Consider the following 144,179-nt stretch of genomic DNA (forward strand, 5'->3'; position numbering starts at 1 on the left):
ACTTTTGCCAGGTAACAGTTGAGAGAAGGTGGCAGCTTTGTCAACAGATTCCATCATTCCAGGCAAAAGGGGCAGACGTTTTTTTGGTAAACACTTTTAAATTAAAAGTGATATGTCAAGGTTTTGTTTCTGAAATACAGGCAAAAGAGTTTTTGCATTCAATGTCAGATGGGTAAAGTGAATATCTTTTTTATTTGAAGGAATGTACTTACTATTATGGGGATTGGCTGTAGTATTGTCATCAGGGCTGGACCTTGCTCTGTAGTATTTTTGTGTTTGCATTTTCTATTTTTCCCCTTTCCTATGCCTAGTGGGGGAGGGATCCAGGGGAGAGGGGAGGAACCCAGCTCTTCATCACAGGGGGACCTTCGGTCCTGTTGCCTTTTAAGGTGGGTGGAGGGGCGGGGGGGTTTGCCTCCTTCAGGGTTGGCGGGCTGGTGGGGCCGGTTGGGGGAAGGTGGTAGGGGTCTGGGGTTGAGGGCTGGCAAGGGGGTGGAGGAGAGGGGAGGGGTTGGGGCTGGGTTGTAATGTTGTTGTTTTCTATATGTTGTCATGGCACTTGTTCTCAAAGGCAACAAGCAAATGTTGGTATAGTTTTTAACTCTTATAGGTATTATTTGTTACGGTCTGATGAAGAATATGGTGCTGTCAAAGATGGTGGGTAGAAGGAGTGGAGTATCTATATGCTCTTGGAATATGTGTGGTTTGAATGACAGGAGAAAAAGAGGCTTATTGGCTAAGTGTGCACAATTTATGCAAATTGACTTGCTATGTCTGCAAGAGACCCATATACCATGCAGTAAAAGCCCATGGTTGAAGTAACTTGGCCTCGATTTCTTGGCACACACGCGTCAGGGTGCTACAATCAGGGGGGTGGCTATTTTGGCATGGCGAGGTTTAGGGATTTGTAAAAGAGTAAAGGAGGACCGTTTGGGAACGGTGGGCGATTATTGAATTGATAATTAATGGTGTCCTTTTCTTAGTCTGTTCTATATATGGGTCAAATGCGGATGACCCAGAAGTTCTAAATTACCTAAGTGTAGAATTTGCTGCATGGCCACATCCGCTAGTCTTTTGCGTAGACTTTATTATCCATTTGGACCGTAATTTCAATCTTTCTAGTGATTTTCTATACCAAGGACGGAAAAATAGGACCTTCAAGGCTCTACGGGGACTAGTCAGGGAGCATGGGCTGGTCGATTTTTGGTACAGGCATAAACGGGCGGACTCTGTGTACACTTTTAATTCGGCCCCTCATAATAAATTGGTCAGTCTCGACTACTTTTTTATATCATGTCAATTTGCTGAGGGAGTAAGTGTTGAGATCCCCCCTAGGTTTATCTCAGACCATGACCCAATAGTCGTGGATCTGCCACTTAGTGCCTTTGTAGAAAGGCTGAGGCCGTGGACGTTTGAACTGAAGCTATTGCTGGACCAGGTATACTGTGAGCATATGGCAAAGTGGATAGTATAATTTTGTAACTTTAACAGGAACACGGCTCCAGAAATTATAGTGTGGAACATGTTTAAGGCGGCCGTGCGCGGAGAGACTCTTAACTTCTCTAGCTACTGTTGGAAGGCGGCTAAGGAAAAGATGAGGGACTGGGTGGAACAGCTTAGGTTGGCTGAGATAGATCTTATGAAGAAAATCTGTGGAGGTCAAAATACAGAAGAATGCCAGCAGCTAATTACTATCATCAAGGCTAGAATACATCATCATTTTGGGAAAGAGCTTAGTATTAAGTATGGGCAATATAGAACTGAAGTCTACGAACTCAGGGAAAACACTGGTAGGAGGGAGGTCTCAAATAGAATTTACATAATCCAATACCAGACAGGCCAGATCCAGGACTCTCCAACAGGGGTCCTGAACATATCTCAGAATTTTTATTCCCAGCTTGATACTGAGGGAGTAGCTGAATAAGCAGCTTCCAGTGGGAAGCAGTCCCCTGAGGAGTTTTTTAAAGACCTCCAAACAATGGAGATCACATCTGATCAAAATACGATTCTTGCGGCCCTGATCACATGGGAAGAGATTGAAATAGCTATAACTTCTTTAGCTTCTGGGCAAGGCTGTGGGCCCGGATGGGATTCCTTTTGGATTTTTTTAGATCATTCCGGAATTCACTGCGGCGAGATATAGCACCTTTACTTCAGTCAGCACAAAGGGGCCGTATCCCTGATTCCTGGCGAAGGACTACTATAGTAGTATTCATAAAGAAAGGCAAGCACGAACTTAACCCATCCTCATATAGACCTTTGTCACTCATTAATGCTGATGGCAAGATTTATTCGAAAATATTAGCGTCCAGATTAGGAAAGGTTATTAAACCTTTGGTATCTATTTGGCAGGACGGGTTTATCCCTAATAGTTCCGTTCCTCCTTTTTCCCCCTCTTGGCCTTTTTACAGTTTATAGCGCGGGGATGCCCTCGGGTCACCAGGCGCTCTACAAATCCTTAAATAAATAAATAAATAAATAATAGTGGGGAGACGACTGATCATATCAGAAGAGTTATCGCCCTTCTTGACTAGGCTCAGTCCACAGGCTCTCCGCTGGGGGTGATCCTGTTTGACGCTGAGAAAGCGTTCGACAGAGTCTCCTGGCGGTTCCTGTGGTCTGTCCTGCGGTGGAAGGGGATGGGTGTTGAGTTTATTCAGGCGATTCAGGCTCTGAATCAATTGCCGGAGTCTGGGATCCACATATCGGGACAGGACTAGTTCCGCATAAGCAGAGGCACTCGGCAGGGGTGCCGGTAGTCTCCCCTTTTATTCTCACTGTACATTGATCCTTTTCTTAATACGTTAGAACAATGTAGTAATATCAAGCCAGCAAAGGTCAATGATACAGAATAGAAGGCATTGGCCTATGCTGATGACATTGCAATACTCACTTCTGACATTATCTCTGCTTATCCAGCTGTGAAAGACATGGCTGAACGATTTGGTATCCTCTCTGGATACAAATGATAAGACTCAGATTCTCTCTTCTGGCACGGAGTCTTTTGTGGATCTGCCAATAGTTCCTGAAGTAACATATCTGGGGTTAAGCTCACAGCAGGAGTGGATCAAACCCTGGGTATAATCATAGGACCAATGATTGATACAGTTGGTCAGACACTGGAGAGGCTAGACCATCTGCATCTATCGTTGTGTGGGCACAGCAATGTTATTAAAATGGTGGTAACCCCAAAAGCTTTGTATTTGTTTAGGACCATTCCCCTAGAATTCCCTGCTACTTGTTTTTCCAAGATCGAAAGGATGTGTTATACTTTTTTGTGGGGATATCATAGATCAAAGAGAGCGGCCAAGAAGCTGACTCTTCCAAGACTGCGGGGGAGCGGGCTATCACCAACTTCTTGCTGTATTACTGGGCATGCATGCTGCAACACATGGGGTACTTTTAGTGGGGGATACAGCTGAAAGCTCGGAGGCGGTTAGACCAACTATCTATGAAATAGGGGTGGGGGCTGAAGCCAAGCAATGCTTGGTTAAGATTTTAGAACCTAGCTATTATAAAAAAAGACCAGATTCAAAATAATTAAGGCAGCCTACTCGGTCTGGAGAAAGATACGTTGCAGACTAAAGATATTGAATATTAATGGGTACATGCCACTATCGGCCTGTGGGATCCTGACACCAATCAAGACCAAACCACATTCAGATGGGGAAATGTTGGAATTAGCACCTTGGGTGATTTGGGTTACGAATGCCACGTGGCTTCTTTTGTGTTTTTACAAGAAATGTTTGGTTTGGACAAACAAGATTTTTTAAGTGCTTACAGATCCGTAGCTTTTTAGGAAGGAAGATGCCAGGCCTAGCTTTAAATCTTGGATTAGTGGAATTAATTCGTAGTAAAACTCGGATAGAGGGAGCTCATCCAAATGTATTGGAGGCTCTACCTGATGATATATGTATTCAGAATAACAAATGGGATAGAAAATTTGGGAAGGAGGGATAAATATTGGGGATTCACTTGTATTATCCAACCAGATTTTAATAACTGGAAGTCTGAGGAGTCAACACTTTTTGTCAATTTTTGATCTGTATTATACCACTGTAAAAATTGCAAAGTGCGGAGGGACACAGGGAGGAATATGCAATCGATGCGGGACGGCGTCAGCTGACGCTGTTCATATGTTTTACTCTCGCCCCAGCTTAGCGCAATTTTTACAGAATATTGAATTTTTTTTTACTAAGGTTTTGGGGATCCCACTAGCAATCACTGCAGACCTGGTGATCCTGGGGGTTCATGGAATCATGAATGGGTCTCGAGCTGTCACTGGGTTTTTGTTCATTTCAATGGCTTTAGCTCCACTTTGTATCACCTCCCGGTGGATCAGCCCCGATCCCATCACTTTCTGCAATTGGCGCTCCAGGCTCCTAGCCATACATAATATTGAATTTTCAGTTTATTGGTTCAAAGGGCGAAGGAGGCGGGAGCTGGGACAAAAGGTCTGGGCTCCTATAACAGAATGGCTACAGTAAAACTGGATTAAACAATGTTTAAATATTATATAATATAAATATGTAAATATGTAAATATCCCCCTCCCGAAGAGCTAAATTGCTATGACTCTTAGTATATATTCAGCAACCAGTTGGAATATGGAGTTATTTGCTCTTCCCCGTCTTGGATTTTAGAGGTGAGGAGCACTGTGGAATTGTTTGAAGTAAGGTGAACAGAAACTGTAAAGGCGAGTAGTGTTACTACCCAGGAGCTTAGTCCCCTGTGGTTAAAGAGGGTCTAGGAACCAACCCCCACCGCTAGTGCCAGACATACATGTGACACCCAAAAGAACCCTACCCAGAACACTTTCTGGACCAACGGGAGATCAGAAGAGGACTGGTCCTGCCGTCTGTGACCTGAGAGGAGCCCTGAAGGACTGGTCCTGCTCCCCCTTGTACCCAGGACAAAGAATCGTACTCCAATCCTGGGCCGCAACTGCCTTTTCATTATAAGAGATGTAGTGATATAGTGCTTGGATACACGAGGGGTGTGTTGCACCTGCTGGGGCGTGTCTGTAAGAATGGCTTCACAGTGTGTAGAGTGCTTCTTAAGCTTTGAGAGTCAACAGTCTGCTGTCTTCCATTCCCAACAATGCGCGCCCTACAGAAAGTCATCGTACCAGTTTGCGTGCTAAAGGAGCGCGTGGTAGTCACACAGTTTGTTGTGGTGTCGGCCCTGTAAAGGAACTGCGTGGTTCCGACTCCGTGGTCCCCCCCATTCCTTCAGACACTATAAAGGCGAGGGTCCGTTTCGTGCTTCGCATTCATATCACTTAAGTGTATCCTGTATTATATCCGTCGTTGTTTGTTGCCTATGTAAAGAGCTCATTGCCTGGTGTCGTGTCCATCCATACATGCCAATAGACTCAATTTAGGTGGGAAACACGCTTTTTGAAGACAAAAATGACTCTATTTTGGCTGCTTCCTGCTAGAAATTACCTCTGCTTCAATAAAAGTTAATGGGGGAATTATTTTTCCAAAATCTCCCTCTTTCCTTTTCTAACATAGTTGGCATGTATGTGGGTTCCTCCTCTGTGAATGCCAATAGATGCATACTTGGAACAGGATGGCTTATTTCTGTGCACCTGAGGGGGATGCAGATAGTTCTAGCAGGGCAGCCTTTGGCTTGAATGAAGAGACATCTGGACAAGGTGGAGAAGCGTGGATCAATGGTTAGAGCGGCAGACCCTGATGCAGAGGTCTAGCCCGGGACCAGGGTTCAATTCCCGCCTCGGCGGGTCTTGGGCTCAATTTCCTCGGACCCGATAATTCTCGCCTCGGTGCCTATTCCAATCATGGGTCCCACTCTGTGACTCTGGGCAATAGCGTGCTTAATCTCCACAATGGCCCCAAAAGCGCTGGGATGCCTGGTTTCACCCTGGGGGTGCCCAGGAGTGGACACTCACAGGGAAAACTAGGAAGGGTTCCTAAGTGGTATACGTACAGTGCCGGGACACTACCTTCGGGAAGTAGCTGTGCGCTCTACAAATATCGGTACATTTACATTTACATTTACAAGGTACAGTGACCTCCACAAGCTCCAGGCGATGCTAGATGCATCCGGCAGGCAGTCACTTGTGGCTCGCGCTGTGCTCATAGTAGCTCCTATTGGAAAACCATCTTTGATAACCTCTTCAACAAAGCATCTCTTTCAAATCTAAGGGGCAGATTACGATGGCGGGAAATCCGCGACCGCCGGTAAGGTGGTGAGGACCGCCAGCCCGGCGGTTGCGGATTTCCCGCCATCGTCCTGATTGTTCCCACCACTAAATTAGGATGGCAGTGGGAACAGGAAATGTACCACGTCGGATGGAAAGACCGTCTGCCGCTTTTCCGCCAGTCGACTCGTCGACCGGTGGAAAAAGGGGTTTAATATGGTGGCGGTGTCTGAAAGACACCGTCAACCATATTATTTATGATGCAGGCTCAGAGCAGCCTTTCCATGGCTGTATTGGCGCCATGGAAAGGCTGGCGGTTCCTGCTGGTGGGGGCCCGTTGTGGGCCCCCAGGGTGTGGGGTGCACATGCGGGGTATCTATGGTACCCCCTGCTTTTACTTGTACAATGTGGCAGGCACCGCCCAGTGCCTGTCACGTTGTGCATGTAAAAGCACAATATGTATATTTTACACTGCGGAGGGTGCTGCTAACAGCCCCGCCCACTGCAAAGTAAAAGTGTGGTAGGCGCATGAAAATTGGTATGGTGGGACTGCCGCAACTATTGCAAGCGGTCCCTTTAGGAGCTGCGATGGTAATCGGCACCTAAGTGCTTATTACACAGACTCACAGTAGGGAATTTCCCATTGTTTTTTTTTTCAAATAGGAATTTCACACCTACCCATGAGGCTCCTGCCTTCAACTGACTGTTTCTAAATTTCGCAAATCCATGATAGGCAGACACAGTTGTGTGACATGTATCTCCAAACCTCGGAAGGCTGCGCTGGTTTACCTGCGAAGGGAAAGGTCCCTCACATTGTTCAGGTACCAACTGAAGACCTGGGCCTTGATTTAGAGTTTGGCAGACACGGTACTCCATTGCAAGCTCCGCCCGCCAAACCCTCGGTACACCCGCCTCATTTAGAGGCGGGCCGACAGTAGGTATTCTGTCGCCGAAGTCCCCATTAGTTGCATCGACCGAATACTTCCTCTGATGGCCCACCGAAGCAGGGGACTACGTAGGAAGAACATAACACTGACTGCTGTATTCAGAGTGGTCGTGTGATGCTTTTTTTTCCTGTCCCCAGTGGTCAAAGTGGATTACAAAAAGTACGGGAACTAAGGGGCATATTATCAAGGGGGTTTATCTCCGCTTTAAAAGCCAAGCAAGCGGAGATAAAATTATCTCCCTATTACCTAGCTGTCGCTAACACCAGTTAGCGACAGCTAGTAGGAGATAGCGACCATCTTGGGCCCCACTTTGCATGTCAGTGATATTTATCACTAATGACATGCAAAGTGGGCGTGCCAAGATGTTAGCTACTGGAAACAGTCGCTAATATCGCTATCTCCTATTACCAACTTTTGGAGATATTCGCGCTAAGCGCGAATATCTCCAAAAGCTAACACCTGCCCTGAGCGGTTCTTAGCCATGTTATCCAATGGGAGGTGGATAACATGGCTAAGAGCATTAGCTCGGTAATGCATGAATATCGCTGACTTTTCAGCGATATTCATGCATTGCGGCCGTTTTTTATCGCATTTGCGATAAACCTTGGTAATACCAAGGTTTATTTGCGATAAAAATCGCCGCAGCTCAGCGGTAAAATTTTGTCTGTAACTAAGCAATAGCGATAATTATCGCTATTGCTTGGTAATATGCCCCTAAGAGTGTGTGTGCAATGGGGGCGGGGTCAGTGACCGGAGGGGTTGTCTCAAAGTTGTGGCTAAAAAAATAAATATTCTGTAACTTTTTACGGTCTTTCACCAGGTTATGACATCTGAAATACAGCACACATTCAATGGAAAATGGTACAGTATGAAACCTCTATTAGTTTATGCACCGCAGAAGACCTTGTCTGTAACCACAGAACCAAAGAATTGAATCCTGGTTGGTACAGTGGAGAATAGTGACTTGTGTATTTTTAGGTCTATGATGTGCCAGTATGTGAAGAAAGCACTGGTGATGTGTAAGTCATAATGTTAAACCCACACTGCACACAGTATGAAATAGACTGATACACAATGTGCAAAAATATTTAATATAAAGTGTTCCTAAAATATAGAATTTAGTAAAACCCAGACTGCACGTAGTGCAATTATTTTGTAACTGTGCATTAAAAAAAACTTGGAATAAAACTGTGCACCAGGCAGCGTCAAGTGATTCTATCTCAAAGCCAATGCCAGCTTCCAAGCACCCTTTACATTCTCATATTTACCGATTGAGCACATTTACATTTCCTTCAGTGGCAGCACCCTGGCAGGAAGGCTGGTTTAGCTGTCTGCTCCTCCCTCGGTTTCAAGGCTCAGGAGACACCTTCCTTTACACTTCAGTTGAAGTATTTCAGCTCTCTAAATGAACAGTCCCTGGACGGGTCTCTTTTCTCAAAAGGAGAGGAGCTGTTTTACTTGAATTGGATAAGTATGGACACCTCGTGCCCCTCCCAACCGGCCCAATTTAACCACTGCCTGCCCTCACCACCAGTAAAAACTTGAAGAGGACAGGAAAAAAGCAATGACGCCCGCAGCACCCTGGGAGAAAACTCCCAGGCTGGGGGCTTCTTTCAGTTTTTTCTTTTAACAGCAAATTTCCACTTTGGGAATTTGTTTTTGAAAAACAAAAAAAATCAATAGTTTGGTGTATGACCGTCAAAACCAGCAGGGGCCGTGCAATAAACTTTAGTGCTTCGAAAGGAACCGCTGAGTGAAAGTAAAAGTGGAGTATTTGGTTTTAAAAACAGTAAGTGTGGTAGCAAGGTAGTCTTGTAATGCTGATTTTTAGACATATGGGTTGAGGTATGTGGCAAAATCATTATCCCTTTGGATAGATCTTTGATGAGTGAGTGTGTTCAAGGGTCGAGACACTGATCTATCACTTTCCTAGTTTATAACCCAGTGGGAGACATTTGTGGAGCCAGATAACCACTTCCACTGGTCCCTCTGGGGATATTTTCACTTTACCTGGGAGCGCCAGACTCTGGGTTCATCATTGAAGTGAGGTGAACCACTTCACCGACTTCTTCTTTCAATAATCTGCCCTAAAGGCCTCATGTCACAGTTTACTGATGTGCGGGGTGTGAAACCCACGGCTCCTCCAGAGCACGCGTGGAGTAGGGGTGCAGCCGGGGTCCACACACACGCTCATGAGGACACAGCTGCTCTTTCAAAAAAATGGTGAAGATGGGAACTTTGGAGACAGGCTGCCTTTTCCCCTCAAACCCTCCCTCTGGAACTTTGAAGACAGGCTGCCTTTTCCCCTCAATCCCTCCTTTCGGGAACTTTGAAGACAGGCTGCCTTTTCCCCTCAATCCCTCCTTTCGGGAACTTTGGAGACAGGCTGCCTTTACCCCTCAAACCCTCCCTCTGGAAACTTTGGAAACAGACTGCCTTTACCCCTAAAACTTTGAAGACAGGCTGCCTTTACCCCTCAATCCCTCCCTCTGGGAACTTTGAAGACAGGCTGCCTTTGCCCCTCAATCCCTCTCTCTGGGAACTTTGAAAACAGGCTGCATTTACCCTCAATCCCTCCCTCTGGGAACTTTGAGGACAGGCTGCCTTTACCCCTCAATCCCTCCCTCTGGAAACCTTGAAGACAGGCTGCCTTTACCCCTCAATCCCTCCATCTGGGAACTTTGAAGACAGGCTGCCTTTACCCCTCAATCCCTCCCTCTAGGAACTTTGGAGACAGGCTGCCTTTACCCCTCAATCCCTCCCTCTGGGAAATTTGAAGACAGGCTGCCTTTACCCCTCATTCCCTTCTTTCGGGAAATTTGAAGACAGGCTGCCTTTACCCCTCAATCCCTCCCTCCGGGAACTTTGGAGACAGGCTGCCTTTATCCCTCAAAACCTCCTTCGGGGAACTTTGGAGAGAGGCTGCCTTTACCCCTCAATCCCTCCCTCTGGAAATGTTGGAGACAGGCTGCCTTTACCCCTCAATCCCTCCCTTCCGGGAACGTTAAAGACAGGCTGCCTTTACCCCTCAAACCCTCCTTTCGGGAACTTTGGAGACAGGCTGCCTTTACCCCTCAATCCCTCCCTCTGGGAACTTTGAAGACAGGCTGCCTTTACCCCTCAAACCCTCCCTCTGGGAACTTTGAAGACAGGCTGCCTTTACCCCTCAATCCCTCCTTTCGGGAACTTTGAAGACAGGCTGCCTTTACCCCTCAATCCCTCCCTCTGGGAACTTTGAAGACAGGCTGCCTTTACCCCTCAATCCCTCCTTTCGGGAACTTTGAAGACAGGCTGCCTTTACCCCTCAATCCTTCTCCCTGGGAACTTTGAAGAAAGGCAGCCTTTACCCCTCAATCCCTCCCTCTGGGAACTTTGAAGACAGGCTGCATTTACCCCTCAATCCCTCCCTCTGGGAACTTTGAAGACAGGCTGCATGTACCCCTCAATCCCTCCCTCTGGGAACTTTGAAGACAGGCTGCCTTCACCCCTCAATCCCTCCCTCTGGGACCTTTGGAGACAGGCTGCCTTTATCCCTCAAAACCTCCTTCGGGGAACTTTGGAGAGAGGCTGCCTTTACCCCTCAATCCCTCCCTCTGGAAATGTTGGAGACAGGCTGCCTTTACCCCTCAATCCCTCCCTTCCGGGAAAGTTAAAGACAGGCTGCCTTTACCCCTCAATCCCTCCTTTCGGGAACTTTGGAGACAGGCTGCCTTTACCCCTCAATCCCTCCCTCTGGGAACTTTAAAGACAGGCTGCCTTTACCCCTCAATCCCTCCCTCTGGGAACTTTAAAAACAGGCTGCCTTTACCCCTCAATCCCTCTCTCTGGGAACTTTGAAGACAGGCTGCCTTTACCCCTCAATCCCTCCTTTCGGGAACTTTGGAGACAGGCTGCCTTTACCCCTCAATCCCTCCCTCTGGGAACTTTGAAGACAGGCTGCCTTTACCCCTCAATCCCTCCTTTCGGGAACTTTGGAGACAGGCTGCCTTTACCCCTCAATCCCTCCCTCTGGGAACTTTGGAGACAGGCTGCCTTTACCCTTCGATCCCTCCCTCTGGAAACCTTGGAGACAGGTTATTTACCCCTCAATCCCTCCCTCTGGGAACTTTGAAGACAGGTTGCCTTTACCCATCAATCTCTCCCTCTGGGAACTTTGAAGAAAGGCAGCCTTTACCCCTCAATCCCTCTATCTGGGAACTTTGAAGACAGGCAGCCTTTACCCCTCAAACCCTCCCTCTGGGAACTTTGAAGACAGGCTGCATGTACCCCTCAATCCCTCCCTCTGGGAATTTTGAAGACAGGCTGCCTTCAGCCCTCAATCACTCCCTCTGGGACCTTTGGAGACAGGCTGCCTTTACTCCTCAATCCCTCCCTCTGGGAACTTTGAAGACAGGCTGCCTTCACCCCTCAATCCCTCCCTCTGGGAACTTTGGAGACAGGCTGCCTTCACCCCTCAATCCCTCCCTCTGGGACCTTTGGAGACAGGTTATTTACCCCTCAATCCCTCCCTCTGGGAACTTTGAAGACAGGCTGCCTTTACCCCTCAATCCCTCCCTCTGGGAACTTTGAAGACAGGGTATTTACCCCTCAATCCCCCCTCTGGGACCTTTCAAGACAGGCTGCCTTTACCCCTCAATCCCTCTCTCTGGGACCCTTGGAGACAGGCTGCCTTTACCCATCAATCTCCCCCTCTGGGAACTTTGAACACAGGCTGCCTTTACCCCTCAATCCCTCCCTCTGGGAACTTTGAAGACAGGCGGCCTTTACCCCTCAATCCCTCCCTCTGGGAACTTTAGAGACAGGCTGCCTTTACCCCTCAATCCCTCCCTCTGGGACATTTGGAGACAGGTTATTTACCCCTCAATCCCTCCATCTGGAAACCTTGGAGACAGGCTGCATTTACCCCTCAATCCCTCCCTCTGGGAACTTTGGAGACAGGCTGCCTTTACCCCTCAATCCCTCCCTCTGGGACCTTTGGAGACAGGTTATTTACCCCTCAATCCCTCCCTCTGGGAACTTTGGAGACAGGCTGCCTTTACCCCTCAATCCCCCCCTCTGGGACCTTTGAAGACAGGCTGCCTTTACCCCTCAATCCCTCCCTCTGGGAACGTTAAAGACAGGCTGCCTTTACCCCTCAATCCCTCCCTCTGGGAACTTTGAAGACAGGGTATTTACCCCTCAATCCCCCCTCTGGGACCTTTGAAGACAGGCTGCCTTTACCCCTCAATCCCTCTCTCTGGGACCCTTGGAGACAGGCTGCCTTTACCCATCAATCTCCCCCTCTGGGAACTTTGAACACAGGCTGCCTTTACCCCTCAATCCCTCCCTCTGGGAACTTTGAAGACAGGCTGCCTTTACCCCTCAATCCCTCCCTCTGGGAACGTTGAAGACAGGGTATTTACCCCTCAATCCCTCATTTCGGAAACTATGAAGACAGGCTGCCTTTACTCTTCAATCCCTCCTTTCGGGGAACTTTGAAAACAGGCTGCCTTTACCCCTCAATCCCTCCCTCTGGGAACTTTGAAGACAGGCTGCCTTTACCCCTCAATTCCTCCATCTGGGAACTTTGGAGACAGGCTGCCTTTACCCCTCAATCCCTCCTTTCGGGGAACTTTGAAGACAGGTTGCCTTTACCCCTCAATCCCTCCCTCTGGGAACTTTGAAGACAGGCTGCCTTTACCCCTCAATCCCTCCCTTTGGGACTTTGAAGACAGGCTGCCTTTACCCCTCAATCCCTCCTTTCGGGAACTTTGAAGACAGGCTGCCTTTACCCCTCAATCCCTCCTTTCGGGAACTTTAGAGACAGGCTGCCTTTACCCCTCAATCCCTCCCTCTGGGAACTTTGAAGACAGGCTGTCTTTACCCCTCAATCCCTCCCTCTGGGAACTTTGAAGACAAGCTGTCTTTACCCCTCAATCCCTCCCTCTGGAAATGTTGGAGACAGGCTGCCTTTACCCCTCAATCCCTCCATCTCGGAACGTTAAAGACAGGCTGCCTTTACCCCTCAATCCCTCCTTTCGGGAACTTTGAAGACAGGCTGCCTTTACCCCTCAATCCCTCCATCTGGGAACTTTGAAGACAGGCTGCCTTTACCCCTCAATCCTTCTCCCTGGGAACTTTGAAGAAAGGCAGCCTTTACCCCTCAAACCCTCCCTCTGGGAACTTTGAAGACAGGCTGCCTTTACCCCTCAATCCCTCCGTCTGGGACCTTTGGAGAGAAGCTGCCTTTACCCCTCAATCCCTCCTTTCGGGAACTTTGAAGACAGGCTGCCTTTACCCCTCAATCCCTCCCTCTGGGAACTTTGAAGACAGGCTGCCTTCACCCCTCAATCCCTCCCTCTGGGACCTTTGGAGAGAAGCTGCCTTTACCCCTCAATCCCTCCTTTCGGGAACTTTGAAGACAGGCTGCATGTACCCCTCAATCCCTCTCTCTGGGAACTTTGAAGACAGGCTGCCTTCACCCCTCAATCCCTCCCTCTGGGACCTTTGGAGACAGGCTGCCTTTACTCCTCAATCCCTCCCTCTGGGAACTTTGAAGACAGGCTGCTTTTACCCCTCAATCCCTCCCTCTGGGACCTTTGGAGACAGGTTATTTACCCCTCAATCCCTCCCTCTGGGAACTTTGAAGACAGGCTGTCTTTACCCATCAATCCCTCCCTCTGGGAACTTTGAAGACAGGCTGCCTTTACCCCTCAATCCCTCCCTCTGGGAACTTTGAAGACAGGCTGTCTTTACCCCTCAATCCCTCCCTCTGGGAACTTTGAAGACAGGCGGCCTTTACCCCTCAATTCCTCCCTCTGGGAACTTTAGAGACAGGCTGCCTTTACCCCTCAATCCCTCCCTCTGGGAACTTTGAAGACAGGCTGCCTTTACCCCTCAATCCCACCCTCTGGGAACTTTGAAGACAAGCTGTCTTTACCCCTCAATCCCTCCCTCTGGAAATGTTGGAGACAGGCTGCCTTTACCCCTCAATCCCTCCATCTCGGAACGTTAAAGACAGGCTGCCTTTACCCCTCAATCCCTCCTTTCGGGAACTTTGAAGACAGGCTGCCTTTACCCCTCAATCCCTCCCTCTGGGAACTTTGAAGACAGGCTGCATTTACCCATCAATCCCTCCATCTGGAAACCTTGGAGACAGGCTGCATTTACCCCTCAATCCCCCCCTCTGGGAACTTTGAAGACAGGCTGCCTTTAACCCTCAATCCCTCCCTCTGAGAACTTTGAAGACAGGCTGCATTTACTCCCCAATCCCTCCCTCTGGGAACTTTGAAGATAGGCTGCCTTTACCCCTCAATCCCTCCCTCTGGGAACTTTGAAGACATGCTGCCTTTACTCTTCAATCTTTCCCTCTGGGAACTTTGGAGACAGGCTGCCTTTACCCCTCAATCCCTCCTTTCGGGGAACTTTGAAGACAGGTTGCCTTTACCCCTCAATCCCTCCCTCTGGGAACTTTGAGGACAGGCTGCCTTTACCCCTCAATCCCTCCTTTCGGGAACTTTGAAGACAGGCTGCCTTTACCCCTCAATCCCTCCTTTCGGGAACTTTGGAGACAGGCTGCCTTTACCCCTCAAACCCTCGCTCTGGAAATTTTGGAGACAGGCTGTCTTTACCCCTCAATCCCTCCTTTCAGGAACTTTGAAGACAGGCTGCCTTTTCCCCTCAATCCCTCCTTTCGGGAGCTTTGGAGACAGGCTGCCTTTACCCCTCAAACCCTCCCTCTGGAAACTTTGGAGACAGGCTGCCTTTACCCCTCAATCCCTCCCTTCGGGAACTTTGGAGACAGGCAGCCTTTACCCCTCAAACCCTCCCTCTGGAAACTTTGGAGACAGACTGCCTTTACCCCTAAATCCCTCCCTCGGGGAACTTTGAAGACAGGCTGCCTTTACCCCTCAATCCCTCCCTCTGGGAACCTTGAAGACAGGCTGCCTTTACCCCTCAATCCCTCCATCTGGGAACTTTGAAGACAGGCTGCCTTTACCCCTCAATCCCTCCCTCTGGGAACTTTGAAGACAGGGTATTTACCCCTCAATCCCTCCCTCTGGGAACCTTGAAGACAGGCTGCCTTTACCCCTCAATCCCTCCCTCTAGGAACTTTGGAGACAGGCTGCCTTTACCCCTCAATCCCTCCCTCTGGGAAATTTGAAGACAGGCTGCCTTTACCCCTCAATCCCTCCCTCTGGGAACCTTGGAGACAGGCTGCCTTTACCCCTCAAAAACTCCTTCTGGGAACTTTGGAGACAGGCTGCCTTTACCCCTCAATCCCTCCCTCTGGGAACCTTGGAGACAGGCTGCCTTTACCCCTCAAAACCTCCTTCTGGGAACTTTGGAGACAGGCTGCCTTTACCCCTCAATCCCTCCCTCTGGAAATGTTAGAGACAGGCTGCCTTTACCCCTCAATCCCTCCCTTCCGGGAACGTTAAAGACAGGCTGCCTTTACCCCTCAATCTCTCCTTTCGGGAACTTTGAAGACAGGCTGCCTTTACCCCTCAATCCCTCCCTTCCGGGAACGTTAAAGACAGGCTGCCTTTACCCCTCAATCCCTCCTTTCGGGAACTTTGAAGACAGGCTGTCTTTACCCCTCAATCCCTCCCTCTGGGAACTTTGAAGACAGGCTGCATTTACCCCTCAATCCCTCCCTCTGGGTACTTTGAAGACAGGCTGCATTTACCCCTCAATCCCTCCCTCTGGGAACTTTGGAGACAGGCTGCCTTTACCCCTCAATCCCCCCCTCTGGGACCTTTGAAGACAGGCTGCCTTTACCCCTCAATCCCTCCCTCTGGGAACTTTGAAGACAGGCTGCATTTACCCCTCAATCCCTCCCTCTGGGAACTTTGGAGACAGGCTGCCTTTACTCTTCAATCTTTCCCTCTGGGAACTTTGGAGACAGGCTGCCTTTACCCCTCAATCCCTCCCTCTGAGAACTTTGAAGACAGGCTGCATTTACCCCTCAATCCCTCCCTCTGGGAACTTTGGAGACAGGCTGCCTTTACCCCTCAATCCCCCCCTCTGGGACCTTTGAAGACAGGCTGCCTTTACCCCTCAATCCCTCCCTCTGGGAACTTTGAAGACAGGCTGCCTCTACCAATCCATCTCTCCCTCTGGGAACTTTGAACACAGACTGCCGTTACCCCTCAATCCCTCCTTTCGGGAACTTTGAAGACAGGCTGCCTTTACCCCTCAATCCCTCCATCTGGGAACTTTGAAGACAGGCTGCCTTTACCCCTCAATCCTTCTCCCTGGGAACTTTGAAGAAAGGCAGCCTTTACCCCTCAAACCCTCCCTCTGGGAACCTTGGAGACAGGCTGCATTTATCCCTCAATCTCTTCCTCTGGGACCTTTGGAGACAGGCTGCCTTTACCCCTCAATCCCTCCCTCTGGGACCTTTGGAGACAGGCTGCCTTCACCCCTCAATCCCTCCCTCTGGGAACTTTAAAGACAGGCTGCCTTTACCCCTCAATCCCTCCCTCTGGGAACTTTGAACACAGGCTACCTTTACCCCTTAATCCCTCCCTCTGGGAACCGTGGAGACAGGCTGCCTTTACCCCTCAATCCCTCCCTCTGGGAACCTTGGAAACAGGTTCTATTTACCCATCAATCCTTCGCTCTGGGAAGTTTGAAGACAGGATTCCTTTACCCCTCAATCCCTGCCTCTGGGAACTGTAAAGAAAGGCTACCTCTACCCCTGAATCCCTCCATCTGGGAACTTTGGAGACAGGCTGCCTTTACCCCTAAATCCCTCCCTCTGGGAACTTTAAAGACAGACTGTCTTTACCCCTCAATCCCTCCTTTCGGGAACTTTGAAGACAGACTGCCTTTACCCCTCAATCCCTCCCTCTAGGAACTTTAAAGGCAGGCTGCCTTTACCCCTCATTCCCTCCCTCTGGGAACTTTAAAGGCAGGCTGCCTTTACCCCTCAATCCCTCCCTATGGGAACTTTGAACACAGGCTGCCTTTACCCTTCAATCCCTCCCTCTGGGAGCCTTGGAGACAGGCTGCCTTTACCCCTCAATCTCTTCCTCTGGGACCTTTGGAGACAGGCTGCCTTTACCCCTCAATCCCTCCCTCTGGGAACTTTAAAGACAGGCTGCCTTTACCCCTCAATCCCTCCCTCTGGGAACTTTGAACACAGGCTGCCTTTACCCCTCAATCCCTCCCTCTGGGAACCTTGGAAGCAGGTTGTATTTACCCATCAATCCTTCGCTCTGGGAAGTTTGAAGACAGGATTCCTTTACCCCTCAATCCCTCCCTCTGGGAACTTTAAAGAAAGGCTACCTCTACCCCTCAATCCCTCCATCTGGGAACTTTAAAGACAGACTGTCTTTACCCCTCAATCCCTCCCTTTAGGAACTTTAAAGACAGGCTGCCTTTACCCCTCAATCCCTCCATCTGGGAACTTTGGAGACAGGCTGCCTTTACCCCTCAATCCCTCCCTCTGGGAACCTTGGAGACAGGCTGCCTTTACCCCTCAATCCCTCCCTCTGGGAACTTTAAAGACAGGCTGCCTTTACCCCTCAATCCCTCCCTCTGGGAACTTTGGAGACAGGCTGCCTTTACCCTTCAATCCCTCCCTCTGGGAACTTTGGAGACAGGCTGTCTTTACCCCTCAATCCCTCCCTCTCAGCCGCAGTGTGTCCACTGGGGCGTAGGGGCGTAGCCCCACCAGCCACACGGACCCACCGTCGGCGTCATTGCATTGCGCATTAAGCATTAATTTAGCAGCAATCCCCCCTAATAATTTAAACTGCAATCATCGGCCTGACCGCCGGGACACACCCGGCGATATCGGAGTGGCAGGGGGGTGGCCTCAGCCTGCTGCAGCTTGAGTGACAGTCACTCAGTCCATGACCACACCGTCAGGCTGCAGCAGACCAGTCCAGACCGTAATGCACAAGTGCAAGTTGGTGTAAAACTTGCCCGAGCATGCGCACAGTTGAACGTTCCCTTACACAGCGTGACCAGAGGGTGCTGGTTTACCCGGCCGCAGCCCCCAGGGTTTACAGAGGTCGACGGGGCGAGCAGCAAATATGCCCCCCAGCCAATCCCGGCGCTGCATGCAGCGCCAGGATTGGCTGGTCCACCGCACAGCATCGATCATTGGATGCCGTGCGTGGGGGTGACACACACTGCCTCAGCCGCACTGTTATGGCCAATCACTGTGTGACTTCATGTGAAGCCATGCAGTGATTGGCCATTATCGCCGGGATGCGTGCGCTGGCTGCTGTGAGCAGAGACTGTGTCCCGTCCGTGTCAGCGACCGTGACTGACTCCCCTGGCCCTGAGGCGCCTCACCGACTGAAGGTTTGTGATTGTGACTGTCTTGTGCTGTAAATTACTTGCTGGAAGATGGGAGGTGTGTGGGGCTGATTTTAAGAGACAATTGTAAAAAGAATGGGTATTTTTTCTTCGTCTCAGATGTATGGGTTGACTTCTGTAGGGGATATTATTGAGTGTCGGTTCCGGTTAGGAAGAGATGGGTGAAAAGAGGATGTGACAGGGAAGCCAGAGGTACTATTTATTCTGTTTAGCACCCTGTGCACTTTATTTGCATATTTACCATGCACGTGTGTACACCACATCGTTCGTTCGGTATTAGCACATGCAGGATGCAAGCCCCTTACGTATATAGTCCGCTGCCAGGGAAATGCTGTTCCAAATTAATTTGAGATTGAAAATTGTGCGCATCATAAATGTTTCCGATTGCTAAACCATATTATTGACCAGTTGTCACAATCTCCACTTTAATCGCCTGAGCGATGCATATGTCATCTGAAGAATTGGTGTGCGAGGAAAAACGTCCAGCGCGCATGACCTGGGCTCAACACGAGTTTCACAAGTCAGTGCAAAAGTGAGACATGGCATTAAAACAATGTACCATGTGGGATTAAATATCGGACAGCCTTCTGCTGTTTTGGCTGAGGGCGCAGTACCGAAACACTCCGCCATTCAAAGTTTCACGTCGGTTTTCCGAGATTAAAATTCCGCTGCTAAAATTTTGAATTGAAAAATGCAACCCCAGTCGCTAATAATTTGGAGGGCCGCTGTAGGATTATAACGTGCTAGGAACGTGCTTAATGGGCCCTGAACAGTGACTGGAGAGCTGCAGTTCATTTTTTTTTTTAAAAGTGCCGCATGTATGCGCTTGTAAATAGCGATTTTCTGTTATCGTGTTCAGATCTCTGTGGGTTAGTTTTCCAGTTTAGTAGTTGATACCGAGTTCTACCGGTTGATCATGAATCACAATTCTTGTCTGTCTGTCATCCGTATTTCAATCCCCCACTCTCCAGACTGCCTCGTTTCATTAAACACCATTGCTGATGTGGGAGAGGTGTGGCGCCGCGGCCAGGGCGACTGACGCTGGAATCTGGGGACCACGGTTCGATCCCCAGTTCCGGTGGCAGGTTAGCCCAGCACCATGTGACTCTGGGCAATAGCTCGCTTAATTTTCCTGACGGCCCCCAGCGCCTAGAGACCCTTACGGGTGATTGTGCGCTTTACAAATGTGGAGTTTACTTACTTTACTTTACTGATATACTCGCGTCATGCCCTTCTAAAATGGTCGACTCATTCCCTGCACCTGAGGCCATTGCGTCAAACTGTACCCGGCCTATGGATGTCTTTGTTCGTAATGTGTGTATTTGTTCTATGTTCCTGGAGTCTAGTGAGAGCTAGTGTTTCTCTTCCTCTACTGTGTCTTTGATGGCAGGGCTTCTTTGGTGTACTGGTTGTTGCCAGTACACCAAAGAATGCTGATGTCAGGAGTTGCTCTGTGTTTTTGGAGCATCTCTGACTAATTGAAGGCTTGCATGTGCCTCCTGCAGTGCAGCTTCTTTCATCGAGGGTCCAATATGGCCAGAAGGCAGAACTTGATCTAGGAGGGACTGTAATGTACTAGGCTGCTGACTGTACATCGTTAACTTTGCGCCACGGTCTATGTTATGGGATGTGTTGCCTTGAAATGGGCATCCCTGTGTTATCTACTGTGGTTGATCTTTTTGACTAAGGTGCTGACTATACTGCAATGTCTAAGGTTAGCTATAGGAAATCCAAGAACAGAAGTGAAATATTAACATCTTTTGGTGACATTTGTAATAAAGCTTGAAACATTCAGAGAACATATTTGAACCAGTTGTTGAATGGTTGCACAGATTGATGCTGTGGTGGCACTTGAGTCTTGGTTACCTGGTAGCGCCTTAGTTTGCAGCGCTGCAGCATTACCCAGGCCAGGAGTAAACGCCCCAGCTCATCTGCTGCAGCTTTGGCAGACTTGTCAGACCGCATGAAATGTATATGTAAATAATTAAGGGAGAGGTGCTTTGGTGGAGCCCCTTCACTCGTTTTTTGGTCCAGTCTACAATTACAATACATAAATACAGATTTCTAAGTATGCTTTCACCAAATTAGCTTGTTGTTTTCACAAGGTTTAAAACACCTGAGCCCTGTAAATGGTTTGAAATAAATGAGATGAAAGAAGTTAATTTGTTCGTTGTGTTTTGCTCGGCCCATCACTAAATATGTTTTCCATGCGCTCTGCTCCCTTAATTATCACACTGAATGAGTTGCTATTTTCATCATGTGGCTGAACCTGTAATCTGTGTGTAGCAAAGGGGTGGGTGTTATGCTGTTGGAAACCTTGCTGAAGCTGATAAGCTGGAGAGTACTTTTAATGCCAATATCGGAGTCTGTAATAGGACGGAATGTATGAAGCTCTGTGGTTATACTGAATAAGCAGCTACCTATGTTATGACATCTATTACTGTAATAACTGCACTTTCACAATTGCTTTATTAACCTTCCTGCTTTCTCAAATTTGCCTGAAAATGCACGATTTTTCTTCTTTTTTTTAAAAAAAATTCTTGGAGGGGGTAACCCCCCAAAACCCCCTTTTGGGGTTCGGGCTCGCTCGATGCGCTCGCTCGCTACGGTGCTGTATGCAAATCACTTTGCGCCCCACCACTTTCAAATGTCACCCATAGCCCCTGCTCCCTCTGGGAACTTTGGAGACAGGCTGCCTTTACCCCTCAATCCCTCCCTCTGGGAACCTTAGAGAAAGGCTGCCTTTACCCCTCAATCCCTCCCTCTGGGAACCTTAGAGAAAGGCTGCCTTTACCCCTCAATCCCTCCCTCTGAACTTTGTAGACATGGTATTTACCCCTCAATCCCTACATCAGGGAACTTTGAACACAGGCTGCCTTTACCCCTCAAACCCTCCCTCTGGGAACTTTGAACACAGGCTGCCTTTACCCCTCAAATCCTCCCTCTGGGAACTTTGAATACAGGCTGCCTTTACCCCTCAAATCCTCCCTCTGGGAACTTCGAATACAGGTTGCCTTTACCTCTCAATCCCTCCCTCTGGGAACCTTAGAGAAAGGCTGCCTTTACCCCTCAATCCCTCCCTCTGGGAACCTTAGAGAAAGGCTGCCTTTACCCCTCAATCCCTCCCTCTGAACTTTGTAGACATGGTATTTACCCCTCAATCCCTACATCAGGGAACTTTGAACACAGGCTGCCTTTACCCCTCAATCGCTCCCTCTGGGAACTTTGAACACAGGCTGCCTTTACCCCTCAAATCCTCCCTCTGGGAACTTTGAATACAGGCTGCCTTTACCCCTCAAACCCTCCCTCTGGGAACTTCGAATACAGGTTGCCTTTACCTCTCAATCCTTCACCTGGGAACTTTGAACACAGGCTGCCTTTACCCCTCAAACCCTCCCTCTGGGAACTTTGAACACAGGCTGCCTTTACCCCTCAATCCCTCCCTCTGGGAACTTTGAATACAGGCTGCCTTTACCCCTCAATCCCTCACCTGGGAACCTTGGAGAGAGGCTGCCTTTACCCCTCAATCGCTCCCTCTGGGAACTTTGAACACAGGCTGCCTTTACCCCTCAATCCCTCCCTCTGGGAACTTTGAATACAGGCTAACTTTACCCCTCAATCCCTCCCTCTGGGAACTTTGAAGACAGGCTGCCTTTACCCCTCAATCCCTCACCTGGGAACTTTTGAGACAGGCTGCCTTTAACCCTCACTCCCTCCCTCTGGGAACTTTGGAGACAGGCTGCCTTTACCCCTCAATCCCTCGCGCTGGGAACTTTGGAGACAGGCTGCCTTTACCCCTCAATCCCTCCCCCCTGGGAACTTTGGAGACAGGCTGCATTTACCCCTCAAACACTCCCTCTGGGAACTTTGGAGACAGGATGCCTTTACCCCTCAATCACTCCCTCTGGGATCTTTTGAGACAGGCTGCCTTCACCCATCAATCCCTCCCTCTTGGAACTTTGAAGACAGGCTGACTTTACCCCTCAATCTCTCCCTCTGAGAACTTGGAAGACAGGCTGCCTTTACCCCTCAATCCCTCGCGCTGGGAACTTTGGAGACAAGCTGCCTTTACCCCTCAATCCCTCCGTCTGGGAACTTTGGAGACAGGCTGCATTTACCCCTCAATCCCTCCCTCTGGGAACTTTGGAGAAAGGCTGCCTTTACCCCTCAATCCCTCCCTCTGGGAGCTTTTGAGACAGGCTTTATTTACCCCTCAATCCCTCCCTTTGTAAACCTAAAAACAGCAGGGGAGGGAAGAGAAGAAGCTTAAATCTTGAGAATGGAAAGTCAGGGAGTTTATGATTACTTACTGTGAAATTCCTAGGGCAACTTCAAACTAAGTCCAAATCAACATGAATGGTAAAAATTGTACAGATGATTGACAGTCAGAAGAACCACAAAGACAAGGTGAAAGGGGTGGAAAAAGGACCTCTCACCGGAGTCTTCCGGGTCATGCGATACCTGTACAGGTGCTGGATCTGTACCTGGGCACATGAAGAAATCCAAATATTGGACCACAATTGTCTCTGACATTACATGAAACAAGGGATCCATCATTTAATAAATAGCATAGTTTATTCCATAAATAACCTGTGGATACATTGAAAATAGAGACCATTGATTGACCAGAGATGGTCACCAATATGGTAAACCAGCAGAGGAGGCAACAAAGGGCTACAGACTGAGCTGAGACGTTGAAGGGCTGAGGCCATGAGCGCTGTTCTGCAGGAGAGATAACTCTGCTGTCTGAGACCTGTGAGAGCTGTGTCACTGAAGAGATAGCTCTGCTGTCTGAGGCTTCAGCCCATGAGAGATGACTCACGTAAGAGATAGCTCTGCTGTCTGAGGCTTCAGCCCATGAGAGATGTGTCAAGTAAGAGATAGCTCTGCTGTCTGAGGCTTCAGCCAATGAGAGACGTGTCACGTAAGAGATAGCTCTGCTGTCTGAGGCTTCAGCCCATGAGAGCTGTGTCACGTAAGAGATAGCTCTGCTGTCTGAGGCTTCAGCCCATGAGAGATGTGTCACTTAAGAGATAGCTCTGCTGTCTGAGGCTTCAGCCCATGAGAGCTGTGTCACGTAAGAGATAGCTCTGCTGTCTGAGGCTTCAGCCCATGAGAGCTGTGTCACGTAAGAGATAGCTCTGCTGTCTGAGGCTTCAGCCCATGAGAGATGTGTGACATAAGATCTCTGCTGCCTGATGCTTTTTCTCGACATGTGTGTAACCTGGGGTGTTGCTCAGCTTGGCTGCTGAGAGCTTTGTAGAGTGATGTATTCCTCTGTAAGTTTAAGTTCTGAGCAGTTTGAGCGATATCTCTGCTGTCAGAGTCCTGAATCAGGATATCCTAAAAGGCAATTCTGCTTTCTGAGGACCAAGGATGGCAAATCAGTGTAACTCGGTGGATAGCACTGCTGCTTCTCGGGGGTTCAGCTGATTATAGCTATGAGTTCGGAGGCCTGAGCTGGTAGGATCGGTGTAACCCGAGGGATAACTCTGCTGTCTGAGGCATGGCTCTCCATTACCTGTTTATCCTGTACATACAGAATCTGTTTGCTGGAGGCTCGACCCACTGTTCTGTGACCTTTGAGGCTGCCAGCTGCTCTGTAGGCACATGTAGCCCGTGAGTCTTGCTATAGGAAGAGCTGTCCCATAGAGTACTGCTGTCTCTTGGAGTTAGGCAACGCTAGATCCACTGTACAGTTGTCCATAGCATTGATTCCAGCTATAGGAGAAAGCTGCAGATGTTCCATCTTCCAGCATGGTACAGCTGTTCACCTCACTGCTGACAGCTATAAGTCAGAGGTAGCCCCCGGGCCATTTGCCAGAATGGCCCATCTTTTTTCAGAGTGTCACCGGCTATATGTCCATGGTAGCAGATATCGTTAATCAATGTCCTGAGTAGTCAAGGGAGGTGGAAGGCGGCTTGTGGCTCATATCCTATTGTGGCTCAGACTTCTTATACATGCGGTGCTTTTCAGGCAGATCTGCCACCGTAGATTCCACCCCATGCCATGCGACTGGTGGAGGAGCTCAGGTCAGGGGTCATGAGAGCGGAGATGTGCATTCATGCAGAGTGAGGGTCGATGAAGCTGGTGGGCCCTCGGCTCGCTCCTCAGTTTCGTATGTTGTAGAAGGAACTCCGCCCGGCATTCAAATAGAAACCAACCTGTAAAAACAGAAAAGGTAACTTCAGGTGAGCACAGATGAAAAGGTACAGTCCTCTCCCTATCTCTCTGTGATGTAAGTGAACGGCATGCGAACCAGCCGCCCTGAAGCATATCCCTATGTACAGCCAGCAGCGATCCCAATCTTTGTGGCCCCTGCACAGATGTATCTCTAGGGTCTCTTGTGTACCCCCTATACATCCAACCTACATCCCCTTTGTTCTCCAGGAAGAGCACCCAAAACACGTTAAATGCACAAACGCAAGAGCCCCCAGTTCAGAGACTCCCACACAGTGTATCTCTCCCCAATGTAACATTGTCAACACCACCCAGTCTATTGACGTTCCTCCATTGGCCAAACCCTCACATCAACTGGACCCTTAAGAACTCCCCAGTTACCACTCTGCACCAACCCGCTTGACATTGGCTAAATGTTGGAAGCAGCTTTTTGTCAGACCTATTAGCCTTAGGGTGGTCTTCCCCCAAACTTTATGCCTTCCTCATTCATTTTTGCTGACCTCGTTCTTGACGGCCTAAGAGCTCTGTTCACTTTACCACAGCTAACCAATGCTAAAGTGCCTGCGCTGTCTCTCCCTTAAACATGAAACATTGGCTTATCCCCAACTGGCTTATGTAATTTACTGCTAAGTCCCTAGTAAAGTGATACTACATGTGGTGGGAGAGGTTCGATTGTTGTTATTACCTCAACCTCTTCCCTTGGTGTTGTTGCCTCTGTAGCCTCCTCTAAAATATCCTCTATTTGAGGATGTTTGTGTATTTGTTTTAAAGGAAGCTGAATTGTCTGCTCCAGCTTGTTTGGAGCCTCCTCTATACAAGGAGCGACAACAGTATCCTCGTGTTTGTGGAATACTGTTGGGGGAGCGGAAAAATTAGTTAGGCCCTCTGCACGCAAAGCAGCTTTTTGGGCCAGCTGTAGATGTTGGTTCCGAGGAGATACAGTGAGGTTGCGACACAAGAGCCTGCGTCGTCATTGCAGATTCCAAGGACGGGAAGCAATGAACACTAGTGTCCTACTTAGATGCCATGCATGGCTACGCATCTCAGGCTTCAAGCAAGAGGTGCTAACTACCATCTGACAAGGATTGTGATTGCTGCTTGACCAAGGTTCACGCCCCAGTCAACCAACACCCAATTTCTTACAGACAAGAGAATATCTGCAGTCTTGGAGGGAAGCACACAGATTCAGAAAAAGAGAGAGTCTTTAAAGGGAGATAAAAGGAATCATGCTTCGTGATAGCAATCCGCATCCTTAGTGAACCAGAAATCCAAAAGGAAAGCAAATATATCCATGCGAAAAAGTGAAACACCAATGGTAAACTAAATGATAACCCTCAACTAGACCCAAATGAATTGTGTGTCTGAAATCATTTTACGATTCCCAACAAGGTATAAACCATGAACCAAACAACATATGTATAAGATTGGATGACTGACTAATGTTAAAGTGAGCCCCTGGTGATCAATGGAACTACATTACCCAGCTTGCATAGTGATTAAACCAATAGTATGCTAATTAGTGGACTCAGTGTCAAAACGTCAATTGAAATGCTAAAATTACAATGCTGGATTAAAAATATCTTAATTTGTAATTTCAAATGCTGGGTTAAAAAAATCTTAATCTGTAATTTCCAAAACGGAACAGGGAACCATTTCATGTTTGGTGTTGCTGGCATTGTAATCTAAAATGCCACTTCTAGAATTTAGCATTTTCCTTCCATAGCCATTTAGTACCTGTAGCCTGTCCCTGGATCACATGACTGGGTGTAGCTGACTGTTGGGCTTTGTGTATTCCTCCTAGACTGCCACACACAATAAAGAGATTAGGTGTGCCTGGATGGCCCATCACTGACAACATGAGAGGGTGGAGCTGTAACCAGCCCGAATTACACTTGAATAGGCTGTGTCCTGCCTCCACCTTTGTAGTTAAATTGGAGTCATGGAAGGCAGGATGCCTGAGAACTGAATGCTATGTATCCCATCCACTGTTTGGTCACTCAGTATCGAGTGCTGAAATCTGACTTACAATTCTACAACTGTAAAAGGATTAGTGAACTCATCCAGTAGGACATATCTATAATTTTGAGCGGTTAAGTCAGGCACCTGTCTTTCTGTCTTTGTGGCGGGCCCTCTCGTCAATTGGAAGCACCACTCTTTCCATCCATACATGTCCATATATATGTCAGTAGGGTCTGTAAGGGACACCTTTCTTGCCATCTGTGGATATCTCTATGAATAGTGAGTGCCCGCCCTTGGCAGCAGTGGATCAATGAGAGACACCTTTCTTGCCATCAAATGGATGTCTCTATGATCACTGAATACACTGCCCTTGCACGTTGTGTCTGTCTCTATGATCAGTGAGAGACACTGTTCTTGCCACCAATGCATACTGCTATAATCACTGAATGCACTGCTTGCCATCTCTGTGTATGTCTCTATGGTTAGAAAGAAACATCTTCCTTTCCATCCATGGTGCTCTCTATGGTCATTGAGTGCACTGGCCCTGCGTCGCTGTGTCTGCTTCTGTGTGTCTCTATGGTTAGTGGGAGACTGTTGTAATGGAAGTGTCACTGTCCACAAGATGTAATAATTGAATCAAATAAAGGTTTAATGAAAGACACAGAGAGATGCTGGTGCCCCCATCAAGGCCAACGGGTAACTGCCTACAAACCTTAACATAGAACCTCCACATACTAGAGATCCACATAGAACCCAGCCTTAAAGGAAAATACACATAGGAATACAACATATCCTCTTCCCTTCCTCATCTTAAAAAAACAAGAAAACAAAAACAAAGTAGTGAAAATAAAAAGGTTACAACCATATAAGCATACATAAAAATAAAAGGAAATCATGTATCATCACAGTAATAATCTTGTAAATAATTAGGCATGCGTCTGTTTCTCTGAACACGCTTAGGACTGTTTTCAGAAGAGATTATGTCCCTTCTGTTGCTCTTTTCGGATTGGCTTAACACAGGACTGCCATTGTTCCCCACACTTCCATCCAGTCCATCACAAACACTTTTCTTGTACAGTGCTACCCTTCTTAAATTCCAATGTTCACCATTACATAAAGCGACAAACTTGTTATGCACCGATCTCACTCTGAAAGGACCTCTAAATTTTGTTAAACCACCGCAAATACGACCTGGCTTAACCTTCACCATATCATTAACTTTAATCCGGCTCTTCTCAACCAAAGACTCACTAATACTGTCCCTACCAACCACATCAGCCATGCCAATACAATCTTTCATCCAGGCAGGAATTAGCTTCGTGCTTGCCGTATGCCCTCTCATGACTACAAACGGTATCTTCCCAGTGGACCCATTCTCAACGGTCCGAAAAGCCCATACTAAATAATTCACCAATTCTCTTATTCCAGATCTAGAAGACACCGCCAATTGAATTACACCTTTCACCATTCGGTTTGCCCTTTCCACTATACCATTTCCTTGTGGGTTGTACAAAGATGTCCTAGAATGAACAATCCCACAAGAATTCAGATACCTTACCATCTCATCCGAGGTCAACTGCGTCCCGTTGTCAGTTATCAACTTAACAGGATAACCCTCTTCCCTAAAAATCTCCTCTAAAATTTTAATAGTAGTTTTTGTAGTTATCTCCCTACAAAACTTCACAATAATCCATTTAGAAGTGACATCAACCATCACCAACGCAAACTTTAAGTCCAAAGAAAAAGTCCTGAAAGGTCCAATATAATCCATACACACAGTATGCAAGGTAAATCAGGGTCCACAATTTCTCCTAAAGAAGACTGACTGCCCACCTTCAATCTCTTTTCACTCTCTATACATTCTGCGTACCTTTCAACCCACTCAGATACGTTCTGATCCATCGCAGGCCACCAAAAATGCTCCCTCAACCTTTTCTTGGTAAGGGATTGACCCAAATGCCCCTCATGCGCAAGTTTAAACACAAACCTCAAATCCTGCGGAGGAATGAACTTGTCATCCTTCATCACAATACTTTCTTCTTCATCATAAATTGACAATTCCTCTAAAACCTTCAAATACGGTCTAACTGCAGGTGCAAGGGTGCTCTCACGTCTCGCCCCTTCACAATATGCTCCTTTACACCACGCATCACCTCATCTTTAACCATACACTCACTCCATTGTGACTTACTGACAGCTCCATTGCACATTTCAACCAAATCACTTATTGCTGCAACCGAGCCCTCTGTTACAAATTTTTCCACTCCTTTCCTATCCACCTCATCCCAAGGCAAAGGAAGTCTTGAAAGTCCATCTGCTTGACAGTTCTTCCACCCAGGAATATATTCAACTTTATAAAGAAACTCTTGCATTCTTGCTGCCAACCTCGCTAAACGTGCAGAACCCTTCCCTGCTCCGCCTGGCGACAGTATCTTCACTAATGGCCTGTGATCAGTCTGTAGTCTAAAGTTGAAACCCCACAAGTACATTCCAAAATATTCACATCCCCATGCAGCCGCCAACGCCTCCCTCTCAATGATGGAATAATTTCTCTCTGACATGGTCAATGTTCCTGAAGCAAATGCAACTGTTTTCACTCCCATTGGGTGTATTTGGGACAAAACTGCACCCAAACCCACCGCACTTGCATCAACGGTTAAGACTGAAACCAACTTTGTATCGCACGGAGTAAGTATTCCAGCTTCACATACTTCCCTTTTAATATCCTTAAACACCTTCTCTTGTTCTTCACCCCAGACAAATTTACAACCTTTCCTAAGCAAAACTCATATTTTCTCTGTCTTATCCGCAAAGTTTCGTACGAACTTTGCATAATATTCAATTAGACCTAAGAAAGATCTCAATTGGTCCTTGTCTTCAGTCATAGGTGCCTTCCTTATTGACTCCACCAAATCACGCTTAGGTCTTACTCCATCCGCAGAAAGCGTATACCCCAGGTACTCCACCTCTTCGACTGCAAACTTGCATTTTTCTTTCTTCAACGTCAAACCTGCACACTCCATTCTATTCAACACCTCATGAAGTATAACATTGTGTTCTTCAATCGTACCACCAAACAGCAAAACAGCATCTTGGAAATATACAACATTCCTTATCCCTCCCAGAATTGAGCCCATCATACGCTGGAACACTCCAGCAGCGGACGCCAGCCCAAAAGGCATCCGAGTAAATTGAAAAACGCCCTCTGAGGTAATAAACGCTGTCAATGACTTTGATTCATCGTGCAACCTAATTTGATGCTACGCACTACGTAAATCTAATTTTGTGAAGAACCTATCCCCTTTTAGCAACAAGATCAATTCATTAATGTTGGGAAGTGGAAAATTGTCAACAATTATGTTCTGGTTCAGGGTGCGCAAGTCCACACAAAATCTGTATTTGCCGTCAGACTTGGTCGTGATGACTACTGGCGAAATCCAACTCGAAGTCTCCACTTGTTCAATTACTCCTTGCTCCAACATGTCATTTAACATTTTCTTCACTTCACTTCTGGCTATGATGGGAACCTTCCTGACTCTATGTTGCATGGGAACAGCATCGTGTTTCAGTACAATTGTGTGAACATATCCCATTAGTTCCCCAATTTCCTCTCTAAACAAACTAGCAACACCCTCTATGATGGTTTCAGTTGATACTTCCCTCACTACCATGACTTGATCTTTAGCCCTCGGATCTATTACAATGTGTAGATCATACTGGTGACCCCACCCTAAAATCGGTGGACCAGATTGTGCAACATATACCTTTCCCACCACAGTCCTACTCTTAAAAGTGATCCTTGTTAACATAAACCCTACTATATCTATTCTTTCACCCTGATAACCACAAGGGTTTGTATCATTCGGTCTTAATTCAACTTCCGACCACCTTTCTTTATCCAAGCACTCTGGAATAATTGTCCAAAACGATCCTGGATCGACCATCAACTACACACTCTTCCCTTGAATATCAAACAATGCCATTGGTCTCATCCTCCGACCTGGCTCCATATCTTGCCCCTCTTCATCCACACACAAGATCTTATTTGCACCTTCTACTTTTCCTTGGAAACCACTTCCAACACACCCTTCTTGTACAACAGCCACTTTCACTCTAATTCCTCTTCCACACATTTTCATAAAATGACCTCTCTTGCCGCACTTCCTACATTCTTTATCAATCGCAAAACATTTTTTATACTCTGAAGTGTGATACGTACTACCACACCTCGTACATCTTCTTCCTGTATTTCTGTAAGGCATAGTGTTACTAGAAGATACATCTCCGCTATACCCCTCTACACCACTCTCACTCTTTCCACTCGACTTCTTTACACCTACTGCTGCTACACCTTCTTCTGGCTCCACACAAGACACATTTTCTTTTGTCACATCCTTTTTTTCCATCTCCCTCATGCATGCACTTGACTCCTCTACTACTTTTGCTATGTCTATTGCGTTTTGCAGTGATGGGTTCTTTGCTGCCCATAGTTACTCCTGCATCTTTTTATTCTTACACTGGACTATTAACTGGTCTCTTATCATCTCATCCCTCATTTCACCAAATTGCACTTCAAGGACAGTTCACGTAAACGTGTAACAAACTGATCGATCGTCTCATCCTGTCTCTGTGGTTGCGTATAGAACTTGTGTCTAACCATTACAATATTCACTTCTTTTGAGTATTGTTTCTTGAGCCTTGCCTTAGCCTCTTGATAGACATTTGTTATCACTCTCCCATCTGCATTCGTGCCTACCGGTAAGTACTTAAAGGCATGTTGCCCCTCTTTCCCTAATGTGCTTAAAAGTAACGCTTTCTTCCTCACTGTGCTAAAATCTTTTCCATCCAATGCCTCTAAATAATTCTCAAAAATTTCCACCCACTCATCCCACTCTATTGGTTGTTCACCGCTCTGTTGCAAGAATAGTGGTGGCATTATTACATTTTGCCCTTCCATATTGCAAAATTCTTTCCAATTTATGTGATTCAACAAACATACCCCCTTTTTTATGTGATATAGAAAGTCTCATTCCTAACTTTCCTCGTACGCTTCACAGAATTGCCAAGTCTTTTTTTATCCTTGTATTGTGCTTCCTCCACACTCTCAAACCTCATCGTCTTCTTATCTTTTACAGACACATTTTGTCACCTTTTTTCTTCTTTTTCCGCTCTTCTGCTTAGTTCCGACCCTCTTTGGCTCACCTTGGCGTTACCTAGCAACCCGGCAAATCTTTCTTTACTTAAGATGGCCGCCCCGTTTTTCACGTAAAGGTTAAGTGTCACACGTCATGCGCCATGGGTCTTCCATCACACGCTGTGAGCGTATCTCTTACTTTTTCTTCAAGTCACTTAGCGTGTTCGTCCTCAGTTACGCTGTGTTCCACTCTGCTCGCGATGTCCACGCTCCACCACACTGTGAGTAAACAACTTTTCAAATATCGCATCCAACGCTCAAACGTGCCGCTTCTTTATAACCATTTGCTATTTGCCATAATGTTGCTTTTAACACAACTTCTTCTCAATCTCAAGCTCAACAATTGATCAAGTCTTTTACTCACGTTTCCAAACTCGAGTTTCTTTAAGTTCTTTTCTCAATTTTCACTTGTCCCTTGACTCGGCCTTATTCTTTTTCTTAAGTCCTTTTTTTAACTCTTCCTTTCCTTTTTTTTTTTGCGATGCAAGTAATCTCTAATTACTTTTTTTTAACGAAAAGTAAAATCCTCTGCACGCGTTGTTCTCTCCACCAGCTGAGCTCCTGGCTCACTCTATGTCTTCTTCTCCGGTCAGCCAAACGTCGCCAACTGTTGTAATGGAAGTGTCACTGTCCACAAGATGTAATAATTGAATCAAATAAAGGTTTAATGAAAGACACAGAGAGATGCTGGTGCCCCCATCAAGGCCAACGGGTAACTGCCTACAAACCTTAACATAGAACCTCCACATACTAGAGATCCAAATAGAACCCAGCCTTAAAGGAAAATGCACATGGGAATACAACAGAGACGTTTGTCTTGCCAGCATCCACAATGCTCTCTATGATCATTGAGTGCACTGGGCCAGCGTTACTGTGTCTGCTTCTTTGTATGTCTATATGGTTAGCTAGAGGCATCTTTCTTGCCATCAATGTTGCACTCTAGGATCATTGAGTGCACTGGCCCTGCGTTGCTGTGTCTGTTTCTGTGTATGTCTCTATGGTTAGTGGGAGAAGCTTGTCTTGCTTTCCATGGTGCTCTCTATGGTCATTGAGTGCACTGGCCCTGCGTCTCTGTGTCTGTCTCTGTTGTCAGTGAGTGCACAACTACAGGGTTACAGCTTGTACACTTATGTGCAGGGTCTGGTGGCTTAGTGGACTAATGTGTCCACGATAAGGGCCTGTGTTTGACCTCATGGTCACAGATTCAAATCTTGACCGGTCCATTCAGCCTTCCATACTTCTGAGGTTAATAACATGGATACCATTGAGATGGATAACAGGAAACATCTATTACTCCAAAAAGTGACTGTGAACTTTACAAATACTTGTGTTATGTTATATCTGACCTGATAGTAAGAGAGACATCTCCAGGCATGCTTTTTTATGAGTATTATTGACACGCTTAAAATACAACAGAACCACAACAGTGACTGAAGGAGGCTCCAGAAACCAAAACAATCCTAAACCTCTGAAATGTTTTTTAAAAAGTTAAAGAGGGATTGTGTACATTAACACACAGGGGCCAATTCCGATTTCGGCCGGAAGGGCTCCGAACCATATTCGGAGCCCTTCCGACCGAATCAGTCATTGCCATGGGCTCGGTCAGGAAGGAATCCGACTCGGATTTCCGGATTGCGGATGACAGGCTCAGACAGCCTGTCCGCAGTCCGGAAATCCTCCAGTACTCTCCCAGTCACCTCTGTGCGACCGAGGGAGTACAATGGCAGCTTTTCACTGCCTTTTCGTGTCGGTCTGTCCAGCACGAAAAGGCAGTCGGAAGCTGGAAAAAATCCTGAACAAAGAATTGTCAAATCACACTCTGCATAACAATTCATTCCATCTTACTCAGTTTGGATTCCGCAGTGGCCCAGGTACAGAGTCAGCCCTGATCAAAGCTACTGGGGAGATTAGAGGGAGAGGTGTGGCGCACCGGCCAGGGCGGCTGACTCCAGAGCGCAGGGTTTACGCCTCAATACCCGGCGCCAGCGGCAGCTCAGCACCATGGGACTCTGGACAGTAGCTTACTTAATCTCCCGACGGCCCCCAGCGCTTTGAAACCCTCAGAGTGAGTAGTTTGCACTTTACAAATACCGGGTTTACAGTCCCTTGATGGAGGCGATAGAGCAGCCCTCATCCTCTTAGATCTATCTGCGGCCTTTGATACCATGAACCATGGGCTGCTGATGGACCGGCTGGCCGTGATTGGCATTACTGGGGCAGCCCAGGTATTGCCGAGATCGTTTCTCTGGGGCAGAGAACAGTCAGTGGCGTTCAGAGAGTGTGTTCTCAGAGCCTTCCTCACTTCCTTGCAGGGTTCCCCGGGTCCTCGCTTGGCTCCACCTTGCTTAATGTCCAAGTCACCCTTAGCAGAAGTCATTAGATCACAGGGTTTTCCCCTCACATCCTACGCTGACACAAGTGAGACAGGATCCCGGGTTCCATGGCTGCATGCTGGCTCTGGGCACCTGGATGAATGGAACCGGTCAGAATTGAACTTCTGAAAAGCTGAGGTTTTGCTCTCTGGCTCTCATTGGTCCTTTGAACCCCAAGTTGGTGGCCGCAGGATTTGGGGATACTTCTGTGACCAGTTATTACGGCCTGGATTTTTAGGGTAATACTTGATAACAAACTTGCTTTTACTGATCATGTCACTGCTATGGCATCCTCTTCATTTCATACATTAAGGACCATAAAAAATCCTAACTTTTATCCCCTCGGATCCGTGAAATACTATGGTCAGCTCATGAGTACTGACTAACACAGACTACTGCAATAGACTGTATCTAAACCTGCATCAGCACCTACTGACCAGCCTTCAATTGATGAAAATGACCGCAGCCCGACTGATATTGAAGATTCAAAGATATCAGTCCGTGTCGACATCTATCGGGAAGTGACCCTGGCTGCGGGTAAGACAGAGATTGACCTTCAAAGCTCTATGTGCCCCTTATCAAGCATTGCCCAACCCAGGTCCACTTTTTCTTAAAAACCGCTTCCGCAGGCACCCCCCCGGTAGAATACTACGGTCCACAGGAGCGACATGTGCGGCAGTCTCCAGGTTTAAAAGATCCTCCTGGGGTCGAGGAAGTTTTGTAATTGGAGCAGCAAAGGCTTGGAACTCTCTCCCCTGCACACTAGAGCCAGGCCCAATCTACTGATGTTTAGAAAGGCTTTGAAACCCTGGTCTGTCGATGCAAAATGAGCTTCAATCCTCCTTGTTTCCCGGTTTCTTCTCGATAGCATCAAAGCTAGCGCCAAGAAGCCTCTGCACAGTCAAGCGCTCTCAGAAATGTATTAACATAACAAACCAAAACGTGTTACCAATGACGGTAGAAAGAACATGTATTTGACACGCCTGAAAACTTATAGTTATGCATTCTTTAGACATTTAAAACTAGAGAGTGATATATAGGGAACCAGAGAGCCCGCCTCAAATTAAAAGGAGTATGATACCTAGTTGTCATGGACTAAACCCACCTTAGAAGGAAGCCCCTGAAGCAGATTATTTCAGTCTATGATTTATACAAATTCTTTCTTTGATTGTATACAGCTTTACAAGTGATAATAATTCAAATTTGATGTGACTCTTATTTTTGTGACTCCATCCTGCTCCGTGAGTCCACTAATACTCACACAAACATTACAACTGTATAGAATCTAATATTTCCCCCTCTTACCGTAAAGCTCAAGACGAGAACCAGTGCCGTGCCAGAGATGGTCCCCAGGCAGATGAGGAGGATCTCCCAGTGACGTAGGCCCCTGGCTGTGACAGGCTCTGTGGATGCTCCGGGCGCCTCTGTACAAAAACACAAACAGAGGAGGTCACAGTGGGAACAAGAGTCGAGATGTGCTTGAGTGTGACCTGACCATGAATGAGTGTGTGTACAAGGATCCTAGACTCACAGCACCACTCCAGCCTTCTTCACAAGCATGCCAGGGCATCCGGGGGGGGCACTAATCCACCCACCCTCCTCCCTAATCCAGACCACCTCCTCTCCATTGAATGTCAGCCTGACCTTGGGCTTGGCATGAAGGTGGTACCTCAGTAATGGATTTTGGTCATCTGAGCACAATATCACAGGGGAGATCTGGTGCCACCCGCCCCTCCTCAATCTGTACCACTTTCACCGACCCCTTCTTAATGTGGACCACTTCCACCCACCCCTCCTTAATGTGAACCACTTTCATCCACCCCTCCTTAATCTGGACCACTTCCATCCACCCCTCCTTAATCTGTATGACTTCCACCCACCCTTCCTTAATCTGTACCACTTCAATCCACCCCTCCTTAATCTGGACCACTTTCACCTACCCCTCCTTAATGTGGACTGTTAGACCTGGCATAATTGGCGTGGGTCTCCCTTCCTCTCTACTTTCCCTATCTTTTATATTGGCTGGATCTAGATGTTCTGGGCACCGTGCCACTGCTACTTAGTGCCACGGCGCGAATCCTCCCCGCATATAAATGACTGTATGAATGAGTTTAACTATAAAGCCTACATCGGCGTAGCCTGTTTCAATAGTGAGTTACCCTCCATTTCACTGTCGCTACTGCAAAACGATCCATTCTCATAGGCCAGGATGGGCCAGTTAAAGATTGCTTTCTATCATCCTATCGGGTCCTAGGAACCTGATAGGACCCTCGAGTTTGATATGTATATGCTCAGGCCACTGAGGGGCACATTTTAGTAAGGACCATTCATATATTAAATGTGTTGAAATACCTTTCCTGAAAACGTGGTAGTTTCTCCCCTAAGCTTTACTATGGGCTGTCGTGCGTAAGTGTATTGGCCGGCTGGATTTGGAGCAGAAGGGCCAGCTGGGCCAGACCTGGCTGGAGAGAGAGATCGGTATTCAGAGCATGGGGAGAGGTGACTCTTCGATCCGGGCAGGGCCGTGTCTGGCAAGGTGAATGATGGCTCCACCTCCCACTGGGTGTCTGATAGCAGACCCCCTCATTCTGAAAGGGCAGGATGTCACCTCGTAAACCAAGTGCTCCCTGACCCCACCGAACTGGTTCTGACCAGAGTCAGTGATTTGCAACCTTAGAGAACAAAGATTTTTTAGGTATAAAATGCTGCGCTGGAACTTTGGCCAAGTGTGTTTCTTCTGGATGTCAAAAGAAACTCTGTCCGAGTGAACAGAGGAAAGGACTTTGCAACTTTCATCAAGCTTGCTGAAGTAACTACCCGAGGGCCTAAATCTAGAGTGCCTCCTGCAGAAGTCTCAGGGACATTAGACTTCACCCCGTCCGAACTCCTGTGCGAGGAGTTCTACTTGCAGGCGAGGCCTCCATCAAGTAATCCGGAGCCTCTAGTTCTACTGTGAGGGCTGCGGACCGGGCACTTCTGAACTTTTGCTAAACCTGGGCGGGCCACTGCAGCTAAAAGAGAGCTGCCGCCACTGAGAGCCCACCTGAATCAGAGTTGAGACTTTCCAAACTTTTGCTGAACCTGTGCGGGCTGCTGCAGCTAAGAGAGAATTGCCGCCGCTGAGTGCCCGCCTGACTCTGAACCTTTGAACCTTCTTGCTAAACCTTGTGGGCCGCTGCAGCTAAGAGAGAGCTGCCGCCACTGAGAGCCCGCCTAAACCTGTATCTGCAAACCTTTCGCTTGATCTTTGTGGGCCGCTGCAGCTAAGAGGGAGCAGCCACCGATGAGAGCCCGCCTGAATCGGCACCTTTGGACCTTCCGCTGAATCTGCGTGGACCACTGCAGTTGAGAGAGAGCTGTGGCCACTGAGTGTCCACCGTGGTGCCCGCCTGGTCGAGACCCTGATCTGTCCCATGGGCCACCGCAGCCAAGAGAGAGCTGCTGCCGCTGAGTGCCCGCACACTTTGCTACTGTGCATCATCGTGATTTGTCCCGTGGGCCGCCGCAGCCAAGAGAGTGCTCTGCAGCTGAGTGCCCGCACCCTTTGCTACTGTGCACCATCGTGATTTGTCCCATGGGCCGCCGCAGTCAAGAGAGAGCTGCTGTCACTGAGTGCCCGCACCCTTTGCTACTGTGCACCATCATGATCTGTCCCGTGGGCTGCCGCAGCTAAGAGAAAGCTGCTGCCGCTGAGTGCCCCCACCCTTTGCTACTGTGCACCATCCTGATTTCTCCTGTGGGCCACCGCTGTCAAGAGAGAGCTGCAGCTGCTGAGTGCCCACACCTCGTAATTTGCCCCGTGGGCCACCGAAGCTACGAGAGAGCTGTGGCCGCTGAGCACCCGCACCATTGACCACTTTGCATCCTTGAGATTTGTCCTGTGGGCCACCGCAGCTAAGAGAGCTGCTGCTGCTGTGAGCCGACCACGGAGCTGCACGACGGGAGTCATCGCCATCACCAGCCCGGCCCGCCGTAGCCGCACGCTGCTGCCCCTGAGTGCCCGCCTGCCCTTGAGTGCCCGAACCACTGTGAGTGCACGCTGCGGACCCCAGCCTCCAATACCTGTGTTCGCTGGGAGTCCACCTGTCACCATCTTTGCTTCTTCCAAAAGCTGCGTGCTGCCTTCCCTTCCAAAGACAGGTACCTGGTGCGCAGCGGGTCGTGTAGGCCCCGGGCCTGAACTCAGTCACTGTCACGCTGTGGGTAAATACGTTGTTGTGTCTTTGAGTCCCTACGGTTTGACGTGAATTAAAGTAGTTGAAACGCTTTGAGAGTTTTGAGTTTAACTGTTAGATAAAGATATTATTTTTCTATATCTACCTGAGTTGTGTCCTTATGTGGTGTCATTACTGTCTTATTGTACGTGGTCATAAACGCTTCACACACTGCCTCTGAGATAGGCCTAGCTGCTCGTGCTACGTTCCCACAGGGTTGAGCAGGGAGTATCAAAGGGGGTAGCCCACTTGCCCTGATTTAGGAAGAAGGGTCCCTATTTGGACATTGGCGCCAGCCATTGCCAACTAGAGACCCCCATTTCTAACATGGACCACTTCCACCCACCCCTCCGTAATCTGTTCCACTTCAATCCACCCTCATTAATGTGGACCACTTCCATCCTCTTCTCCTTAATCGGTTCCACTTTCATCCACCCCTCCTTAATGTGAACCACTTCCAACAACCCCTCAATCTGTACCACTTTCCTCCACCCCTACTTAATGTGGACCACTTCTTCCCCACCCCTCCTTAATCTGTACCACTTTCACCTACCCCTCCTTCACGTGGCCCACAACCACCCACCCCTCCCTAATCTTGACCACTTGCATCAACCCCTCCTTAATCTGGACCACTTCCACAATCCCTCCTTAATCTGGACCACTTCCATCCACCCCTCTTAATCTGGACCACTTCCACCACCCCTCCTTATCTGAACCACTTCCACCTACCCCTCCTTAATCTTGAACACTTCCATCCACCCTCCTTATTTGGAACCATTTCCATGTATACCTCCCTAATCTGTACCAATTTAACCTGCCCCTTCTTAATGTGCCCTGATCTGTTGACTGGGTAGGAGTGTTCTGATTAACTCAGATACTCTGTCCATCACCACCCCCTTTTTGAATCGTTTTGGCCACCACAAGTGTGGAAGGGTATGCTCAGATGTGAGTCCCTTGCTCACTGCACCATCAGGATTCAAGCAAGCCGGGCCGAAGACGGCTGTAATGCCAGAAACCGGTCCCCGGAAGCTTGTTTCCTTTCCAGTAAAGAATTGGCTTGGTAGTTTGGTCTGCCCTGTTCCCATGATGCACTGGGCCAGGGACAGACTAATTTGCATATAGCCAGGTTCTGAACTGGGATGGTGCAGTGAGCTAAAAAACGGTGATGGATCAAGCCCTGATCTGTTGACTGGGTAGGAGTGTTCTGATTGACTCAGATACTCTGTCCATCACCACCCCCTTTTTGAATCACCTTCTTAATGTGGACCACTCCCACCCACCCTCCTTAATCTGGACCACTTTCATCCACCCCTCCTTAATCTGGAATACATCCATCCACCCCAGCTAATCTGGACCACTTCCTTAATCCATCCTTAAATCTCGACCACTTCCATCAACTCCTCTTTAATCTGGACTGCTTCCACCCACGCCTCCTTAATCTGGATCACTTATATCCACCCCTCCTTAATCTAGACCACTTCCACCTACCCCTGCCTAATGTGAACCACTTCAATCCACCCGTCCTTAATCTTTACCACTTCCATCTACCGCTCTTTAATGTGGACCACTTCCATTCACCCCTCTTAATCTAGACCACTTCTATCCATCCCTAGTTAATCTGGACCACTTCCACCAACCCCTCCCTAATCTTGAACACTTCCATCCACCCCTCCTAATCTGGAACACTTCCATCCACCCCTAGTTCATCTGGACCACTCCGTCTACTCCTCCTTGATCTGTACCACTTTCACCTGCCCCACCTTAATATGGACCACTTTCACCCACCCCTCCTTAATCTGGACCACTTCCATCCACCGCTCCTTAATGTGGATCACTTCCATCCACCCCTAGTTAATCTGGACCACTTTCACCTACCCTCCTTCACGTGGACCACTTCCACCCACCCCTCCCTAATCTTGACCACTTCCATCAACCCCTCCTTAATCCGGACCACTTCCATCCACCCCTCTTAATCTGGACCACTTCCACCATCCCTCCTTATCTGAACCACTTCCACCTACCCCTCCTTAATCTTGAACACTTCCTTCCACCCTCCTTATTTGGAGCCATTTCCATGTATACCTCCCTAATCAGTACCAATTTAACCTGCCCCTCCTTAATCTGGACCACTTTCATCCACCACTCCTTAATGTGGAACACTTCCATCCACCCCTAGTTAATCTGGACCACTTCTATCTACTGCTCTATAATGTGGACCACTTCCATCCCCCTCCTTATTCTGGACTGGACCACTTCCATCTACCCCTCCTTATTCTGGGCTGCTTCCTCCACTCTTAATGCCAACCCTCAGGTGCTAGCATGGGTTTGGGCTTCGCATGAAAGTGGTACTTCAGTCTTGGCATGTCAGGTGAACCAGGACTGTGAGTTAGAAGCCAATGATGCTGGTAACCAAGTTACATTGGCATTGGACAGACCCTCAACTCAGTCATGGAAACAGATGGCATCATGGAAACAGATGGCATCTTTACGGGATCTTGGTGTAGAGGTGGTACCTGGTATCTGGCATTGGCTGAACTCCCTGGCATGGAGCATCCCTTTACATTCAATGAACATTAAGGTTTTCATTTTAATTGTGTCATTCTTGTAAAACAAACTCTCCGTTGGGGATACTCCTCTTTTTGTTTCATTTAATTCTTGTAAAACACACATATCTGTCCACATAGCATAACATGTGTGTAACATACCATGTGTATTTGTAAAGTGAACGTTCACGCAGAAGGGTATCTTGGCGCTGAATAACAGATGTTTACTGTTACCCAACTCAATGGTACTCATTTTATCAATCCCAGAAGAATGAAAGGCTGAGTGGACCCACTGCGATTTGAACCTGTGACCATGGTATGCAGACAGAATATCGAGTTGGAAATGTCGATTTACACAAATATCGAGGTGGCACTATAGTGACAGAAATATCGACAGCAAGAATGTTGTGGTCCAAAATATCAACTTTAAGGTAAGAAATATCGTTTTTAAAAATATCGAAGTTATTAATATTGTTTGCAAGAATATTGTTGTTTAAAATATATGTTTTTATTGTATACATATTGTTTTTGTTTTTTTAATATATGTGTTAAAAATTTTGTAGCTATCAATGTTATTTTAATCAAATTCAGCATTTTTCCGTTCCGTAGCGAGTTGTGGGTTTATAGGGAAATAGGGTGGGAAGTAATTTATTTATAATAAGTTAATGATTATTTTTTATTTGTTAATATTTATTAAAATTTGATTTTATATTGTTAATTGTGGGGAGTCATTTATTAGTAATTAATTATTAATTGGTTGTTATTTATTATTAATTAATTAATTGATAATCAATTACGGTAACCATGTTACTTTTTTAGGAGCAGGTTGTGGGGTTTATAGGTGCAAAGGGTGGGAAGTAATTACATTATCATACATTATTGATTTTATTCAATGTATTAATATTTATTTAATTTAGATTGCATAGTGCTCATTGTAGGACGTAATTTATTATTAAGTAATTATTAATTGGTTGTTTATTATTAATAATCGGTAATTAATTATATTAATAGTGTACATTCATTAGGAGCAGGTTGTGGGGTTTATAGGTGTAAAGGGTGGGAAGTACTTTTTTACATTTATTAATAGATATTTGTTAATTAATACTAATTAAATAATTACAAATTAAATACGGCAATTGTGTAATTCATTTTAGATGTGAGTTGTGGGGTTTATACTGGTAAAGGGTGGGAAGTAATTTATTTTTAATTAATTATTAAGTAGCTGTTCCTTGATATTGATTTATTATTTTAAAATTAATTATGGAAATTGTGTAATGATTTTTAGGTGTGGGCTGTAGGGTTTATAGGGGAAGAGGGTGGAAAGTATTTTATGGTTAAGTAATTGATAATTAGTTAATCATTAATATTAATTCATCAATTCATTATTAATTAGGGTAATTGTTTATTTATTTTTGTGTGTGAGTTTTGGTTTTATAGGGGTAACGTTTGGGTGATAAATTAATTGTTATCTGTTTTAATTTGTTTTTAAATTAATAATCTTTCTTTAATTGGTAGTTAATTATGTTGGTTATGGAGGTAAATATTCAAAATTTAGATGTGTGTTGTGAATTGTGCGGTGTTATAGGGTAGGAAAAGAAAAGAATTACATTTATGTAATAATTCATGCTTTTGTTTATAACTAATTTCTAATTAAAAATAGTAATTTGTTTGTAAATTATTTTTACATTTATTTAATATAGCATTTCTAGGTATTTGTCATATCTATTTAACATTATAATATGTTTCTATGTTTTAGATTTTTAAAATATTTTTATATTTTTCGTTGGTGATATTTTGATTGTTTTTAATTTTTAACTGACTGGAGTGAGAATAGTAATTTTTACCCCTCAGCTATCCAACACTTTCCCTAATGTTGCACTCACTGGAGTTGGCATAGTAATTTTGACCCCTTCGCTATACAACGCCTTACCTACTGTTGCACTCATTGAACAGACCCCCCAGGATATAGCAGCATGGACTCACAAATTTAGCGGCACAAATATGGAAATTTAGCGGCATTTTAGCGGCACTTTATTTTACTCATAAGCATTCATTTTCAGCCTTAAATCAATGGAAACAGTTTTAGCAGAGTATTCCACTTTGATTAGGCAATCTGGAATATGGAATAGAGGAAGCAACCCACAGGTGAAGGCTATTATCCCTTGGAATTGCAATTCTTCATCTGCCAGTTGGGCTAAACAGAAGTTTGAGGTCTAAAATTTTGTGTCACATTTTGTGATGTCAATTCCTGTGAGGTCATGGGTCTTGATGCCACTTCCTGTGATGAGACGTGCCATGTCGCGCTCAATTATGTCACTCAATGTGATGTCACGCGCTATGCTGCCTAACTTGGTTAGACCCCCCCCCCACTTCTGTTTTTTAGGACCTGTGCCCTCCTAAGAAGTGAAAAAGACAAAACAAGACAACAGGCCTCCTCCATCCGTGTACCCAGAATCGGGGAGAACATCCCTGTCTCCATCAGGGCCACCCCAGCGCGGATGCAATGCAGGGATTGAGTGACAGGCACTCACCCACACCTGACCCCCCCCCCCTGCATGTCTGGTTTCTGCCCCCCAAAGCTCTCCTGCCTCTGAAGTCATGGCTCCTGCCTGGGATCCAGGGGAAGGCGCAGAGTACAAATGATGCGGAAATGAGTCATGGTCCTAGGGAGGGCCGTGCGGATTTATTTTCTGAGCACTGCTCAGGTAATCCACTGCGCTGCGGTCATGGAACTGGGCCGGGGCCTAACGAACCAGGATTTTACTTTTAATTCCGGCCCGGTCGTGACACTAGTCCACTTAGCTACCAAGGTTTCACATTGCTATGTGTGACATTTTCATAATTTCAGTGGAATTCTGAGTGACATTTCAATGATTATGAGTGACATTATTTCTGTTACCACTGACGAGTCCCCTGACTCTCACCAAGTTTTCAGTATGCACATTAGTGACATTTCTATGTTTTCAAGTCACCTATTAAGTGATATTCATGTCTCATTTGCGGCACATTCAGTGGCACTTTATAACAGGCAGTGGATTAAAAAAATCCATGGTACAAAATGAAAATCTTGTTTAAGTAAATGCCATGGGGTACTTTGAGATTTGTGAAGTGGTCCTGTGCCCTTTCCTACCTTACCATACCTTACTGTAATATTTGTTAGTGCCATTAAATGAAATGCAGCTGGTAATCCATACCAAATAACTGCCTATCTCAGGGTCGGCCTGCATATACACGTTGATCTGTAAATTATTAAACTAATTTTGTAGTATAAAAATTTTACAGTAGTTTGGTATTTCAGTGTTGCAATTGATACACATTTCCCAAATTAATGACCTCAGTTTTCCGATCTCTAATGAACTCATGTAACTGTCACCAGCCAATGCACTGCACATTTATCACCACTCGCTGGGCTGTGGAGTGGCACAATCCTGGGGTTGAGTTGCTGGCCAAGGTCGCGCTTAAACACTTGTGTTGTCTGCTCACTGAAAAAGGCCCGGAATAACGAGAATGGACAAACACTTTGCCCCCGTTCCTGAAACCACGTGTGAAGGGCAAGAGCTGTGTATATGACTTTATTTACAACAATCTGTGGGAGTATGTGGCCAGACTGGTTGGGGGCTTAGGAGGGCATGGGCCCAGCAGGCTGCAAACCAACACCCTGCACCATTACCCTTCCCACAACAATGTAAGGGGTGGGACGGTCACGGACAGAAAGAACTACTTACTTGTTTTGCTGATGGCGGGCACTGCAAAGACAAAGCTGACGCCCACCATTGTGTCGAACTGAGGCCAATCTGCAAAGTGCGTGGTGCTGCTGTTGGCCATCAAATGGGTGAATGCCTTTGCAAGGAAATTGCAGACAAGGGGATCACCCACGCCCAGGGTAGACAGAGGCAGGTCAGGCAGGGCAAGGCTGATTTATTTGTAAAGGTCTGGCCTCCCGGTGTTTTAATTTTATGCTAAACGCTCAGTATGGTTAATGATAATTTTCGATCCCAATTGTTGAGTTATTATCGGGAAAATAAAATCCTTTTACTTAGCTCAGTCAGTCACTCATCATTTCAGTCGAGCAGGAGGCTAGCGACGACGGAGAGTGAGTCATCCGCCCATTAACACTTGCTAGTTGCTAGCACAGTCTCATGTTACACTTACTTGAGAGATGAGCCATTCTCTTTGTGGTCCCGCCGTCGACTCCTCAAACTCCTTGCCTCTCCATCTCACTGCACTCCCTCAGCAAACGTGCACGGATGGTGCGCTGTCCCCACCCCCCACACACCTCCCCCGCCCGGGCATGGTCCGACTATGGCAGGCTCAGAAGGCGCAGCAGCTGCTGTACGTGTGGTTGGGGCCGGCGGTCTTATCATTAATTTGAATTTACCGCCACTTGCACCAGCACTGCCGTGATTTGCCACAATAATTAAATTAGTCCTCGCTAGAAATAAATGTGGGTGACATGGACACGGAAGGCAACTGCATTTTATGCAGGCAGATAGAGATAGTTGTGCTTGTTTGCTGGGTCACGCTGCCCTCAGTGTCCAAATCGGCCCCCCAGCAACAAAACTGGCCCAGTCCGGCCCTGCTAATGACCTGTGAAGTACTTGGGTGCGGCTGGCAGAGCTCAACAAGCATTGGAAATGCAATAGGTCTCGCATTAGGAAAGTTTGAGCTATTGGTATTGTAAATGACACTTTTTTTATTTATGTGTTGGTCTTGAAAGTAGCAAAATTAATAGCTTTGTCAGTTACAATGTCAATAGTTTTAACTTTTGCAAATGTGACACCTATAGCATTTGTAATGCAATGTGTGTTGTATTTACGTGACTTAGATGTCTTGATATTACAAATAACAATGGCTTTTAATTTTGTAAATAATTAATACTTAAAAGTTATTGTAATTTATAATGGCAATAGCTTAAACGTTTGTAAATAACTTTTGTGAAGATTATGTTCAGTGTATTTTATTGTGACGAAAATCCAAGAACATTGCATTTGCTCCTACACACACACAGAGCCACACACACACATATAGATGTGGTAGTGGTGGATCTGGGGGATATGGTGGTGGTGGATGTGATGGTGGATGTGGTGGTGGTGGTGATGGTGGATGTGGTGGTGATGGTGGTGGATGAGGGGGTGGATGTGGTGGTGGATGTGGTGGTGGTGGATGTGGTGGTTGTGGATGTGATGGTTCTGGATGTGGTGAAAGTGGTGGTGGATGTGGTTGTGGATGTGGTGGTGGATGTGGTGGGGGATGTGGTGGTGGTGGATGCGGTGGTGGATGTGGAGGTGGTGGTGGATGTGGTGGTGGTGGATGAGGTGGTGGTGGAAGTGGTGGATGTGTTGGTGGATGTGGTGGTGGATGTGGTGGTGGTGGTGGTGGATGTGGTGGTGGTGGATGCGGTGGTGGTGGATGCGGTGGTGGTGGTGGATGTGGTGGATGTGGTGGTGGTGGTGGATGTGGTGGTGGATGTGGCGGTGGTGGATGTGGTGGTGGTGGATGTGGTGGTGGTGGTGGATGTGGCGGTGGATGTGGTGGTGGATGTGGAGGTGATGGTGGATGTGGTGGTGGATGTGGAGGTGATGGTGGATGTGGTGGTGGATGTGGTGGTGATGGTGGATGTGGTGGTGATGGTGGATGTGGTGGTGGATGTGGTGGATGTGGTGATGGTGGATGCGGTGGTGGTGGTGGATGCAGTGGTGGTGGTAGTGGTGGATGGGGTGGTGGTTGTAGTGGATGTGATGGTGGATGTAGTGGTGGTGGGTGTGGTGGTGGTGGTGGATGCGGTGGTGGTGGATGTGGTGGATGTGGTGGTGGTGGATGTGGTGGTGGATGTGGTGGTGGATGTGGCGGTGGATGTCATGGTGGATGTGGAGGTGATGGTGGATGTGGTGGTGGTGGTGGATGTGGTGGTGGTGGTGGATGTGGTGGATGTGATGGTGGATGTGGTGGTGATGGTGGATGTGGTGGTGGATGTGGCGGTGGTGGTGGTGGATGTGGCGGTGGATGTCATGGTGGATGTGGAGGTGATGGTGGATGTGGTGGTGGATGTGGTGGTGGATGTGGTGGTGGTGGTGGATGTGATGGTGGATGTGGTGGTGATGGTGGATGTGGTGGTGGATGCGGTGGATGTGGTGAGGGTGGATGCGGTGGTGGTGGTGGATGCGGTGGTGGTGGTAGTGGTGGATGGGGTGGTGGTTGTAGTGGATGTGGTGGTGGATGTAGTGGTGGTGGGTGTGGTGGTGGTGGAAATGCAATAGGTCTTGCATTAGAAAAGTTGGAGCTATTGGTCTTGTAAATGACAAATATTTTATTTATTTGTTGGTTTTTAAAATAGCTAAATTGATAGCTTTGTCATTTACAATGCCAATAGTTATAACTTTCGCGAATGTGACACCTATAGCATTTGGAATGCAACATGTTTTGTATGTACGTGACTTAGATGGCAGCTCTGGTTGTTAGGCCACATCTCTAGAGAGCAGGAGAGTGCAGCAGGGGAGAGAAGCACAGCAATGCAATAGGTCTCGCATTAGGAAAGTTTGAGCTATTGGTATTGTAAAGGACACATTTTTTATTTATGTGCTTGTTTTGAAAATAGCGAAATTAATAGGTTTGTTATTTACAATGCAATAGTTTTATCTTTCGCAAATGTGCCACCTATTGTAACACAATATGTGTTGTAGCACTGAGTGGTGTGTGGGTGAGGGGTGTGAGGGTGAGGGGGTGTGAGAGTGAGGGGGTGTGAAAGTGAGGGGGTGTGAGGGTGAGGGTGACTGAGGGTGTGAGGGTGAGGGGATGAGGGTAAGGGTGTGTGAGGGTGAGGGGGGTGATGGTGAGAGGGTACGAGGGTGAGGGGGGTGAGGGTGGGTGAGGGTGTGTGAGGGTGAGGGTGTGAGGCTGAGTGAGGGTGAGAGGGTTGTGAGGGGGTGTGAGGCTGTGCAAGGGCGGGGGGCCCTGTCTCGGCAGCTGTGGAGCCGGAGTGGCAGCCGGGATCGCAGCGCAGGTGAGGGGTGAACGGGCGCCGTCAGCCACCACGGAGGGACCTATGTGGGTTAATATTTATGGAACGAGTGCACTTCATCTGAACTTGAGGTGTGTTTTTGTGCACAGTAAGCACCGATTAGGGGACCTCAAAAAAGAGGTAGGGTTGGTGTTTATATACTGCGTTCTTGGTATGCGAAACATTGGTAAAACCCAGCTGTCTGCCTCTAATCCTACCGGCGTGTGACGAGCGGCTACTCGCTCGATTTGTATGTGGACACACGTATTGGACAGCAAGACCTTCCGTGTACATCGGGCATTAAGATGTTAGCCGCGGCCCGCGGGGCATACAAGGAACCCGCACACCGCCTGGAACACCCTTTGTAAAAAATATATTTATATATTTATTTATTTATTTATTTATTTATTACATACACAGCTCAAGTAAGGATTCGACATGGGTGTACAGAGTATGTAGACTTATCCCTCTTCTCTTGGTCTCCCTTTCCACTTATCCTCGCCGGTAACCCCGCAATCTAGCATTGGGGTTATGGAAAACCTGCAACCGCAGCTGGCCGAGTTTAAGGGAGGGGGGGACGGGGAAGGTCATGTGCAGTCCGACCCCTCTAATTGGTGTGGACAGGCCTGGCACTGGCTGCTCAAGTCTGTGCTCTGATTCTTTCTATTTTGATTACATACTGCGTTGATCAACTTTTTAAATATTACACGTGGTTGCCTCTTCAGTATCTCCTAAAATATTGTATACTTTAATGATAGGGGAACACTGCATTTTGCGAAGTATGTGCGGTCACTGTCAATCTCGTGACTGCTGCTCGGAACTTGCAGACATCTATTAAAGAATCCTTCATTTATAACAGCGGCTGTCACTTTTGTGTCGGTAGTTTAAGTTAATATGGTACGCCCTGTAGAACGATGGGCTGGGGTTTGTGCACATGCAATTACAATGAGAAACAAGATGGAGGGAAGGCAGAGAAGGGGGGGGGAGGAGAAATGCGACAGGCGGGCAGGGGAGGGGGTGGAGCGGGGAGAGCGGCATGAGGGTGTGAAGCAGCCGGGGCCTTTGAAGTGAAGCTAAGCTTCACTTCAAAGGTGTGGGAGGAGTGTGGCTTTGGGAACAGATGGCGATTTGATGATGTGCACGCGCATTTTAGGTCAATGCGCTTGCGCATTGACCTAAAAGCGCACGGGCACAGCACCAAATCGCCACAGTTAGTTAAACTTTGTTTAAAGCCCTATAGTCTCGCTTCTCTCAATGCGCATGCGCATTGATAGGTCACGAGACCTAAAAACTGACTGTCTGTGTGTGTCCCGGGAAGCTGCTGACACACACGAGTGGTGGGGGCGGCGCCCAGCCAATAAAGGCATTGTTTGTTTTGCTCTGTCTCCCGGTAGAGACACTTTTTTGTAAATATCGCGGCCAATATGGGTATTATCGCGGTAATCTGCCGATTTCGTGATTTTTTCGTGAATCGCGAAATCGCGATAAACTGGAGGGTCTGATTGAAGTGGAAAATATAAGTTTAAAAACTTTTACATATTTGAATGTTTTAATTCATAATATAATGTTTTATTAGATTTTATGTTATTGTTCTATGTGTGTGTATATATATATTTATTTGTAGATTTCCATACATACAATTATGCAATATATTACAATTAGTAGTGTATTAATTGTTTTAAAGTAATATAAATATATATATATAACATTTTATATAGGTATGTTGAAAAAAATTGTAATCAAATGTATTCGTTATATTTGTTAAACTGTATATTAAATCTAATTTATTTTTTTAAGTGAATTTTAATATTGAATATTTATTATAATTTGTATACATATATTAAAATCAATATTTTGTACAACTATAGTTTTTGACATCAATATTTTTTCTTTTGATATTTTTGTACTTACCATTATAAATACAGGATGTCGATTTTTTTACATCAATATTTATAACTCGATATTTGTGTATGGGGATATTTTGGGGGTCAATATTCTATCAGTGAACCGTGACCATGAGGTGGAACACAGACCCCCCCACAGTAGACACATCAGTCCATTAAGCCACCAGATACCTCCACAATGTCAGAAGCATAGAATTGGGTGCACTTCTGAAATGCTACCCAAAGGAAAAGATGTGAGAGAGAAAGAGAGTTTGTTGTTTTGGTATTTTGCACAAGGGTCAATACAATACTTACAATGTTAAAATAAAACTATAAATGCCAGAATGCAATGTGATGCTGATTGTTGCCTGGACGTGTTAGACACAATAGATGGCCTCATTATGGCTACAAATATCTACTTAACAGCAGCATGGTTTCCATGGACGCTTGAGAAGAGTACGGAAAAGCCAGTGGCAGGAAGCTCAAATAATTGACTGAACTTCAGCGTTTATGATTGTACAAATATTTCATACAAAAGGCCTCCCCCCCCCCTACAAATCTTCTAGTTTATGAAGGCGTAACCTGAATGTCCCGGACGGGGTGCCTGAGGGTGAGTTTTGAACAATATTTGACAATAACCAAGTCGGGAATCAGATAGTGTCTTGTGAGAGTGGGAGGTAGTGACTGTGTGGGAGAGAGAGGGAAAGTGTGAGGCAGTGAGTGTGTGAGGGATTGTGAGGAACACTGAGTGTGTGAGAGAGGGTGAGTGGCAGTGAGCCTGTGAAGGAGAGGGAGTTTTAGAGTGTATGAGGGGCAAAGAGTATATGAGGGAAAGTGAGAGACAGGGAGTGTGAGAGTGTGTGAGAGAGAGTGAAGGGCAGTAAGTGAGTGAAGGGCAGTAAGTGTGTGAGGGAGAGTAGGAACCAGTGAGTGTGAGGGAGAGTGAGGGGCAGTGAGTGTGTGAGGAGGGTGAGGGGCAGTAAGTGTGTGAGGGAGAATGGGAGATAGGGAGTGGCAGAGTTTGTGATGGATAGGCAGTGTGTGAGAGAGTGAAAGGAGAGTGAGAGTCAGTGAGTGTGTGAGAGAGGGTGAGGGCAGTGAGTGTGTGAGAGAGTAAGGGAGAGTGAGGGGCAGTGAGTGTGAGAGTGTGTGAGGGAGAGTAAGATGCAGTGAGTGGGAGAGGGGGAGGGAGAGTGGGGGCAGTCAGTGTGTGAGAGAGTATGGGAGACTATAGCCAGTAAATGAGTGAGAGCGGGTGAGAGGCAGCAAGTGTGTATGGTAGAATGGGAAACTGGGAGTGAAGGTCAGTGAGTGAGGGGCAGTGAGTGTGAAAGTGTATGACGGTGAGTATGAGACACTAAGGGGTCTATTACGACGGCGGGCTGACAAAGTCCGCCCGCCATCGCATCATGAAATGGGACCGGCTGCTATGTGTGCGGCGGTCCCGCATACACAATTAGGATGCGCCAGCCACACTGGCAGGCGAGTCCCAATTTTTTTACATTGCCGCGGGCAGTTCTGTCAGCAGCACCTGCCGCAATGCAAAAAAGGCATTTATGCATGCAAATGAAGGGGTGTACCATAGGTACCCCCCATGTGGCCCCCCACCCCCTGACATCCTGGGGGCCTGCAACAGGCCCCCAACTGCGAAAGCCACATGCCTTTCCGTGGCGGCAACGCAGCTTCTCGCATGCATTGTAATATGAATGGCGGTATCTATTAGACACCGCCACCATATTCAACCCTTTTCGTCGACCGGATGGAAAAGCGGCAGACGGTCTTCCCGGTCGCCGCGATACCCCCTGCCTTCATAATGTGGCGGGGGTAATGGGAGGCGGCAGGAGATAATGTCGGGCGGATTATAATTATTATTATTATTATTCATTATAATAGACCCCTTAGTCAGTGAAGGTGAGGCATTCAGTGTGCGAGGGAGAGTGAGGGACAGAACGTGTGAGGGTAGCTATGACAGTTACACTGAGAGAGGCAGACTGATCTATGTGAAACATAAGAAACCATTTCAGAGGACCCCTTTACACACTACTAAAAGGGAAAATAGAACAAACAATTTCAATTCAAAAATACTTTATTTAGACAGTCAAGCCCATTAAAGTGCAAAGTGCCATAAAAAGATTGAAAAAGAATCAATATGTAATTTAAGCCATATTATGTTAAAAATTATTCAGTGAAAAACAGCTTCTCAGTCATACAGGTTCAGTCGATACATGTTGAAAGGATGTTTTAGAACGTGTTTTCCTAAGAAACCTGTACTGTATAAAATAAAAAGTAACCTAAAGGACAGATAGTTTTCACTCTTAGAGCCCAATTCCGATCTCGTTCGGAATGCATGCCGACCGTATTGGTTACGGAATGCTTTCCAGGCGGCAAGTGGTCACCCTTGGTGACTTCTGCTCAAGGGAAGAAACACTCACGTCAGGAGTTCCTCAGGGATCTAGCTTGAGCCCGACGCTCTTTAATGTTTACACTACCCCTCTGATCAGGCTGATATCGTCCTTTAGGATGGATGTTATCGCGCATGCGGACGATACGCAGCTTATCCTAGTCCTTGATAAAGACACTAAGGACTGGGAAGAAAATCTTAAACGCTGCTTGACGGCCCCATTTGATTGGATGGGAAAGAATCATCCGAAGTGTAACACGGGAAAAACGGAAATCCTGGAACTGGGCCCGCAAAATGATTTTATCCCCAAGCTATGGTGGCCTGAGAGTGCGGAGGTACCGCCAAATACGACTAATACGGCACGTAACTTAGGCATCAAGTTTGATGCCGCTCTGTCGTTCAAACAACAGGCGCTGTCAGTAGCTGGTACCTGTTTTAACGTCATCAAAGGTCTAAGAAAATTCTGTGATCTACTCCCACTATCAGCTAGGAAAATGGCAGCGGTCGCCCTTGTAACAACGAGACTCGACTATTGTAATAGTCTATATGCGGGAATCAACAAGATGTTTACTCACAGGTTGCAAATGGTGCAGCTTGCAGCTGCCAGGCTGGTTCTGAAATGGCCAAAGAAATCCTCAGCGTCTGCCGCATTAAACACTCTTCACTGATTACCAGTGGTTAAACGGGTGCTGTTTAAAGTCCTGGTAATCACTTTTAGGGCATTTCACTCACAAGGACCAAAGTATATACAAAAGAGGTTTTCCCGATACCATCCTTCGCGCACCTTGAGGTCCTCCAACGCCAACCTGCTGGCTATCCCCACTTTCAAACTCAGCCCAAGGGGTGGCAAATCCCTGCCAGTCCTAGGGTCCAAAGCATGGAACAAACTCCCCCCACATCTCCGTGCTATGAAACAGGAATCGGAGTTCAGAAAGGCATTAAAGACCTGGATTGTTAGTCTCCCTGACACCTGCGCACGTGCACTAGTATGAGGACCCTGGTCACACTACGGATAGCAGCCGGACCAGACTCTAGATCTACTCTGGTCTGTCTAGGCGCCAAGATGCTCCTTGGAGTGATAGTCGCGCGGTACAAATGCCAATTTACATTACATTACATATGACTCTGATGGGGGGAGCTCGACCAAACGAGTATGCTGCATTTGTATACATCCGGATACAATTTGGTCGGGCTCCCATTGGCTTTAATAGGAGCCTGTGTTCCGAACGAGTTCACATGCTCCCTTTGAAGGAAGGGGTGGCTGGGGAAAACCTTGCACCCTGTGGCGGGCACCCCATAGTGCCTGCCACACTGTGTATGGTTGGAAAGGGTGGTCCCTTGAGTACTCCCCATAGGCCCAATTCGAAGGGCCCCAGGTGAAGTGCACCTGCTACGGGCCCACAAATACTGATTTTGGAAGCCTTTTTGTGCTGGGCAAAATATAGTTCAAAATCTGGAAGGTCGAAGCCTCCCTGCGCATAGGGCCTAGTGAGGAAGTTCGTGTGTAGTCGCGACTGTTTGCCCCGCCACACCAAATGGATCAGTGCAGACCACAGCAATTGAAAGAAAAATCTTCCGGGGTGGTAGGGAATGTTTAAAAAAAGATTGAGTAATTGCGGAAGTATGACCATTTTAATAAGGGACGCTCGTCCTGCCAAAGAAAGTGGTAACGCGATCCAGCGGGTAACGCATTCCCTGATGCCTTCGATTGTTGTGCCATAATTAAGGCACATCAGTTTGTCTCTGTCTCGGGTGATGTGAATGCCCAGATACTTCAAGTCTGTGTCGCACCATTCTAGCGGGAAATCGATGGGAAATTTGGAAGTAGAATTGGTGAGAGGAAAAAGGTTGGATTTCTGCCAATTAATATGTATGCCTGATAGCTTCCCAAATACTATGAATTCTCGTAGGATGGCATTTAGATTCTCCTGCGGGTCTCTGACATATGAGGTGATGTCATCCGCATAGAGTGACACCAAATTTGTCTTAGGTTACAGCGAAGTGCTCTGTGTTGGTGGTGTTGCCGGAGTTTTGCTGCCAGTGGCTCAGCCGCTAAGGCGAAGAGTAAGGGTGACAACGGGCAGCCTTGTCTGGTGCCTCTTGAAATATCAAAGGCTGGGGAGATATGGCCATTATTAAGAACCTTGGCTGTCGGGTGGTGGTAGAGAAGCTGTATAATAAAAAAAGGGGGGAAAGCCCATGCATCGCAGTATATCAAATATATAATCCCATTCAACAGAATCAAATGCCTTGGTGGCATCAAGGAAGACTGCCGCCAAGGGGAGTTCTGGCGCTAGGTTATGTAGAACTGTGAAGAGGGTCCTCAAGTTATGGGCAGTCGCCCTTCCATGTTATGAATCCCGATTGGTCAGGAAGGAGACTGAGTCTATTAGCAATGAGCTTAGCCAGGATTTTGGTGTCACAATTAATCAGGGAAAGTGGAGGGTACAAGTCACAACTGGTCGGTGACTTTCCAGGTTTGAGAAGGAATGTCACCAAAGCTTCCCTCATAGAGGGGGGGAGCATATTAGATTCCAAAGAATCCTCATATACTTCTCGAATAATGGAAGCTAATTGATCAATATATGTCTTATAGAATTCAATCGGTATGCCATCTATGCCCACAGCTTTCCCTGACTGCCTGTGCATTATAGCCTTGCGCACCTCATCTAGTTCGAAGCCTCATCTAGTTCGAAGGGGGCACATAAGAATTCACGTTGCGCATCTCCTAACCAACCTAACGCTACATCGCTGAGATAAGTCTCGAGGTCGAGTTGATCAGTTCTAGTGGAGGTGTAAATTGATGAATAGTGCTCAGTGAAGATACTGAAAATGTCTGCTGTGTCGCAATGGAGTGACCTGTCCGTTGCTTGTATTTCCAGGACATTATTGGAGAACGATGTTTTCCATACTTGTTCTGCTAACGCTTTCCCTGGGCGTTCACCCTCCCCGTATCTCCTGGCTGCCCAATATTGGCCCCGAAATTTGGTTTTGCGGTTGGCAGTGTCTGTGTAATCTGACAATGTGTCACAGAATTTCCGCGGAGTCTCTCCATCTGGGCTGGGGACAAGCTGTGTCTCCAATGCCCTCAGCTCAACCTCCAGCTTCTTCAATGTGTTTTGTATATCCCTCAGTACTCCCGCACTCTTGGATATGCAGATGCCCCGTATGGTAACTCTGAAGGCCTCCCATATAGTTCCTACCCCCTCCACAGAGTCCCTGTTTCTACGGAAAAAACCCTGTGTTTCGTCTCCTAATTCAGTTTGAAAAACTATGTCCAAGAGCGTGGAGGGTTGTAATCTCCATCCTCAGCGGGGGGTGCAATAGCCTGTCGAGCTCAATGTTAATAAGACCAGAGAATGATCTGAATATGAGCGCGCCAAATATGTGACGCTTGTTATTGTGGCTATGAGACCACGGGATAGAAATAAGTAGTCTAGGCGTGCCCACGAAGCGGCCTGCATAATGAAATGTGTGCCTTCACGTGTATTCTGATGTGTGTATCACCATGCGTCAGTGAGGGAGCTCGCTTTATTTATGCCTTGGAGGGCCGCGCATGATTTCGTGTAGTGGTGCAGAGCAGGGTTGGAGTGGTCAATGGAGGGGTCATATACTGCATTAACCCCCCCCCAGATTATGTGGGTGGATCCAATCTCCACAATCTTGCCCCAGAGGGTCATGAAAAATTCTGGGATATCTGTGTTGGGGCCGTAGCAGCATGCCAGCGTTATGGGGTCCGTACCCAATTGCCCCCAAGCCAGACAGTATCTCCCATCAGGATCACTGAGTGGACCTATCAAGGTGAAGGGCGTGAGTTTTTGATGATAATGGCTGTGCCCCTGGCGTAGGAGGAATAGGGGGAGAAAATTCTATGGTCGGCCCATTTCTGCGCAAAGTGGTTAGTGTACTGGGGATTACTATGTGTTTCTTTATCACTGCTATGTGGGTGTGGTGTCAGGCAATTATCTGACGTCTCTTGCGTGAATCTTGCAAACACCTGACATTCCAAGTGATTATGTTCAGTTTTCCAGGGGAAGTTGTGTTAGTCATGAGACCAGAGAATGTGTGATAAATGACACGATAGATGCTCAATGAACATGACTACAGGTATTGAACTATTTCCCGGATTATCCTGCTTCGCTGTGAGTGTGCTAAAACTAAGAAACCCCCCCCACGTCCCACCCCCACCCACTGAAGCATCCCCAACATGCCAGTAGAGCATTCCCACCCTCCCACCCAGTATCCCAACAACGATAAGACATACGCTGCGTAAAGTATGCAACTATAAACAGTGGGGAATTGCCTGCTGGGGGAACCCCTAGGTGTTGGCTCAAGCTCCCCTCGCAATCAGAGATCATGGTAGATGGTGTGAAGGATCTCAGAGAGGGCCGACGGTGCCCGGCGCTTCGTTAGAGGAAGGACCCGTTATGGCATCGGCAGCGTCCTGTTGTACTGTGTGGTGTCTCTGGAGAGTGACTGTGGAAGATGAAAGTCTCCAGCCACCGCTATGCCTTGCCTAATCTCTTGTCCGTTTAAAGAATACCTGGGTAGCAGTTAATGTGAATCAGCCTCTGCAGATGGGGAGGTGGAGCGCTGAGATGCAGACGGTGAACCAGGGTTGTGGTTAGTGCGCTTCAGATGCTTTAGGAATTCGTTCACCTACTGCGATTTGGTGAAAAAAATGTTCTTTGCTTTGATAGGTAATCCTAAGGCACGCAGGATAGAGCAATGATTAGTCTTTGGGTTTGTCGCAGTGTTTTTTTTGCTGCTGTAAATGTGTGCCTCTCTTCCTGCACTGTGCCAAGAAACCTGGATAGATGGAAAACTTGATGCCTTCAGAGGACAATTGCTGTTTACTTCTGGACATGCGGAGTGCTGTATCCTGGTCCCTATAATTCAGGAGTCTTGTGATGATATGACAAGGTGTGCTCCCTGGAGGTGGTCGCTGTCCTAAGATGCGGTGCACGCAGTCGACGATAAACTGGGGTGAGAAGGATTCTGCACCTATGGAAGAGATCAGTAATTTCTCGACATATTCCTCCATTTTCTCGGTGTTGGTCATTTCTGGAATACCTAGGACGCAAATGTTATTTTGCCGACTTCTTGCTTCCAAGTCCTCCTTCTTGGAAGCTATGATTTTCAAAAGCTTGTCCATTTGTGCGAATTGTGTGGTGACCTGAGAGATGGTGTCTTCAGTGTCCGATACGTGGCGCTCTGCCTCTTTTATGCGTTCCTCATGACCCTTGAGCTTATCGACAATGGCATCCATGCGCACCGACATACAATCCACCTTGTCAGCTATGGTGGCAAAACCTTGCCGGACCTCTTGTAGAATAGTCTTCATGTCCTCGGTCTGCGTGGCAGAGGCATCTTGGGTGATGTCCCCTCCAGGCGCGTCCTGTTCATCTTGTGAAACGCGATTACTTTTTTTGGCCTCAAAGTGGAGCGGTGGTTGTCGTGCATCTGGCTTCCCCATTGCGGGCTTGGGCGATGATTATCAATATGGCCCTCCGCTTCACCATCCAGCTTGTGCAAAGCTGAGGAAATAGTGACTGGTGGGCTTGTCGGCACGTCTAGGAGGGATGAGTCAATATGGTGCAGTGAGACCGCCTCCTCCTTCACTGTGTGAAAGTAGCCATGCCCACAGATGTTGCCAAACAAAATGCGCTCCTGTGCCGACAGTCCACTGTACGTGAAATAAACTTGCGCCCACCACCATGCAGTTGAGGGATCGTGGCGGCGATACTGGTGGGCCTGGACGCTTCAGCTGTGGGAGATGTCGCCCCTCTCAATGGTGCCATGCTGAGGCTCAGTCAGTAGTATGTGGGAAACATCTGCGTGGTATTTCTCTCTCCGTTGTGGGATAGGCCCAGGTAGCTCAGTGCGCAGTGCCGTAATGGCGGGTGTTGCTGCCCTTGTCGCGCTGAGAAAGTCCGGCGGTCTCTCCTTGCGCTATGGCGATGGCGGCATCAAACAGCAGCGGGAGTCGTGTTTGTCTTCAGGCGATGTGTGGCTGCAATCTGCGGCTGCACCCTCCCTGACGTGTGGCAATTCTCCGGAGCTCCATGCACGGAGGCCTAGTCGCCGAGTGTGAATCCGTAGCCTTGCTTGCTATTGCCTGCCGCTCCCCACTTCACAGCCAGCTCTCTCGGTGTGGCAGAGATGATCTCGCGGCAGCGAGGCAGTGAGTGCTCTGGGGACAAACTTACACCGAAGCTTGTGCTTGTTATGAACTCCGGTGGGCTGTAGTTTGGGCCATCCCAGACGACTATGGGCAGGATAAATGAAGAATCTTGGTGCCAGGCTGCAGAAGCCTCACGTTAGGGAGGCCATACTGCGCGTGCGCCACCTAGCGCCCCCCAGGTTCGTTATAGTTACGTTCAGATTTTACATTTACAAAACCATAGAAATTCAGCAGCTATAGTTAGAGTTATCATGCACCGTTTTCTCATCAATAATTTTAATGCATTAGTGGCAGTCAATGTTGTAATATGTTGAGTAATTAGCAGTGCATGGTGAGGGCGCGAGTTAGTTACCTTAGGGCACGAGTTATAATTTTCTGAGATAAGTATAGCTATAACTGCTGAATTTCTGTGGTTTTGTGCGTGTAATATCTGAACCTAACATTAATGCACCTGTCTCTGCGGTCAACCCCTGGCAGACACCCAACCCTGCGCCATGCATGGACTTTGCTCAGCAGTGGGTTGGCCCCAGGGATTGGCCACATGGCCAGCCCCCCACATGCAGGCAACTAGGCAGGCATGCAGGCCCCTCCTCCCCCGGCAAAATATAGTAAAGGGGTCATGCAGCCCACCTCCCCAGGCCGGTTTCTTCCCTGGGGACCCCATCTCCAATGGCCTACCAATCAAAAAGATAGGGAAGGAGGCATATAGCCCCTCTCCCTATGCCAATTTGTCCTCGGGGGCCCCATCCCACAGGGTCTACGCAATTATTAATAGAGGATGGGAGCTGCACGGACTTATAACAGTGCCGATATCAGACCCAGGGTCCCCATCTCCTGGGTCCAGACAATTATTATTTGGCAGAGGGGGAACACAGCCCCGCTTCCCATGCTGATACGGGCCCAGGGAACCCATCTCCCGGGGCCCATGAAATACTTAAAAGGGGAGTGGGCCCCCTCCTTCCATTCCCTGAGGCCTAGCCAATCAATAGTTGGTGTCCTGGACCCCACCCATGGCACTCACTGCCTCTTTGGGGGAACTGGCGGTCCCCAGGGCCAATAATGGATCCAAATGAGGGGCTGCATGGCCTCACTCTTTTTAAAGTGCTCAGCTGTTCCCCGGAGATGTGGTGATCCTTGAGGCCAAGGAAGGTAACCACATGGCCCTCCTCCCCTTACTTTTAAATGAGCCTGGTCCCAGGGAGATGGTGGCCCCTGGGACTGAATACAGCCCAAGAGTATGGCCTCACAGCACCCCTCCTCCTTTTACCAATTGTTCGAGCCCCAGGGTGCTGGTGGTCTGGGCTGGACTGTTCCCATAAGGGACAGGGTCAAGACTGATTTGCATATGCTGGGTCTGAACTGAGATGGCGAAGTGAGCTAAACACGATGTTGGATTCAACCCAGATCTGTGACTGGGGGTAAGTGTCTGAAAAGTTTCAGTGCTTTATCCACCATCTCCTTGTGCTTGCTTTGTTTGTCCTAAGTTGGCAGGATATGCCCAGACGTGGGTCCCTTGCTCACTTTGCCACTGGATTCAAGCTAGCCTGGCTGATAAGGTGTGTTACCCCGAAACCAGCCCCAGAATGCTTGTTTCCGGTTCAGGGAAGACCTGGCTTGGCAGTTCGGGCTAGACTGTTCCCACGAGACACAGGATCAAGACTCATTTGCATATAGCTGGGTCTGAACTGAGGTGAGAAAGTGAGCTAAAGAACAATGATGGATTCAACCCAGATCTGTGACTGGGGTGAGTTTCGGAAAAGTTTCAGTGCTCAATCCACCATCTCCTTGTGTTTGCCGAAAACAGCCCATTCAATACTTAAAGGGGGATGGGGCCCCCTCCCCTCATCCCCTGAGGTTGTCCAGTCAATAGTGTATGCCCTGGATCCCACCCAAGGCACCCACTGCCTCTTTATTGGGGGCCTCGGGGGATGCCCCAATGCCTCTGCAGCCCCAGCCGCCATTGCTCCGCATGCAGGAAGCAGCAAAAATGCTGCTCCCTGCTTGTGGAGGCAATTTCTTCATTTGTTTTCTTGCCAACTTCACAGTGGGCAGGGAAACAGATGAAAAGTCCACTCCCAGCGGGCGGGAGTATTTTTCCTGCTCCCAGAAGCGAGAGCAAACATAGATTTCCCTGCCCACACTAGTTAGTGTAGAGAAACCGCTATGTCCCAAGGGTGGGCACCACAAGACGTAGCTGTACCGGTACTAGGGTGCTGGCAGTCTCCTGAGCCATTGATAGCTCCCCACCTTTTAAAGTGCTCAACTGTGCCCTAGGGAGATGGTGGTCCCAGGGTCAAATACAGCCTGGAAGTGGATCCTCGCAACACCCCTCCCCCTTTTACCAATTGTCCTAGCCTTGATGAGGTGGTTGTTCCAGGTGCCTAAAACAGCCCGGGAGAGGGTTAAATGGCCCCCCTCCTCATTATTTGATTAGGACAGGCCCCAGGTGGTTCAGGTGCCTGAGGAAAAATTGCCCTAGGGAGGAGGCCAATGTACACCCCGAACCCCCATTATAATATGAAATCAACACCCCCCGGGACCTGACCCATCTTGGAGGCATTCCGAAAATAAGCGTAGGGGCCTTCGCTTGATTTTTGTTTTCAATTTTACTGCAAATTTGCGGATCTTTGTAAAATCAGCAGCAACATTGAAAAAGAAAACTTTTTGGCCCCCCTGACCAGTCCCAGGGGGTCAAGATATTCCTTCCCTGCCCCCTTATGTTTTTGAAATAGTTTTATTGGGACTCAGTTGAGTAAAGTGCTAAGATGACTGCCAACACTTCCTGGTTGAAGTGTTGGCAGCAAATCAGATCTCAGATCTGTTGGATCCAGGAATGGTCCATTTCCCTAGATCTCTATAAGTCTTTTTCCTTTCATAACTCAAAAACCACTGAACAAATGTACACCAAATTACAAAAATGTCTCTTTCTGGACCAAGAGCTAGTTTTTTGCCAAATTTGGTGTGATTCCGTTCAGCAGTTCAGGCTGTAGTCATGTTCAAATTTGCTATTGGAAACTGCATGGGTAAAATACGTTTTGGTATCCCCCTTTTTCTCTGCCCTCGCTTCATGGATTACCCCAAAACGCTCCAGACTGTGCTTTGGTATTGTGAATCACCCAAGTACCCCCCACATTATGTTGTTACACAAGGATACAGAAGCAACAGATAATCCCTGCCTCAAGAGGCATTCATTAGAGCATCCTTACCTGGGTGTTCATTTTGGGAGGGTTGGTGGTTCTCGTCACCTTACATCACCGTCATCTGATATGGTCTCATTGTAAATACATGTGCGACGTTTCCTCAGTGGTGCCTGTATACCTAGTCAGATACCACCAATCTTTGGAACCGTGCTTATTTATAGGTGGCAGCCCGGGTGCACAATGACATCATTTTATAGTAAAAGTATCAATAGGGACAGAGAAGCTGAGGATTTGTTCAACAATTGGTCTGGTAACAAAGCAACTACTTCTATTGCCCGGGGTGGAAACCCACAGAGGCAGGAAGATCTCTGAGAAAAATGTATACGACTAGAAAGGATGAGGAAGAATGAGATGCCCAAGTGGTGGGACGGTGCCACTTTGAGGCAATATATTAAAGTGAAAAGAATTCCCAGGGGACTAAGGGCCAGATGCAGGTAGACAAATGCCGGTCGGTAACGGCCGAAAATACCGATTTTCGGCCGTTACCGACCGGTATTTGGATACTGAGATGTAGGCCATTAAAAAATACAGGTTCGGTAATTTTACCGAATCGGTAAATTTACCGAATCTGTATTTTGAAATGTAGGTAGCACTGTAAACAGTGCTACAGGGCTTTAAGGATTCGTTATTTACCACCAACTATTTGTTGGTGGTAAATAACGAATTCCTATGTAAATGCAAATATGTGCATTTACACCTGTGCCATGTGACAGACATACATGCCCTTAGGGCATGTATGTGTGCCACATGGCACACAAGCAGTAATCAGGGGTGCAACAGGGTGTCAAAGTGACACGCTGCCACCCTTGACTTTTTTGGTATTTACCGAATCTGTATTTACCGATTCGGTAATTGACATTCATTCCTATGGGCCTCCAGGCTCATAGGAATGAATGGCAAATACCGAATCGATAATTGCGATTCGGTAAATGCCGAATCTTACCGATTCGGTATTTTTTACCGAATTATTATCTACATCCCAAATACCGATTCTGAAATACCGAATCGGTAAAATTCGGTATTTTAGAATCGGTATTTTCGGATTACCTACATCTAGCCCCTAAGAACCCAGATAATACCTACTTACAATCACCTACACGAATTGACTGATAATTCCAACAAAATGATGGGTATTCTTATCCAGAACTGCGCCAGGAAGGCTACAAGATTGCAAAAAGAAATAGATCTATTGGATTTAGAGATCAAACAACTTAATTTAACAGAGGCAACAGAAAAGAACTATGCTATTCTGAATGATGTGAAGCAACAACTTCAATCGGATATTAAACAAAGGAAAACCAAAAAATTAAAAGCAGGTGAGTACGATTATGTGAATGGTAGAATATTTACCTTTGCCAAAAAATATGATCACGTAATACTAAAAGGTAATCAGAAGAAACCGAATAAGGGACAATCTATAAGTGCTAGTTCTACATCTTTGGATTCTCCAGTGACCAGTGGCTGTGAGTCAGACAGAGGAGAAGGGTCTCTCATTGCTCAGACCAGTGAGAACCATTTTCTACGGGAGTTGCAATGAATGAAAAAGGGCAATGGGGAGCAGAACAGACGCCCCGCTCCTCGGGCAAGACATGGAGCGGAAAAGAGGGGGCTCAGTCACAAGAACGACTAGGAATGAGAACCAGGTCCCAGGAACCATTGTTGTAAATTTAACTGACAAATGTCTCTCTAAAGATGTGTTGTCCTTATTAACTAAGGGTATGTGTCTCTGTCCAAGTACTGTCGGAGACATATGTGATTTGAAAGTAGATTCATACAAATTCATAAGACGAATAAAGATTAAATAACGTTTTCAATTGATGAATTCAGAAAATAAACATTTGCAACAAAGCCATGGGGTGTTTGCCTCGAGTGAACTTTCCATTCAGGATGTGATAGACACAAAGATACTGTTATCATTGACAGATTGTGAGGATGAGCTGATAACGTCTGGTGTGGTTCTAAGAGATTTGAGGGTAGTAAGTGACTCCTCAATTATGAGTGGCTTGAAAGAAAGATCCGAATGGACACCCACATTACATACAGGCAACAACATAGACGTCTTCCATAAATTCCTACTTTCTGGCTTGGACAGATATATGGACAAGAAGAGACAGAATCCCCACATGAGAGAAAATTTGGCATATAAGGAACGAGAACTATGAAACATTTGATGAGGGATGACAGCATCACAATTCGTGAGGCAGAGAAACGGGGGAACATAGTGAATATGCAGAGTATAGACTATGAACAAGACATTTTATCTCAATTTAATGATCACGATTGCTATGAGCTGCTCCCCACTAACCCGATCTGGACACTTACGGACCTTTTCAATACACACTTAAAACAATGGCATGGGCAGGGTTTACAGGATGAGGATGAATTTACTTACTAAGGAGTGAATCGTCCCAGATACCCGTGTATTTACACATTACCACAAATCCACAAGAAACTCCCCTCTCAACCCGGTAGACCCATCATATCTGGCAATGATGGACCAACCAAGAGAATATCGGAGTATGTGGATATCTTCTTGAAACCCCTGGTGAGCAACTTACCTTCTTCTGTCCATGACACTAAGCATATCTTAAGGACATAAACAGATTTGAATTGGGAGGAGAACATGATCCTAGTGACTTTAGATGTCACAGCTCTCTACATTAATATTTAGAGAGAAATTGGGTTGCATGCCATTAGGAGAATTTTGAATACCAGATCAGCTGGTGCATGGGACCATACCGAAATGTTGATCAACATGATTGAGTTAATTCTGGACAACAATGTATTCTTATTCAAAGAGAAATGGTGTAGGCAGAAGCAAGGGGTTGCCATGGGCTCCAGATTCTCTCCCTTGTACGCATACCTTTTCATGGGTTGGTTCGAGGAGACGTGGAGCTGGAGTCCCATGGCAACTAAATGGAATGATTCTATCCTTTTTTGGGGGAGTTATATTGACGACTGCCCAATGATCTGGACTGGTGGCACTGGCAAACTTTTGGGTTTCTTTGAACACTTAAACAACCAACAATGAATGCAATATCAAGTTCACTTTTGAATATAGTATGAGTCGGATTACTTTCCTGGTTGTGGAACTATATATCAGGGATAATATTGAACTCTGCATTTTTGCTGACCAGTTGCGGGCTATGAACTGGAAGACGCCTACGCTCTATTGAATCTTTGGCGGACCCAGACACCACCTCTCGCAGCTGGGGGCCAAAGGGAACTACAGAGATAGGCGAACCACAGCGCCCATAATCCTTCTGGGCTGCACAGAGGCACGCTATCGCCAGGACACGCCCCCACAGGTCTTTAAAAACGGACTCAGCCAACGGCGACGCGGGAAATCATTGAACTCTGCATTTTTGCTGACCAGTTGCAGGCTATGAACAGGAAGATGCCTATGCTCTATTGAATCTTTGGCGGACCCCGACAACACCTCTCGCTTTTCCCGCTCGGCGGGAAACACTCGCAGCTGGGGGCCAAAGGGAACTACAGAGATAGGCGAACCACAGTGCCCATAATCCTTCTGGGCTGCACAGAGGCACGCTATCGCCAGGACACGCCCCCACAGCTCTTTAAAAACGGACTCAGCCCACCGCGACGCGGGAAATCATTGAACTCTGCATTTTTTCTGACCAGTTACGGGCTATGAACAGGAAGACGCCTACGCTCTATTGAATCTTTGGCGGACCCCGACACCACCTCTCGCGTTTACCACTCCGCGGGAAACGCTCGCAGCTGGGGGCCAAAGGGAACTACAGAGATAGGCGAACCACAGCACCCATAATCCTTCTGGGCTGCACAGAGGCACACTATCGCCAGGACACGCCCCCACAGGTCTTTAAAAACTGACTCAGCCCACCGCGACGCGGGAAATCATTGAACTCTGCATTTTTGCTGACCAGTTGCGGGCTATGAACAGGAAGACGCCTACGCTCTATTGAATCTTTGGCGGACCCCGACACCACCTCTCGCATTTCCCGCTCCGCAGCAAACGCTCGCAGCTGGGGACCAAAGGGAACTACAGAGATAGGCGAACCACAGCGCCCATAATCCTTCTGGGCTGCACAGAGGCACGCTATCGCCAGGACACGCCCCCACAGGTCTTCAAAAACGGACTCAGCCCACCACGACGCGGGACGAGCCGGGCGAAGCCCGGGCCAAGGGCGGGCCCGTCTGAGCCCGTCGGAGACATAAAGAGACAGGACTGGGCCTGTCCCTTTGAATTTCCTATATTATCAGTAAGACTTTAAATATACGTGTTTAATAGTATTTTTATTATATGTGTTAGCTTGTGTTAATGATATGCTTTAGAATCCTAGTACAAGCATAAAGCAATCCCGGTAATAAATGGCACTTAAAAATCTGAAGGGAAACAAATCAGGTAATAGGGGAGTGGGTGGAGGACTTACTGGTACTTTAGATGCTTTTATCACTAGGGCTGCCTCCGTTTTGGAGAAGGAGATTGATTTAACTGTACGATGCATTTCCCTTGACCCTGTGTTCCTGAGAAGATCATCACTTGGGAGCATAGCATTAGTACCGTCACCTGAACAACCCCTCACCCAGATCGTACTCAACTCCATCGAGAGCTACCAACTATTTTAGACATAAGTGGGATTGATGTGAGCTTAGATTCCTTTATGACTTATCCGAGAGCTGAGACGGCTACTAGGAAAAGTTCCCTAGTAGCTAATAATTCACAAATAGAACATATCCAAACAGAATGTAAGCTGGTCTCCGCACTTAAATGCAAGCGTGGTGGAAATCAGCACAAGGGTGGATACACTAAAAAGATAAAAGTTGGCCCTCCTAAATGTAGGGAAAAGACGATCGCGGATAGACATATGACATCTACACAGATGGGGAAAACTTGCACTGATCAAATTAGCCCTATTGAGGAAATAATTGAAATTCCGCTAGAGGATGCTAGAAGTACAGTTTGTTCGTTAGAAAATGTCGAACAACTGATTAAATCCCTAATACTTCCCCTGGTGGAACGGACTAAAAGGATAGGTAATCAATTAGATTCCATTGAGAAGATCATACGGGCAAATTCAGAAATGCTAAAAACGATATTGGACACAAAACCCTTGCAAACCAGCGCACCTTCCTAACCCATTAATAATCAGAAGCTTCTATTTAGTGAGATGCTGGGACAAGGTGGTAAAGAACTATCAGAAGAAGCACGAGGTAAGTTAACTGCTAAGATCACCCAACTAGCTAGTATGGAGTCAAAGTGTAGTCAAGAAGACAGCCATAAAAATAGTATAAATAGAACAACTAAGGGGATAGAGAAAACAGTAGCTGTAGCGGAATTAGATTAAAACGCGGTAATTAGAAGAAAAGGAAACAGGAAGAGAATTGACTTGCCCCCGGACTCGTACCCCTATGTAATCGTGCTGACCGGGGTCCCTGAATGGAAGCATGATAGGGATGAAGCCTTTCATGAACTAAAAAACAAAGTTATGTTCTGGTTAGGAAAAAACAGACCCCTTAGGCCAGATTTACAAGGGGAAATTATAAATGTTCGGAGAGCAAGCTGGGTGGGACACAAAGTAAAGGACATTGAAGGAGACTGCATCATAGTGAACTTTAGAGATCCCAAAGTGGTTCAGTTTATAGGCGGTTTCCCGAATTATGATAACTCCGGTGGAATTTTTTCCTTTGATCTCAGCTATTTTTATCCACCGGCCCCTGCTCTGGTTGGCAGACACAGACCCCATTACCCACACTATGGAAGAAATTACTTTCAATCTGTAAATCAATTCAATGCCCTTCCGATACCTATAACATATAGAGGTTTCTCGACTAATAATTTTCATAGTAGTTATCCAGCAGGGAATCCATTTAATGTTACAACTAGCAATCGCTTTGAATCCCTGTCTGGACTTGGGGGGGTGGATTGACCAGCACGGGATAGAGGAACTGTGAGTAGTACTGATAATCTTCTGCCTAACCAATTATCGGTCCCTCCGGCGAATTCCGAGCACATTAAGCATTTAGGACAACCCAACATTAGTAAAGAACTTATATCCTAAGAAAGGCAAGATGCAATAATTCCTGGGGATAGAAGTTTGAGTGGGGGGACATTAGATACATTTCCTGACAATGTTGCGAATTTAGCTGTTGACCTAATAGGTGGTAATGGAGACAAATGGTTGATTATCTCCTGGAATATTGCCGGACTTAGAGCTAAAATAGACAATCCGCTCTGGCTTAAATTAATTAAGGAATGTAATGTTATATGCTTGCAAGAAACATGGGCCAAGGAAGTATATCATTTGAAAGGTTTTACAACTTTATTTACCCCAGCCATAGGCTCAATACATGGCAGAGCTAAGGGAGGTCTCTGCACCTATGTTTCAAATTGTTTTAACTGCAAAAGTATTGAGATTTTTTATAATAATTGTTTTTATCATATAGCCGGTCTACATATGAATAATACCTTCTGTATATTGATTGTAAATTTTTATAATAATGTACCGTTAGCAGATTTACCTTCAGTACTTTAAGTTCTGAACTTAACAACATAATTGGTAGCGAACACAAAGATTTTGTCGTTATATGGGGGGGTGATTTTAATTGTGCCCTTTGTTATAGAGCGGGAACAGGGAACTGTGGTCTAATGGTAGATGGGGAATCCATATTGGCACACTTTGAACATTCAGTAATGGGGGATGCTCTGAACGAGATTCTGTTCAAGCATGATCTAGGTGTTGCATATAAATTGTGCCACTCAGAAGTACCGTTTTCTGCAACCTTTAATGGAAGAGGGTTATCCTCCATAATCGATTATATTTTGATTTCTTCATGTTATGGGGATAGCGTTGCTAGCTATAGTGTGTTGGAGACCCCCTTGAGTGATCATTTCCCGATTAGGGTAGTTATATCAGACCCTCGGGCCATCGTTGATAAAACATCCTTAATTCAGTCTAGAGATATTGAAATTGCCAGACAGATCGGCTACCCTTTAAGGTGGTCTAAAATTGTGCCTGATGAGTTTCTTTGTACCCTAATTAAGGTCTGTAATACGTGTTTTGCTGCTTGCCTGGACATGGGTTCCGATGATACTGATAAAATTAATAATTTCAGGCAAATCACAGCATGTATTAAGTAAGGCCTATGGGTTAATGTTAAAACACCATAAGTAAAAAAAAAGGGTGGTTTGATTCAGTGTGCACTAAGGCATACTCGAAACTTAAAGAGGCCTTGTGCTGACATGATAGAGATCAGAATCAGATTAAGGTGCTTCGCAAATCGTATAAATCTGCGTTCAAAAATAGAAGGGAGATGATGAGAAAGGATGCATGGGAGGCATTAATCGAGGCTTCTGAATCGAGGGATACGACAGCTTTTTGGAAAGCAGTTAACGCGCCATACTTCAAGGATAATACCAAGGCACGTCTAGAGATTGCTATCTCTGAGAACGAATGGGTGAGACATTTTGAAACTTTGTATAGCCCTGTGACTAGTACGGTTGATCAACCAAGGGAGCTACTTGAGATGGATGGTAGCAATGAGGGGTTAAATCTTAATTTTACCCTGAAAGAAGTAATTTCTGGCATCAACTTAAGTCGGGGGTAAGGCACCCGGCCCTGATGGCGTCCCGGTGGACATTTTTAAAAATAATGTATCACTGTGGGCCCCATTGCTTACAAGAACCTTTAATGCTGCCTGTTCGGCAGGTCTTGTTAGTACTTGGTACAAATCTATTATAGTACCTATTTTTAAAAAGGGCGATAGGGCTAGCTGTATGTGTTATCGCCCTATATCCCTGCTTGATTCAACGATCAAAATCATCGGTAGGATTATCCTAGACAGATTGCATTTATGGGCGGACGAGAATAAGATTATTAGCGACCTCCAATATGGTTTCCGAGACGGAGTTGGGACCATAGACCAAGGGCTCAACCTATTTATCCTCCAAGAAAAATACACTAAGGCTAAGGGAGGGAGGTTGTTTTTAACCTTTGTGGACTTGACATCTGCCTTCGGCTGCGTTAGCTATAGTAAATATGGCTAATTTTAGCCAGGCTAGGTGTAGAAGACAACATTATTCAATTCCTAAGAGAACTGTATAATGGGGCAAGGGCAACGATTAGATATGGCAAGAAAGGGGAGTGTACCAGATTCTTTAACACCACAAGGGGAGTGAGGCAAGGATGTGTCCTTGCCCCCTTTTTATTCTCTATTTACATCAATGAGTTAGAGGACACTTTATTGCGGGACTGCATAGATATGCCTGTGGCCTTAAATCGTAAAATACCGGCTCTTATCTATGCAGATGACGCCGTCTTAATGGCAAGGACTCCCGTAGCCATGCAAACTATGATCACATCTTTCACTACCTTCATGACAAACATGGATTTGAAGGTGAATTGCACCAAAACTTTTTCTATGAATTGTGGTAGACAAGCAAATTATAAGAAAAGAACTATGTTCATTGGCTCCATACCACTAGATCACACTCCAACTTTCCCCTACTTAGGAATTCTGTTTGACAGTACCGGTCATTGGACCAGTGCAGTTAAAAGTAGAAATCTATTATTTGCCAAGTCCATAATGGCCCTTAAGCTTTTTAGTAAAAAGATGGGGAGGAAACCGGTAAAGGAGCTTTTATGTATTTATAAAACTTGTTGTGTTGCGGGGGCAACATATGGAGCGGGGATTTGGGGTTATTCTAACGTCAATAGCTTACAGCAAACCGAAAATGGATTTTTGAGGTACCTCTTATCCATCCCTGAGAGTATGTCCACCCATAACTGTCACACTGGACTCGGTATGTTGCACATGGAAGACATAGTCAAGGTCCAACCGGTGCTTCTGTGGCACAGGGTATGGACTACTGATGAATGCCAACTGAATCGACTTATTTTGCAGGACGCCTTGAAATTGGACGGTGTCCATAGGGTGAAGTGGCTTAACTACATTAAGTCATTTTGCGCCAATATAGATCATCCTGAATTCTACGATGAACCCCTATCAATGTCTAAGATCCCTAGAAAAGCGTTGAAAAAGCTATGTTTGACGTATCTAGAGAATCGCAGAGAACAAAAAGAGTTTACTAAAAAGACCGTGATCTCTCATCAATTGATACTAACATCGCAGGCCATTCAACCTTACTTGACTTTGCAGATGAAAGATCACGAAAGGTTCCTGCTGACTCGATTTCGATTTGGGATTGTCTTTAGGCTACTGAGTTTCCCTAACATTAACAATTGGTCAAATGAAATCAGTAAATGCCCCTATGATGATTTGTCCACTCAATCGGACATTCTTTTATTTTTTTGTAAATTCTATTCATTACCAAGGACAAGCTGGATCAGGCCTATTTTAAGGTACATGAATTTAAGACAGTGGTGTCCTGCCTTCCTAGCGATACAGAAATTGGATGATATATTTACAGTGGCATCTGTCTCTGCTTTTCTGAAAAAAGTATTTTATTCACGGAAGACAATATTTATTTAAATTTTTAAACTCTGAACCTATGGCTTATATTTGTTTGGTTTGATTTTCTTAATTGTGATGATTGATATTATGTTGTGATTTTATGAACTTGTATGGTTATTTATGTAATATAACCGAATGAAGTCTTTGAACTGAACTGATTCATAGCAGACTCTTTCGCAAAACAACTGCTTGCAGTGCGCTGCTACATGCCTCTAGCAACCATCCTGCACCCCAGATTAGGGCTATCACCTTTGGTGGACTAGATCAGGTGAGACGTAATTGCAGCTATGACCCTAAATTTGAAGAATGTACAAAAGGAATGGTGGCTCACTTCAAAAGGAGGGGTTATGATAGGAATACACTCACGAGGGCCAAACAGAGAATACATCAGATCAAGAGACAGGACACATTGAGAGAGCAAAAAAAGGTTACTAAGAAGAATGAAAAATATGCATGGTTACGAACTACAATACTTTATCAGGGATACTTGGTCGTAGCCTCAGTAGGCATTGGCATATTCTGAAGGCAGACAGATCCCTATATGGTTCAATTGCAGAAAGACCTGACATTACCTATCGGAGAGCGGTCTACCTAGGAAATTACTAAGTCCAAGTTATCCTGGGGTGAGAACGACAGTGAATTGGTTGACTCCAAACACTATAGAATTTTACGGATGTGGCCATTGCAATGTATGTAAGTTGGCCTGTAACAAGAAAACACATTTTGATGGCCTTGGCGATAAAATATCTGATGTCTGATATGAAAATACGTATGCGTGTTTGCGCCAATGTGGTGCACCTACGTGCCAAAGGTGTATCAAGGAGAAATATCTTCATTGCTTCCTCTTGCAGCACACATGGAAGTATGAATATGCTGCTAAGGATTGTGCTGAAGGAATAGCTTTCAGCCCAAAACCAACCCTGCCTGTAAGACGGGTACCATGACGCAAAGGTGCCTGAATTAGCGCTAGGCAACCACAAGTGTGCCAGCGCTTAGAGAGAAATGAACAGTGCCATGCCTTGGTAAATATGACACTGTTTAGCTCCCTCCCATCCGTGCAAATGCAGCAAAGTGACTTGCTGTACTGTTTCCATGAAGTATAAGTAAATAAGCCCCCAGGTCTATCACCGGTGTCGCGTCATCCTGTATGGCTCAATGAAAAAGCTCAAGACATGGAAGTGTGCATGTGAAACGGCACTCTAGTGTGATAAGGAAAGGTGTCAAATCCTGATGTGCAGTGCAAAGTGACAAGCAGGCCAGCTCTTACCTCTGATTGCGGGATCCACTGTGGTGGTGGCCGCAGAAGTGGCGGCTGCAATGGGCCCAGTATTGGCTGCAGTGCTGGCTCCAGTGTTAACAGGTGGGATGGATCCAGTTTTGTCTGCAGTGTAGATTGCAGTGTAGATTGCAGTGGTGGGCCAGGAACCACCTACAGTGGTTGGCCCAGTAGAGCCAGCAGTAGTCTTCCTGGGATTGGCTGCAGAAGAGAGTCTCACATTGCCCATTGTGGTGTTGAAAGTAGATGTTGTAGTAGTGGATTTAGCATTAGATGTACTGGTTGCTCCTGTACTGGCTGCAGTGGATTCAGCAGTGCTTTCAGTGGTGAGTGCAGAGGAACCTCCACTGCCTGCTGCAGTGTTGGCTGTAGTGCCAGACCCAGTACTGACTGTGGTGCGAGTTCTAGTACTGGCTACAAATGGAGCACCAGTGTTAGTGCTAGGGGTAGTTGCAGTACTGTCTGCAGTGGTGGCTTCAGCACTGGGTGTGGCTCTGGCTCTAGCACTGGCTGCAGTGGCGAGTCCAGTATTGGCACTAGCCCCTGTACTAGCTATATTGGTGGACCCATTATTGGCAGCATTCGCAGCACTGGCATTGGCCGTGGCTTCAGTACTGGCTGCAGTGGAATCCTCTGCAGAAGTGACAGTGGTGACTCCAGCACTGGCTGCAGAGGTTCCTCTAGTGGGGGGTTCACTGCTAGTTTCAGTTTTGACTCTAGTGGTAGCTAATGATTTGGCTGTAGTTGTGGCTCCAGTACTGGGTGCTGTGTTAGTTCCAATACTGGCTGCTGTTGAGTCTCCAGTATTTTCTCCAAAGGTGGATGCAGCATTTTTCCTGGCTGTAGTTTCAGCACTGGATGCAGTGAACACTCCAGTATTGGCTGCAGTGGTAGCTTCAGTACTGGATGCAGTGGTGGCTTCAGTATTGGCTGCAGTGGTGGCTTCAGTACTGGATGCAGTGGTAGCTTCGGCACTGGATGCAGTGGTAGCTTCGGTACTGGATGCAGTGGTAGCTCTAGAACTGGCTGCCATGGTGGTCTCAGTACTGGATGCATTTAAAGCTTCTATATTGGATACAGTGGTGGCTTCAGTATTGGATGCAGTGGTAGCTTCGGTACTGGATGCAGTGGTGGCTTCAGTATTGGCTGCAGTGGTGGCTTCAGTACTGGATGCAGTGGTGGTTTCAGTATTGGATGCAGTGGTAGCTTCGGTACTGGATGCAGTGGTAGCTCTAGAACTGGCTGCCATGGTGGTCTCAGTACTGGATGCATTTAAAGCTTTTATATTGGATACAGTGGTGGCTTCAGTATTGGATGCAGTGGTAGCTTCGGTACTGGATGCAGTGGTGGCTTCAGTATTGGCTGCAGTGGTAGCTTCAGTACTGGATGCAGTGGTGGCTTCAGTATTGGATGCAGTGGTAGCTTCGGTACTGGATGCAGTGGTAGCTCTAGAACTGGCTGCCATGGTGGTCTCAGTACTGGATGCATTTATAGCTTCTATATTGGATACAGTGGTGGTCTCAGTATTGGCTGCAGTGGTTAGTCCAGCATTAGCTGCAGTAGTGATTCCAAGATTGGAAAAAGCCGCAGTACCAGTACTGATGGCAATGGGGGTCCCAGTAGTGTCTGCGACGGTGGCTGCCGTTCTGGCTGCTGTGGTGGGCTCAGTACTGGCTGCGGTGGTACCTTCTGTACTGGCTGCGGTGGTAGCTCTAGTAGTGGTACCTTCAGTGCTGACTTCAGTGGTACCTTCAGACCTGGCTGCAGTTGTACTTACAGAACTGGCTGCAGTTGTACCTACAGTACTGACTGATGTGGTAGCTCCAGCAGTGGTGCCCACACTACTGGCTGCAGCGGTACTTTCAGTGTTGGCTGCAGTGATAGCTCCAATAATGACTTCAGTGATATCTCCAATAATGACTTCAGTGGTATCTCCACTATTGGCTGAAGTGGTAGCTTCAGTACTGGCTGCAGTGGTAGCTCCAACATTGACTACAGTGGTACCTTCAGTACTGACTCCAGTGGTGGCTCCAGCAGTGGTACTTTCAGTATTGACTTCAGTGGTACCTTCAGTGGTGGCTGCAGTGGTAGCTCCAGCTGTGGTACCTTCAGTGGTACCTTCAGTGGTGGCTGCAGTGGTAGCTCCAGCTGTGGTACCTTCAGTGGTGGCTGCAGTGGTAGCTCCCGCAGTGGTACCTTCAGTGGTACCTTCAGTGGTGGCTGCAGTGGTAGCTCTAGCTGTGGTACCTTCAGTGGTACCTTCAGTGGTGGCTGCAGTGGTAGCTCCAGCTGTGGTACCTTCAGTGGTGGCTGCAGTGGTAGCTCCAGCAGTGGTACCTTCAGTGGTACCTTCAGTGGTGGCTGCAGTGGTAGCTCCAGCAGTGGTACCTTCAGTGGTACCTTCAGTGGTGGCTGCAGTGGTAGCTCCAGCAGTGGTACCTTCAGTGGTATCTTCAGTGGTGGCTGCAGTGGTGAGGCTATCAGTGGCTCCTGTGAAGGGTTCAGTGATGGCCACTGTGGTGGGCCAAACAATGATGTCCATTGTGTTTCCAGTGCTGATATCTGTGACATCAGTAGTCACCCCACTAATGGTGGTCTCAGTTGTTTGTCCATTGGTAACATAGAAACCTGTAAAGAAAATAGAGAAATATTAGTAACTTGAATGCCATCATCCCATAAAAGACTTCACCAATGCAGCAATAACAGACAAGAAAATCTAAGAAACCCCACCGTCCGCTCCTGCACGCTGCTCAAAGACGATGGAAAGCTAAACCTAACCTGTTCCAAAGGTTGTTGTGAAGTTAGTAAGGGCTATGTTATAAAATGTGGAAAGAAAAGGGTGTTTTGCTCTTAAGATTGTAGTGAAGTGAGATCTTTTCTTAAGTTTATAGTAAATGTACCTCAGCCTCAAGGGTCTTGGTGAACACAGACTGCTCTTAAGATGATTGCGAAGTGAAATATTCTGCTAAGGTCATTGTGAGGTTTGAAAGGCTTTCTAAGATCTGGTGAAATCACATCAGACCCTGGGGACATTGTCAGTTTAGTGTTGAGTAAGATGCGCTTAAATGTGCCTCGAAAGGATGGATCTGCTTCCAAAGTCAAAGCATGCAAGGAAGGTAGAGTTTGCACCTCAGGTTATGGTGGTGTTAGATCTCCTCTTCAAGTCATGGTGAAGACAGATTTCCTACCAACCTCATAGTGGAAGTAAATCCATTTCTTAGATCATTGTAAGCTAGTAAAGACCTGCTCTTTAAGCTATGGTTTTTTTCAAAAAGGGAGTATGGCCCATGCGGACAGAAGTGGGGTGAGGGCCCAAATACTTTATGAAAAGAACAAAGAAACCCACACTTCATTATATTTCACACCATTTTGATTCAGGATGGAAAGGATAAACAGAGCTTAATATGTTTATCTTGGCGATTAGTTGCGCCGTTTTATTCATCAATTTTATCAAAAATAGATATCAATTCAGTCAAGAGAAATATCAATGTCTTGAACGTACTGACCATGAACGTACAACAACAAGTTCAAATCAAAAAATTACGTGATTAAACAATAACTTGATACAACATACATATAAATTGTGAAAACATATAACCAATAAATAATGTACAAAAAACATGTGGTTGCATTTCACATGAAAGGGGAAATTATCAATGTTTTTTTCGTAACACAATATTTGGAATTATTTGACCAAAAAGAAGCCTTTCAATAGGTCTCCAAAAGAACAAAACGACCTCTCGGTAGAAATGTTAGTAGGCTAAACGTTCCTAACAGTTTCATTTATTATTCAAAACTGAGGACTTGATCCTGTCCACCTACGCGTTTCGAGTTTGGGAGGTTTCTTCTCAAACTCTCTTCAGGGCCAAATGAATTCTTTTCCCCATTTATTGAACCTAATAATAAAGACACAAAAAAGTTTTTTTGTGGATGCTCGTTACACATTGCTCCACTCAACCTGCCCAATCCTTCTCTTATGTACAAATTAAAATGACACGTACCTCTGGGGAATTGAGGTAATTCGGTTCATCCAAAACACTTATGTAGATTTGTAGGGTCTGTGCGTTTTTCTAAAAAAACAGGGATTTTTATGAAGTGCCGATTGTAAACATTTGTTTTAAATGTACGGTAAGCAAAGGCATTATGCTCATACCTGGGTGTAAGGTACAAGGGGAACCAATATTCTGCTGCAGTTTCAAATAATGGAGTTGTTCGTATTTCACATGGTACACTGCAAGTAAAAAAGGCATATCACTTGCTTGTTCTACGTTGGATTTTCATGGGCTCCTAAATGCTATTTTACACAACCAGGGAATGACTTACTTAATATCTTCCTGACCGTCAAATTTCAATATGGCCTTAGTTCTCAACGGGGCCCGGGTTGTGCCGGTACCCCTTCTGGAGTATCTTCAGATGCCGCGGTTCTGTTTGCGAAAACGTGGGCGTCGGTTAGGACTCATTCAAGAACCATGCTTAAATTTCAAAGGCGCGGCGCGCGTGCTGAGTATTTTAACAAACAGCGCGGCAGCACTGCCTGGGTCGATTTTAGTGGACAAAAATTTAAAACCAGTAGTATTATCTAAAATGGTTCTCTGGTAACAAAGTGCAAACGCTGTGACTTGCAGCGATACCGCTGGCCCGCTTATCGCTATATAGTTGCCATACCTTTCAATTCTGCAGAGTTCACTACTTCCTCATTCCATCACACAAAGTGAATGGGATTCGGTTTCCTCAGTGTCTCCAAGAGACCAACTCCTTCTTAATTGACCAATCAACGGTGGGATGTTTTGCTTTCCCACACTGTTGCATTATGGGGCCTGAAGTTCATTACACTGTGGAGCAAATTTACAGCCTGGAAAGCTCACTAATTGAGTTGAGGCCGGTATTGATGGTGTCAAACCGAAGTATCAAATAGGCCTCTTTACGTAATAGCGCCTTCTCTACATGAACAAATTTAGACAGATCATTTTGCGTAATTGGCATTTGTTGGAGGGACTGGAATTCCCTTTGCAAAGGCCTATTTTCGCCATGAAGAAAAATCTGAGCGTCGGCCAACAAATCATTAGAGCTGACAGTTTTATACAGAAACCCAAAAGTGATTTAATTTCCAAATGGAACCTCAAACCCATCACAGGCCACCATAAATGTGGCACTTGTGTGGCCTGCAACAATGTTGTAGAAGGAGATGAATTTTGCCATAACGGCATAAAATGGAGACACAGTTTACATACAAACTGCAAAAGCAAAAATGTGATTTATGGGATCCTGTGCGCTTGCAATAGATTGTACATAGGTAAAACATGCCAGCAAGTTAATGTCCGGATAACCCAACATCGCTCACGACTAAAGAAAAAAGTGCAAAATGCCCCAATGGTTGAACATTTCGTGACTGCAAATCATAAGGAAACAGATTTCACATGGACAACGGTCCTGGCTGGAATGGATCCTCAGCACAGATCGCCTAATGTAGAGAAGGCGCTATTACGTAAAGAGGCCTATTTGATACTTCGGTTTGACACCATCAATACCGGCCTCAACTCAATTAGTGAGCTTTCCAGGCTGTAAATTTGCTCCACAGTGTAATGAACTTCAGGCCCCATAATGCAACAGTGTGGGAAAGCAAAACATCCCACCGTTGATTGGTCAATTAAGAAGGAGTTGGTCTCTTGGAGACACTGAGGAAACCGAATCCCATTCACTTTGTGTGATGGAATGAGGAAGTGGTGAACTCTGCAGAATTGAAAGGTATGGCAACTATATAGCGATAAGCGGGCCAGCGGTATCGCTGCAAGTCACAGCGTTTGCACTTTGTTACCAGAGAACCATTTTAGATAATACTACTGGTTTTAAATTTTTGTCCACTAAAATCGACCCAGGCAGTGCTGCCGCGCTGTTTGTTAAAATACTCAGCACGCGCGCCGCGCCTTTGAAATTTAAGCATGGTTCTTGAATGAGTCCTAACCGACGCCCACGTTTTCCCAAACAGAACCGCAGCATCTGAAGATACTCCAGAAGGGGTACCGGCACAACCCGGGCCCCGTTGAGAACTAAGGCCATATTGAAATTTGACGGTCAGGAAGATATTAAGTAAGTCATTCCCTGGTTGTGTAAAATAGCATTTAGGAGCCCATGAAAATCCAACGTAGAACAAGCAAGTGATATGCCTTTTTTACTTGCAGTGTACCATGTGAAATACGAACAACTCCATTATTTGAAACTGCAGCAGAATATTGGTTCCCCTTGTACCTTACACCCAGGTATGAGCATAATGCCTTTGCTTACCGTACATTTAAAACAAATGTTTACAATCGGCACTTCATAAAAATCCCTGTTTTTTTAGAAAAACGCACAGACCCTACAAATCTACATAAGTGTTTTGGATGAACCGAATTACCTCAATTCCCCAGAGGTACGTGTCATTTTAATTTGTACATAAGAGAAGGATTGGGCAGGTTGAGTGGAGCAATGTGTAACGAGCATCCACAAAAAAACTTTTTTGTGTCTTTATTATTAGGTTCAATAAATGGGGAAAAGAATTCATTTGGCCCTGAAGAGAGTTTGAGAAGAAACCTCCCAAACTCGAAACGCGTAGGTGGACAGGATCAAGTCCTCAGTTTTGAATAATAAATGAAACTGTTAGGAACGTTTAGCCTACTAACATTTCTACCGAGAGGTCGTTTTGTTCTTTTGGAGACCTATTGAAAGGCTTCTTTTTGGTCAAATAATTCCAAATATTGTGTTACGAAAAAAACATTGATAATTTCCCCTTTCATGTGAAATGCAACCACATGTTTTTTGTACATTATTTATTGGTTATATGTTTTCACAATTTATATGTATGTTGTATCAAGTTATTGTTTAATCACGTAATTTTTTGATTTGAACTTGTTGTTGTACGTTCATGGTCAGTACGTTCAAGACATTGATATTTCTCTTGACTGAATTGATATCTATTTTTGATAAAATTGATGAATAAAACGGCGCAACTAATCGCCAAGATAAACATATTAAGCTCTGTTTATCCTTTCCATCCTGAATCAAAATGGTGTGAAATATAATGAAGTGTGGGTTTCTTTGTTCTTTTCATAAACTTTAAGCTATGGTGGCACCAAGGCATTCCCTTTAGCTGCCAGGATGGCTAAGTGGATCGGGTGCTTACTGCAGGCGTCTGCTGTGATTTTCAGGTCATAGGTTTGAATCCTACCAGGGTCAAATGACCCTTCCATGCTCTAAGAGCCCTTAAATTAGGTAATAGTAGCGCCTGTTAGTTATAGCACTTAGAAGTGGCAGAAGTGCGGCTTGAGGCGCGTCATAAAAACCAATGCGGCTACAGAGAGTTTGGCTGATATGGGATGTCCAGCCTGCCAAGCCTGGGGTTCTCCCCCTCCATTTTGAGAACACAAACTCCTGGGTTCCCACCGGGGTGTCTCAGTCCGCTCTAACAGAGGAAACACATGACCTGATGGCCCATCCGGCAATGGGCAATCAGGTGACCGCTGCTCACCCACCCTTGACAGCTACGTGACCGCCACTTTCTGTGTTTGTTTCCCCGATAGTCTAGTGTGGTAATCCCAAAGGGGAGAATGTTCAAATGTCCCTGAAGACGTTATTTGCACATCTTCCGGCTCACGTGTATTTACCTTTGTAGCAAACAGATGCCTAGAGCGCCCCCTCAGCATGGGGTTCTGCTCGGCATTCAGTAGCAAAGGAACTTCCTCCACTAGATGGGCCCTTTCATTACAGAGATGGGGATTACATAGGGTGGGGATCCGTAAATATGGCTGCGGTGGAGCATTGCACTCCGGTTACTTGTTATCAACCCGTGGGGCGATAAGTTACCCTCCCTACATCCCCTGGCTCCTTGGCACGCACACAGAGCTTATTTTTGCAGCTCCAACAGCATCAATGTAGCAGTATATTAAGGGTCCACCGCCTAATGTTTTGAGAACTAAGGGGCATATTATCAAGGACCGGTGTTAAAATGATCGCCGTTTTATCGGCAGGAAACTGCAGATAAAACAGCGATAACAGGCTTGATACGCCCTTGTTAATTCCCATAGAAGCCCATATTAACACAAGAACATGGGCTTCTATGGGAATTAACAAGGGAGTATTATCAAGCCCATTATCGCCGTTTTCGCCTAGGTCATTTGATAACTACATGATACTAGTTTTGCATCAAGCAGGGTGACCCTCTGGAATAGACCTTTAATGGGTTAATGGGCAATGTCAGAACAGAGACCTTAAGCTTGTGGTGCCACTGCCAGCGGTACCAGACATCGCGACAGTAATACCACAATCATCACCATGTCTAGCCCTCATATCAGGTTGTTTACCATCAATAACCTACTAACTGTTGATTACATTCATCCCTTCGTGCACAGACCAACACACATAGGAGAAAAGCCTGATGTGTTGACCACCGGGTACTGTTGAACCCTAAATACTTGACACGATTAGGTGAGTCCAGCCCGTTTTTCTGCTGCAACTCTGAGCTTCCACAGGGGCATATAACCACCATAGCTCACTGTGGGAGTTCACCAATTAATTGTTTTATTGTCCTCAAATGCAATTGCGCTCACCACTAGATTTATAGACCTGAGTTTGAAGTCACCACATAGGCTGTGTTGATTACTGTCTATTCATGTACATGCCTGAGATGTATTTCTTCCTTTTTCTCCAACTACAGGCAGATCCTGATCATTACAGGTATATTAACACATTAGACACTTTTTCTGCTGTGGTTAAAATGCATCACCCATAGTTTTATAGTGTAGATAGTTCCTGTTCTCCCGGTCCTGAAGAATCGTGAGTTAATTAATACAAGCGCGAGAAACATGTTGACCTTTTTCTTTCACAAACGGACACACAAATAGGAGACATTATACTCCGATGAGTGCCGTGTTCACTTTTATTAATTAGGGTAGGATATCCCCAGAATAAAATAATCTTCATTAGGTACTCCCAGCCCTATTTTAACTCACCAACACATCTAAACTCCTCTGGCCCCACACCTGCACTTCACCACACGGCTGTTGGATAAAAGATCTCCATCAAAGTGCCCCTTTTTAGGTGCGCTCATTGGGTATTGCACCGCCGACCCAACGAGGAGCAGCCCAGATGATGAAGCATGACACCTGAAAGGGTATGTGAGGGCATTAAAATCCAAAAAATGGATTTCCAACTGTAGACCACTTTGGTACTCAGTTGTTTTCCAGCCTCAGGTTGACTCTATAACTCCCCCTTCTTGAGGAACAGCATAACATCACTTCATTGATACTTTGACAGAGGCTCCTGTTTATGCTGGACCTCCCACTCCCCTGCGAGTGGAAAAAACCCCACCATCCCCCTATTTTGAATACAACAACCCTTCTCAAGAAGTCCACAGCCGACCCACCGACCTCAAGAACTATCGGCCCATCTCGTTCCTCCTCTTTGCAGCCAAAGTCTCAGAGAAAACAGTCAACAGGGAACTGACACGATTCATTGAAGAGAACACAGTCCTCGACCATCCTAATCTGGATTCTGAAGCAACCACAGCACGGACACTGCCCTACTCGCCGCCACAGATGACATCCGCACCCTCCTGAACCAAGGCCACTCTGCAGCCCTCATCCTACTTGACCTATCAGCGGCCTTCAACACCATCTGCCACTCCGCACCAGCCACCAGAATACACAATGCAGGCATACAAGTAACAGCCCTGGACTGGGTTCCCTCATTCCTCACCGGAAGAAGCTAAGAATCAGACTCCCACCCTTCCTCTCCGACCCCATGATAATTACCTGCCGAGTTCCATAGGGGTCATCATGGAGCCCGACCATCTTCAACTTCTACATGGCCCCCCTCACAGCCATCGTCCAACACCACGGCCTCATCATCGTATCCTATGCCGATGACACCCAACTCATCCTGTCCCTCACCAAAGACACCACCACTGCCAAACTCAACTTCCTGAAAGGAATGTATGACTTCTCGAACTGGATGACCAGCAGCTGCCTGAAGCTCAACACCGAGAAGACAGAAGTTCTCGTCTACCCCCTCAGACCATGGCAAGAACCTTGTCCACTCAGCATGAACTGACAGGTCAACGCCATCACCTCCAGCTGCTTCAACACCCTCCGCAAGACCTTCAAGTGGATCCCACCTGAGCCACAGAAGACAGTCACCCACGCACTCATCACAAGCAGACTGGACTAAGGAAATGCACTCTACGCCGGCATCAACAAGTCCCTACTCAGCAAACTCCAGACAATACAGAACACCGCTGTCTCACCCTCAGCATCCCCCGACACAAACACATCAGCCGGCACCTACGAAGACTCCACTGGCTCCCCGTGGAGAAAAGAGTCACCTACAAAATCCTCACTCATACCTACAAATGTCTACACAACATTGGACCCAAATACCTCAACAATAGAATCAACTTCCACGTACCCATAGGAAACCTTTGATCTTCCAACCTCACACTGGCCGAAACTCGCACATCCAAGGAGCCAGAGCAGGCTGAAGATCCTTTTCCCACATATCTGCCAAGACCTGGAATGAACTACCGGCAGACATCAGACTCACCCCCTCCCTGAACACCTTCAGGAAGACCCTCAAGACCTGGCTCTTCGGCTAGACGGATCTTCGGACCCCCCCTCCCCTCAGTGCCGTGAGACCCTCGAGGGTGACTAGCGTGCTTACAAATCCCAGATTGATTGATTCCTTCCTTCCTCCATTTCCTGTTAGTGAGTAGTGAGGCTATATGCAGGCTCACTGGTTGGAGGAGTAATCAAAAATCCACCACCCTAGAAATTAAGAGAAAAATTACCTGTGTCTTTGTACTCCTTTTGGGAATAATAATAAAAACAAGTCACTGTTGCCAAGCGACAGAACAGAACAGAGTTGCCTCCTTCCAAAGCCACTGAGCAGAGACCATCAAGCGATGATGTGATAACAAGGTAGAAGGAGAGGACCGAGGGGCTGCCCTGCACATGTCCAGCGAGGGAACACCCGAGACGGAGCCATCTGAGGTAGCTTGATCAATTTATACTTGTCTTTGACCCTGTCCACTTTTCTGCTGCCTCTTAGCTTCATGCTATAGCATATTAAATACATAAGTGCATACAGACATACATACATGCAAGCATACATAAACACGTACATACATACATACAAACACAATACAAAAGGGTATGCAGTTCCTGTTACAGGGGGACAAGAGTGTTGGATGGTCAGGAGTTACAGGGGGAACAGGGATTCCCTCCTGTTGGAATTAGGGCCCTCACACGCCTGGCGGGGTGTCATGCTTCATCATAGGGCTTTGCTCCTCGTCACCTCGATACCTGACGGGCACACTATGAGGGACTCTTTGGCGGAGATCTTTTTCCAACTAGCCATATGGTGCCATGGGGGTGAGGGGCCTGAAAGTGTAGATGAAGGGAGTGGAGGTGTAATGAACAAAAGGAAGTTATAACAGGAAGTCGAAGAGAGAACACCTTTAATCAATAGGGCGTCCACCCTGATTTAAAACTGGGTGGCGCACGTCTGAGGTATGTCTCAGGATTGGCTCTCTGTCAGATGGCCAACATGTTTCTCGCCTAACAGTCATGTGATCTAGATCTTAGAACAGAACTAAGAAGATATGTGGACTCTATGTATGAAATGGGTGGTCTTTATGTATGGATGTATGAGATAGGTGGCTCTAGGTGTGAGACGGGTGGACTCTGTAAATGAGATGGTGGTGTTAGAAACTGGGTTACTAGCTGAGGGGCTGAGACCCTACTCAAGCAGCATCCACAATCCTTGTCAGGGTGAGGCAGAACCAAGCTCCAAATGAACCTGTGCTCAGCCCTCTGGTAGCTTGGTACAGAGTAGTCAGGCTTAACTTAGAGGCACTTCTAATAGTAATAAAGTGAAAACACAAAACAAGAAAGATCCCGCACCAATTCAGACGACTAGAGTACATCTTAATAAATAAACAAGACCAAAATGACAAACATCAAACCAGAAGAACCAGAGATATGAAGTTTGAAAGATTTCAGTAAATATAGCACCAAATGTGGAAATCTGGTTGCGCCTGACCAAGACATAGTCAAAGGTTCCGGCCAAACGTGATGGAGTGTATGCCGGCTACAGGGACCCAGTTCAAAACACTGAACAAGAGTATCTGGAATCCTGGTTGGGAACGGTTGCCAGGTTGTGAGTAGATACTGCGTCATGCAGCCGAGGTTGGTTTCGAGGAGTTGAGAAGCTGCGATGCGACGCATCATCATCGAGGATCCTTTTGAGGGCTTGCGATGCAAAATCCAGCATAGAGAATGAGTCATGCAGTCAAGGCGATGCGTCAATTCCAAAGAGCCGCAAGTCTGAGATGTGTGAACCTCCATTTTAATTGAGGCTGCCATCGACAAGAGATGTGCGATGCAAGGGCGTTTGTTGGTGAAGCTTCGCCCAACAGCGGTTCCTATGCAGGCTGCAAGGCCAATGCAAAGCTTTTGCGCTGAGAGAATCCTTGCAGCAGAGACAATGAGTCGGTTCTGCTTGGGTTTGCGCTATGCAGCAGAAAAGATGCATCTGTTCCACGGGATCCACAGATGGGCAGGCAGCGCACATTCAAGCCCACTTCCAAGGGTCCAGCACTGGGGTGACACCACTTGGCAGGTTAGGTCTCATAGAAGGCAAAGTTTCGGGGCTGGGTTTAAGGTTGGAGCCTTCTGTCCCTGAGTATCTAGTCGGGAGGCAACCCAGCTAGCCCTGGCAGTCACTTTGGAGTCCTGGGCTCAACAGAGCAGATCCAGTCTTTCTTACTCAGGCAAGAGGACAGCAGGTCAGCAAAGCAGCCCAGTAGTCCTTCAGTGCAGCAGTCCGGCAGAGTGGCAGTCCTGGTAGCAGCACAGCAGTCCTTGTTACCGGCAGAGTATCCGCAGATCCAGAAATGTACAGAAGAATTGTGTGAGGTCCAATATTTAGTCATGGGCTTTCTTTTGAAGTAGGAGAAGCTTCTTGAGGTTTCCCTTTGAAGTCCTCTGACAACCTACTGTAGGAAGGTGGAATCTGACTGCATGGTTACACCCATTGTTTTTCCTGGTGTTTTGCAGGTTTTCGACTTAGTCTGACTGGGATCCTGCTAATCAGGACCCCAGTCTATCTGCTTTTTCCCTAAATTGGTTGTTCATGTACTTTAGGTACACTCCAGATTGGATTCTGGGGTGCCCTTATAAGTCCCTAGTATATGATATACTATGTATCAAGGGCATAGGTACCTCCGAGGCCAACCAAGGGCTGCAGCATGTATTATGTCACTCCTGGGAACCATTCAAAATGACACAAGAGGTCTGCTACAGCAGCCTGTGTAAGGTGGTGCATGCACCCCTTACTTAGCTATAGGTTCACTATATCTATCCATAAAACTGCACATATAAAACTATCAGTCATCACTATGGCAGGCCTTATCAATCCTGAAGTCAGGGTGCTGAGTTTTATGTCAGAGGGTGCCCATGCATGAGCAGAGCCCCTCTGCAGCCTTCGGAACCTATTCTCCGGGATTGTTTGTGATGCATCGAACCATATATACTTAAGTGCATTATAACCTCGCGGTAAATGCTAACTTTAAAACCGTTGCATGGAAACATGTTGTGTTTGGTGTCAAACACCTTGGAATCATACCACCACACCAGTAACTGGTGTGGAAGGTATGATTCCATCCTACTAGAGGGAGAAACATGGCAACACCGGTACACCCGGTACCAGCTTCACAGAACCCTGGCATCACAAAATGGATGCTGCCAGCCACAGACACAAGTCTGCCCTCCTGCTGCTGGACAATAGGTTTCCTGTCACAAGGAGGTGTGACCACCTCCCAGACAGGCTTTAGTGTATTGAGGCTAGGTGGGTGCACTCTGAGATTGCTTTGATATCTGCACTGGGGGCACATTTGGTGTCCCTGTGCATAGTCCAGCTCAAACCGGTTGCAGAGGCTATCAGCCCCCACTCTGGCATGAAGCTGGACAAAGGACATGGGTGTAGCCACCCCTCTGTCCTGACCCTCCCATAGGTGGGTCCCCAGAGTTTGTCCCACCCCTTCCTTGAGTAGAGTATAAAGTAGGAACCCCTGGCTACAGGACTTTAGATTTACCTGGATGAAACTCTGCTACAGAAACCGAGTACTTCGACTATCTGCACGACACTGGTTGACTGAAGAATCTCCCTTGGAGTAAAGGCGTTACTCCCCTGCAAGGCAGGCACCGAAAACACATCTGACCGGTTTGCATCTCTGAAGCTCCTGAGGACTCTGGAGAATTCTGCAACACAGAAGGTGGGTTTCCAAGTGCCCCCAAGGTCGACTAGTGGTCTCAGCAAACCGGAGACCTGCAGCCATCGTGGGGACCGTGCAACTTGTACCACCACCATGTTTATTTGCAGCAGCATATGCTTTTCGGCGATTCCTGAGGCTGTGCTTTGGGCTACTTGTAGTCCTGACCCCGAGTACTAATTCCACTGAAGATTTCCGGCCCACACTGCACGAGAGTTCCATGGCCTTGTATTTTGTGATTCAGCTCCAGGTCCCTTTACGATCCCTAGTCCGTTGGACTGTGGGTCCCTGTAAAGGCAACTGCAACTTTCAGTGGGCTTTCCTGGTTGCTCCAGATGTGCCCTGACTCTCCATTGCTTGGGGAGTCCCCTAGGACCTTGCTGGTCCAAACCAAAGCATCTTTTCTCTGACCACGTGGGTTAAAGTTGCCAAGACTTGTTGGTGTTCAATCCAGACACTGAACCCCCATCACTTGATATCCTTTGTTGGACAGTTCATCTGCGGACTTTGGTTGTTGTCGATGTCTCCTGGTCCCCGTGACTGCAGAGTCAAGCTTCACCTCTTCTCACCTGAAACAGCCGACATCGGTGGGCATTCATCTATCGTGCCCCTGGTCACTGTGAAGTGACCCAAACCCTGTCCCCTCTGCTTTCAGGTTCTTCTCAGCCCCGATCTAGACTTGGATCATACCGGAGACTTTTCATCTTCCCGGCAGCAGCACTTCTTTGCATCACGCCATTGAAATCAACAAGCGTTTCCAACACCACTTGATCCCTATGCACCCGGCTCTCCTGGGATAGGTAACACGGGTACCTCGGTACTCTCAAGGGTGCTGCCCTTAGAACCTTCTATGTTCCAAAGGGTTTGCTTGAAGTCCTCTTTGAAGTGTCCTTAATCTTTAAAATTCCAAATGCGACTTTCCCATACAGTTGTAAGGAATTCGCGTCTGTGTTCTCACACTGCACACGTCCTCCGTGTGTCACTACCTTGGGTGTTTCCTTGGGGTCCCAGCGATTCCACATGCTCTAGGCACTGTGCCTAGTCAAGTCGGGGTCGTTATACCACTTTCTTAATATATGGGTTGGTTTCCCCCTGGAGCTCACTGTGTATTGTGCTATTTACTGTCGTTCTAGAGATTTAATATTGTGTATCTTGTTCTCTTACTTCATAAAGAGGTTAGTAGAGCGTTTTAATAATAAATGCATATATTTTATATATACCTTGTGTGGTTCTCCTTTAATTTGATTATTCAGGAGGTTATATACTGGTTAAAAAAGCTGCTTTACATTCCTTCGAGACTTAGCAAAGGCTGCTCTCCATTGCTACAAAAGGGTTGTTTGGACTGGTGCAGGGTGCCCACTATAACTAGTGGACAGAATATACCAGGCCAACTTCTCACACCTACCTACTTTGTCCTTGCTCCAGAGTAACTACAGATGGTATGCATTCATTTTTGTGGCGGCAGAACACAGTCTATTCAAGTGTAAGTAGAGCTGTGCCTAGATCCACCCTCCCTCAATGCCAGTGATGGCCCATTCAGGCACACCTAAGCTCTCTAATATGTGTGGCTGTCTAGGAGGAATACACAAAGCCCAACTGCCAGCAAACTCAGTCATGTGACCCAGAGACAGGCTGCAGGCACAAAATATCTCAGGAAGGAAATTTCAACTTTATAAAAGTGGCATTTTCACAATTGTATTATAAAATCCACCTCCACCATCAAATTAGATTTTTCAATACAATTTCAAAGACACCAAACTTGAACTGGGTAACCGCTCCCATTTGGAAATTATGACATATTAAATGTTACAATGTTACTCCAATGTTATCCTATGGTAGAGGCAAGCCTTACAGTAGTGAAAAAACGAATTCAAGAGTTTTTCACTATCAGGGCATGTAAAACTAAAACGTTCATGTCCAACTTTTAAAATACACTGCACCCTATACCCAGAGCTGTCGAGGGCCTACCTATGGGTGAATAATATATATTGTAAATGGAAAGATTGGACCAGGTAAAAGGCTGCAAGTGCTACTTAAGTTGGAGGCACAATACATGCTGCAGGCTCACAAGTGGTATTAAAATGAACAGGCCCCAGGAATAGGTAGTGCCATTTTACTAGGGACTTGCAATTAAATTAAATTTGCCAATTGGATATAAACCAATTCTACCACATTTAAGGAGTGAGCACAAGCACTTGAGCACTGGTTAGCAGCGGTAAAGTGTGCAGAGTCCTAAAGCCAGCAAAAATGAAGTTAGCAAAACAGGAGGGCAGAAGGCAAAAGGTTACAGGGAAAACCACATCAAGGATTCTAGGTCTAACATGTGAATCAGGGTTCCAGACAAGAAATGCTACAGTCTAGCATCACAATTACAACATTTACTCCAATGGCTGCCTGAGAACCATTGGAGAGAGCACAACTTAGTTTGCTGTAGGTCCTGACCTCTCAGAGTTATAAAGGTGTACTGACGCTATGCATTCCTCTCGGTGCTCTATCCCAGTACAGCCTCTGCTGCCCTTGTGAATTCGACAATGCCTTCATTTGTCCTGTTGTATATTTCATTACATTACTTTGTGATATGTGGACTGTGTGTAGTGAAACCCAAAAATAACCTATCCTTTCCACTTTTCTGTGTGGCTGCATTTATTTCAGTATTGTTAAGCACACATTGGTGGAGGTGACTTTCTTTCAAGTATTCTTCTCAGGCTGCCCTGCAGACCCAGTTTTTGTATAAAGTGAAGTTTCTCACATCAGGTCGCACTGGGGCTGACTCCAAGCTGAGTACCCACAACAGGGTGACTACAAAGTGAGAGATCTTCCTGGAGCAGTAATCAGAAGCAGACAAAAGACAGGTCTGGCCTATAAACTCCCTCTCCTTGAAAAACAGAAACCGAGGGCCCATCCCTCACCCACTCAGTAACAGTGCACAGAAACACTCATCTGACCCTCCTCACTTCAGTGTCTGGGTCTCATCTCTCCACCTATAGGAATGCAGGTAATACACTTCCACTGTCCGGGAAGCTATCCTCGCCCACATCCTGTGCCATGCTGAACCAGGGGCATCCAGATGGACCTGATTTGGTCATTGATAATGTAAAGCAAACTTTAAGGGTAAACATCGGAAGACACCGACTCCGGCATTGGCAGAACCTCCTATGCCAAGTCTGCGTTACTGTGCCTGCCTATAATTTCCCGGTCCCTTTCTCATGAGATATCTGCTTTGATAGCAGCCAAAAGCTCTCCATATTTCCCATGTATGCCTCCAGCCATTACTTTACCCACCCAGCCCTTGAGCTGGTCAGGTGGCCTTTCTTTGGGGTGGTCCAGGAGCAGCTGAGCAGTGGACAGACTGTTCTCCAGTTTGGAGTAATATCTCACATGCTCATTGATGAAGTATATTTCTACAGTTTTGAATCCCCAGAGTACATACTATTTTAAAACTCTACTATATGTTCCTAAAACTCTGCATTAACATTGTGACCTTGACTTAAATCTTTCAATAGTTGCCCCTCTCTTTCTTTCAACGGTCCTCTCCATACTTTCCATCCTCTCTAGACCTCCTCTCTCTGAGTACAGCCGGCGCGACGTCAAGTACCTATTATTTTATTTCTGCAGCTTGCCACAGCTCATCTCATAGTCCATAACCTGTCCTTCTTGGAAAGACATTCCCTGCAAACGTGTAAACCTAACTCTCCTTTAGCTCATCTACTAATCTCACCGGCCATCTGCATGACCCCCCCCCCCCTCAAATGATCACACCGACTCGCACTAATGGGATCTCCCACAAATAGACTGGAGCACCTGCAGGGAGTGGTCTCCAGGGAGCAGAAGACTAATACCAAGAGCCAGCAATAACCAGTGGACTAACTATCAACATTGGGTCCCAGAGCAGCGAGCCACCCAGGATAAAGCGCGTCAATGCCTCGTATGGGGTAGAGTGGGATTATGAACAAAAGAAATAGCATAAATGGATCTGCAGAGCGATGAAAAGCAGAATAGCGTGCATATCTTTCCCACCTCCAAATCCATCTGACTGCTTAGCCGTGTGTCTCATTGCACAATAGGCTGCACACACCCCAGTCAGTGAGCCTCAAACACAACATGGAAACAATTCCCACATTGCATCAAAACAAATACAACACCCTTCCAACCACACACCGTACGCATAATGTAGCTTGCTGCTCGTGTTGGCAAGCGGCAAGCGCTTCAGTGCTCCATATAGGGGTGGTAAGCCCTCTATAAATGTAACAATGCAACACATTCAAGACAGCTCCAGCCCCTCATCACCTGTCTTTTTGGGTCCCTCCCTTTAGCTCCTGCCTCCTTGCAGCCGTACATTTAGATCATCCCTTCAAGCATCTATCCCTTTACCTGCATTATTGGCTCTTATCGTCCTCATTTAACCCCTCGGCTGCGCTGCCGATTTTGCGGAAGTGCGGCACTTCCGCAAAACGGGCGGGGCCGCGTCGGCCATTGGCCGACGTCAGCACCAGCGAGGTAGTGCTTCCGTCGGCCAATGGCCGACAGCAGCATGGAAGGGGTTAACTGAGTGATTACCTCCAAATCCCTTCTCTTTTGCTATTTCCTCTTTCGTATCTTTCCCTTGAGTACTCGCCTTCTTGCATCCATTCCTTGATTTGACAAAACATGCATGAATTTTGCATATTGTTGGACTGGAGATTGCTTTATTTTGCACTTTGAAAGTATATGCACTTTTTCCTTTGCTTTTCCAACAATAGTTGCATAGATTCTGTCATTAGGTACTTGCTGATATAGTTTGTTTTCATGCTACATGCTGTGTTATTTATGTTTTTGCTTTCTCTTGTCTGTAAAACGTAGTCTTTAAATCTTGCAATTAGCATTGTTTACACAACAGAAATGATAAATTCAAACAGACAAACATCTGCAACTATGTTCTGAAACATCCAAATAGATTTCATCGTCAGCTTTGTTTACCTGCCTGTTTTTGACCTGCTTACTAATAGAGACATGATGGTAGAAATTAAAAGTGCTTCCTCCGTTCACGCTGTTATCATGCACACCCTTGACAGTCGCAAGAGTGTGGCATGCAGATAATTTACTAGTTTGTCTTTCTTGGGACTGGCAGGATACTGGGTTATATTTTGTGTGCTCCTCCTGTATAAGTCGGTCGAGTCTGTGAAATTGCAGGTTTGGGTTTGTCTTTCAAAGTTTCATGTTATTGTCTATCAATGTAAATTCTAATTCAGACACTAAATAGTTCTTTGTTATTTAGCGATAGGCAGTTTCTAAGCAAATAGGTCGACTCCTTGGCATTGTTCAGATTGTTGTCTCAGTTAAATAAGCTGCTCTTGACAATAATGTTACAAATTGTGTCGTTCATATATTAAGAGTGTTTCTCACTTTCTTATTAAAACTTTGAACGAGAGGCATTGCATTAAATGTTGGCGGTTTCAAATGAAAATATACCAGATTTTTGGGTGGTGGGGAACAGATGTAGGTGGAGGGCTGGGAGGGGCCCTCCTCTATGTACTTTGCAGGGGGCCCCTCAAGTTTCATTACGCCACTGGATACCACACAGAGAATCGTTGCATTTACTGGGGCAGGACTTTGAGAAAGGGGAAGGGGTTTCACAGCCTCCCACGCAGGGGGAACAATTCCCCCAAACTTGGCAGGGAAGGCAAGTGCGAACTCAGCAAGAAAAGACATCTTACTAGACTCTCTGTGGAGGGGTTTCCCAGACTGTTCTTGGGGAGCACTAAAAGGGGGGTCACGGATCTGACCCCCACATCCGCACACCAGCTGTGCCGGGATCAGGTCGGCCCTGGTGGTCAGCCCGGTGTCGGTTAGGGTTGAGAGCCAGAGAGGGGCGTCCTTCGGCCCCATGGACCGCTCCAGGCAGACCCGTTTTAATGCAGGGGCCAAGTGTGTCCTGGCCCTGGGCCCCATTCTTTCAGGGGAGCCCTGACATAGAGAGCTCTGTTCTGCATGACCTTGAAAACTTCTTAAAAATACAATTTTCCTTTCGTATGTTTATGATGTGGGTGACGTGTGGGTGACGTGTGGGTGACGTATGGGCTTGTAGAAGAGACATTTTGCGGAGAAATGTTTGTTTTTCAACAACATGCACCATCCGTAAACAAAGTTTCTTTTAGATCAAAATAGGAACACACATGTGAAACAATGGGGGGAGGGGCACACTGGGCCAGATTCACAGAACTAACTTAAGATAAAATCCTAAACTTATTACCATGTTGGTATTCACGGAAGGCACGTACTCATTTCGGTATTCACAGTAGTTAGAAGTCTAAACTTTAGGACTCCTAAATGCCTTCTGTGAATACCAAAAGTCTTAAAGTTAGGATCTTTCTCAGTTTAGGAGTAGTAAAGTTAGGACTCCTAACTTTAGGACTCCTAAACTGAGAAATATCCTAACTTTAAGACTTTCACTATACAAAAAAGGCATTTGTGAGTCCTAAAGTTAGGAGTCCTAACTTCTGTGAATACCGAAACGAGTAAGTGCCTTCCGTGAATACCAAAATGAGTAAGTGCATTCTGTGAATACCAAGATGGTAGTAAGTTTAGGATTTTGTCTTAAGTTAGTTCTGTGAATCGGGCCCACAGATTATCTGCAATAATATTCGTGAGCTGCTGCTGTGTAATAATATTGAAAACACACATCACTTTTCATAAATATTGGATGTAAATATGTTTGGAATTTGGACCAGTGACTCTGTGCACTGTCAGTGACCTGGCCAAAGAGGGCATGAAAGAGCTGAACCTGGTTCATAAATTCAAGGCTGTTCCTAACAGGGACCCCAAATTACTTTTTTCCCAAGGCCGAAAACCCTTCAGATGTATTTTGCTCTAGGAACAGGTGGACAGTCACTTCCATTGCTTGCTTCATGCAGTATTTTCTCAAAGTGGATGCCAGTGTTATGGGATGTGGGTACCAACCCTAGGCGGATAGCACAGGGGAGTGTGAAGCCCCAAACCTATGAGGCACACAAGAGCTTGTACACACAGAAGACCCCTGCACCCTCTCCCGGGGGTGGGACAGGCTGTGACCCTCACTGACGTCACAGCTGCTTCCAACCAACCAGAGCCTGCTTTCAGGTGGTGGTGGATACGTCACATCCTGGGGTGGCGGCTCACACTGTGGTTTAGAGCCTGGCCGGGACAGCTTGGTGCCCTGGAGAATGAGCAGGGAACAAATGGCCTCCAACAGCTTGAAAGTACAAACTCCCAAAGCTGTTACCCTAGGATCTCTGAAAGCCAGATTGGGTATGAGAACGGCCATGCCAAGGGATCTGAAAAATCAGCGGTTCATCTGCGTTGGAAACTCCACCACCAGCAGCAAAGATTGGGATGGGAGATTCACTGTTTAAAAGAAGGATCCATTCTTATCTCCTGGTCTTCAGACCATGCCTCCAGCTCTGGAACAGTATCACTCAGGACATTAGATAAGTCTCCCTCCTCTTTCAAGGGCGTTCGCCTCTCCTGAAACACCTACAGTAACCCCCTCAATCTCACCTTCTTGTAGAGGCTACTCAACCTGCTCCCCTAATCGCCTCTCCTCAAACACCTACAGAACCCCCTTAATCTCACCTTCTTGTAGACGCTACTCAACCTGCTCCCCTAATCGCCTCTCCTGAAACACCTACAGTAACCCCCTCAATCTCACCTTCTTGTAGACGCTACTCAACCTGCTCCCCTACTCACCTCTCCTGAAACACCTACAGAACCCCCTCAATCTCTCCTTCTTGTAGACGCTACTAAACCTGCTCCCCTACTCACCTCTCCTGAAACACCTGCAGTAACCCCCTCAATCTCACCTTCTTGTAGACGCTACTCAACCTGCTCCCCTAATCGCCTCTCCTGAAACACCTGCAGTAACCCCCTCAATCTCACCTTCTTGTAGACGCAACTCAACCTGCTCCCCTACTCGCCTCTCCTGAAACACCTACAGAACCCCCTCAATCTCTCCTTCTTGTAGACGCTACTAAACCTGCTCCCCTACTCACCTCTCCTGAAACACCTGCAGTAACCCCCTCAATCTCACCTTCTTGTAGACCCAACTCAACCTGCTCCCCTACTCGCCTCTCCTCAAACACCTACAGTAACCCTTCATTCTCACCTTCCTGTAGACGCGACTCAACCTGCTCCTCTACTCGCCTCTACTGAAACACCTACAGTAACCCCCCTCAATCTCACCTTCTTGTAGACGCAACTCAACCTGCTCCCCTATTCGCCTCTCCTCAAACACCTACAGTAACCCCCTCAATCTCAACTTCTTGTAGACGCAACTCAACCTGCTCCCCTATTCGCCTCTCCTCAAACACCTACAGTAACCCCCTCAATCTCACCTTCTTGTAGACGCAACTCAACCTGCTCCCCTATTCGCCTCTCCTCAAACACCTACAGTAACCCCCTCAATCTCAACTTCTTGTAGACGCAACTCAACCTGCTCCCCTATTCGCCTCTCCTCAAACACCTACAGTAACCCCTCAATCTCACCTTCTTGTAGACGCAACTCAACCTGCTCACCTACTCACCTCTCCTCAAACACCTACAGTAACCCCTCAATCTCACCTTCTTGTAGACGCAACTCAACCTGCTCCCCTATTCGCCTTTCCTCAAACACCTACAGTAACCCCTCAATCTCACCTTCTTGTAGAAGCAACTCAACCTGCTCCCCTATTCGCCTTTCCTCAAACACCTACAGTAACCCCTCAATCTCACCTTCTTGTAGAAGCAACTCAACCTGCTCCCCTTCTCACCTCTCCTCAAACACCTACAGTAACCCCTCAATCTCACCTTCTTGTAGACACAACTCAACCTGCTCCCCTATTCGCCTCTCCTCAAACACCTACAGTAACCCCTCAATCTCACCTTCTTGTAGACGCTACTCAACCTGCTCACCTATTCGCCTCTCCTCAAACACCTACAGTAACCCCTCAATCTCACCTTCTTGTAGACGCTACTCAACCTGCTCACCTTGTCACTCTGTCACAGTCTGCGGAGCTCCACCGATCCCACCCCACCTCAAATACTTGCAGATCACAAGCATTGGTGTATCCTGGCATGTGTCTCTACACTACCGCTGCATCTTTGTTCCGCGTTCACTCTACTGCACTCTACCAATCACAAACCATGGTTTATCATTGGATGTGTGTAAGTATGTTGCATAGGTATATCACAAAGCCTGCCCTTGGTAGCGGGGCGCTGTGTGCGTGCGGGAGTCATGGCGTCTCAGGCACTCAGGGTCCCTCAGTATCATGAACGAAACCTGGGTATTGGATTAACTACCCTTGAAAAAGGATCAAAGTTTCTTCTGAACTGAGACACAGTCTATTACACCCCAAAATGCATAAATAAAGACATAAAAAGAATGAATGTATGACGTTACAATGCAAACCTTTACAACGCATGCCTTTACAAGACAGTTTTTACATCACAACATCCATTACAACGTGTTATTTTACATCGCATGCCATTACAACGCATTTTTAGAAACTACATTTACAACGCATCCCATTACATTGCATTATACCATTACAAAGCATACCATCTCATTGTATACCATTACATTGCATTTAAGGTATGTGTTGGATAGTGTAGGGGTAAAAATGACTATTCTAACTCCAGTGAGTGCAACAGTAGGGTAAGTGTTGGATAGTGTGGGGATAAAAATTACTATTCTAACTCCAGTGAGTGCAACAGTAGGGTAAGTGTTGGATAGTGTAGGGATAAAAATGACTATTCTAACTCCAGTGAGTGCAACAGTAGGGAAAGTGTTGGATAGTGTGGGGATAAAAATTACTATTCTAACTCCAGTGAGTGCAACAGTAGGGTAAGTGTTGGATAGCGTTGGGGTAATATGCGTTGTAATGATATGTGTTGTAATGACATGCGATGTAACGCCTGCGTTGTAGTGACATGTATTGTAGTGACATGCGATGTAATGGCTGCGTTGTACTGACATGCGATGTAAAGGATGTTGTGTTGCAATGACTGCGTTGCAAAGGTAGTGCGATGTAATGACTGCGTTGTAAAGGTTGTTTCCCAAAAGAACTCATCCAGTCTGGCTCACTCAACTAAGACAAACTCTGTCACCGGTGCTCAAGGTTAACTCACTATGGTGGAAATCTATTCTCAGTCAAAGGTGAAGACTCCTTCGGGTTCCCTTACCCTCAACTTGAGGGTCTCACTGCTTCTTCCCCATCTTTTACTGGAGCTTCCTGTTACCTCAGGGAGGTCTAGAGGCCCCTTATTGGCCACAACCACAAGTGGGAAGGCCTCCTCACTGCCATTTCCTGTTCCCTCATGGAGGTCTGGGGCCCCTCACCGTCCACAACCAGCAGAGGGAAGGACTCCTCAATGGAGCTTCCTGTTCCCTCAGGGAGGCCTGGGGGGCCCCTCACCGTCCACAACCAGCAGAGGGAAGGACTCCTCAATGGAGCTTCCTGTTCCCTCAGGGAGGTCTAGAGGCCCCTTACTGGCCACAACCACAAGTGGGAAGGCCTCCTCACTGCCATTTCCTGTTCCCTCATGGAGGTCTGGGGCCCCTCACCGTCCACAACCAGCAGAGGGAAGGACTCCTCAATGGAGCTTCCTGTTCCTTCAGGGAGGCCTGGGGGGCCCCTCACCGTCCACAACCAGCAGAGGGAGGGACTCCTCAATGGAGCTTCCTGTTCCCTCAGGGAGGTCTAGAGGCCCCTTACTGGCCACAACCACAAGTGGGAAGGTCTCCTTACTGCCATTTCCTGTTCCCTCAGGGAGGTCCGGGGGGTCCCTCACAGGCCACAACCAGCAGAGGGAGGGGCTCCTCAATGGAGCTTCCTGGTCCCTCAGGGAGGTCCGGGGGCCCCTCACCTTCCACAACCAGCAGAGGGAGGGTCTCCTCAGTGACGCTTCATCTTCCCGCAGCCTGGAGCCCCTTACCTGTCACAACCAGCAGCGGGTTGATGTAATCCAAAAGACGTCCATAGGAAGCCATGCAGTGGGTTGTAGGTGAGAGGTTTATGAGGGTTACAGGATGGGAAGTAGCATAATAGGATCAGCAGTTCAGCCCCACCAGGAGCAGCATCCCTGCTGCTCAGCCCCACACTCCAACTGTCTCTCTCTCAAGCAGACCAGGCCCTCCAGCATTCCACCGCCTCATCAGTGCCTCCTGCATTCCACCACCTCATCAGTGCCTCCTGCATTCCACTGCCTCATCAGTGCCTCCTGCATTCCACCGCCTCATCAGTGCTTCCTGCATTCCACCGCCTCATCAGTGCCTCCTGCATTCCACCGCCTCATCAGTGCTTCCTGCATTCCACTGCCTCATCAGTGCCTCCTGCATTCCACCGCCTCATCAGGCCCTCCAGCATTCCACCGCCTCACCAGGCCCTCCAGCATTCCACTGCCTCACCAGGCCCTCCAGCATTCCACCGCCTCACCAGGCCCCCCCAGCATTCCACCGCCTCATCAGGCCCCCCAGCATTCCACCGCCTCACCAGGCCCCCCCAGCATTCCACTGCCTCATCAGGCCCCCCAGCATTCCACCGCCTCATCAGGCCCTCCAGCATTCCACCGCCTCACCAGGCCCCCCAGCAATCCACCGCCTCATCAGGCCCTCAGCATTCCACCACCTCATCAGGCCCTCCAGCATTCCACTGCCTCACCAGGCCCTCCAGCATTCCACCGCCTCACCAGGCCCTCCAGCATTCCACTGCCTCACCAGGCCCCCCAGCATTCCACCGCTTCATCAGGCCCTCCAGCATTCCACCGCCTCATCAGGCCCTCCAGCATTCCACCGCTTCATCAGGCCCTCCAGCATTCCACCGCCTCATCAGGCCCCCCAACATTCCACCGCCTCATCAGGCCCTCCAGCATTCCACCGCCTCATCAGGCATCCCAGCATTCCACCGCCTCATCAGGCATTCCAGCATTCCACCACCTCATCAGGCCCTCCAGCATTCCACTGCCTCACCAGGCCCTCCAGCATTCCACCGCCTCACCAGGCCCTCCAGCATTCCACCGCCTCACCAGGCCCTCCAGCATTCCACCGCCTCACCAGGCCCTCCAGCATTCCACCGCCTCATCGGGCCCTCCAGCATTCCACACACATCACATGCACACTGGCTGAGCAGCAGGGAAGAGATAGCTAAGGGAAAGGATGTAAAGCAGCATTACAAGTTACAGCAGAGGGTCTCCTCAATGCAGCTTCCTGTTCCCTCAGGGAGGTCTGGGGGGCCCCTTACCAACGCAAAAACAACAGTTGATGGACAGAATGCAGAACAATGTCATACATTCATCCCAGTACAGTGACTGGGGGTGAATGTTTTGCCATTGTGCAACATTCCGTCCATCATCCTGTGTGTTTTGCTGTTCACCCTATATGGGAAGGGTATGCCCAGACGTGGGTCCCGTGCTCACTATGCCACTGGAGTCAAGCTATCCTGGCTGAAGACGGCTGATAGCCAGAAACCGGTCCTAGGATGCTTGATTCCGGTCCAGGGAAGACATGGCTTGGCAGTTCGGGCTGGACTGTTCCCATGAGGCACAGGGTCAAGACTGATTTGCATATGGCCATGTCTGAACTAAGGTGGCTTGGTGAGCAAAATAACGATGGATTAAACCCAGATCTGTGACTGGGGGTGAATGTTTTGCCATTGTGCAACATTTTGTCCATCATCTTCTGTGTTTTGGGGCCCCTTACCAACCACAACTAGAAGAGGGAGGGACTCCTCAATGGAGCTTCCTTTTCCATCAGGGAGGCCTGAGGCCACTTACCGTCCACAACCAGCAGAGGGAAGGACTCCTCAATGGAGCTTCCTGTTCCCCCAGGGAGGTCTGGGGGCGGGGGCCCTCACCGGCCACAACCCGTGTAAGGAAGGACACCTCAATGGAGCTTCCTGTTCCCTCAGGTGGGGAGGTCTGGAGGATCCTTACCTGCTACAACCAGAAGCGTGAGGGCGCCTCTCCACCGGATCCCCGGCACCACACATTTCTGCTCCATGGTGGCTCGCGGACGTGTCCTGCCCTGTGTGAACCACTCCACCGACAGAACCCCCAAAGTGAGCCCGCCTCTTATGTCCTTGCGCTTGGGTCTACGCGCGCTTTTAACGCGGATAAGGTTTGGAGGGCTCAGGTTACGGAACAATTCCTTAAATGCCACCAAGCCAGTTCCAGTCAATGTCTCACTCAGAATTAAAGTTTAAGTGTCAGGGGATCTGGGCAAAGAGGGCACATTCCTGGGTGATGCACCAGCCAGGCATGCTTCCAGAAGCCCTGGGCGTCCAAGGTGAGGAGGCCAGTGATGGAGAGGGTAGAGGCAGACACAATGGAGAGGGTTGATCCTGGGCACCTGATGAGCGCTGGAGCGGTTCACCCCCGCCTGATCTCAGATGCCATTATTCACACATTCCTCCACAGAACAAACACTCAGAGTGGACAGCTCCTTGAGCACAGGCCAGGAGGGGCGAGGCGCTGCCAAGTGGATTATTTTTAAAGAAGGAATTCACTTCAAGCGAGATGACAAAGCGCACATTAATCGAGAAGAGGAGAGAGCTGGAGCAAGCTTAGAAGGGTTAAAAAAATACCCAAGGATGACAAACAGACTCAAAAAATACACCCGGTATCGACTTACCCTTGAAAGCGCCCGTCCCCTGACAAGCATCTGAAAGGGCCCGCCCTCCCCATCACATGCTGCATGTGAGGGCAGCATTAGGAAATAAGGAACCCGGTCACTCTTTAGTTCTGCCTCTTTTTTTATTTTGTGCAGAATATCACCCTAAGGTAATTAATCCTTGGGTGATGTATATACTTTTTTTTAGTAATACAAGTTACATCACTTTTTTTCAAGATTTCTGAAAACAGTCTGAGGTTTTGTTCGCTGCCATACAAAAAACATACATTTTTACATTTACTATAAACACTTTTTACAATACACAATTGAGATACAATTATCAGTTAGACAATACATTTACCACAAAACATTTTTACAAAACTTCAAAATTGTACCCTACCAACTACTACTCCCAGACCTACGTTATCCTGCTTCTGTCCAGTCTAGGACTGGTCGCGCAAAGGCAGAAAGCTTGATATGCTTTTTTTTTCATCTATTGCATTTAAGAGGTTTTTCTAGGGCCTTTTGCGGAAACGAGCATTCGTATTTATGACCAATGTGCCAAAGCCAAGCCCGTATCTCATTTATCGGGCTTTTCTTCAGAGCTTTTAGTTGGGTACCTTCCTGTGTTGTGTGTGCAAATATGGTATTTCGTTGTTTTGACTCTTGGCTGGTGTTTTGCTTTATGATTGGTTTCGATTTCAATCCTGTTGCTACATGTCCTCTGTTTAGGGAATTCTACGACTCTGCATGACGTGGCTCTCAGGATTTTGGCATTTGCAGTATGTGAACAGCGCGCCAAACTATCATTTTGGGGAGGGCGTCGCCTTTTCTTTTTTCTGTTTTGCCGCATCCACTGCAATATCCGTGTGTAGCTGCTTGTGTCAGCCGGTTTTCTTCCCGAATGAGTGTTTTGATATTCTGCACAAAATAAAAAAAGAGGCAGAACTAAACAGTGACCGGGTTCCTTATTTCCTAATGTTGAAGACGTTGTCCTACCCGGTCACAGTGAAGGACACAACCCCATTTCTTTTATAAGCATATGAGGGCAGCAGCACAGCATGAAACACCCCAGGTGGCAGAGACCCGAGAGGTCAAGGGGTCAGCAGCACAGCATGAAACACCGCAGGTGGCAGAGACTAGAGAGGTCAAGGGGTCAGAAGCACAGCATGAAGCACCCCAGGTGGCAGAGACTAGAGAGGTCAAGGGGTCAGCAGCACAGCATGAAACACCGCAGGTGGCAGAGACTAGAGAGGTCAAGGGGTCAGCAGCACAGCATGAAACACCCCAGGTGGCAGAGACCCGAGAGGTCAAGGGGTCAGCAGCACAGCATGAAACACCGCAGGTGGCAGAGACTAGAGAGGTCAAGGGGTCAGCAGCACAGCATGAAGCACCCCAGGTGGCAGAGACTAGAGAGGTCAAGGGGTCAGCAGCACAGCATGAAACACCGCAGGTGGCAGAGACTAGAGAGGTCAAGGGGTCAGCAGCACAGCATGAAGCACCCCAGGTGGCAGAGACTAGAGAGGTCAAGGGGTCAGCAGCACAGCATGAAACACCCCAGGTGGCAGAGACTAGAGAGGTCAAGGGGTCAGCAGCACAGCATGAAACACCCCAGGTGGCAGAGACTAGAGAGGTCAAGGGGTCAGCAGCACAGCATGAAACACCCCAGGTGGCAGAGACCTGAGAGGTCAAGGGGTCAGCAGCACAGCATGAAACACCCCAGGTGGCAGAGACTAGAGAGGTCAAGGGGTCAGCAGCACAGCATGAAACACCCCAGGTGGCAGAGACTAGAGAGGTCAAGGGGTCAGCAGCACAGCATGAAACACCCCAGGTGGCAGAGACCTGAGAGGTCAAGGGGTCAGCAGCACAGCATGAAACACCCCAGGTGGCAGAGACTAGAGAGGTCAAGGGGTCAGCAGCACAGCATGAAACACCCCAGGTGGCAGAGACTAGAGAGGTCAAGGGGACAGCAGCATAGCATGAAACACCCCAGGTGGCAGAGACCCGAGAGGTCAAGGGGTCAGCAGCACAGCATGAAACACCCCAGGTGGCAGAGACTAGAGAGGTCAAGGGGTCAGCAGCACAGCATGAAACACCCCAGGTGGCAGAGACTAGAGAGGTCAAGGGGTCAGCAGCACAGCATGAAATACCCCATGTGGCAGAGACCTGAGAGGTCAAGGGGTCAGCAGCACAGCATGAAACACCCCAGGTGGCAGAGACTAGAGAGGTCAAGGGGTCAGCAGCACAGCATGAAACACCCCAGGTGGCAGAGACTAGAGAGGTCAAGGGGTCAGCAGCACAGCATGAAACACCCCAGGTGGCAGAGACCTGAGAGGTCAAGGGGTCAGCAGCACAGCATGAAACACCCCAGGTGGCAGAGACTAGAGAGGTCAAGGGGTCAGCAGCACAGCATGAAACACCCCAGGTGGCAGAGACCAGAGAGGTCAAGGGGTCAGCAGCACAGCATGAAACACCCCAGGTGGCAGAGACTAGAGAGGTCAAGGGGACAGCAGCACAGCATGAAACACCCCAGGTGGCAGAGACCCGAGAGGTCAAGGGGTCAGCAGCACAGCATGAAACACCCGAGGTGGCAGAGACTAGAGAGGTCAAGGGGACAGCAGCATAGCATGAAACACCCCAGGTGGCAGAGACCCGAGAGGTCAAGGGGTCAGCAGCACAGCATGAAGCACCCGAGGTGGCAGAGACTAGAGAGGTCAAGGGGTCAGCAGCACAGCATGAAACACCCGAGGTGGCAGAGACCCAAGAGGTCAAGGGGTCAGCAGCACAGCATGAAACACCCCAGGTGGCAGAGACTAGAGAGGTCAAGGGGTCAGCAGCACAGCATGAAACACCCCAGGTGGCAGAGACTAGAGAGGTCAAGGGGTCAGCAGCACAGCATGAAACACCCCAGGTGGCAGAGACTAGAGAGGTCAAGGGGTCAGCAGCACAGCATGAAACACCCCAGGTGGCAGAGACTAGAGAGGTCAAGGGGACAGCAGCACAGCATGAAACACCCCAGGAGGCAGAGACCCGAGAGGTCAAGGGGTCAGCAGCACAGCATGAAACACCCCAGGTGGCAGAGACTAGAGAGGTCAAGGGGTCAGCAGCACAGCATGAAACACCCCAGGTGGCAGAGACCAGAGAGGTCAAGGGGTCAGCAGCACAGCATGAAACACCCCAGGTGGCAGAGACTAGAGAGGTCAAGGGGTCAGCAGCACAGCATGAAACACCCCAGGTGGCAGAGACCTGAGAGGTCAAGGGGTCAGCAGCACAGCATGAAACACCCCAGGTGGCAGAGACTAGAGAGGTCAAGGGGTCAGCAGCACAGCATGAAACACCCCAGGTGGCAGAGACCTGAGAGGTCAAGGGGTCAGCAGCACAGCATGAAACACCCCAGGTGGCAGAGACTAGAGAGGTCAAGGGGTCAGCAGCACAGCATGAAACACCCCAGGTGGCAGAGACCAGAGAGGTCAAGGGGTCAGCAGCACAGCATGAAACACCCCAGGTGGCAGAGACCTGAGAGGTCAAGGGGTCAGCAGCACAGCATGAAACACCCCAGGTGGCAGAGACTAGAGAGGTCAAGGAGTCAGCAGCACAGCATGAAACACCGCAGGTGGCAGAGACCTGAGAGGTCAAGGGGTCAGCAGCACAGCATGAAACACCCCAGGTGGCAGAGACTAGAGAGGTCAAGGGGACAGCAGCATAGCATGAAACACCCCAGGTGGCAGAGACCCGAGAGGTCAAGGGGTCAGCAGCACAGCATGAAACACCCCAGGTGGCAGAGACCAGAGAGGTCAAGGGGTCAGCAGCACAGCATGAAACACCCCAGGTGGCAGAGACTAGAGAGGTCAAGGGGACAGCAGCATAGCATGAAACACCCCAGGTGGCAGAGACCCGAGAGGTCAAGGGGTCAGCAGCACAGCATGAAACACCCCAGGTGGCAGAGACTAGAGAGGTCAAGGGGTCAGCAGCACAGCATGAAACACCCCAGGTGGCAGAGACCTGAGAGGTCAAGGGGTCAGCAGCACAGCATGAAACACCCCAGGTGGCAGAGACTAGAGAGGTCAAGGGGTCAGCAGCACAGCATGAAACACCCCAGGTGGCAGAGACCTGAGAGGTCAAGGGGTCAGCAGCACAGCATGAAACACCCCAGGTGGCAGAGACTAGAGCGGTCAAGGGGTCAGCAGCACAGCATGAAACACCCCAGGTGGCAGAGACCTGAGAGGTCAAGGGGTCAGCAGCACAGCATGAAACACCCCAGGTGGCAGAGACTAGAGAGGTCAAGGGGTCAGCAGCACAGCATGAAACACCCCAGGTGGCAGAGACTAGAGAGGTCAAGGGGTCAGCAGCACAACATGAAACACCCCAGGTGGCAGAGACTAGAGAGGTCAAGGGGACAGCAGCATAGCATGAAACACCCCAGGTGGCAGAGACCCGAGAGGTCAAGGGGTCAGCAGCACAGCATGAAACACCCGAGGTGGCAGAGACTAGAGAGGTCAAGGGGACAGCAGCATAGCATGAAACACCCCAGGTGGCAGAGACCCGAGAGGTCAAGGGGTCAGCAGCACAGCATGAAGCACCCGAGCTGGCAGAGACTAGAAAGGTCAAGGGGTCAGCAGCACAGCATGAAACACCCCAGGTGGCAGAGACCCGAGAGGTCAAGGGGTCAGCAGCACAGCATGAAACACCCGAGGTGGCAGAGACTAGAGAGGTCAAGGGGTCAGCAGCACAGCATGAAACACCCCAGGTGGCAGAGACTAGAGAGGTCAAGGGGTCAGCAGCACAGCATGAAACACCCGAGGTGGCAGAGACCCAAGAAGTCAAGGGGTCAGCAGCACAGCATGAAACACCCGAGGTGGCAGAGACCCGAGAAGTCAAGGGGTCAGCAGGCAGCTGGACTCACCATTCGGGGCATGTGGATGCCCACGTGAGCTGGTGATTGTGGCTCATTAGCCTCCATCAGCAGGTGGTTGTGAGGTACTCACAACAGATAATCCTGCCACAGCCTTTGCTGGAGATCCCCCACCCATCTGTGTGCAGAAGGTAGCTGTGTATATGTGTTGTGTGGGTGGATGTGCGTTGTGTGTGTGTTTTGTGTGTGTGAGAGTGTGTATGTGTGGGGTGTGCATGCATGTCTGCTTGTGTGTGGTGTTATGTGTAAGGTGTGGTGTGGGTTTTATATGTGTGTTTTGTGTGGGTGTGTGTGCTGTGTGCATGTGAGAGTGTGTGTGTTGTGTATGTGTTGTGTATGCGTGCATGTCTGTTTGTGTGTGTTGTATGTGTGTGTAATGTGTGTTGTGTGTTTTGTGTGTGTGTGAGTTGCGTGCCTGTCTGTATGTATGTGTGGGGGGGTGTGTGTGTGTGTGTGTATGAATGTGTGTGTTTGCATGGCCTTCACATATCCTATGGATACAAGATCTTTACAAGAGCGGGGAGCACTGTGTATTTGTTCTTTTGTGTGTGCTTCCATAAATGATAAATAAATAAATAAAATTAAAATAAATAAATAAATAAAAATAACAACAAAATAAAAAAACTTTACTTAAGATTGATGACCCCTCAGGCCCTGAATTGAACAGTAGAGAAAAAACGGAATCCTTTGGACTCAATGCAACTTGAATTGTGATGTTCACTCAATAAGCATGTTCCATGCCACCTAATACCTATTCACTCATGCATCTATACACATAAACCGGGATAGTACCATGTAATCCCACAAAGAGGTACCAAAAATATAAATCGATTTATTGAAAAATATTTTTTTCTCTTTAAGTAAAGATAGTATTAAAAAGAGGGGGGTAGCACAGACCCTGTATTTTATAAGCACAGTACACAATACATAATATTTTAGAACTGACAATAATCGAAAAAATGAAATAGACAATCACATATTAACCCCTTCGGGGCTGATGACGAGCTGGGCTCGTCATGGCGTAGCCTCCTCGCACGCTCATGACGAGCCCAGCTCGTCATGAGCCCCACCCTCGGGGGAAGCGCCAGCGCTCCCCCCGAGTCAGCCCGATTTTTTTAGTTTCTGCGGGGATGGCAGGGGAAGACCTTCCCCTGCCTCCCCCCGCCCTCCCCGCCCGCGTCATCAATGACGTCAGCGCGCGAGGCGCGCTGACGTCACCGGAGGCTCCTTTTGTTTACCGACGCGCAGGGAAGCCATTTGCTTCCTGCGCGTCGGATGGGAAAGAGGTTTGTTTTGCGGCTGGGGCGGGGGAGATTGCATTTTCACTTCTAAAGAGGGAAAGGAAAGGCTTTTCCTTTCCCTCGAGGGCACTTTAGAGGTTTCTTGCTGCACGATCGTGCGATCGTGCAGCAGGAATGTTAGGGATTTTTTTTTTTTTTTCATGGATGATCAATTTCGTAGTTCGGGGAGCGGCCCCTTGGGGAAGGGTCGCTCCCCTTGTTGGGGGAACATTATCTATGAAGTCTTCTCTTTGCTGCAATGTTGTTGAAAGGCCGTTTTTTCTACAAAAATGCCGATGGGGGTCATTTATAAAGTAAAATAATAGTGCTCATTGTAATGAAGGATGCAAGTGCCTCTGTCCTTCATTACTTATACTGATGTGTGTTTCTGAAGTGGCTAAAAAACACACCTGTGCTGCCTAGGCAAAGCTCACTAGTGTTTTTGGCCTGATGAATGTTTTTTTTTTGTGTGCTGCTTTTCAAACACATGCTTTGTCTCCAGTGACCATGTGTGTGTTACTATGCCATGTGCGAAGGGGTCCCTTGAGTGAGCTGTCCATCATAGTGGGAAGCTCACAAATGTTTTTGGGCTGTTGATTGTTACCTGAATTTGTGCTGCAACTCTAGCGCCATCTTTGTCTCCATTGACCATGGGTGCGTTACTATGCAACTGCACAAATGTGCGCAGGGGTCCCTTGAGTGGGCTGTCCATCATAGTGGGAAGCTCACAAATTTTTTTGTGTTGATGATTGTTTTCCTGAGTTTGTGCCGCAACTCGAGCGCCATCTTTGTCTCCAGTGTCCATGTGTGCGTTACTATGCAATTGCACAGATGTGCGCAGGGGTCCCTTGTGTGAGCTGTCCATCATAGTGTTTGGGGTATGCACGAAACATGTCGACGATAGGAGTTGATAGGTACATCTGGACACATTACGTTTAGGGCAGCCTATCTTTCCACCCCGTTTATTACCACCTAGAGGCAAGAATAAAGTTTATTGTAAACCTACTGGGCAGGTATTTCACACATCACATAGTCCACTCCTCAAATACACATGCACCACACATAGTCTAATAAAGTGCTCCTACGTAACTTTCGCAAGTCGCAGCACGCCCCAGCCCGTAGAGGACTGGGATGGCCCCAATGATGAAGCATGTCACCGTGGGGCAACCCTGGTGAGTGAGGGGACACCTAAAAGAGGAGCATTTCTCCCCTTTTTTGTACACAATACCATATTTTCACAATCGACCCCAGTGTGTGTTGGTTGTTATCTGAATAAACTAGCAACGCTCTTAGGTATCTGGAAGCAGAGACCATTTGTTCATCATAGTGGGAAGTTCACAAATGTTTTTGGGCTGATGATTGCTTTCCTGAGTTTGTGCTGCAACTCGAGCCCCATCTTTGTCTCCAGTGTCCATGTGTGCGTTACTATGCAATTGCACAGATGTGCGCAGGGGTCCCTTGTGTGAGCTGTGAATCATAGTGGGAAGGTCACAAATGTTTTTGGGCTGATGAATGTTTTTCTGAATTTGTGCTGCAACTCGAGCGCTTGCTTTGTCTCCAGTGTCCGTGTGTGTTACTATGCCATCGCACCAATGTGTGCACAGGTCCCTTGAGTGAGCTGTCCATCATAGTGGGTAAATTTAGGAAAGATGGTGCACTCCGCTAGTTGGTGGGCGTTGCCAATAGGGGATCTTCTGTGTGAGTTCACATGCCTCTTATGTGTATAAATGGTCAGAGACTGTTGAGAGCAGCAGATGGGGAGAAAGAAGCTCCTGGTCATAGGAACTGTTTTAGGATTGCGCTTGTGAAAATCAAGGATGCAAGTGCCTCTGTCCAGCATCGCAGTTAACCACAGTAATTCTGTTGTCCCCCTCCCCATGAGAATCCCTGATGATGTCAGCGCGCACAGCACGCGCCAACATCTTCAGGGATTCCCAGGCGGTCGGGAAGCCATTTGCTTCCTGCGCCTGGAGGTGTTAGGTTGGTTTTGAGATATTTGGGGGGGTTTGCAAAGAGGCTTCAGGGGAGAGGTAAGTGATTTTCCTCTCTTCTGATGTCTCTTTGCAGGGCATTTCTGGCTCACGGTCGCGCACAGCATTGCGATTGTGCGGTGGAAATGCCCTCACTAGCACCAGGGATTTTATTTTAGATTGTAGGAAGTGACCCATTGTGCAAGGGTCGCTTTCAGGTGGGTCGGATTTTAAATTTAGATGTTCTGGCCCCCCCCCCCCCGGTGGGCAAATCAACCCGTACTTTTGTCCGTTTTGCCCTTTTTGATGGCCCATCTGTGTGGATGTGATTTTGGGGGTACATTTGTGTATTGTTTATTCATTTGTTATGTTGTTTGTGAAATGTAGTATTAAATTATTTTTTTTCTTCTTTGTTTTTGATCCAGGCTTTTGCTGTTTGTATTGGTGTAGGTTGTGGTTCGGTTAATGCTGGTTTTGCAGCTTGTGTAGTTGCATGTGCTTGGTAAGTAAATGTTTTTTGTACTATTTTTCCAAGATAAATGTGTTGTTATGAAAAGTGAAGTTATTGCTGTTTGTGTGGCTTTGTGTTTCTTGATTGTTAACTTTTTTTTTGTATTGCTGCTTGATGTGTACTTTGTCTAATCTATACTTGTTTTTTTTTCTTTCCAGTGGGATTTCCTTTCTTTTTGCTGTGTTTCAGCAGAGTAGGTGCTGGTGAGTCTTCTTATATTTGGTTAGATTTGAATTGTTTTTGAGTGTATTGATTTTTGTGTGAAGACTCTACCTTGTTTACTTCTTCCTTTGCACAGTGTAGGTTGTTGTTCACTTGTGTGTGTAGTCTTCTTGATTTGTAAGGATAATGGCTGCTCGCAGGATTACTGCTAAGCAGGTTGTTAGTTTGCTTTTTGAGTCTTCCTCTGACCATGGTCCAGACACTGACTCCGATTCGGAGCTTGAGTTAGGTGCAGAAGATTCAGGCAGTGAGTTTTCTCTTCGCATGGTATCATCGGATGATGATTCTTCTTCTAGTGCTGATGAAGTGCCTGTGGTAGAGAGGGACATTGATGTGCCGGTAGAGAGGGAAGAGCCATGTGAGCGGCAGCCTAGGTCCTCAAGGTTTCCCTTTTTTTCTCGTCAGGAACAGGCAAGTGTGGTAAAGGCTGCGCCCAAAAGGTTTCACATTGCTGTGGTGCGCCAAAGGTTATCTGGTGCTGCTAGTCTTCCTGTTGTTGAGCAGCATGAGGCATCTGGTGCTGCTAGTCTTTCTGTTGTTGTTGAGCAGCAAGTGGCATCTGGGGATGCGAGTTCTTCTGTTGATGTTGAGATGCAAGAGGCAGCTGGGGATGTGAGTTCGTCTGTTGGTGAAGAGATGCAAAATGTATCTGGGGATGCTAGTATTCCTGTTGGTGTAGTGAGGCAAGAGGCATCTGGGGATGCTAGTGTTCCCGTTGATGTAGTGCAGCAAGAGGCATCTGGCCTGCAGGCTAGGGTGGCTTCTTCTCCTCATGTTAGTGATGACGTCTGGGTTGCCCCTGGCATGGTGCAGCCGGAATTGCCAGACTTCACTGGTGTTCCAGGGTGTAGAGTGGATACTGACAATTTTTTGCCAATTCAATATTTTCAATTGTTTTTTGACGATGAGTTTTTGCAGGAGATTGTGGAGCAAACTAATTTGTATGCAGAGCAGTATTTGAGGGACCACAGTGCCAGCCTTAAGCCCCATTCCAGAGCTACCCATTGGTCTCCCACATATGTTGAAGAGATGAAGAAGTTTTTGGGATTAACTTTTTTGATGGGCTTGCTAAGGAAGCCATCAATGTCTTCTTATTGGTCCACTAGTCCCTTGATGGCAACATCTATATTTCCAGCACTTATGACTCGTGATCGATATATGCTTCTTCTTCGCATGATGCATTTTGTTGATAATGATTTAGCGTTGCCACGCGATCACCCTGATTGTGACCGTCTTTTTAAGATTCGGCCTGTCCTTGATCACTTTGTTGATCGTTTTCCTGAGATGTTTGCACCTGGAAGAGAAATAGCTGTGGACGAGTCTTTGGTGTTGTTCAAGGGCCGCTTGGTTTTTAGGCAATACATTCCTAGTAAGAGGGCACGCTATGGCATCAAACTGTATATGCTGTGTGACAGTGAGACTGGATATGTTTATAATTTCAGGGTGTACACCGGTAAGGATTCCAGCATTAACACTTCTGCTTGTCCGTCCACTTTTGGAGTGACTGAGAAAATTGTGTGGGAACTAGGTAGACGATTATTTAACAAAGGCCACCATTTATATGTAGATAACTTCTACACTAGTGTGCGTTTGTTCAAGGAGTTGGCCAAAGTGGGCACTGTTGCATGTGGCACGATGCGCAGTAACCGGAAAGGTTTTCCAATAGAACTTGTTTGCAAAAGGCTTGTGCGGGGACAGTCTACTGCATTGCGATGTGGGAAGCTTCTAGCTGTGAAGTTTTCAGACAGGAGAGATGTTTACATGCTGACTACTATCCATGACGAAAGCACTGAAGCTCTGCCAGTTCGGGGTGAGACTGCTGAAGTGCGTAAACCTGTGTGCATTTTAGACTATAATAGGCACATGGGTGGTGTTGACAGAGTAGATCAGAGGTTGGAACCTTATGCTGCTCTTCGAAAGGCTTACGTTTGGTACAAGAAGTTGGCTATCCATCTTTTCCACTTGGCATCCTTTAATGCTTTTGTTGTTTTCCAGAAATCTTGTCCTGAGTCAAAGATGCCTTTTGTTAAGTTTCAGGAGACTATAATAGGCAGCCTTGTACTAGTGGAACAGGCAAGTGTGCCAAGATTTGGAGTGGTGGAGGAAGTGGCTAGACTGAAAGATCGCCACTTTCCAGAATACATTCCTCCCACAACTGCAAAAGACAAACCCACTAAAAGATGTAGAGTCTGTTGGCGAAGAGAAGTGCGGAGGGAGTCTCGTATGCACTGTCCTGACTGTCCTTCAAATCCTGGATTGTGTGTGCCAGCTTGTTTTAAATCGTACCACACACAAAAGAAGTTTTGGGAGTTTCATTGAGCTTGTAAGTGTACTGTCTGGTTTGTTTTCTGTAATATTTTTTTGTTTGCTTTTAGGTTTGCATTAGTGCAAAGCATTTAGGTTTTGAATTTGTGTTAGCAGATTTGTAGGTTTCTACATTTGATTTGTGGTATTTCTTTAAAAAATTCTAATTTTGATGGTGGTGTGTGCAGGATTGTGCTTGGATTGTTGGTGTGCGTGGACAGGCGCTTGGCTGGTGGTGTGCGTGGTCTGGTGCTTGGCTGGAATAGTGCATGGATTGGAGTTGTGCTGGGGGGGTTAGTGGATTTTTGCTTGGCTGGCGGAGTGTATGGTTAGGTGCTTGGCTGGCGGTGTGAGTGGAGTGGTGCTTGGCTGGCGGTGTGTGTGGAGTGGTGCTTGGCTGGCGGCGTGTGTGGAGTGGTGCTTGGATGGTGTTGTGTTTGTGGAGTGGCGCTTGGCTGGTGGTGTGCGTGGAGTGATGCTTGGCTGGTGGTGTGTGTGGAGTGGTAGTTGGCTGTCGGTGTGCGCTGAGTGGTGTTTGGCTGGCAGTGTGCATGGTCTGGTGCTTGGATGGTGGTGTGGGTGGACTGGCGCTCGGCAGGCGGTGTGTGAGTAGTTACTTTCTGTTGGTCACTACACACACTGTTAGTTGAGTGACACTCCACACAGTCCATCATTTTGTGTAGTTGCAGTGTCAGAAATGTGGGCGTGTGAAAGTGATGGGCCCTTGAATGGCGCTGTTTGCTGGTGTGAGTGTTGAAATGTGATGGGTCCGCGGCTGGCGGTGTGAATGTTTTGTATGTGTCACGCGTACGAAAGGTGTATGAATGGCCTGTAAAGAGGTTGGTGCCTTGACGTGGCTTTACAGCTCACGAGCTGCGAGTCAGTGGTTCAGTTTATCATACTTTCAATTATACGCAGTGTATTTCATTTTTGATGAAATTACTTGCGTATCCAATTGTATGTACTGAATCATCACTCACCCTCGTGCCAAATCCAACCAGTATGTGTGTGTGCTTGCGGATTAGATGGGTGTGCAGTAATAATTGTTTTTTTTCTAATTTCTGCAGTAGGGTGTACCTTGCCCCTTATTGTGATTGTTGTTATGTGTTGCTTTTCCATTCGGATGGTGTCAATGGTCTGGTTTGTATCAGGTATGAAAGGTGCGTGAATGGCCTGTAAAACGGTTGGTGCCTTGTCGTGGCTTTACAGCTCACGAGTTGCGAGTCACTGGTTCAGTTTTTATGCATTTATTTATTGACAGAGCATTTCATTTTTTTGAAATATCTTGTTAATAAAATTTTATGTACTGAACCATCACTCGCCCTCGTGCCAAATCCAACCTGTATGTGTGTGTCTTTGAGGAATAGATAGCCGTGCTTGAATGTTTGACTTTTGAGTAACTCTGTTAAGGTGTGGTATCCTTTTACTTGGGAGAACAAGGGGAGCGCAGGGTGGTAGGACTTTTTTGCCGGCACGGCGATCCCACGCCAAAATGTTTGGAAAAGTGCTATTTTTACCTATTTTTAAGGTTTGCAAGGAGTTCTGGGTAGGAAAACATTGGTGGACCCACACATGCCATACCTCCCTGGACTCTCCCGGGTGTCTAGTTTTCAGAACTGTTTGGGTTTGCTACTTTCCAAAGAATACCACCCATCCCGGGCCAAAAACTCAGGTGCCTCCCCCCCAAAAAATCAAAGTTATATTGCTTCAGGGTATTTTATATTCACCACTGTTAGATTTGGACCTTTTCCTGTTGCAGCCACTATGGCTACCCACGCAAGTGAGGTACCGTTTTTATCGGGAGACCTGGGGGAATGCTGGGTGGGAGGTAATTTGTGTGAGCCCAGTGATGCCACGCTTTCCCAGACTACAACGTGTGAAAAAATTGATTTTTTTCTGCTAAAATTGAGGTTTGCAAGGGATTCTGGGTAAAGGAACGTTGGCGGATCCACGCAAGCCATACCTCCTTGGAAGCGCCCGGGTGTCTACTTTTCAGAAATGTGTGGGTTTTGTAGGTTTCCATAGATGGCTGTCTCGCACGGGGCCAGAAACCCAGGTAACCCCTAAGTCCACCAGCTTTTGCAAGAGGGGTTACCTGGGTTTTTGGCCCAGTGCGAGACAGCCATCTAGGGAAACCTACCAATCCCACACATTTCTGAAAAGTAGACAACCGGGGGCTTCCAAGGAGGTATGGCTTGCGTGGATCCTCCAACGTTCCTTTACCCAGAATCCCTTGCAAACCTCATTTTTTGCATGGTAAAAAATCAGTTTTTTCACACGTTTTAGTGTGGGAAAGCGTGGCATCACTGGGCACACACAAATTACCTCCCACCCAGCGTTCCCCAAGGTCTCCCGATAAAAATGGTACCTCACTTGCGTGGGTAGGCATAGCGGCTGCTTTAGGAAAAGGCCCAATTCATACTGTGGAGACAAAAACTTTACCTTTAGCCAAATAATCTTATTTTTTGAGGGGGTCACCTGAGCTTTTGGCCCGGGGCTTGGCAGGCATCTTTGGAAACTACCAAACCCAAACAGTTCTGAGAACTAGACACCCAGGGGAGTCCAGGGTGGTATGGCATGCGTGGGTCCCCCAATGTTTTCCTACCCAGAAACCCCTGCAAACCTGAAATTTTGGTCAAAAAACCCACTTTTCCATACTTTTTTGGGTGGGATCTCGCTGCCGGAACAAATGTCCTACCACCCAGTGTTTCCCTTGTTCTCCCGAGTAAAATGATACCTCACTTGTGTGGGTGGGCCAAAGGCATGTGACTTAGGCTGGGGTGCTTAATTTGTAAAACGTAAATATGAGTAAAAACTACTTTTTTCAAAATTCATTTTTGGCGTATTCTGCTTTGGGGCACCCACACAAGTGAGGTATCCTTTTACTCGGGAGAACAAGGGGAACGCAGGGTGGTATGACTTTTTTGCCGACCCGGCGATCCCACGCCAAAAAGTTTGGAAAAGTGCAATTTTTACCTAATTTTAAGGTTTGCAGAGAGTTCTGGGTAGGAAAACATTGGGGGACCCATGCATGCCATACCTCCCTGGAGTCCCCCGGGTGTCTAGTTTTCAGAACTGTTTGGGTTTGCTACTTTGCAAAGAATACCACCGAGCCCCGGGCCACAAACTCAGATGCCCCCCCCCCAAAATCAAGGTAGTTTTGCAATAAGGTAATGTAAATTCACCACCGTACAATTTGAACCGTTTCCTGTTGCAGCCACTATGTTTACCCACGCAAGTGAGGTACCGTTTTTTTCGGGAGACCTGGGGGCACGCTGGGTGGGTGGAAATTTGTTGATCCACGCAGATTCCAGAACTTTCCACCACAGAAATGTGAGGAAAATGTGTTTTTTTGGTCAAATTTTTATGTTTGCAAGGGATTCTGGGTAACAAAACCTGGGGGTAGGCAGGCGAGTCACCCCATCCTGAATTCCCCTGGGTGTCTAGTTTTCAAAAATGTATAGGTTTGCTAGGTTTCCCTAGGTGCTGGCAGAGCTACGGCGCAAAAACAAAAGGTAGTCTTTTTGTCCGAATCGTGCTAAATTTCACTGGGAAATTGAGGTGCGACCATGCTGCGTTTTGCGCTGTTTCATGTCGCAGCCACTATGCCTACCCACGCAAGTGAGGTACCGTTTTTTTCGGGAGACCTGGGGGCACGCTGGGTGGGTGGAAATTTGTTGATCCACGCAGATTCCAGAACTTTCCACCACAGAAATGTGAGGAAAATGTGTTTTTTTGGTCAAATTTTTATGTTTGCAAGGGATTCTGGGTAACAAAACCTGGGGGTAGGCAGGCGAGTCACCCCATCCTGAATTCCCCTGGGTGTCTAGTTTTAAAAAATGTATAGGTTTGCTAGGTTTCCCTAGGTGCTGGCAGAGCTACGGCGCAAAAACAAAAGGTAGTCTTTTTGTCCGAATCGTGCTAAATTTCACTGGGAAATTGAGGTGCGACCATGCTGCGTTTTGCGCTGTTTCATGTCGCAGCCACTATGCCTACCCACGCAAGTGAGGTACCGTTTTTTTCGGGAGACCTGGGGGCACGCTGGGTGGGTGGAAATTTGTTGATCCACGCAGATTCCAGAACTTTCCACCACAGAAATGTGAGGAAAATGTGTTTTTTTGGTCAAATTTTTATGTTTGCAAGGGATTCTGGGTAACAAAACCTGGGGGTAGGCAGGCGAGTCACCCCATCCTGAATTCCCCTGGGTGTCTAGTTTTCAAAAATGTATAGGTTTGGTAGGTTTCCCTAGGTGCTGGCAGAGCTACGGCGCAAAAACAAAAGGTAGTCTTTTTGTCCGAATCGTGCTAAATTTCACTGGGAAATTGAGGTGCGACCATGCTGCGTTTTGCGCTGTTTCATGTCGCAGCCACTATGCCTACCCACGCAAGTGAGGTACCGTTTTTTTCGGGAGACCTGGGGGCACGCTGGGTGGGTGGAAATTTGTTGATCCACGCAGATTCCAGAACTTTCCACCACAGAAATGTGAGGAAAATGTGTTTTTTTGGTCAAATTTTTATGTTTGCAAGGGATTCTGGGTAACAAAACCTGGGGGTAGGCAGGCGAGTCACCCCATCCTGAATTCCCCTGGGTGTCTAGTTTTCAAAAATGTATAGGTTTGGTAGGTTTCCCTAGGTGCTGGCAGAGCTACGGCGCAAAAACAAAAGGTAGTCTTTTTGTCCGAATCGTGCTAAATTTCACTGGGAAATTGAGGTGCGACCATGCTGCGTTTTGCGCTGTTTCATGTCGCAGCCACTATGCCTACCCACGCAAGTGAGGTACCGTTTTTTTCGGGAGACCTGGGGGCACGCTGGGTGGGTGGAAATTTGTTGATCCACGCAGATTCCAGAACTTTCCACCACAGAAATGTGAGGAAAATGTGTTTTTTTGGTCAAATTTTTATGTTTGCAAGGGATTCTGGGTAACAAAACCTGGGGGTAGGCAGGCGAGTCACCCCATCCTGAATTCCCCTGGGTGTCTAGTTTTCAAAAATGTATAGGTTTGCTAGGTTTCCCTAGGTGCTGGCAGAGCTACGGCGCAAAAACAAAAGGTAGTCTTTTTGTCCGAATCGTGCTAAATTTCACTGGGAAATTGAGGTGCGACCATGCTGCGTTTTGCGCTGTTTCATGTCGCAGCCACTATGCCTACCCACGCAAGTGAGGTACCGTTTTTTTCGGGAGACCTGGGGGCACGCTGGGTGGGTGGAAATTTGTTGATCCACGCAGATTCCAGAACTTTCCACCACAGAAATGTGAGGAAAATGTGTTTTTTTGGTCAAATTTTTATGTTTGCAAGGGATTCTGGGTAACAAAACCTGGGGGTAGGCAGGCGAGTCACCCCATCCTGAATTCCCCTGGGTGTCTAGTTTTCAAAAATGTATAGGTTTGCTAGGTTTCCCTAGGTGCTGGCAGAGCTACGGCGCAAAAACAAAAGGTAGTCTTTTTGTCCGAATCGTGCTAAATTTCACTGGGAAATTGAGGTGCGACCATGCTGCGTTTTGCGCTGTTTCATGTCGCAGCCACTATGCCTACCCACGCAAGTGAGGTACCGTTTTTTTCGGGAGACCTGGGGGCACGCTGGGTGGGTGGAAATTTGTTGATCCACGCAGATTCCAGAACTTTCCACCACAGAAATGTGAGGAAAATGTGTTTTTTTGGTCAAATTTTTATGTTTGCAAGGGATTCTGGGTAACAAAACCTGGGGGTAGGCAGGCGAGTCACCCCATCCTGAATTCCCCTGGGTGTCTAGTTTTCAAAAATGTATAGGTTTGCTAGGTTTCCCTAGGTGCTGGCAGAGCTACGGCGCAAAAACAAAAGGTAGTCTTTTTGTCCGAATCGTGCTAAATTTCACTGGGAAATTGAGGTGCGACCATGCTGCGTTTTGCGCTGTTTCATGTCGCAGCCACTATGCCTACCCACGCAAGTGAGGTACCGTTTTTTTCGGGAGACCTGGGGGCACGCTGGGTGGGTGGAAATTTGTTGATCCACGCAGATTCCAGAACTTTCCACCACAGAAATGTGAGGAAAATGTGTTTTTTTGGTCAAATTTTTATGTTTGCAAGGGATTCTGGGTAACAAAACCTGGGGGTAGGCAGGCGAGTCACCCCATCCTGAATTTCCCTGGGTGTCTAGTTTTCAAAAATGTATAGGTTTGCTAGGTTTCCCTAGGTGCTGGCAGAGCTACGGCGCAAAAACAAAAGGTAGTCTTTTTGTCCGAATCGTGCTAAATTTCACTGGGAAATTGAGGTGCAACCATGCTGCGTTTTGCGCTGTTTCATGTCGCAGCCACTATGCCTACCCACGCAAGTGAGGTACCGTTTTTTTCGGGAGACCTGGGGGCACGCTGGGTGAGTGGAAATTTGTTGATCCACGCAGATTCCAGAACTTTCCACCACAGAAATGTGAGGAAAATGTGTTTTTTTGGTCAAATTTTTATGTTTGCAAGGGATTCTGGGTAACAAAACCTGGGGGTAGGCAGGCGAGTCACCCCATCCTGAATTCCCCTGGGTGTCTAGTTTTCAAAAATGTATAGGTTTGCTAGGTTTCCCTAGATGCTGGCAGAGCTACGGCGCAAAAACAAAAGGTAGTCTTTTTGTCCGAATCGTGCTAAATTTCACTGGGAAATTGAGGTGCGACCATGCTGCGTTTTGCGCTGTTTCATGTCGCAGCCACTATGCCTACCCACGCAAGTGAGGTACCGTTTTTTTCGGGAGACCTGGGGGCACGCTGGGTGGGTGGAAATTTGTTGATCCACGCAGATTCCAGAACTTTCCACCACAGAAATGTGAGGAAAATGTGTTTTTTTGGTCAAATTTTTATGTTTGCAAGGGATTCTGGGTAACAAAACCTGGGGGTAGGCAGGCGAGTCACCCCATCCTGAATTCCCCTGGGTGTCTAGTTTTCAAAAATGTATAGGTTTGCTAGGTTTCCCTAGGTGCTGGCAGAGCTACGGCGCAAAAACAAAAGGTAGTCTTTTTGTCCGAATCGTGCTAAATTTCACTGGGAAATTGAGGTGCGACCATGCTGCGTTTTGCGCTGTTTCATGTCGCAGCCACTATGCCTACCCACGCAAGTGAGCTACCGTTTTTTTCGGGAGACCTGGGGGCACGCTGGGTGGGTGGAAATTTGTTGATCCACGCAGATTCCAGAACTTACCACCACAGAAATGTGAGGAAAATGTGTTTTTTTGGTCAAATTTTTATGTTTGCAAGGGATTCTGGGTAACAAAACCTGGGGATAGGCAGGCGAGTCACCCCATCCTGAATTTCCCTGGGTGTCTAGTTTTCAAAAATGTATAGGTTTGCTAGGTTTCCCTAGGTGCTGGCAGAGCTACGGCGCAAAAACAAAAGGTAGTCTTTTTGTCCGAATCGTGCTAAATTTCACTGGGAAATTGAGGTGCGACCATGCTGCGTTTTGCGCTGTTTCATGTCGCAGCCACTATGCCTACCCACGCAAGTGAGGTACCGTTTTTTTCGGGAGACCTGGGGGCACGTTGGGTGGGTGGAAATTTGTTGATCCACGCAGATTCCAGAACTTTCCACCACAGAAATGTGAGGAAAATGTGTTTATTTTGTGAAAAACTTAGCTTTGCAAGGAATTCTGGGTAACAAAACCTGGTGGTAGGCAGTCGAGTCACCCCATCCTGAATTCCCCTGGGTGTCTACTTTTCAAAAATGTATAGGTTTACAAGGTTTCCCTAGGTGCCGGCAGAGCTAGGGTGCAAAAACTACAGGTAGGCACTTTGCCAAAAAAGGGTCAATTTGTAACTGCTAAATTTAGGTGTGACCACGTTGCATTTTCCGCCGTTTCCTGTCGCAGGCACAAGGCCGACCCACACAAGTGAGGTACCGTTTTTATCGGGACACTTGGGGTAATTCAGATTTGTAAATCAACTGTTATTACCAATTGAGCTTTCATGCATTTCTCCCTTTGAATGAAAGACATTGAGTAAAAAAAAAATCTTTATGAAAAATGACCAATAATTCTCATGCTAGTATGAGTATTCCCAACTTTGAAAATGTGCAATTATATACTGTTTCTGAAGTCTATAATTTGTACCCAATTCAGAAATACATAGGTGTCTTTCATACAGATTATTCCATGTATACATTTTCCAAGACAAAGTGCACTATACCCAGTAAATGAAAAAATACCATTGCAAGTTGCTGCTCAGTTTTTGGATCTGGGTTCGTCGGGTTCTTGGTGAAACTACAAGTCCTATATATCCCCACAACCAGGAAGGTCTAACGGATGTAACGGTATATTGCTTTCCAAGAGCTGTCAAAATTAGAAAAAGTTATAGGTGAAAACGTTGAGACAAAAGGCTGTTTTTTTCAACAAAATTTCAAATATTCCAATATCTAACTGTTAGTTTCTATAACGAAACCTTCATGGATTTAGACAAATGACCCCTTTCTGAATTCAGAATTTTGTCTACTTTTCGAAAATGTAAAGCTTTCCAGGATCCATTATTGCTTTCAAACTCATTTCTACCATTAACTGGAAGGAGGTGGAAAGCTCTAAAAATAGCAAAAATAGGCTATGTCCCAGAAAAATGCCAAAACTGAGTGAAAAATTTCGGTTCTCTGACAAAAGTCTGTCATTCCCTGAAAGCTGAGAAAATGGAGATTTCAGCCCCACAAACCTTTTTGTGATACCATTTTCAGGGAAACACCCAGAGGCTTTCATTTGCAGCCCGTTTTTCCCATTTTTCTGAAAAAAACAAAAAAATCACTATATTTTGCTAAATTTCTGGGCCCCCTCCAAGGGAATCCACAAACCCAGGGCGCCTTTAGAATCCACATGATGTTGGAAGAAAAGGACGCAAATTTGGCGTGGATACCTTATGTGGTCAAAAAGTTACAAGGGCCTAAGCGCGCACTACTCCAAAACGCCAAAAAAAGCCTCAGCACAGAAGGGGAAAAGGCCTAGCAGCGAAGGGGTTAAAATACACTTCATTAAAAAACCACAGTAGAACAAACTTAAAGAGAGTACATAGCACAGACAGACTCAATTTGTCATTAGTTTACTACACATCTGTTTTCCACCAATAATTTGGGCGTGGATCCTGGTATCAGCCACTCATTGACCCACGCCTTATGTACAGATTGTGTATTGTGAAGAGCGTTGATGCATCTCGATGGTAGTTATTGTTAAACCATCTTTCTCAAGACCAGACAATGTTTACTCTCTTTGTTTTAAGCAATGTTTGTCCTTTTTTGAATAAAATCATGTTTATCACCACCTAAATTAAAAGAGTTTTTTTCCCCCACGGGCTATATTCATGCCATGTACTAGTTGATGAATAATTTAAAAACTTCTCATAGAAGCTCGGATACACCTTATATATGTGCTCCACCGACGTCGAGCAGCTGGATGATGGCTGTGCCCAGGGCCATGGATGGGGTGTCTGCTGGGTGCAGGCCGCTCCTGGTGAGGCTGTTAGTGGCCCCTGTCCCCCCTCAGCCCTGATTCAGCAGCGATGGCTGTGCCCAGGGCCATGGATGGGGTGTCTGCTGGGTGCAGGCCGCTCCTGGTGAGGCTGTTAGTGGCCCCTGTTCCCCCTCAGCCCTGATTCAGCAGCCATGGCTGTGCCCAGGGCCATGGATGGGGTGTCTGCTGGGTGGGGGCAGCTCCTGGTGAGGCTGGTAGTGGCCCCTGTTCCCCCTCAGCCCTGATTCAGCAGCCATGGCTGTGGCCCAGGGCCATGGATGGGGTGTCTGCTGGGTGCAGACTGCTCCTGGTGAGGCTGGTAGTGGCCCCTGTTCCCCCTCAGCCCTGATTCAGCAGCCATGGCTGTGCCCAGGGCCATGGATGGGGTGTCTGCTGGGTGCAGGCCGCTCCTGCTGAGGCTGGTAGTGGCCCCTGTTCCCCCTCAGCCCTGATTCAGCAGCCATGGCTGTGCCCCAGGGCCATGGATGGGGTGTCTGCTGGGCGCGGGCCGCTCCTGCTGAGGCTGGTAGTGGCCCCTGTTCCCCCTCAGCCCTGATTCAGCAGCCATGGCTGTGCCCCAGGGCCATGGATGGGGCGTCTGCTGTGTGGGGGCATCTCGCTGCTCCTGCTGAGGCTGTCAGTGGCCCCTGTCCCCCCTCAGCCCTGAATAAAGCAGCCATGGCTGTGCTCTAGGGCCATGGATGGGGTGTCTGCTGGGTCCAGGCTGCTCCTGCTGAGGCTGGTAGTGGCCCCTGTTCCCCCTCAGCCCTGATTCAGCAGCCATGGCTGTGCCCCAGGGCCATGGATGGGGTGTCTGCTGTGTGGGGGCAGCTCGCTGCTCCTGCTGAGGCTGTTAGTGGCCCCTGTTCCCCCTCAGCCCTGATTCAGCAGCGATGGCTGTGCCCCAGGGCCATGGATGGGGTGTCTGCTGGGTGCAGGCCGCTCCTGGTGAGGCTGTTAGTGGCCCCTGTTCCCCCCTCAGCCCTGATTCAGCAGCCATGGCTGTGCCCCAGGGCCATGGATGGGGTGTCTGCTGGGTCCAGGCTGCTCCTGGTGAGGCTGTTAGTGGCCCCTGTTCCCCCCTCAGCCCTGATTCAGCAGCCATGGCTGTGCCCCAGGGCCATGGATGGGGTGTCTGCTGGGTGGGGGCCGCTCCTGCTGAGGCTGGTAGTGGCCCCTGTTCCCCCTCAGCCCTGATTCAGCAGCCATGGCTGTGCCCAGGGCCATGGATGGGGTGTCTGCTGTGTGGGGGCAGCTCCTGCTGAGGCTGTTAGTGGCCCCTGTTCCCCCTCAGCCCTGATTCAGCAGCCATGGCTGTGCCCCAGGGCCATGGATGGGGTGTCTGCTGTGTGGGGGCATCTCGCTGCTCCTGGTGAGGCTGTCAGTGGCCCCTGTCCCCCCTCAGTCCTGATTCAGCAGCGATGGCTGTGGCCCAGGGCCATGGATGGGGTGTCTGCTGGGTGGGGGCAGCTCCTGCTGAGGCTGGTAGTGGCCCCTGTTCCCCCTCAGCCCTGATTCAGCAGCCATGGCTGTGCCCCAGGGCCATGGATGGGGTGTCTGCTGGGTGGGGGCCGCTCCTGCTGAGGCTGGTAGTGGCCCCTGTTCCCCCTCAGCCCTGATTCAGCAGCGATGGCTGTGCCCCAGGGCCATGGATGGGGTGTCTGCTGTGTGGGGGCAGCTCCTGCTGAGGCTGTCAGTGGCCCCTGTTCCCCCTCAGCCCTGATTCAGCAGCCATGGCTGTGCCCAGGGCCATGGATGGGGTGTCTGCTGTGTGGGGGCAGCTCCTGCTGAGGCTGTCAGTGGCCCCTGTTCCCCCTCAGCCCTGATTCAGCAGCCATGGCTGTGCCCAGGGCCATGGATGGGGTGTCTGCTGGGTGGGGGCAGCTCCTGGTGAGGCTGGTAGTGGCCCCTGTTCCCCCTCAGCCCTGATTCAGCAGCCATGGCTGTGCCCAGGGCCATGGATGGGGTGTCTGCTGGGTGCAGACTGCTCCTGGTGAGGCTGGTAGTGGCCCCTGTTCCCCCTCAGCCCTGATTCAGCAGCCATGGCTGTGCCCCAGGGCCATAGATGGGGTGTCTGCTGGGTGCAGGCCGCTCCTGCTGAGGCTGGTAGTGGCCCCTGTTCCCCCTCAGCCCTGATTCAGCAGCGATGGCTGTGCCCCAGGGCCATGGATGGGGTGTCTGCTGTGTGGGGGCAGCTCCTGCTGAGGCTGGTAGTGGCCCCTGTTCCCCCTCAGCCCTGATTCAGCAGCCATGGCTGTGCCCCAGGGCCATGGATGGGGCGTCTGCTGTGTGGGGGCATCTCGCTGCTCCTGCTGAGGCTGTCAGTGGCCCCTGTCCCCCCTCAGCCCTGAATAAAGCAGCCATGGCTGTGCTCTAGGGCCATGGATGGGGTGTCTGCTGGGTCCAGGCTGCTCCTGCTGAGGCTGGTAGTGGCCCCTGTTCCCCCTCAGCCCTGATTCAGCAGCCATGGCTGTGCCCCAGGGCCATGGATGGGGTGTCTGCTGTGTGGGGGCATCTCGCTGCTCCTGGTGAGGCTGTCAGTGGCCCCTGTCCCCCCTCAGTCCTGATTCAGCAGCGATGGCTGTGGCCCAGGGCCATGGATGGGGTGTCTGCTGGGTGGGGGCAGCTCCTGCTGAGGCTGGTAGTGGCCCCTGTTCCCCCCCAGCCCTGATTCAGCAGCGATGGCTGTGCCCCAGGGCCATGGATGGGGTGTCTGCTGGGTGGGGGCCGCTCCTGGTGAGGCTGTTAGTGGCCCCTGTTCCCCCTCAGCCCTGATTCAGCAGCGATGGCTGTGCCCCAGGGCCATGGATGGGGTGTCTGCTGGGTGGGGGCCGCTCCTGGTAAGGCTGTTAGTGGCCCCTGTCCCCCCTCAGCCCTGATTCAGCAGCCATGGCTGTGCCCCAGGGCCATGGATGGGGTGTCTGCTGTGTGGGGGCAGCTCCTGCTGAGGCTGTCAGTGGCCCCTGTTCCCCCTCAGCCCTGATTCAGCAGCCATGGCTGTGCCCAGGGCCATGGATGGGGTGTCTGCTGGGTGGGGGCCGCTCCTGCTGAGGCTGGTAGTGGCCCCTGTTCCCCCTCAGCCCTGATTCAGCAGCCATGGCTGTGCCCAGGGCCATGGATGGGGTGTCTGCTGTGTGGGGGCAGCTCCTGCTGAGGCTGTTAGTGGCCCCTGTTCCCCCTCAGCCCTGATTCAGCAGCCATGGCTGTGCCCAGGGCCATGGATGGGGTGTCTGCTGGGTGGGGGCAGCTCCTGGTGAGGCTGGTAGTGGCCCCTGTTCCCCCTCAGCCCTGATTCAGCAGCCATGGCTGTGCCCAGGGCCATGGATGGGGTGTCTGCTGGGCGCGGGCCGCTCCTGCTGAGGCTGGTAGTGGCCCCTGTTCCCCCTCAGCCCTGATTCAGCAGCGATGGCTGTGCCCAGGGCCATGGATGGGGTGTCTGCTGGGTGCAGGCTGCTCCTGGTGAGGCTGGTAGTGGCCCCTGTTCCCCCCCAGCCCTGATTCAGCAGCGATGGCTGTGCCCAGGGCCATGGATGGGGTGTCTGCTGGGTGCAGGCCGCTCCTGGTGAGGCTGTCAGTGGCCCCTGTTCCCCCTCAGCCCTGATTCAGCAGCCATGGCTGTGCCCCAGGGCCATGGATGGGGCGTCTGCTGTGTGGGGGCATCTCGCTGCTCCTGCTGAGGCTGTCAGTGGCCCCTGTCCCCCCTCAGCCCTGAATAAAGCAGCCATGGCTGTGCTCTAGGGCCATGGATGGGGTGTTTGCTGGGTCCAGGCTGCTCCTGCTGAGGCTGGTAGTGGCCCCTGTTCCCCCTCAGCCCTGATTCAGCAGCCATGGCTGTGCCCCAGGGCCATGGATGGGGTGTCTGCTGTGTGGGGGCATCTCGCTGCTCCTGGTGAGGCTGTCAGTGGCCCCTGTCCCCCCTCAGTCCTGATTCAGCAGCGATGGCTGTGCCCCAGGGCCATGGATGGGGTGTCTGCTGGGTGGGGGCAGCTCCTGCTGAGGCTGGTAGTGGCCCCTGTTCCCCCTCAGCCCTGATTCAGCAGCCATGGCTGTGCCCAGGGCCATGGATGGGGTGTCTGCTGGGTCCAGGCTGCTCCTGGTGAGGCTGTTAGTGTCCCCTGTCCCCCCTCAGCCCTGATTCAGCAGCCATGGCTGTGCCCCAGGGCCATGGATGGGGTGTCTGCTGGGTGCAGGCCGCTCCCGCTGAGGCTGGTAGTGGCCCCTGTTCTCCCTCAGCCCTGATTCAGCAGCCATGGCTGTGCCCAGGGCCATGGATGGGGTGTCTGCTGGGTGGGGGCAGCTCCTGGTGAGGCTGGTAGTGGCCCCTGTTCCCCCTCAGCCCTGATTCAGCAGCCATGGCTGTGCCCAGGGCCATGGATGGGGTGTCTGCTGGGTGCAGACTGCTCCTGGTGAGGCTGGTAGTGGCCCCTGTTCCCCCTCAGCCCTGATTCAGCAGCCATGGCTGTGCCCAGGGCCATGGATGGGGTGTCTGCTGGGTGCAGGCCGCTCCTGCCGAGGCTGGTAGTGGCCCCTGTTCCCCCTCAGCCCTGATTCAGCAGCCATGGCTGTGCCCCAGGGCCATGGATGGGGTGTCTGCTGGGCGCGGGCCGCTCCTGCTGAGGCTGGTAGTGGCCCCTGTTCCCCCTCAGCCCTGATTCAGCAGCCATGGCTGTGCCCCAGGGCCATGGATGGGGCGTCTGCTGTGTGGGGGCATCTCGCTGCTCCTGCTGAGGCTGTCAGTGGCCCCTGTCCCCCCTCAGCCCTGAATAAAGCAGCCATGGCTGTGCTCTAGGGCCATGGATGGGGTGTCTGCTGGGTCCAGGCTGCTCCTGCTGAGGCTGGTAGTGGCCCCTTTTCCCCCTCAGCCCTGATTCAGCAGCCATGGCTGTGCCCCAGGGCCATGGATGGGGTGTCTGCTGTGTGGGGGCAGCTCGCTGCTCCTGCTGAGGCTGTTAGTGGCCCCTGTTCCCCCTCAGCCCTGATTCAGCAGCGATGGCTGTGCCCCAGGGCCATGGATGGGGTGTCTGCTGGGTGCAGGCCGCTCCTGGTGAGGCTGTTAGTGGCCCCTGTTCCCCCCTCAGCCCTGATTCAGCAGCCATGGCTGTGCCCCAGGGCCATGGATGGGGTGTCTGCTGGGTCCAGGCTGCTCCTGGTGAGGCTGTTAGTGGCCCCTGTTCCCCCCTCAGCCCTGATTCAGCAGCCATGGCTGTGCCCCAGGGCCATGGATGGGGTGTCTGCTGGGTGGGGGCCGCTCCTGCTGAGGCTGGTAGTGGCCCCTGTTCCCCCTCAGCCCTGATTCAGCAGCCATGGCTGTGCCCAGGGCCATGGATGGGGTGTCTGCTGTGTGGGGGCAGCTCCTGCTGAGGCTGTTAGTGGCCCCTGTTCCCCCTCAGCCCTGATTCAGCAGCCATGGCTGTGCCCCAGGGCCATGGATGGGGTGTCTGCTGTGTGGGGGCATCTCGCTGCTCCTGGTGAGGCTGTCAGTGGCCCCTGTCCCCCCTCAGTCCTGATTCAGCAGCGATGGCTGTGGCCCAGGGCCATGGATGGGGTGTCTGCTGGGTGGGGGCAGCTCCTGCTGAGGCTGGTAGTGGCCCCTGTTCCCCCTCAGCCCTGATTCAGCAGCCATGGCTGTGCCCCAGGGCCATGGATGGGGTGTCTGCTGGGTGGGGGCCGCTCCTGGTGAGGCTGTTAGTGGCCCCTGTTCCCCCTCAGCCCTGATTCAGCAGCCATGGCTGTGCCCCAGGGCCATGGATGGGGTGTCTGCTGTGTGGAGGCAGCTCCTGCTGAGGCTGTTAGTGGCCCCTGTTCCCCCTCAGCCCTGATTCAGCAGCCATGGCTGTGCCCAGGGCCATGGATGGGGTGTCTGCTGGGTGGGGGCAGCTCCTGGTGAGGCTGGTAGTGGCCCCTGTTCCCCCTCAGCCCTGATTCAGCAGCCATGGCTGTGCCCAGGGCCATGGATGGGGTGTCTGCTGGGTGCAGACTGCTCCTGGTGAGGCTGGTAGTGGCCCCTGTTCCCCCTCAGCCCTGATTCAGCAGCCATGGCTGTGCCCCAGGGCCATAGATGGGGTGTCTGCTGGGTGCAGGCCGCTCCTGCTGAGGCTGGTAGTGGCCCCTGTTCCCCCTCAGCCCTGATTCAGCAGCGATGGCTGTGCCCCAGGGCCATGGATGGGGTGTCTGCTGTGTGGGGGCAGCTCCTGCTGAGGCTGGTAGTGGCCCCTGTTCCCCCTCAGCCCTGATTCAGCAGCCATGGCTGTGCCCCAGGGCCATGGATGGGGCGTCTGCTGTGTGGGGGCATCTCGCTGCTCCTGCTGAGGCTGTCAGTGGCCCCTGTCCCCCCTCAGCCCTGAATAAAGCAGCCATGGCTGTGCTCTAGGGCCATGGATGGGGTGTCTGCTGGGTCCAGGCTGCTCCTGCTGAGGCTGGTAGTGGCCCCTGTTCCCCCTCAGCCCTGATTCAGCAGCCATGGCTGTGCCCCAGGGCCATGGATGGGGTGTCTGCTGTGTGGGGGCATCTCGCTGCTCCTGGTGAGGCTGTCAGTGGCCCCTGTCCCCCCTCAGTCCTGATTCAGCAGCGATGGCTGTGGCCCAGGGCCATGGATGGGGTGTCTGCTGGGTGGGGGCAGCTCCTGCTGAGGCTGGTAGTGGCCCCTGTTCCCCCCCAGCCCTGATTCAGCAGCGATGGCTGTGCCCCAGGGCCATGGATGGGGTGTCTGCTGGGTGGGGGCCGCTCCTGGTGAGGCTGTTAGTGGCCCCTGTTCCCCCTCAGCCCTGATTCAGCAGCGATGGCTGTGCCCCAGGGCCATGGATGGGGTGTCTGCTGGGTGGGGGCCGCTCCTGGTGAGGCTGTTAGTGGCCCCTGTCCCCCCTCAGCCCTGATTCAGCAGCCATGGCTGTGCCCCAGGGCCATGGATGGGGTGTCTGCTGTGTGGGGGCAGCTCCTGCTGAGGCTGTCAGTGGCCCCTGTTCCCCCTCAGCCCTGATTCAGCAGCCATGGCTGTGCCCAGGGCCATGGATGGGGTGTCTGCTGGGTGGGGGCCGCTCCTGCTGAGGCTGGTAGTGGCCCCTGTTCCCCCTCAGCCCTGATTCAGCAGCCATGGCTGTGCCCAGGGCCATGGATGGGGTGTCTGCTGTGTGGGGGCAGCTCCTGCTGAGGCTGTTAGTGGCCCCTGTTCCCCCTCAGCCCTGATTCAGCAGCCATGGCTGTGCCCAGGGCCATGGATGGGGTGTCTGCTGGGTGGGGGCAGCTCCTGGTGAGGCTGGTAGTGGCCCCTGTTCCCCCTCAGCCCTGATTCAGCAGCCATGGCTGTGCCCAGGGCCATGGATGGGGTGTCTGCTGGGCGCGGGCCGCTCCTGCTGAGGCTGGTAGTGGCCCCTGTTCCCCCTCAGCCCTGATTCAGCAGCGATGGCTGTGCCCAGGGCCATGGATGGGGTGTCTGCTGGGTGCAGGCTGCTCCTGGTGAGGCTGGTAGTGGCCCCTGTTCCCCCCCAGCCCTGATTCAGCAGCGATGGCTGTGCCCAGGGCCATGGATGGGGTGTCTGCTGGGTGCAGGCCGCTCCTGGTGAGGCTGTCAGTGGCCCCTGTTCCCCCTCAGCCCTGATTCAGCAGCCATGGCTGTGCCCCAGGGCCATGGATGGGGCGTCTGCTGTGTGGGGGCATCTCGCTGCTCCTGCTGAGGCTGTCAGTGGCCCCTGTCCCCCCTCAGCCCTGAATAAAGCAGCCATGGCTGTGCTCTAGGGCCATGGATGGGGTGTCTGCTGGGTCCAGGCTGCTCCTGCTGAGGCTGGTAGTGGCCCCTGTTCCCCCTCAGCCCTGATTCAGCAGCCATGGCTGTGCCCCAGGGCCATGGATGGGGTGTCTGCTGTGTGGGGGCATCTCGCTGCTCCTGGTGAGGCTGTCAGTGGCCCCTGTCCCCCCTCAGTCCTGATTCAGCAGCGATGGCTGTGCCCCAGGGCCATGGATGGGGTGTCTGCTGGGTGGGGGCAGCTCCTGCTGAGGCTGGTAGTGGCCCCTGTTCCCCCTCAGCCCTGATTCAGAAGCCATGGCTGTGCCCAGGGCCATGGATGGGGTGTCTGCTGGGTCCAGGCTGCTCCTGGTGAGGCTGTTAGTGTCCCCTGTCCCCCCTCAGCCCTGATTCAGCAGCCATGGCTGTGCCCCAGGGCCATGGATGGGGTGTCTGCTGGGTGCAGGCCGCTCCCGCTGAGGCTGGTAGTGGCCCCTGTTCTCCCTCAGCCCTGATTCAGCAGCCATGGCTGTGCCCCAGGGCCATGGATGGGGTGTCTGCTGGGTGGGGGCCGCTCCTGGTGAGGCTGTTAGTGGCCCCTGTTCCCCCTCAGCCCTGATTCAGCAGCCATGGCTGTGCCCTAGGCCATGGATGGGGTGTCTGCTGGGTGGGGGCAGCTCCTGCTGAGGCTGGTAGTGGCCCCTGTTCCCCCTCAGCCCTGATTCAGCAGCCATGGCTGTGCCCCAGGGCCATGGATGGGGTGTCTGCTGGGTGGGGGCCGCTCCTGGTGAGGCTGTTAGTGGCCCCTGTCCCCCCTCAGCCCTGATTCAGCAGCCATGGCTGTGCCCCAGGGCCATGGATGGGGTGTCTGCTGGGTGCAGACCGCTCCTGGTGAGGCTGTTAGTGGCCCCTGTCCCCCCTCAGCCCTGATTCAGCAGCCATGGCTGTGCCCCAGGGCCATGGATGGGGTGTCTGCTGGGTGCAGACCGCTCCTGGTGAGGCTGTTAGTGGCCCCTGTTCCCCCTCAGCCCTGATTCAGCAGCCATGGCTGTGGCCCAGGGCCATGGATGGGGTGTCTGCTGGGTGCAGGCCGCTCCTGGTGAGGCTGTTAGTGGCCCCTGTTCCCCCTCAGCCCTGATTCAGCAGCCATGGCTGTGCCCCAGGGCCATGGATGGGGCGTCTGCTGGGTGCAGGCCGCTCCTGGTGAGGCTGTCAGTGGCCCCTGTTACCCCACAGCCCTGATTCAGCAGCCATGGCTGTGCTCTAGGGCCATGAATGGGGTGTCTGCTGGGTGGGGGCTGCTCCTGCTGAGGCTGGTAGTGGCCCCTGTTCCCCCTCAGCCCTGATTCAGCAGCCATGGCTGTGCCCCAGGGCCATGGATGGGGTGTCTGCTGGGTGGGGGCCGCTCCTGGTGAGGCTGTTAGTGGCCCCTGTCCCCCCTCAGCCCTGATTCAGCAGCCATGGCTGTGCCCCAGGGCCATGGATGGGGTGTCTGCTGGGTGCAGGCCGCTCCTGGTGAGGCTGTTAGTGGCCCCTGTTCCCCCTCAGCCCTGATTCAGCAGCCATGGCTGTGCCCCAGGGCCATGGATGGGGTGTCTGCTGGGTGGGGGCCGCTCCTGGTGAGGCTGTTAGTGGCCCCTGTCCCCCCTCAGCCCTGATTCAGCAGCCATGGCTGTGCCCCAGGGCCATGGATGGGGTGTCTGCTGGGTGCAGGCCGCTCCTGGTGAGGCTGTTAGTGGCCCCTGTCCCCCCTCAGCCCTGATTCAGCAGCCATGGCTGTGCACCGGGGCCATGGATGGGGTGTCTGCTGGGTGGGGGCAGCTCCTGGTGAGGCTGTTAGTTGCCCCTGTCCCCCCTCAGCCCTGATTCAGCAGCCATGGCTGTGCCGCAGGGCCATGGATGGGGTGTCTGCTGGGTGCAGACCGCTCCTGGTGAGGCTGTTAGTGGCCCCTGTTCCCCCTCAGCCCTGATTCAGCAGCCATGGCTGTGTCCCAGGGCCATGGATGGGGTGTCTGCTGGGTGGGGGCAGCTCCTGGTGAGGCTGTTAGTGGCCCCTGTTCCCCCTCAGCCCTGATTCAGCAGCCATGGCTGTGCCCCAGGGCCATGGATGGGGTGTCTGCTGGGTGCAGGCCGCTCCTGGTGAGGCTGTCAGTGGCCCCTGTTCCCCCTCAGCCCTGATTCAGCAGCCATGGCTGTGCCCAGGGACATGGATGGGGTGTCTGCTGGGTGGGGGCAGCTCCTGGTGAGGCTGGTAGTGGCCCCTGTTCCCCCTCAGCCCTGATTCAGCAGCCATGGCTGTGCCCCAGGGCCATGGATGGGGTGTCTGCTGGGTGGGGGCAGCTCGCTGCTCCTGGTGAGGCTGTTAGTGGGAGGTGCCCTTGTGGGAGGGGGACTTTAAGGGATTCATATCAGGTTTGGTTCTATGAATATTAATTGATCACTTCGAGACACATTGACTCATGTGACACAGTTGCTCCACAGAGTGTGGAAAGTGAGTGTAGATACGAGCGCTCGAGAGTAGGTGGGAGGGAAATAAGAATTACAAGTGAGAACATATATATACAGTGTAAACAATAATATCAAACAAAGCCTGGCTGAAGATACTTCTTCTAATTAGGTTTTCCACAAGTTGGGGGACTTGGCCAAGATGGCGGGCGGAGCGGACGCGGCGTATACAGCTCCGTGGCCCACCCGTTGAATCATCCTAAAATTACCCTCCCAGCCCAGCTGTCGTATGGCAACATGCCTGCCCCTAACCTAACTATCGCGCGGCGGACACGAACTAGCACAAAATCCACGGAAGAACGGCTGACAGCCTGCAACAAAGAAGAACCGAGAGGTGAGGCTCGTGGCTGCGGCCTGCTCCCAGAGGACGGCAGACGTCAGGCCTGACCTTCGGAAGCAGTGGTCGGCCCGCTGCACACAGAGGCTGACCACCGGTACTGCTGGCTCCTGGAGTCCAGATCGGGATGACCCGCTATCTTTTACGGCCCACCCCCCTGGTGAGATAAAGGGGCCGCGGGTGCGTGGGAGGCCTGGCAGATGCAACACGGTGGGCACGGGGGCCTCCTGCCCCGCGCAGACATCAGACTGTGAGGTTGAGCCCGAGGAAGTGGCCTGTCGCGGCCTGATGCAAGCTCCCCAAGGGGATTGAAAACCTGCTCCCGGGGAGCCACTGAGGACTAGAATTTGCCCTGTCGATGCCTTCCATGACCCCACAGGTGAAGTGACAGGACTGCGAGGGAAGGACGGCAGCAAGGCCTGCACAGGCTGGACAGAGAAGGGTCTCCAGAGTGAGTCGACCTGGGCGACGCAGATAGATCGGCACCGGGGTAGCACCGGTAGGAGAGGGGCTCACCCCGAGAGCAATTCCGCAGGAGGTGCCAGTGGGGGAAGCGGGGTGGACAGAAGAGCGCCCACGAGTGGTCGGCTCTCCCATTGCTGGACTACACGAAACCTAACGTGCATGGGCCCAGTCAAAGGAGGAGGAGTACGACTGACGGGGGACTCAGGACACGAGCACTGACCCACTGAAGACACTGTGACTCCGGCATTGCTGCGAGGCAGTACAACCAGTGGGTGACCAATCCCCCCAGCAACTCTATTGCAGATCAGTAGGTCCGCACAGATCAAGACACTCTGCAGAAACCTATTTGGCCCAATCAGTCCGGTTGGCCACGTGTACAGGTGTGTGGGGGAGGCATATTCTGGCACGATTCAGTGAACCCCTGCGATACTATACCCAGGCTCACAACGCATGTGATGCCTTGTACCCACTATGTAGCATGTGGCTATAACCTCATCTCTAGCTGCAAATACAGGGCCCGAGCCACCTCAGGCCCTGGAACGCCTGACATCCTCAACAATCACGGTACTGAAAATCACGGTCTAGCCTAGCCCTCTCTTACACTAAGAGCCCGGCGACACCACGGATACACCACAGGATCTAAGGCCCGGGCTGGTTCACTAATCATAAAACACACTTGGGAAAATGCACTTGACGTCCTGAACCCCGACACGCTGGTCTAGGGTGTCATCTACGGTGCTCGATTATGCTCCTCGGCCCCTTTCGGGGCACCTAGCTACAGTGAAATATGGGCAAAGATAGACCACAAAGAGGGACACAACAAATTAAGATGGATCAGTTCACTGCACAAAGGGGCACAACAAAACTGGACCATCCGAGGGAGGCCCCCACCTCAGAGCATGAAAATCTACAACCGGAGTCATCGGGGTCTCAAATCCTCGCAGCTATAGAAGCCTCAAGCAGGGCGGTTCAAGCCAAAATGAATGCAATGTCCCTGGACATCGGATTACTAAGGGTCGACCTCCACATGGCCACAGAGAGGTCCAAGGACACAGAACAGAATGTAGCCAAATTGGAAAAAGAAGTCTCCCTACTAAAAACAATCCTTGCAGACTTAGCTTCCATAACAGCCACTCTAGAGCGCAGGGCAGAAGACGACAAGGGGGGGCACGAAGAAACAACCTCAGATTTGTGGGATTCCCGGAGGGTGCTGAAGGCACAACACCGGAACTATTCCTGCAACAATGGGTGAGAGACACTCTCCCCACAGCACAATTGTCTGCATTTTTTGTGATAGAAGGGGCTTATTGAGCACTCATACCAAAGCCACCCATTGGTGCGCCTCCCAGGACCCTTATCGCCAAACTGCCTAAATATAGCAATTGAGACAGCATACTAAGAGCGGTATGCCAGGAGGGTGATCCCACCTATGAGAACCAGGTAATCTGCATCTTTTAGGACTATACACGTCTAACTTAACAACAAAAGGCATCCTTTGGTGCCTAAAATCCTTTAGGCCTAAAATATGCACTAATATACAACGCTAAACTAAAGGTGGTGTATAACGAACTAGCAAATTTTTTTTCCACATTTTTTTTTTGTTTGAGGACAATCCAGGACGGTCTACAGGGGAAAGGAGAGATTGAATATACCTGGCACCGGAACGACGAAAAGAACCAATGGCAGAGGGGGTAGGTTCAGAAAATCATCGAGCTCGGGTCAGCGAGTGTTGGTCTGCCAAGATGGCTCCTTGGACTTAGAACCCACAGACACCAGTGGCTGTTACCAGAGGATACCCTGTGCAGATCCTCTCCAGCAGCAAGCTGATCATGAGGCGGAAAGAGCCTTGGTGGAGGTGGTCACAGCGTCCAGCACAGTGAACTGGAGTGTGAGCCCAGCGATTGAACCTGAGGGTGTCGTTGAGGGCTGATGGAGGCCTTGAGTAAGGGCTGGTGTAAGCAGCAGTTGTGCTGAATGCTAAAATATCAGATGGGTGGAGTCACACCCTCTCTTTTCCTTCTAATTTCACCTACTCTTCCACTCTCTTTCTCCCTTAGCTATATTTCTACCCCACTATCAGTCTATTATCTCTTTGTTTTCCTAACCTTTGCGTGCTAATCAGTGTGTATTTTAAGGAACAATATGTGGAATGAGTGGTGAGAGTGTGGCTGTATGCGTGGAGGCTGAAAGCTGAGGTGGAGTGCTGAGTGGTCCACCGGTGTGGCTTGATGCATTTTAACACACTCTGGTTATACTTTTGGATGACTGAGTGCTTAGTGTATTAGTCTTAGATGTGAGTGTGGATCAGTGATACAGTTGTGGACAGGTTTCATTCAGATCATAGCAGCTGTTCGGATAACATGTGTCATTGGTTATATGATTCTGATGTCAATCTACTTTTAATGGAGTTGATTTATGTGTGGGGTCTGGGGAAGGGGGAGGGAACCGAGGAAGTTAAAATGATTGGGAATGCACAAATTGTTGATAAAGTGTTTACCCGGGGAGGGTGGGAAAGCCAAATGTTGAGGGGGATTTCAGGTTTTTCAACAGCAGTGACTGTGATGGACCACGGACCAGGAATGGCGGGACGGATGCAGATAAATAGTCAAATGGTATGATTTAATATTAACATGGAACATGAGGGGACTAAATTCATTCACAAAGCGACACAGAGTACAGACATACCTATGCAGGCAAGGGGCACAAATAGAAATTCAAAAACTACACAAGGGGGGCAACAATATGTTAGAAATGGGAATTTCTGGTTGGCTAAGGCTTGCGCCAAAGCCAGGCAGAAACCACCACTCTAGTCAGGGCAGGGGAGTTACACGCCAAGATAACCCCTGTTCACCCTCTAGGCAACGTGACGCGAGCAGTAAGGCTTATCCTGGAGGCAAGGTGTAAAGTGTTTGCGCGCGCACACAGCAACAACACCCAAGGCCCACGAGAAAAGAAACTCCACACAAGGTTATATATAAAAATAGCCTTTGTATTGTACCAAACACATTAGATAATAAACACACAATTTACACTGTGCCAACTGGCACGGGCAGAATTTACAGGGGATTATATATACAGGACAGGGCCACGTGGGCCACTGTCAAGAATAGCACTTGGTAGGAATTAGCACTTAGAACATAGGATAATTGTAGCACAAAATAGCAACTGTAGCACACAACCAGTAACCACTGGTAAAAAGTAAGTACACACTATGCAACCCCAACCACCTTAGGCATATATCACACACGGCACCATGAACTCACTAGTATAACTATACTAGGTAAAACAACCTCCTAAGCATGAAAACACATGTCGACCAATCCCAGCGTGGCGATCCTGACGTCAGCAACGGGGGGGGGGTGGCCCTCACAAAGCTCACGGGCAGCTGGTGGTAAACTCTGTAAAGATGAGGGGTAGGCTCCCTCAAGAGGCACACAATTGTGGGGTAGGCAGCCGCTAAACTGAAATATAAAGCGGGGTAGGCACCCGCTCGGGGGATAAAACGGCAGTTAAGCAGGGTGAGCACCCGCGCCGTAAATCAGCAAAATGGGGTTCCCCACGCCGGGGAATCCCTCGAGAAAGGGGATGGCAGCTCCGGGTTGCAGTTGAAACACAGCGCTCCCCTGAAGGACAAATCAGACGCTGCCCAGGCGCTTTTAGGAAAACAAAGTCATCAGTCCAGCAAAAGTCCTTAGGAAGGCAGGGGGGATCAAAGGCTGGGCCCAGGGGCCAGCTCACAGGGCCCTCCAGGCAGGGAGGCAGACCCCAGTGGTGGTTCCTCCTGGCGCCCAGCAGCAGCAGGCCCCCCTCATGATAGGATCAGGAAAGAGAACCTTTTCATGGGGTCACAGCTCCTCTTTTATGCACACATTCCCTTTGTCTGAGGGTGCAGGGTTGGGGAAGACCAGGCGCAGCTGGTTTTGGAGCACTCTGTTGTGCTCAGCCCCTCTCCCCATTCACTGGTCAGGCTAGGGACATTAGACGCACCACAGGGGGCAGAGTCAGCATTGTGTAGGGAAAGCCCAGCCCTATTCAGGTCCCAGGTGCACTCCTCCCACCCATCTGGCTGTCAATCTCTCTATTCACTACCGGGGCAGACCCATCCTGACTCCTGGAGCCAGGCACACCAGCCAGCTCCATCCAATTACAAGCCAGACAGTCATTTCTCATTTATTACACAGACATGCCAGCTTCTAGAAGTGGCACTTCCACACTAGACACATCAACGCTGCACACATCATTGTGCAGCATTCAATCTCACGAGTCCGCACATACCAAACTCGACCCTGCACTCCCCACACATCAGGAACTTACATGGACACATACATTCCCCATGCATTCCTATGGGAGGGCAGGCCTACACATACATCCCAAATATAGATGACAGTCATTTTTCCTAGGAACTGGAAAAATGACTCATTTCATACACAGCAATGCCGAATTTATGGGCGGGAGACTTCAACTGTATATTTGATGGTAGACTTGACAGACACCCCCAAAAATGCACACCAAGCTAACATGACTTCAGCCCTACAGGAAGTGATGCATCGCCTACTATGCGTAGATATATGGCGAGAGACTCACCCATACGTGCAGGGATACACCTGCTACATGCCAGCATGGGAAGTATACAGTACATTAGACCGATTCCTTCTCTCAGGCGAGGCCACAACAGCCGCCATCCAGATCCGTATACTCATGCTTGCACTCTTTCTGACTGTGTCCTGGTTCTGCTTGAGTGAGTTCTGGCTTTCACCAGACCAAAGGTACCCATATGGAGGTAGCGCCCCGACACTCTTCAGGACTCTATGTTCCAAACGGAACCTTAATATACGATTGCAGGATCCTTTAACTCAAACAGGTCCACATCCAACTCCAGAGGAATAGAATGGGACACACTTAGGGTGGAGATACGAGGGGAGTGCCTTTCCAAAGTTGGGGGGACGAGACGCAGAGGGGGGACAAGACGCAGACTAGAATGAAAACTAACGGAAGCACAAGATGAACTTTCCCGGTTGCAACATAGACTGCAACCCCCAACAATGCATAATGACTCACTACTGCACGCCCACCGCCAGGTGAGTGAGATATGGGACAGACTCGGTTGCCTCACCAGGCGGGAATATCGCCAGCTTTTACATAAAGAGGGTAACAAATCGGGACGACTCCTAGCATGGTTACTGGAAAGGGAGCACCCACCCCCACTAATCCTGACGCGAACACATCCGGACGGGACCATAGTGAACACGCAGGCAGGAATCAACAAGTGCTTGTATGACCATCTAGTCGAATATACCTTGAAACCCCAGAGATTGTGCAGCCCACCAACCCTGATTCCCTAAATGATATACAAGTTCCCTGAATTACAGTGGAACAGGAACAGGCCCTTGGAATTCAATTAGATAAACTACACAGAGCTGTGTAGGCAGATGTAAAGCCCCTTGCCCAGACAGCCTACCAGTAAAATGTTACCAGACGTAGAGCAACCTAATACTTCCTAGACTATTAGAGACCCAACAAGAAGCTAAAGTAACAGGAATAAATCCACAGTCTATGAGGGAGGCCTGAATAGTTATGCTCCCAAAACCAGATAGGGACTAACTGGATCTCGGATTGCACAGGCCCCGGTCAATGCTCGAAGTCAATGCAAAAATAGTAGCGAAGATTCTCGTGACTTGCCTCACTAAAGTGGTGCCCCAACTGGTTCACGAAGACCAGCGCAGGTTTAGAATGGGAAGGGGAAAACACATGAATATCGGCCACCTTTCACATGTGCTACACTCATGGGTGGCGGCGCTGATAGGGCAGCAGTAGTGGCCCTTGATATTGAGATAGCATTCAGCACTCTATGGTGGGAATACCTATGGAAGGTTCTCAGTGAAATGGTTCTTGGCAGCGGATTCATTGCCTGGGTCCAGCGTCTTTACCAGAGACCGAGAGCTCAGTGTGCATAGGTTGCCAAATATCGGAAATCATGGCTATTGAGAGAGGCACTCAGCAGGAATGCCTTCTCTCCCCGTTATTATTCACCCTGGCAATTCAGCTACGCTGAGATATGGTTAGTTGGGGAGCAACCATTGATGGGCTCACCCACCTGGTACCCCTAAATGCAGATGATGCACTTCTCTATATGCGTCAGCCAGAAGGAATGATACCGGCTTCTCTAGAAGTATTGCACTCCTTTGGAAAGACATCAGGCCTCCGCATCAATCACCGTATATTTATCATCTTCCCCCTGGCCACTCTGGCTCAGGTAGATGTGCAGGACCTACCAACGGTGGAGTTCAGTTGGGAGACCGACCATTTTCGATAGCTGGGCATGCAAGTGACACACCGACCTGAAGACCAATATGCACTAAACATAAGGGCAGTCATGGTGGACCTGATTCACAGAACTAACTTAAGACAAAATCCTAAACTTACATCCATTTTGGTGTTCACACAAGGCACTCACTCATTTTGGTACTCAAAGAAGTTAGGAGTCCTAACTTTAGGACTCCTAAATGCCTTCTGTAAATACCGAAAGTCTTAAAGTTAGGAATTTTCTCCATTTAGGAGTAGTAAAGTTAGGACTCCTAAAATGAGAAAAATCCTAACTTTATGACTTTCGGTATTCACAGAAGGCATTTAGGAGTCCTAAAGTTGGGAGTCCTAAGTTCTGTGCATACCGGAATGAGTAAGTGCCTTCTGTGGATACCAAAATGGAAGTAAGTTTAGGATTTTGTCTTAAGTTAGTTCTGTGAATCTGGCCCGGAGAACCTGAAGGAGTGGGTATGTTTCTGGAATAAGCGCCCCCTCTCCATCATGGGAGGAGTTGCACTGGCTGGAATGGTCATGCTGCCTCGGTGCCTGTATGCACTACAGAACACATTCTGCCACATCCCGAATTCCACGTTCACTACATTAAATAAATCATTAGTCTCGTTGGTATGGGCCGGAGGCCGGAGTAGGGTGAAATTGGACACACTAAAACTGGACATGGATTTAGGGTACTGGGACTCCAAGACTGTATTGACTTTACTATTTTGCTGGATTATTGCAGCGCAGTGGTGCATGGAGGGGCACAACATAAAGAAAGCACTACTAGCAGACCGAAATAGAGGCACGAACCAACCAAAGTACCTGAGGATGGGCGCACAGGTCCCCAGCACATGCCCATTCGTAATCCGGCAGGTGGCAGCGGTCTGGGAGCAGGCGGTCTACCGGGTTATTCGCAGGGCAACATACACAAACTCACTCCCCCTACAAGGGGTTCAGGGGTTATACCGAATCCCATCATTCATGGATATCTACAAATGACACGAAGGAGGATGCTCGACGGCTGGGAATTTATTTGCGAATGGTACCTTCCTGACATATGATGATGCGATGGAATGGTATCAAATTCCTGAAGGGCATTTTCTACAATATACCAAAATATCACACACAGTTCACGAAATATGGCCCTCCTTCCCAGACGAGCCACCAGAGTCACACTGGTTAGCACTGCTGCTTAATCTACTAGAGGTCTAATCTCCCGCATCTGTAAGGCCCTTAAGGAAGACCTTACAGTCAAGAAGTCCATACTAATATAATAAAGAGAGAGCCCAAACCTTTGAGGCGGGTAATCTCAGGAACCACAGCACCAATCACAACACCCAATACAGCGTTGGAAAGGGCAGTTGCAGCAGAAGGACATAGGCTATGCAGACGCCCACCATGTACATATAAAAGGTAAAAGAACCGTGCCAGCAAAGTAGTCCCTTGTGGGCGTGTCTGCGTTGCGCTGTGGCCGTGACAAACGCTGGGGGCGTGTGGTACGTTCCACCCTTCATGCCATGTCTCATATCGTGTGCTCTGGGCGTGTGCTGGGGGCATGGGCGTGTGCGGGGGCGGGTTTACGGGGAAAAAAAGCGAGCGTTGTGCCCAATATTTCATCGTTTTTTCTTCCCAGGTTCTGTGCATTCCAGCTCCGGGTGTCCACCCTGCTCCCTTTAAATACCCCTGCACCCCATAATCACAACGCACCCTTACTCCTTAAAATACCCCAACACCCTTCAACACTAACCCATCTAAACCCTATAAATATACCCTGTACCCCAAAATCCAAACCTACCCCTGAACCCTAAAAATACCCCTGTATCCCAAAACCCAAACCTAGCCCTGAACCCTAAAAATACCCCTGTACCCCCAAACCCAAACCTACCCCTGAACCCTAAAATACCCCTGTACCCCAAAACCCAAACCTAGCCCTGAACCCTTATAATACCCCTGTACCCCAAAACCCAAACCTACCCCTGAACCCTAAAAATACCCCTGTACCCCAAAACCCAAACCTAGCCCGGAACCATAAAATAACCCTGTACCCCAAACCCCAAACCTACCCCTGAACCCTAAAATACCCATGTACCCCAAAACCCAAACCTAGCCCTGAACCCTAAAAATACCCCTGTACCCCAAAACCCAAACCTACCCCTGAACCCTAAAAATACCCCTATACCCCAAAACCTAAACCTAGCCCCGAACCCTAAAAATACCCCTGTACCCCAAAACCCATACATATCCCTAAACCCTAAAACGACCCCTGTACCCCATAACCCAAAACTATATCTGAACCCTTAAAATACACAAACACCCCAAAACATATACCCCTATACCCATACTTACCTTATCCAAACATTAAAAAAAAACATGCTTTTACCATTCATGCATTTACAATGAATTACGTTGTAAATGTATGCGTGGTAAAAGCATATAAAATGTAATTCCATGCGTTGTAATGGCATTGCGGAGTCATGGTACTTTCGTAAAGAAAGTATGCGGAGTGATGGTATGCGGAAAGAAAGTTGCGGAATAATGGGTGTTTACCCTCCCCGGTAAGTACATTGGTGGCACGGCGGCCCACATCTCCAGCAACATACTCATATTTTTTGATCACCGATTTGAAAAATGCACAGGCCTCTCTCATTGATGGCCAGCACCGACATACACTTTTAGACACACCTCCCGCCACAAGTTCTAGAATTGAGAACTTTAGAGCTGGGGAGCTACGTTCAAATCTCGGCATCAGCTCAACATCCTGTGATTCCAGGCAAATCGCTTTGTCTCCCCGTGCCTACCACAAATGAATGTGTTCTTCTGTAATGTAAATTGTGCTCATGCCATGTTGTCGAGTTCGCGCTATATAATATTGCAAGGAAAAGTAAATAGGGAAACTCGAGTTCACACACTACTGAACGCGCACTCTTAAGTGCATCAGAAGTGCACTGTGAATCGGAGCGTTTCATAGGCCTGTCACAGGTAAGAAATGCTATCAAAACGAAATCCTACAAAACAATATACTGCTGGCCGGCAGCAATTCATACCTGGACAACGTCGGGACAGGCTGCTAGTATCTGATAAAAAGCCGGTGGTCTGAGGACTTAACAATTCCCCTTACTGAAAGTGACTGGAAAAAAGCATTCGCACAGGTGCGAAAGGTAGCCAGTAATGCGGGGATCAAACGTATTCAGATCCTTTTCCTACATCGCACTTACCTGCCACCCCAGAGACTAACTCATTGTAACCCAGAACGCCCGTCACATTGCCTCCTCTGTGGCGCAGACCTTGCAAATGACTTGGACATGTATCTACTCCAAAGGTACTGGTGCCAGGTATTCCAGATAAGTCGCACTGCCACAGCTGTTAAAATAGAAGAGACCATCAAACACTGCCTACTGGGGGTACTCCCGACACCAAAAAAAGGAACACTACACGACACAAATTCACACTCCTAGGTCTAATTTTAGCAAAACGATGCTTTGCTATACACTGGGCTCAAACCCTCCCCCCAAAACTAGACAAATGGCTGTCGGACATGCGAGAATGGGGTGTAGTGGAAGAAGGCGTCTAAAAGCAGTACACACAGACAAGAATGCAGAACGAGGCCTTGAGGACTGGGGACACATGCTGGTGGGCTCCATGACCAGACACCCCATGAGAACCTGATGCAAATGAAACACAAATAACACAACCCACCCCTTCCTTTGCCTCGTACGGACACTGTGAACAGCCCTGTCACCCGCACGTAGGGAAGTCAGACATTGCTGAGTAGTGAGGATCCCCCCCCCCCCCTCTACCCACCAAATAGTCCTCAAGTGGCAGGCAGATACCCAGCCCTGCAAATGAACACAATCTCTGGTAATCATGTTTTTGAAGAACTATCTTCACCAGTCGCTGCTGCGAGATGTTGTTGGTTTCTTTTCTCCTTTTATATGTTTTTTTTCTGTAACTCTTGCATTCGGATTGTCATGAACACCACAGCACACAAATGGTGCCTGGGTGAGTAAACCTTGGTACACCGTGCATGCCGCGATGTAGACCTTGCTTATGGTTCTATGGGCAGATTATGAGATTTGTAAAATGTGCTAAATATTGTGATAAACAATGCAGATCTATAATAAAAAATAAGTGCAAAAAAAAATGTCCACAAGTTATTACATACAGCATGTGAATTCTACATTATCTAGATGTGGAGGGAGTTTTCAATCCAGGTAGACAGATTTGGAAATATTGACGTTTCGACCTCTAAAGGGTGAAAGGGTCATTTATACCTTGAAGCGGGGTCTTCATCAGGACAGTAAGGGAGCAATCTGAAACAAGGGTTGAGGCAACCAATCAATAACTCAGTATAGCCTTCTGGTAAATGGGTAATGTGGGGTGCAATACATAGTGGCGCAGTGGCTCACCTTCCGCCTACCATAGTCTTACGCCTGGGGTGGACTTGGAATTGGACTGGTAGCTCCAAATAGGATGAAAACGTGGACCTCATCAGGGTCAATGGAGATGATTTGCTGAAAATTAATTTCACATCTAGGTTAGAAAATTAACCTCAAAACAAGTGGGTCACTGGTGAACAAAAGTGAACCAGGGTAATAGTGTGGACAATTTACCCATAGGGTCTCTTTGATTCCCAAAATGAGGTGAATGTGGTAAAGAAATTAACTTGTTACTTCTATATCCAGAGTCCAATTAATTCTGAAAAGTAGAAAACATCCAAACTTAGGATGACGGACAATCAGGGTAATTAAGTGTCGAATGAAACGTCAGGAGGGACATGAATAATTACCTTTGTTGAAGAGATGACAGCGGGCTGTCTCGCGTCTGTGCGAGCGCATAGGCAACTGTGTGGATTTTTTTCTCAAACGCTGTGTGATATCCACTAAGACTTATCTATGAGACACTATGTATACCATTAGGTTGGTTGATTAACTTGCATTCAACCCTACACAACAACTGTTGGTCACCGTGGACATTGCCTCCTTATATACCAGCATTCCTCAGAGACGTGCATTGGAGGCTATTCGGACAATCCTCAGTAATTGACCACAACAGGTTCAAGTTCCCACTGATTTTACCCTGAACCTACTGGGGATAGCAATGATGAAAAACATTTTCTTCTTTCAGAGAGAATTCTTTTTATAGACCAAGGGCATGGCAATGGGGGTGAGCTTTGTACCTAATCTAGCCATACTGTATTTGGATAACTATGAGACGAACTACATTTTGAATGATGACAATCAATATGAGAATAACATAGCTCTTTAAAAGCAAGACATAGTCGACATTCTTGTGATTTGTATTCAAAATAAAATGGGGATAGAGAGGAAAAAAAGCTAAGGCTCACCCTCCAAAATGAATCACAACAAGAAAACCTCTGGACCAGAGATCAGGAGCCTAGCTATATTCGTGTAATGATATTCTCAATACTCATTGGAGTTGAAATATTGCTGTGTTTTTTGAGAAAAAGAAGGAAACATTTTCTTTTTCTTAGTGTCCCCTCACTCACCAGGGTTGCCCCACAGTGACATGCTTCATCATTGGGGCCATCCCAGCCCTCTACGGACTGGGGCGTGCTGCGACTTGCGAAATACGTAGGAGCATTTTAAGTGATAGATTATGTGTGGTGCGTGGACTGTGATGGGGTGGAGTGGATTATGTGTAAGTGAGTTAAAACTACCTTCCTAGTAAGCTACAAATTATTTATTCTTGAGCCTAGGGGGTAAATTAAAAACGGGGTTGAATACTAAGGTGCCTAAAGAATAATGAGTTTAGGTGTACCTATAGATTCCTGTCAACATGTTTTGAGCATTCCCCAAGCTCTTCCTCAGGACTATACCGGGACCAGCCCTGTATTCGCCACTCCTAATAGTGCTCAAGTGAGCTTATTGAAAGAAAAATAAATAATAAATAATGCTGCAAGATTAAGCATACATTAGTACCTATGTAAGGAAATAATCACGTGGTATATGATTTTGGTGTTATGACCCTTCGGCTAAGCCAGTAGGTCTGCATACCTTCAAATGACAAGCCTTTATATTGCTACTTACATT

At 48.6% G+C, this 144,179-nt stretch overlaps 1 protein-coding gene across 1 annotated transcript; it reads right to left on the reverse strand.

Annotated features, from left to right (window-relative positions):
* Window positions 1-24,233: 24,233 nt before the first annotated feature.
* Window positions 24,234-72,585, reverse strand: LOC144752962 (uncharacterized). Its single transcript, XM_078640768.1, has 3 exons — window positions 72,277-72,585; window positions 35,437-35,555; window positions 24,234-24,590 (listed from the first exon to the last, which is right to left on the reverse strand). Exons 1-3 carry the CDS (start codon window positions 72,512-72,514, stop codon window positions 24,537-24,539), a joined length of 411 nt encoding a protein of 136 aa, XP_078496894.1. The 5' UTR covers window positions 72,515-72,585; the 3' UTR covers window positions 24,234-24,536.
* Window positions 72,586-144,179: the final 71,594 nt, after the last annotated feature.

This window comes from Lissotriton helveticus, chromosome 5_1, assembly GCF_964261635.1.
Source record: "Lissotriton helveticus chromosome 5_1, aLisHel1.1, whole genome shotgun sequence".
In the NCBI taxonomy this organism is placed as follows: Eukaryota; Metazoa; Chordata; class Amphibia; order Caudata; family Salamandridae; genus Lissotriton; species Lissotriton helveticus.

What these genes read in the sequence shown, in the direction of transcription:
- LOC144752962 (XM_078640768.1), bottom strand. Translation starts at nt 72,514, where the DNA reads ATGGGCAATGTGAGACTCTCTTCTGCAGCCAATCCCAGGAAGACTACT. An exon ending in AGTGGATCCCGCAATCAGAG is followed by an intron (nt 35,556 to 72,276) that starts GTAAGAGCTGGC and finishes GTTTTTGTACAG; the next exon opens with AGGCGCCCGGAGCATCCACA. An exon ending in TTCTCGTCTTGAGCTTTACG is followed by an intron (nt 24,591 to 35,436) that starts GTAAGAGGGGGA and finishes CTGTTTTTACAG; the next exon opens with GTTGGTTTCTATTTGAATGC.